The following is a 144,179-nucleotide window of genomic DNA, read 5'->3' as shown; positions in this document are numbered from 1 at the left end:
CTCATGTTGTTGATCAGTGGATTGTTTGGTCCAGACTCGATAATTCACAGACTGCTGCCATATAGCTGGAATATTGCTGAATGTGGCGTGAAACTAACCTTACTCACTCACTCACTCCAACTGGAAGAATGTTTGGAATGCGATTAATGTACAAATGTAAATTTCCTGAACCACGATTATGTACATCATGTCTACTTTTGGCGTGGTGTAGAATTTAAATTAAACTTTCCGACAGGGACGGTATGCTTCTTGTTGCTCACGTCATATCTGAATCCGTTCTTGTATATTTGAAAATTCTAGATATTTATAAATCTTTCTTAAATGTGATAAGTGCCAAGTAATCAACAATCACATCGTGTTAACATAAAGTGGAGAATTATGAATAACATAAATCTCTTTTCTTTGCCATGACTATCATAGAACAATGCTGTGCCTCAGCGAAGTCGAGTGTTTATCAACACTGAGGTCAGGAATCTGTAAACACGATGCTTATCTTGTTTACAGACGCACGTTTCCCTGACGTCACTACTACAGCAGTAAGCGTGAATGGTTATTGCATTATTCACGATACCATCTCCTTCCACTGTGTTGTGCCGTTATCGCGATTATACCATGGTAGGGGTTATCTGATGATATCGTTACCAAGTGTCTGTCACAGTGTTGTCCTGTATCGTTTTAGAGGTCATAAAAGGGACGGTTCACTCGCGTTTCAGCTCATATATAAATCATTCAATCTGTTCTGTGATCACGTTATCGTAGGATAGAAGTACCATGTTGCATTATCCAAGCATTTACAACACAATGAAAAAGATGAAATAAAAAAATTGGGACGTGGTGTGGGTGTGGGATCCAAACATATCGGCAATCTGGTAATGAGCATCACAAAAACCCCGGTCAAGGAAGTCGCCATTGGGTACCTCACGAGATCTTTCAATGTAGCGTCAATGAGATCAAAGTGTTAGGTAGGCGGTCAGTGGTCGGTTAGGTCGGTGGGCGGTTATCGGCATGCATGCCATGTGCAAGGGAAGTGCCAAAACTCTCTTAAATGTTTCAGTTGTTTAAGAACGATTTCACTGAAGCCGGACATGACGGGAGTGTTGGTGGTATTGTTGGTACCGAATTCTAAATTGTAATAAAAATTTGAATCTCTGTGAGTATATAGATTCGGAATGAAACCAACAAACTATATTGGAGTACCAGACAATTAGCAACTGTAATATAAAATGCCTACGAATAACAATCTTAAGAAATGTTTTTCAGCATGTAATTAGCTCCAGAACTAGGTTAAGTATTGTTCAGATACAGATATCATCTAAATCCATCCCAATTAACAGTGTTACTGAAACATTGAAACTGACTGTTGTTCTTGGTTAACGCGAACTTGACCATCTATTGCCTCTTACAACTAGCACATCTTGATGAAGGCTAACTGTAACCCCGAACGTCACGGATCTCTCAATGATCTCATTGTAGCGTTTGCAAGATCTACGTTTCCCATAGTAAGTACATGCCGACCCTTTCTCCTGCTGGTACTGGTTCTCTTACCCAGCTACCCCTGGCTATCAGGGGCACCTTGACCTTCTCCCACACTCCAGCAATACACTGATGCTAAAGATTTAGATTTGCCTTGCTTTCCAAACACGTGACCAAAACTTTGCGAACGCCCAGCAATATATTTTCGTTCACGTGTGAGAAATAACACAAGTTTAATTTGGCATAATGGTAAAACTTGTAATTGCTAACCGCACTTAAAACATTCGACGCTAATGTACAACATTGAGAACATGGGGGGACACATATGGCTACATTGTGTACTGAGCTCAACAAAATTGCTTTTCTATACAAAACACCAGTACCAATATTTCATTTTTAACGTTCTTTCATCCCACTTTCTAGTTTGAACTTCGACCCATTTTCCTGATTTATTTTACAACTGCTGTGTTATCAGTTGGAAGATAAGCAAAACAAACAATATAACCTCAACATATCGTTCCACCCAATTAAAGAATTCCTATAAACAAACAGTATATACCTTGGCTCTAAAGCGCCCACCTTGAGTCATATCACCAGTTTTCATTCATTTGAAAAGTTGCCAAAGAGGAAGGTAGAAAACATGCAGTTTTGATAGCTGTTTTCAAGATGTTTGCCCTTTGCTTCATAGTCTATCAAGGTAAATTCTCCCAAATGTCCTTTCGTTGTCTGTCAAAGTATTCGATTTCTGTCTTAATTATCGAAGTGCTGTGTGACCCTTTGAAGTATGCATCTAGCTGTATTGGGTGTGCCAATGATATGTCAGATGCAGTGATAACTGACGTCAACGCTGAAGTTTCTTCTGAAGTTTGCTGAAAGCAGTTAAACTATTATATTGATCTTCCCTCTCCCGTGTTCTGGGAAGATGGTAAATGGCTTAATATATTTAGCGGCATTTTCTTTATCAAAGAAATAATGGTCTATTGTAGCCAGGTGAAAAAGTTATCGTTTTTGGATCATATGGTATGTTCATTTGCTACACCGCCGGGACAAAGCTTTCTGCTTCTCTTCAATATCTGATGGTTCTCCAAGACGAGAATCATTTTTCTAGGTTAGACTTGTTTGCTTTTGAGTTAACCTGATTTGTCGTTACATTTATCTTAAGATTATTTTCCTTCGTTCTTCCCTTTAGTCTAATTTATTTTAATCATACTGTTAGAGATTGGGAGGTTCACCTAGCGTACATGTGCACCTCTTTCAGATTAACTGTGACCAGAACACATTGATTGGTCGTAAGTCCATCATGCTATATGTTGGAACATAAACTATTTTAAGTGTTTGTGCAATTTAATGAAATACTCTTCACACTAAGCCCTTCTAACCCAACAATGGACTTTAGACAAAATTAGATACATCACTTAAGAATGCTTTAGAATGATCTTTTCACAGTTATTTCGAAGTTTCCGTTGTTTAATCCTCCTGGTGCCGAAGGTAAGGCTGGGAAACAACAAGTACCCGAACGTGTGTGGTATAACGCAACAGAAAACCAATCCACATGACCATGAAAAGGCCACGGTCGGTAACAGCTACCCAGGGGCCAGGGTCACGATTTAATTAGGTGACATTATTCTATTTAGCCGAAAGAGACAGTGGGATAGCCTAATGGTTAAAGTGTTCAGTTGTCACAACGAAGATCCTGGTTCGATTCCCCATGTGGGTACAATGTGTCAAGCCCCTTTCTGGTGTCCTCCGTCGTGATACTTCTAGAATGTTTCTAAAGCGGCGTAAAACTAAACTCACTCACCTAATTATTCAGCAAAACTAATGTCCATCGATCTACTTTTGTGGGTATTTTTATTAAAATGATCTCAAGGATATGTATATGACTTCACAAGTCTTTCTGAGACACCCCATTTGGGACTGACGCGGTCAATATTTCTGTGATTTTGGGACACTGCTAACGCCTGGGCTCACGACTGGAGCATGCTAATGACTAGAAGTGGACAGATATGGTAACTATCCCACTTGATGCCTACAGGCAAGATGCCTGGGCAGATGAACAATAAAACTACATTCTCATCCAGCAGCTCGTTCACAGCCTGAACACCGTTAATGTTACACTATAACTGAGTACGCATCTATACGTACCTGGGGTGTATGCATGTGCGTGCGTGCACATGCGTGGATGAGTGCGTGTATGTGAATGTCCCATATTATTGCTAGCTCATCCACTCCAACACCATGTCGATATTTACTCTGGATACCCTACCGAGACGGCTCTTCACTTCATACTATACGCCGGGCAGGATAACAAGTGTTTCTCAGTGCTTTCTCAGTACACAGGATACAATTAAATGAATATAATACAGTCGTCACAAGACAGAATTGTGCTATATTTAGACTTCTTACAGTAAATGTGCGTGTTAAATTGTTACAGGATTTACAGTATATGCATCATTTGAGTGAAGTAAAGTGTACATTTATGATTATTTTTTATTTTGATTTATCAAAAATAAATATTCTTTCCCTTGGGATAAAGGCAGGAACAGATGGACACGGCATGAAACGCCTTTCTTTTGACCAAAGTATCTTTTTAATAGCCCATGCTCTTGATCTATCTGATGTCTGGTGTTTTATCTTGATCTATCTGATGTCTGGTGTTTTATCTTGATCTATCTGATGTCTGGTGTTTTATCTTGATCTATCTGATGTCTGGTGTTTTATCTTGATCTATCTGATGTCTGGTGTTTTATCTTGATCTATCTGATGTCTGGTGTTTTATCTTGATCTATCTGATGTCTGGTGTTTTATCTTGATCTATCTGATGTCTGGTGTTTTATCTTGATCTATCTGATGTCTGGTGTTTTATCTTGATCTATCTGATGTCTGGTGTTTTATCTTGATCTATCTGATGTCTGGTGTTTTATCTTGATCTATCTGATGTCTGGTGTTTTATCTTGAAATGCTCTGAATAGAAACTTAGAAATAATCCATTAAAGGATTTTATCATTTCATGTTAACTATGTCTCAAGATCAAACACAATTTCAAAGGAAAGAGCAACCTTGGACGAAAATACAATACAGAAACAAAAGAATCGTTTGGTTGGCATTGAACAGGTTGGTAAAGGGGGTCTATTTCCAGGATTACAACATCGTATTCTGTTATGATGCGACATGTGGGTATACATCTTTCAACGTTGCCAAGCCTTGTTTATATTTGAGCTGGCGTTGCAGCGTCTGCAACAGTGTCTTCAGGCGACTGACATCCTGAAGAATGGCAGAGGTTTGGTGTATACTGGCTAATACGTTCAATGTTCCGTAGTCTATAATTAGCAGGCTGTGGCACACGTACCAAACAAACCCCACAAGGTGACGATCTATTCGTCCAAGGTCAACTTCAATACTGTACGTAATAGAACAGTATCGACTGATCCAAACCCAGACTCGACTAAATCGAGCTCAGACGGACAATCAAACTACTACACACATCATCAAGAGAGTAGAGTGCGAATTACAGACCAGATAGCTAGATAGACGACCACGTTTTGTGATGCCCCTTATAAATTGCGATGTTGCCAAGAAACGTCAGTAATGTACACAACGTTGAAAATGGGATGGACGTCGTTGTTTCGCGTCATCTCATTCGCTTTGTCAGTGAATGAGTGACTCAGTATGGTTTTACGCCGATTCAGCAATATTTCAGCAATATCAAGGCGAGGGCACCAGAACAAGGTTTCACACATTGTACCCATGTGGGGAATCGAAATATGGTCGTCAGTGTCTCGAGCGGACGCTTTCACGGTAAAGCTACCCCACCAAGGCCAGTTCTCTTTGCATTTCCTCGTGTCTTATTTGTCTTATAAAACGAATGCCTAACCAAAGTTAGCCTGACATGTAATGAGGGGGTGGTTGTGGTCGTGTACTCGTGGGTGGCGTCACTATGACTACTGGACAGTACTACCGTATACCATACTGACACCCATTGTTGGCATTTGAATTGACGCTTTTTTGTGTGTGTGTTTTTCTTATTTGAATACGACAACACCTGAAAACGAATTGTCAATGACCCATAAAGATCCAGGTTTGAAATGGTCTTCAGCAACCCATGCTTGTCTTAAGAGGCGACTAACAAGATCGGCTGTTTAGACTTGTTGACTTGACACATATCATCGTATCTCAGCTGCGTAGATCGATGCTCATGCCAGTCACAGTAAATGAGATCTGGAAACTTAACTGAACTTAACACACTGTGCCGCAGATTTAGCTCTCAGAGCTAACAAAGCACTGTTATAAATCATGTCCGTCTATAACAACGTTGGCTTCCTTACCCACAACGTGTTCTTCAAATTACTTGATGTACAAATTCAGCCTATTCTTTTGTACGGCTCTGAAATATGAGGCTTCCAACCTTTCCAAGCGCTCGAAAAGATACACCTACTGGCTTGCAAGGACATTTTAGGCGTCACACAATCTACCCCTAACGACATGGTATATGGAGAATGTGGGAGATTTCCAGTTTTCATTAATGCTCAGGTTAGATGCTTAAAATACTGGCTAAAGACAGTACAAATGCATGATCACCGTCTCCCGCAAATTTCCTACAATATGCTTCTACATTTAGATAATAACGGCAAAGAAACTTGGGCGTCCCATATAAGGAACCTTCTTTGTTCCAAAGGTTTTAGGTAATGTGAGTGTTTAGAGATCGCTGTATACGTAGTTTTCAACAAGAATGGCACTCGAGGTTACAGACAGCTTAAATCCCTATTAGAACCATAAAGATACTTATCCCTTGTGACTACAAAGTATCTGAGACTGCAACTTATAAAGTTTAGATTGGGGCTGTTAGATCTAAAAGTAAATGAAGGAAGAAGTCTATCCATTGACAGAAATTATAGATTATGTCCGTTTTGTAAAAACATTCATTAAAGACGAATTACATTTTCTTGTTGAATGTCCAGTCTATGACCAAATCCGTTCTGATTATCTCTGCAATTTTATTACAAACAGAAGTAATAAGTCAGCATTTTACAAAATTGTTTCCTCATGCGATGTCTCCATGTTAAAAAGATTATCACTGTATATTCATCATGCTATTATGTTAAGAAAACAATTGTTATCCTCCTGAATGTAAACCTTCTTCGTAACCGCTGTACATTGTATATGGGCCGGTGGCCTGACATACAAATTAACATATTTTGACTTGGACTTGACTTCAGTGACGAGAGAATGCTTTAACCTTTAGGCTACCCCACCGTACCTATTGAAATGAACAGACAAAAATAGGTTGAGCTGGAAGAGACGAGTTAATGATATTACATGCATGTTTGTAGAACTTTGTAATAGTAGCAAAGGCATTTCCGCAAGAGTGTCACCACCTAATAAGTGATTACTTACATGATTCTATGTGCTCGATTTCAGTTTAGTTACTATTTAATAACGTTTACAAGTTTTGGTCAAATTCAAATGACGTGTATACGTAATTTCTCCAGGCCTCATGGTCTAAATCTACAGATAAGCATACTGCGTGACATATTCTAATGAGTCTGTGTCTGTTTCAGTTCCAAACAGAAAACTCGCGGTCAACAGTGTCAAAAACATAGCAACGTACGGACTTCCTTCGAAAGAAAATTGCTCCCCGCCATTCTTGTTTAACCAGATATAAAACCCTGCCTGAAACGGAACCGGCGATATCGACAATAAGATTGCGATAAACTTTAATGAAAACTAAATATTATTGTGGATTGATGTTCAGAGGGTCGTTAATTACAACAAATTGGATCCAAACTCTCCAAACGCTCAATGTGCATGATAGAAGGGAAACACAACTACTTCAACTAGAGATAATGAAATTCTCAGTTTGAATTGAATTTAATTGTGTGAATTTTTTGCTCAGCACATCTGCATGTGTACCCACAAAGGCAATAGTCACTGTAATCTTGTTTTTAAACTTCATATTGAGATTGTGGAAGACGCTGAAAATCTTCCGTTATCTCTTTTGGTTTCAGGAATCGAGACGAATTTGGTTTTCTGTTGGGTTGAAGGAGTCCGCAGCGTAAGTGATAATAAAACTGGAACCAAAACGTTTCTAATGGTTTCAGTTCGAATCTGTTAAGAAAATGTTATTGGCGCGGGTTGTGTGGACATGACGTGTGGCCCCTTTATAGGTGTATGATTTTATAGACTGAGAATATGGCTCCTTGGTCCCATTAACATTACTCCGAGCCTCAGTTATCTGTTTCAACTTTTGACTTTTTTAGATATCGAGTTAGATGGCTGTTAGCAAGTAACCAGTAAGGGGTCAGTGAGGGATGTTGAACGTCACATCCAGCAATATCTCACCCATGTCATGACAGCTGGGAAAATGGTGTAGTATATTTAATATCATACATGAGTAGATTCGGAAAGAAAGGAAAACGAATCGAAAAGGCATTCATTGGGAACATATGCAACTAAATATACAAATATATACGATAGGTAGCTACTGCTGTCAGAGTTTAGCAACAAATACGGCGTAACTCTTGTTTATAAACGTTTATCAACTACGAATGAACAACCGGGAATCCTGTCGAATTACAGGGATAATTCTCATTATTATCCTAATAACACCCAAAGATCAGTGCCCACCAGGGACGAAGACAAGGCACGCTAAATACCCCGTAGACTTCTTAAAACAGGATATATAATTACGTTTCCAAAACACACTAGAGTGAATGCCTCATTAAATCACTTGGACCAGAGCCTAAAACTATTATCAATCATCCCCGCCACTGGAACACGATGAATGAGTGAGTTAATATGATCCCCACACTGAACAGTATTCCAGTTTTATAACAAGCCTCATAAGTAAGGAAAGCCACGTGACCACGACCCGTTCCACAAAACATTCGAAGCGCTGAGACGATCGTAACCCTCATACTTTAAGACAGGCTTACGACAGTCGTAATCTTGGAGCGAGACCCAGTATGTTGTGATGACGATTGTGAAAAGAAAATCGGGATGTGCCGAGACACAAATCCTAAAGCACAGGTTCCTTTGCACTGCGATTTACAAGTCTCGGTGAACCTCTGTCAGCGTGGTGTAAATAATTGTATCAGCATATCAATAGCGACAGTAAAATGTTCACGTTAGTCAGATTTGCTCTACCGGTAAGTCATTCTAGATAGTGTAGAGCGATACTAGTGTCATTTACTGACGACGGCACCAGTGAACATCCGGGTTAGAATTGTCTGCAGAAACCAATGCTTCTCTAAAGAGTCGACTAACGAAATCGGGTGGTCAGACTGGCGAACTCGGTTAACACATGTCATCGTATCCACGTTACATAGATCGATGCTCATGCTGTTGATAACTGGACTACCTGGTCCAGTACAGTCCATCAACTTATACCAATGCAGAGATAACTATAACCTTTCCTTTGATGTTATTTTTATTTTTAGATTTTATTTGTAAATTAGGATGGCAATCTTTACCAGCAAATACTGGATGACCTCACGTTTATTAACTTCAGTATCTGGAAACCGGCATTGTATTGTAAGGTCACCTTAACCTCTGTCAGCCCACAGCACTGATAGCAATCTTCGGAAATTGGTAACAAAACAAATCAAATATTTGAAAAGACATCATGAAACCTCAAAAAACTAGATTGTGTGCAGTTGACGACAAATGTAGATGTTCAACCCTAAACTACCAGTTGAAACAATAAGATGAATATTTTTTGGCGCATCCTGTTTAATAGTAACAATTATTTATCACTCTAACAAAAATGTGTAAAATGTGCTGGTATTATCGTATGTAGTTTAAGACAATATGCAAATGTAAAACAGTTAATACTGTTCATTAAATGTGTGAATGTGTAACTCAGACAGTTGATATGAATATATGTTTCTCTTTTTCATCGTCGCTGTCTACACAGCGGAATCAAGTTCAATCCATCAGACAAAGATGTTCATAGTTCATGGTACGATGTATAAATAACCCAGACCGTGGGTGAAAAGACCGCCTCGTTACAGTGAGAAGAAGGAAAATCTTAATCAATCCGCCCTCGCATTCTGAAGAACAACCTCTGACGTATTCATGATCTTATGAAGAACAAGTTGCTCAGCCGATTTGTAATCGCTTTGTCGTCATAAAAGACCACCATTGAAAAGATTGATATCCGATGCTCAGTCACAAAAACAATTCCAGTATTGTCGCTTGAAGAGACGTGAATGGACGTGATACTTGGATATGCAGTCTCCTCACAATGGTACAGAAGAAAACAATATGGCTTTAGAGTAGATTCTATAGAACCTAATCTCTGCGAGTCATTTCCAGGAATCCCTGTGGAAAGCCTGGCCCTCCTGGCATCACTAGAGTGTTGCTCCTCAGGAAGTGAGATGCGCGTGTGTGGTACTAACACCAGGATGGATCGATGATCGCCCGGAATAATTACCCATTGTCTTTTGAAGGTACTTGTCAGTATCGATTTTTTTCTTCCTTAACCTTTTCTTCAAGGAGAGCAATATTTGGGTGGTCATAGTCACTACGTGCACATGCTATTGATGGTCCGACGTCTTTTCTTCTTAAAAGAATATAAACTGTCGTTACATCTATGACTGTTTTCTCTGGAGACCGTTGTTCTATTCTTGGCTTCACTAACAGGCAGACATGGTAATTAACGCTAGCTAGTGTCTTTCTGAAGAGGAGCACTTTGTGGTGACTACAGTTGTAAACATGTTTAAGGCTGCCATACTCTTAATGGTCAAATAAAGTAGAGACTTCTTGCAATCGACCTGTTTCAATTGAGGTAGAGTAAATTAATTCTTCCTTGCACAACAGAGGGCAATTTTCCAACTGTATCAAAGGGTTAAATAATTGGATTGGTCATACCTGTTGTTATTGTGTTAGGATCAATTCGTGTTTTCAGGTTACGAGGACATTGGTCAACAAGGTCGACCCTCACAACATGGACGGAGTCTGTCCTAATATGCACTCGCCAACAGATCTGTGATGAGAAATGAAATCATCCCATTCTCGTACTTTACAGTTTAATTCTCTCTTAAAATGATCCTAATATTTTAATGTATCAGTTAGATCTCGGAGCGTCAACTGATTGACAGTTGAAAGCTTTTGGTAAAGATAAATGTTTGGTAATCGGGGCGTCTAGATTCGAACCAAGGACCCGCCCATCCTGTGATGGATAAAGGACGAGAAACATAGAACTACGGCCTTAGATCGTATGGCGACCCGTCCTCTCAACACAAGACGGAAGAAAGTGGTCGATACCGACGGAATTACTTCAAAGGCTTGTCCACCACCAACAACATGAAATGTCCCGTCAATTAAACACATACAGAGATCTGTATAGCATCAGGAAATCGATGGAAACGAAATGTCTTTATATAAAGTGCGTCTTCTGTGGCATAACTTCACCGGGAGTGTAGTGCTGGTGGATATTTATCAAGATTCTTACATGAAGTCTATGTGATTTGAAATATAACAGAACCAAACAAACTTTCAGTCAGGTCCTTCAACGACATTTCGTTAACACAAAATCCAACAATATTTATTTAATGTGTATCGTGTAAACTAGTAAGAACAAAGGCTTTCTAGAACATATCCAAGCAGAACAAATCTACATCTTTACATTATTTAATATACATAGAATAGTAAAGCATGTTATCACCGCATCCCACCAGCAATGTCTGTACATAGACTACTCACTTTAAACATACAGAATACTAAATGTATAAACGCTTACGCTGAACCCATGGATATAATGGAATGATTATGGTATTTACTGATTGATTTTGTAAAAAAAATATTATTTTATGTTATTTGTTGTAAAATTATTTTCAGGGAACGTGTCCTGTGCTCTGATTCATATTTCATTCGAAATTGTTGTAAGGGACGACATTTATACAGTTCTCAAATTAATGTTACATTAATCATCCATACTGTACAATATACTAGTATATCATTTCCAGTGGATGCCAACTGTTAATAACATAAACGAAATACTGATATACTTATGTTTGCCTGAGGTCGCCGTTTATTACCCACATCTAATCTAAGGTGATGTCGCTACACAAGATCCGTTTGTCTCTATTGTAATCAGACTCAACCTGGGAGGAGGTCAGTTACTCAGCTTCACATTGGACAAAAGTTGGGATATATGGACTTACTTTACGTCAGGGGATGTCTCATTAGGTCTACATACCCTGGCCAGACATCTCGCTAATCTGTAGGGTTCCCTGGTCAGATGAGGTCTACAGCAGTCTGCTCCCTGTTGAAGAGGTTATCGAAAGGTCAGGTTCTGTAACTTCATTGATGGCGTGGTAGTTACTTCGACTTCCCTTGCATATATTATGTATCATGTCTCGATATTTTGTAGTTTCACAGAACAATTGACTTGCAATTGCATGTGTTTGTAATGGTGGCAGTGTAAGGGCACCTGGTGGTGTCACTGGTTGATAATGATTCATATTAAACAGTTGCTTATTCATGATACAGTAGCAGTCTCCATCCGAAGATATGTCTTATGAATATGGGGTTTTCCCGCTTATATTTACTCTACAAACACCCTGTCATTCAAGATATTTTAAATCTATTTTGTCCAGTATATTTCTTCTCATAATGTCCCACCCTTTAGACAATATTCTTATGAGAAGAACCGAACATTAGTAACACGATCGATTTCAGGGGAATGGTTGATGATTCCAAGTAGGAGACAAACAAAAACATGGAACAAATAATTAACAAATAATTCATCCTGTAAGACTGACGAGACATACGAACCACACCGACAGGTTATTCCCTACATAACAAACTTCATGACATCGCCATGTTTATCGAGACTGTGTCAGGGCAGTTAAGGTAACGTACATTTGGAAACTGAATATCTTAATGGGTTCATTTTCCATGCATATTTTTTTGCATCAATAACTATTACTGTTTTATTGTGTCTTCGAATCAAAATCTATTCTGATAATCTATGGTTATCATAACAGATCGATTTAGAGCTTTTAGAAAACGCATTACAGAACAAATGACCGATCATCACGAAAACAAGGTTCGTTTAAACTGCCAGAAACTCTTTCAGTAAATTTAAATGCAGTGATTATTCATTGGTATCCCGTAGCAACTAATATTCTATTACAGGGAAGGTGATATCGATGTTTACCTAAAGCTAAAAACTGATAATAGCAAATGGCATTGTAATCACGCTAGACATGCACAACTGTGATGATCTGACAATAAACATTCCGGAAGTTGGCGATGATGAACTTTTTACGACTACCTTATGACGCATTCACGTTCAACGTTTTATCTGGCGCATCAGAATAACTGCAGCTGCAGCTGTCAGTAATGTCCTGATGGCAAACGTCACAAACGATGTGGCTGCAGTCCAAGGAAAACTTATAAGGGACATCCTATCATATTCAGCCAACAGGTTTTGCTAGTAATGCTCGATGTACTGCTCAAAAGAATTGCGGAACACTCGGAACTTCTTTGACCTCTTCTATAAGTCTCAGCATACTGTTAGCAGACAGTACATCCTGTTGCCAGTAATTACATACGATGTTACCAAATACTACATCCTGTTACCAGCCGGTACATATGATTACCAGTGACTTCATCCTGTGCCTGGTCTACTCCCAAACACCACTGGTGATTGACATCCCCATTATTGTTCGCCACAACTTCCTGTCATATCAGTATCAATGGAACAAACACAAACATTTACCACAGGCCAGGATTAATCATTTGGAAACAAAAATATGATCTGTGATAGATGAACCACCAAGCACTGACGTGAACCCGCCGCCATCTTCACATGCAGTTGTCATTACTATGCTGTCGCTGTACACGACGTTCATAATGATAGGAATTTATGAATATTTCTCGGTAACCAACTGGATAATTCAATGATATGAACTGATATGATTTGGAAAGAGAGCAATGAAAGATAAAATATTGAATCATCAGAAATAAGTCTTTAAGAACTCAGATCTTACTAGGCTTTGTGTAATTTTTCAAAAAGCGTCCCTATGTATGATGAGCATAATATAACAACGTTTTCAACACACCACCTGAACCTAGAACTGCCATGGTGGTGAATTGGTTGTTGCTCAATATTCAGGACTTTATCAAAAACGTTGCTTGTGGTGAAAGTCTTATTTCTTTGCGTGAATGTAGTAGCATAAACATGGTATTAATTCAGGTTTAACGAAAAACGGCAGTTCTGGAAATTTAGTAAAAAGTAATTCAGCGCTGTGCATTATGTAGTTCTTTATCTGCTGTTCAAATCATTGATAATGACCCTTGGTCTGTCTCAACTGTTTTCATATTCTTCAACAACTAGCTTATTGAATATTGTAGCATCAACATGATATTAACTCTACTGTAAGGATGATGCACCAGCTATGTGACCTAAGGACACATTGCAATTTGCACACTGATGACTGTTAATAATCAATCCCCCGCGAATTATACAAGTGGTTGAGCATCATCGGTGATAATGCAAGGATACTAGAGAATCGGTGATCGGAGCAGATCCCGGCATTCTTAAGGGACGAAACTCAAGGGTGGAAGTGCTGAAACCGATTGAAGATCCTACAGTTGGTCAAGTCCGAAACACTGTCCTGCCTTCACCGAGAGTGACTCGCGAATATCCGGGTTAGAATTAGCCTACATCAACCAATGGCTGTCGTAAGAGGCTACTAACAATTTATCCTATGATTAGTTTAGTGCAGTATATGCTCACTTACAAACTATAACATGGAGTCTTTGTGGAACCTAGGCAGCACAACCTGTTCCACACCAGTACAGCTCTGTTTGAATAAAGTGTTGTGATTCATGAGCCAATCTTCCCATTAGAATTGCCTCACAACTCTGTGTCAACTCAGTTGAAGCATGAAACAGATTCACTCCAATGAGGCAAAAAGTAGTTCCTCTTGTTTGTGAAGGTCGCTGCTACACTGTTCCTTGATGTTTAAACAATCATGTCCGAACTGAGGACACCGAAGCTGTTTTAGTGCCACCGGGAAAGCTACTTAAATTCATCATCATGACTGTAAAGTTTCTATTGGGAGTGTTTGAAGACGCATTTCCCTAAACGTTTTCAGGGGTGAAATCTATCAGCATTAATTTCATGAAAATGGCATTGCCTCCCAAATGGTCTCGGTAATAATACCGATGGAACTGCTTTTAATGACACTAATAACAGTTTATACGTTCGATCGGAATGATGACTGCTCATTTGGCCAGGAATAGGATTGGAATTATTTCCCTTGTTATCGTAAATTCAATTGGGTATCAGTACCTCAACATGTCCTTGACGGTTAACTATCTCTTTATCGGATGTTTGTGTAATCCGATTACTATAACTGGTGCTAATGTTAATGCTTAGCACTCCTGTATCTTAAATACAAAGTGTATCGTATATATTTCAAGGCAAATACTACTGCTACTGCTACTGCTACTGCTACTGCTACTGCTACTGCTACTGCTACTGCTACTGCTACTGCTACTGCTGCTGCTGCTACTGCTACGTGAAGATCCTGATCCTGATGAACTCATCATGCTTGTCGTAAGAGTGGCCTTATGGGATCGGGTGGTCAGGCTCGCTGACTTGGTTGACACAAGTCATCGAATCCGATGCTCATGCTATTGATCACTGGATATTCTAGTCCTGCGTACAGACCGAATACATTTGCTTCTTCTTCTTCTTCTTCTTCTTCTGCTACTACTACTACTACTACTGCCACTGCAACTGCTGCTGCTACTACTACTATTACTATTACTACTACTACACAGCCTCCTACTTGTACCATTGTAACACGAATATGAAAAATCAAATCCATCGACCTTCAGTCATTCGACTCCTTTACATGCTCCCGACATCAGACTCCTGACATCTTTCTAATGTCAAGATATACATATGAATGAAACCACCGTCTGGCTTAACCTTTCTGAACACAGTTCCGACCAGGCCCAGATCAAAATCATATTGTTGTTTCCTTTGTTAATGTTTACCTGCGAAACACATGGCGAAGACAGGTCTGGCCATGGTTCATTGTGCGCCTCTTCCAGGAATTTCCTCTCACAACAAGGAAGTGGTTAAACGGTGCCAACATTGTTTGTGAATGGTGTGTGTTGAGTGTCTTATAAAACCTGATTCTTTGACGTCACAGGCGAAGACCCGAGTGGCTAGATAGACATGGCCCAGCCCGGAGATAGCATGCTGCTCCATACCTGCACATTCATGGTCTGTAAGGCAGGTTGTTCACGTTTGACATTCATCACCAAGCATGGGCTCCTTATTTGGTGCTGAATACGGATGTTGAACTTGTATTCGCAGGAATGTATGTAAGATTTAATCAGTTAATTTCACATAAATGGTTGTATGTTTTGAGAAAAAGTTGTATATCTATTGAAATATGTAAAATTTTGTATCACTGTAAATTATGGTAAATATCTATTTATTCTTCAGTCTTTGTGTAAGTTGCATGGTTTTCTATTCCTTTGAAAGATTTATACAATATTGTTACCATTCTTGGAAATCCATACCAATGCAATTTAGCAAATATAAAAAGTAAACGTTTTCGCGTTTTTCACAACATTTTGCAGTATTCCGAAACCAGTATGATCGGGAACACCGGATATGGACTTCACACACTGTACTGATGTCAGGAACGCTTTAGCCAGGAGGGATACTTATTACATTCGACATCTACCCTGATAGTGGATGTACCTTTCGACTAAACAGGAAGCAATAATTCTTCAGAATAAAAGGAAGCCATGTTCAAATAGACAAGTGTAATATCATAAATTGATAACCCTTTGTGCATTAAAGGCTAATTCGTTCAGAAGGTGAGAAAAGACATGGCTGGTTGTACAATGTAAAAGAATTAAACGTCAGAAAGAGAAATGCTTGGCTCAAATATATGTTCCTTGTTCTCTGCCAGTGTTAATAATCACTTGTTTAGTGTAATAACGCTCATAGTTGCCTTGTCTCTGAAAATGTCCAATCGTTTTGGTATATTTAATGACATTTATGACAATTCTTGCCAGTAAGATTTTCACCAGCACAAAAGAACTTTATCACAGGGCGTCCATTCTCATGTGTCTTTGAAAATGGATAAACACATTTCAACCGACAATCAGTCTTAATACTAAATCTTTGCAAACGCCCATAATCTACATCACATCCGGACTACACTGTACATGTAAAAGTCTTCACAAGGTAACGATAACGTTTCCCCTAACATCTTTATAACTGCCATCTACGTTAATACTCGTTACTGTATCGTAAACCCTCTTGATCTCAGATCCAACCTCTTCCTTATGGACTTCAACTCCAAACCCTGATGAACGTCTTTGATCAATGCGTAGACGGTTCCCCTCCAAAATGCAAACTGTGGTCAGGTTTCAACAATCTGACAACATTCCTGTCGCAACGTTCACGAGACGTTCCGTCTGTGGTCACTTCTTCCAGACAGAGGGATAATGTAACGATATCGACCAACGGGAGGAAGTTTCGTGAAAATGCTACTCGTCCATGATGCCGTGTAGAAACCTTATTTCTAATGCCTGTCCAATAAGAGACACCAGACCCCATGTTAATAAGAAAACTGTCACATTCAAATAAGGCTTCCGTGCCAAAACAGTCCATTCTACAATTCCGACTATATAATATGCAGTTTCTAAGAGAGCAGCGAACGGCTATGAATTATACATACAGGGACATACTTAATCTAATCTCTTCCGTATGGTTAATTTCACACTGCTGGTTATTCCAAAGTCGTTCCTGTCAATTGTTACTGTCTTCAGTCTCATAATCTGTCATGACCATCTTCTACACACATCCTGTCCTTCTCCCTCCAGTTCGTTATCAAACACTTTATTACATGGTTTCGGGTGTCAAATATCATCCCTATGAACATATCCACTCCTTAGTCGATTTCAGTTGCACCTCGTGTACGGAAATAACCGGTATATTTCAAAGCTCTTGATATCTCTTTCACAATACACTGACGTAAATCGTTTTCCCCATGAAGGTGTTTTAGAAAAACTTGGCAACTGATATACCACGTATTGTTGAAGGGAAACGGAAACATTTGCCAGGTAAACAATTACAAACATGAACTCTTACACAAAAAGCAGTTGTTAAAGAAAAAGTATCTCCAAAATGTGAACATGGTTGAGTTGTACAGAATGATTTAGAAGTCAGCTATTTTAGATGTTTTGTCGGATGGCGTTTTACGAGAGAAAAACAGTACTTGGGATGTTAACGTGACTGTTATGTCGTGTAAACACTGAATTGAGTGGACTAGTTTGTCAGCTATTTCAAATTCCAGATGGCGGTATGGTGATACTATTCCAAAAGCACAAAGAAGAAACATGATAAATGGTAGACGACAAGCAGATGGTTGATAGAATGAGCAGCAATCCATGTCAGTGGATACCATGCTATTTAGCGGCAGTCTCTGAGGTATCGAGTTTTCAACAGAAAAGTCAGTGATCAGCATCATGAGCACCGTTCTATATAGCTGAGATACAATGTTGAAAACCGATACGATAGTGTAAGCCATACTTAGTGCCTGAAATGTCATCTCGATGGCTATCTGGTATTTGCTGGCAGAGACTGTTGCATTCCTTTAGTTCCAGACACATTTGGCATTCTAGTGATAACATGTTCACTATTCACTCTGAAAATATGGATTAGGGCAGCAGCAGCCGCTCGTTTTCCATTTGAAGGCTGGACCTTGTACATTGTACATTGATTACCGGTTTTCAATTCACCAGTTGGTTGTACAATATGGCACAAACAGTGGCATTTTCTCCAGAGAATTAGAACATTAGTTCTGACAACGATAGCTTAGTTGTCATTTGATGATATATCCAGGGAATTCTAGTGCAAATCCTTTCCAGAAAATTATGGTGGTATGACCTGATGACGTTATAACCAGTGGTATAATAAATAGGCACACTGTCTGTCTGGTTTTGTGTTTCCGAGGTGAAATTGTTTGGGGCTTGTTCCAGGAGATTCACATGAGAGGAGCCTAGTTGAATATGTCTACCAGAACCGTTCAGTTCGTGGATTATTATGCCTATATATGAAATGACCCGGTCTGAGGCTCCGGGGTAGATTAGGCCCTGAGCAACCCATACTTGACATAACAGCCGACTATGCATGTCGTAAGAGGCGACTAACGGGATCGGGTGGTCAGGTTCACTGACATGGTTGACACATGTTATCGGTTCCCAATTGAGCAGATCGATGCTCATGTTGTTGATCACTGGCTTGTCTGGTCCAGACTCGATTATTTACAGACCGCCGTTATATAGCTGGAATATTGCTGAGTGCGGAGTACAACTAAATTCACTCACTATTACTTAAATTTGGACTTTGACGAACTAACGTGTGTTTACTAAACATTCAAAAAGGGTGGAAAATCCATCCCTCAACACATATAAAGATACACATGCCCCTAAACAAGTACTAGAATCTTAAACTCCATTTCACCCCTGATTTCACCTGTGGATGAAAGGGTTGTGTTATCTTTCACCATATCATCTTCCAACTGGAAGCATGCTCGGAATGCACCTAATCTAAATCTCTTGCCCACAAATACTACATCATTTCTACTATTGACTTAGTGTTGAATTTAAATTAAACTTTCCGACAGGGACAGTATACCTCTCGTTGTTCACGTCATATCTGAATCCGTTCTTGTGTATTTGAAAATTCTAAATATTTATAAATCTTTCTTAAATGTGACAGGTGTCAAGAAATTAACAATCGCATCGTGTTAACACGAAGTGGAGAATTATGACTAACATAATTCTCTTTTCTTTGCCAAAACTATCATAGAACAATCCTGTGCCTTAGTGAAGTCGAGTGTTTATCAACACCAAGTTCAAGAATCTGTAAACAATTGCTTATCTTGTTTACAGACGCACGTTTCCCTGACGTCACTACTACAGCAGTAAACGTGAATGGTTATTGCATTATTCACGGTACCATCGCCCTGAACCTTGTTGTGCTGTTATCGCGCTTATACCATGGTAGGTGTTGTGCTGCATCTGATGATATCGTTATCAGGTGTCGGTCACATTGTTGTCCTGAATCGTGTTCAGAGGTCATAAAAATGGCTGTGCGCTCATGTTTCAGCTTAAATATAAATCATTAAATCTGTTCCACGCTACATTGGAGTACCAGACAAATAGCAACTGCAGTATAAAATTGCCGACGAATGACAATCGTAAGAAAGTTTCTTCAGCATGTATTCACCTCCAAAACTAGATTAAGTACTGTTCAGATACAGATATCATCTAAAGCCACCGCAATTAACAGTGCTACTGAAGCATTTAAACTGATTGTTGTTCTTGGTTAAGGCGAACTTGACCGTCTGTTGCCTCTTACAACAAGCACATCTTGATGAAGGCTAACTGTAACCCCGAACGTCACGGATCTCTCAGTGATCTCATTGTAGCGTTTGCAAGATCTACGTTTCCCATAGTAAGTACATGCCGACCCTTTCTCCTGCTGGTACTGGTTCTCTTACCCAGCTGTCCCTGGCGATCAGGGGCACCTTGACCTTCTTCCACACTCCACCAATACACCTAGTACATACCACAATTAGGATACGTGTCACTGACAGTGCCATTATGGTGCATAGCTTCCCACCAAGCCGTATCTCTGTCTATCTTCCACACAATTTGTTAAAGTCGGCAATTACTGCCAGATCAAGGTGGCAGTCTTTGCCAAAGTGAAATAAGACTTCATAGGTTGAATACTTGCCATGAACTGATGCTCAAGATATAGGTTTACCTTGCTTTACAAACACGTGACCAAACCTTTGCGAACGCCCAGCAATATATTTTCGTTGATGTGTGAGAAATAACACAAGTTTAATTTGGCATAATGGTAAAACTTGTAATTGCGAACCGCACTTAAAACATTCTATTTAGAAAACTCAGAAAAACATTCGACGCTAATGTACAACATTTAGAACCTGGAAGGACACATATGGCACATTATGTACTGAGCTCAACAAAATTGCTTTTCTATACTAAACACCAGTACCAATATGTCATTGTTAACGTTCTTACATCTCAGTTTCTAGTCTGAACTTCGACCCATTTCCTGATTTATTTTACAACTGTTGTGATATGAGTTGGAAGATTAGCAAAACAAAAATAAAACCTCAACATATCTTTCCCCCCAAATAAAGAATTCGTATAAACAAACAGTATATGCCTTGGCTCTAAAGCGCCCACCTTGAGTCATATCACAAGTTTTCATTCATTTGAAAAGTTGCCAAAGAGGAAGGTAGAAAACATGCAGTTTTGATAGCTGTTTTCAAGATGTTTGCCCTTTGCTTCATAGTCTATCAAGGTAAATTCTCCCAAATGTCCTTTCATTGTCTGTCAAAGTATTCGATTTCTGTCTTAATCGAAGTGCTGTGTAACCCTTTGATGTGTGTATCTAGCTGTATTGGGTGTGCCAATGATATGTCAGATGCAGTGATAGCTGACGTCATACGCTGAAGTTTCTTCTGAAGTTTGCTTAAAGCAGTTAAACTGTTATATTGATCTTTCTCCTGTGTTCTGGGAAGATGATAAATGGCTTAATACATTTAGCGGCGTTGTCTTTATCAAAGAAACAATGGCCTATTGTAGCCAGGTGAAAAAGTTATCGTTTTTGGATCATATGGTATGACTTTGCGTGCGTGCGACTAGGTGCCTGACTCTGAGGGTGCGGGTTCGAATCCCGGATGGGACTCAACCAAAACAAGTACTAGAATTTGTACTTTACTAAGAAAATGAAATCCCAAATATGACAAATGATGCATATGGTATGTTCATTCGCTATATCGCCAGGACAAAGCTTTCTACCTCTCTTCAATATCTGATGGCTCTCCAAGACGAGAATCATTTTTTTTCTAGGTTAGACTTGTTTGATTTGAGTTAAGCTGATTTGTCGTTACATTTATATTAAGATTATTTTCTTTCGTTTTTCACTTTAGTCTAATTTATTTTAATCATACTGTTAGAGATTGGGAGGTTCACCTAGAGTACATGTGCACTTCTTTCAGATTAACTGTGACCAGAACACATTGATGGTCGTAAGTCCATCATGTTATAGCTTGAAACATAAACTATTTTTGGTGTTTGTGCAATTTAGTGAAATTATATTCACATCCTAACATTCTTACCACCCACACATTTGACAAAATTAGATACATCACTAAAGAATGTTTTAGGATTATCTTTTCACAGTTATTTCGAAGTTTCCGTTGTTTAATCCTTGTTGGTGCCGAAAGTAAGGCTGGGAAACAAAAAGTACCCGATTTTAACGTGGTTTGGTATGACGCAGCAGACTACCAGTCCACCTGACCGTGAAGCGGCCACGGTTGGTAACAGCAACCCAGGGGCCAGGGGCACGATTTCTCAAGGTGAAATTAATCTATTTAGCTGAAAGAGACTGTGGTATACCCTTGTGGCTGAAGATCCTGGTTCGATTCCTCTTCCGTCATGACATGACTGGAATGTTTCTAAAGCGGCGTAAAACTAAACTCACTCACTCACTCACCTAATTATTCAGCCAAACTAGTGTCCATCGATCTATTTTTGTGGGTTTTTAAAACTGATCTCAGGAAATGTTTATGACTTCACAAGTCTTTCTGAGACACCCCATTTGGGACTGATGTGGTCAATACTTCTGTGACGTCTGGACACTGCTAACGCCTGGGTTTACGACTGGAGCATGCTAATGACTAGAAGTGGACAGATATGGTAACTATCCCACTTGATGTCTACAGGCAAGATGCCTGCTCAGATTAACAATAAAACTACATTCTCACCCAGCAGCTTGTTCACAGCCTGAACACCGTTAATGTTACACTATAACTCACTACGCATCTATATGTACCTGGGGTGTGTGCATGTGCGTACGTGCACATGCGTGGATGAGTGCGTGGATGTGAATGTTCCATATTATTGCTAGCCCATCCACTCCAACACCATGTCGAAATTTACTCTGGATACCCTACCGAGATGGTCTCCTCTTCACTTCATGCTATACGCCGGACAGGATAACAAGTGTTTCTCAGTACTTTCTCAGTACACAGGGTAGAATTAAATGAATATAATACACTCGTTACAAAGACGGAATTGTGCTATATTTACACTTCTTACTTCAATGTGCTTGTTAAATGGTTACAGACTATACAGTATCTGCATCATTTGAGTGAAGTAAAGTATATAATTTTAATTATTAATTTTGGCTTTGATTTATCAAAAAAAAGATTTTCTTTAGGCATAAAGACAGGAACAGATGGACACGGCATGAAACGCGTTTCTTATAGACCAAAGTGTCTTTTTGATACTCAGTGTTTTTGTCTATCTGATATCTTGTATTTTATTTTGAAACGTTATAAGTAGAAACTTATATATAACCCATAAAAGGAATTTATCATTTCATGTTAACTATGTCTCAAGATCAAACACAATTTCAAAGGAAAAAACAATCTTGGACGAAAATACAATACATTACAGAAACAAAACAACCGTTTGATTGGCATTGAAGAGGTTGGCAAAGGGAGATATTTGAAGGATTACAACATCCTATTCTATTATCATGTGGCATGTGGGTATAAATCTTTACAACGTTGCCAAGCCTTGTTAAAATTTGAGCTGGCGTTGCAGCGTCTGCAACAGTGTCTTCAGGCGACTGACATCCTGAAAAATGGCAGATGTTTGGTGTATACTGGCTAATACGTTCAATGTTCCATAGTCTATAATTCGCAGGCTGTGGTACACGTACCAAACAAACCCCAAAAGGTGACGATCTATCCGGCCAAGGTCAACTTCAATACTGTACGTAATAGAACAGTATCGACTGATCCAAACCCAGACTCGACTAAATCGAGCTCAGACGGACAATCAAACTAGTACACACATCATCAAGAGAGTAGAGTGCAAATTACGGACCAGATAGCTAGATAGACGACCACGTTTTGTGATGCCCCAACAAACGTTAGTGATATACACAACGTTGAAAATGGGGTCGACGTCGTTTTATAGATGTGTTCTCTTTGTCATAGCTTTGTGAGTGAATGAGTGACTGGGGATGATTTTATGCCGCTTCAGCAATATTTCAACAGTATCAAGGCGGGGGGCACCAGAACATGACTTCATGCATTGTGCTCATGTAGGGAATCGAAATTTGCTCTTCAGTACTAATGTGTCGAGTGCACACTTTAATCACAAAACTACCCCGCCAATTCTCTTTGTATTTCCTCGTGTCTTATTTGACGACGTCCGGAACGAATGTCTAACCAAAGTTAGCCTGACATGTAATGGCGGGGGTGGTTGTGGTTGTGTACTCGTGGGTGGCGTCACTGACAAATCAAACCCGTAGTTCGTAAGGGAGGGCCGCTGGACAGTACTATGGTATACCATACTGACACTCATTGTTGGTGTTTGAATTGACAGGGTTTTTTTTCTTTGAATACGACAACTCCAGAGAACGAATTGTCAATGACCCATAAAGATCCAAGTTTGAAATGGTCTTCAGCAACCAATGCTTGTTTTAAGAGGCGACTAACAAGATCGGGGGTAAGACTCGTTGACATCGATTCCCACTTGCGTAGATCGATGCTCATGATGCTGATCACTGGATTCGGTCCAGACTCGCTTATTTACAAATGCCAGAGTCTTGCCATGATCCTCCATATATCAGAGGGTGAAGAGAATAGAGAATCTGTGGGATGGCCTTGACAGACGTGTACATCAGCGTCAACGTCAGCATGCGCTACAGACACATGCACTACTGGTCCATTTCTTGCTGGAACATAGGGAAGGAATTCCACGGGAGAGAATCCGTTGGCTTGCTTACTGGTGTGTGCTGAGGATGTGAACAGAAGGACGAAAGGACACTTTGGTCACATCAGCTGCTGATCGGAACAACCCACTCGCCGACGTACGTGACTTATGATAGGACAATCAGTACTGCCAATGTGACCACAGACCACTGCTAGGTTCCGTCTTAAATTAAACTTGACTGAACACGATTATCATAAGCAAACCCATGCAGTATATTTTGGAGATGAATTTTATTTATTGTGAAGTGAGAGACAATTATTTGAAGTTGTAGTTTGACGAATATAATCGTTTGAACGTCGACACTCACAGAAATGACCCAAGTTATTCATTTGTAAAGCATTTTTAGTGACAACTTTGAAATTGGTAATAAATGCTGTTTTGGAATGTTGTATCTAAACTTCATACACAATCTCCAAGACTCCAAACAGTCCCACTGAATGTAATGTTTTAATTGTCACACGCAAATATTATTTAGCGCCATTAGTTACAAGGGTTTTATGCTGATTTTAGCAATATTCCAGCAATATCACGATAGGGAAAACCAGAAATGGGAGCGACACATTGTACCTATGTGAGGAACCCGGACCTTCGGAGTGACGAGAGAATGCTTTAACCACTAGGCTACTCCAGCGTCCCTATTTAGCGTTTTGAAAGGGAACCAAAGAATTTCATTCCTAAATCAAATGCCAGTATAAGATCAGCAGTTACGCAATCAATGTGGTCAAATCAGTGTTCATCTGTATGTAAACAGAGTGAGGGTGTGACGTGATGTCATGGATGACGCTAAATGAGATATTGGACTCGAGAGACTAGAGAAAGTTATAAATTTGGCTGTTACATGCAACGTGTTTGTTCGGCTGAGCCAGTGAACTCAACTACTCAAGGCCGAGTTGGAAGACACGGCTTAAGGGTATTACGTGCATGTCTATAGAACTATATAGCGGTGGCAAAGGCATTTCCGTTAGAATGTCACCCCCTCAGTAAGTGAGTAAGGAAGTGATTACTTACATGACTCTATATACTTGATTTCAATTTAGTAACAATTTAATAACGTTTTAAAGTTTTGGTCAAATTAAAGTGACAAGTGTATACGTAATTTCTACAGGCCTCATGGTCTAAATCGACAACTTAACATACTGCGTGACATATTCTAACATGCCTGTGTCTGTTTCAGTTCCAAACATAGCACCCTATGGAATTCCTTCGAAAGAAAATTGCTTCCCGCCATTCTTGTTTAACCAGATATAAAACCCCTAAAACGAAGCTGGTGACATCGTCAATAAGATTGCGATAACCTCTATTGAGAACTAAAAAGTATTCTGGATTGATGTTCAGAGAGTCGTTAATTAGAACAAACTGAATCCAAACTCACTTTAATGTTAACGCTCAATGAACATGATAGAAGGGAAACACAACTACTTCAACTAGAGATAATGAAATTTTCGGTTTGAATTGAATTTAACTGTGTGAATGTTTTGCTCAGCACATCTGCATGTGTATCCACAAAGGCAATAGTCACTGTAATCTTGTTTTCTTACTTCATAAAGAGATTGTGGAAGAAGCTGAAAATATTCTGTTATCTGTTTTCAAGAATCGAAACGAATTTGGTTTTCTGTTGGGTTGGAGGAGTTTGCAGGGTAAGTGATAATACAATTTGGAACCAAAACGTTTCTAATTCGAATAAGTTAAGAACATGTTACTGGTGCGGGATGTGAGGACATGACGTGTGTCCCTTTATAGGTGTATGATTTTATAGAATATGGCTCCTTGGTCCCATTCCCAATACTCCGAGCTTCAGTTATCTGTTTCAACTTTTGCTTTTTGGATATCGAGTCAGATGGCTGCTAGCAAGTAATCAGTAAGGGGTCAGTGAGGGATGTTGAACGTCACATCCAGCAATATCTCACCCATATCATGACAGCTTGGAAAATGGTGTAGTATATTTAATATCATACGTAAGTAGATTCGGAAAGATAGGAAAACGAATCAAAAAAACATTCATTGGGAACATATGCAACTAAATATACAAATATATACGATAGGTAGGTACTGCTGTCAGTGTTTAGCAACAAATACGGCGTAACTCTTGTTTATCAACTATTATCAACTACGAATGAACAACCTGGATCATGACGAATTACATGGATACTTGTTATTATTACCCTAATACCCGCCTAAGATCAGTGTCCACCAAGGACGAAGACAAGGCTCGCTAAATACCCCGTAGACTTCTTAAAACAGGATATATATTTACGTTTCCAAAACACACTAGAGTGAATGCCTCATTAATTCACCTGGACCAGAGCCTTAAAACATTATCAACCACCCGCGCCACCCGTTCCACAAAACGTAACTCTCATACTTTAACACACACCTTCGATAGTCGTAATCTTGGAACGGGACCCAGTCCGCATGTTCTGATGACGATTGTGAAAAGAAAATCGAGTCGTGCACAGACACAAATCTCAAATCACAGGTTCCTCTGCACTACGATTTACATGTCAGATGAATCTTTTTTAGCGTCGCATAAATTAATTATATCACCATATCTCATTAGCGACAGTAAAGGCGGTCACGCTAGTCAGATTTGCTCTACCTAGGGAATGTAAGTCATTCTAGATAGTTTAGAACGATACTGGTGTCATTTACTGACGACGGCAACAGTGATAACCCGGGTTAGAATTGTCTGCAGCAACCAATACTTCTCTAAAGAGTCGACTAACGAAATCGGGAGGTCAGGCTCGCGAACTAGGGTAACACATGTCATCGTATCCACGTTACATAGATCGATGCTCATGCTGTTGATAACTGGATTACCTGGTCCAGACGGGATTATTACAGACCACTAACATATAACGATGCACAGATAATTATAACCTTTCCTTTGATGTTATTTATATTTCTTTATTTCTTTTTATTTATTTATTTATTTATTTATTTATTTTTTACAGATTGAGATAGAATGCAGCAGAGAGGGTTTGGGTGATCCAGGCACAGTCAGGCTGGTCAAGCTCATCATCAGCTCAGGGCCCTCGCCCCCTCTACACGCAGCCCAGACAGCGAATGGGCCTTCTCCCAGGAAACACTGCCTAGTCGAACCCACAAGAACTTTCCTGAGAATGTGGATTCTCCCCAACACTGCAGCCTTCTGCATTACCAAGATTGTCAGAAGGGCTGTGCTCCCGGTTATTATTATTATCATTATTATTTTATTTTGATTTTTTTGTAAATTAGGATGACAATCTTTACCAGCAAATACTGGATGGCCTCACCTCACGTCTGAAAACCGGCATTGTATTGAGGTCACCTCTGTCAGCCCATAACACTGACATCAATCTTCGGAAATTGGTAACAAATGAAATTAAATATTTGAAAAGACATCATGAAACCTCAAAAAAAAATACAGATTGTGTGCAGTTGACGACAAATGTAGATGTTCAACCCTAAACTACCCGTTGAAACTATAAGATGAATATCATTTTGCGCATCCTGTTTCATAGTAACAATTATTTATCAAACTTACAAAAATGTGTAAAATATGCTGGTATTATCGTATGTCCTTTAAGACAATATGCAAAGGCAAAACAGTTAATACTGTTCATTAAATGTGTGATGCGTTGATATGAATATATGTTTCTCTTTTTCACCGTCGCTGTTTAAACAGCGGAATCAAGTTCAATCCATCAGACAAAGATGTTCATAGTTCATGGTGCGATGTATAAATAACCCAGACTGTGGGTGAAAAGAGCGCCTCGTTACAGTGAGAAGAAGGAAGATCTTAATCAATCCGCCCTCGCATTCTGAAGAACAACCTCTGACGTATTCATGATCTTATGAAGAACAAGTTGTTCAGCCGATTTGTAATAGCTTCATAAAAGAACACCACTGAAAAGACTGATATCCGATGCTCAGTCACCAAAGCAGTATCAGTATAGTAGCGTGAAGAGACGTGAATGGACGTGATACCTGGTATGCAGTCTCCTCACAATGATAAAGAAGGAAAAACAATGGCTTTAGAGTCATTTAAACCGTTGTGACATGGCGCTTGCGTTTCCTCATAACCGTCATCCCAGCTTCTGAAATTCTGCAGGACCTAATCTCTGAGAGTCATTTCCAGGAATCCCCGTGGAAAGCCTGACCCTCCTGGCATCACGAGAGTACGTGTTGCTCCACAGGAAGTGAGATGCGCGTGTGTGGTACTAACACCAGGATGGATCGATGATCGCCCGGAATAATTACCCATTGTCTTTTGAAGGTAGTTGTCAGTATCGATTTTTTTCTTCCTTAATCTTTTCTTCAAGGAGAGCAATATTTGGGCGGTCATAGTCACTATGTGCTCATGCTATTGATGGTCCGACGTCTTTTCTTCTTGAAAGAATGTAGAGTTTGTCTTAAAGTGCACTCGCCAAAAGATCTATGGTAAGAAAAAACATCCTATTCTCGTACTTTACAGTTTAATTCTCCCTTAAAATGATTCTAACATTTTAATATATCAGTTGAATCTCGAAGCGTCCACTGATTGACAGTTGGAAGCTTTTGGTGAAGATAAGTTTTTGGTAATGGGGCGTCTAGATTCGAACCAAGGACCCGCTGATCATGTGATGGATAAAGGACGAGAGACATAGAACTACGGCCTTAGATCGTATGGCGACACGTCCTCTCAACACAAGACCGAAGAAAGTGATGGATACCGACGGAATTACTTCAAAGGCTTGTCCACCACCAACAACATGAAATGTCCCGTCAATTAAACACATACAGAGATCTGTATAGCATCAGGAAATCGATGGAAACGAAATGCCCTTATATAAAGTGCGTCTTCTGTGGCATAACTTCACTGGAAGTGTAGTGCTGGTGGATATTTATCAACATTCTTACATGAAGTTTATGTGATTTGAAATAAAACAGAACCAAAAAACTTTCAGTCAGGCCCTTCAACGGCATTTCGTTAACACAAAATCCAACAATATTTATTTAATGTGTATCCTGTAAACTAGTAAGAACACAGGCTCTCTAGAACATATCCAAGCAGAACAAATCTACATCTTTACATTATTTAATATATATAGAATACTAAAGCATGTTATCACCGCATCCCAACAACAATGTCTGTACATAGACTACTCACTTTAAAACATACAGAATACTAAATGTATAAACGCTCACGCCGAACTCAAAGATGTAATGAAGTGATTATGTTATTTATTAATCGATGTTTTAATGAAAAATATTATTTCATTTTATGGGTTTTTTTTAATTATGTTTCGGGAGAGTTTCCATTTCCTTGATACATTAGTCATCCATACTGTACAATAAATATCATTGACAGTGCATGCCAACTGTTGATACAATATCCGAAACACTGATATAATTATGCTTGCCTGAGGTCACCGTTAATTACCCACATCTAATCTAAGGTAATGTCGGTACACAAGATCCGTTTGTCTCTACTGTAATCAGGCTCAACCTGGGAGCAGGTCAGTTATACCGCTTCGCAGTGGACATAGCTGGGATATATGGACTTACTTCACGCCAGGGGATGTCTCATTAGGTCTACATACCCTGGCCAGACATCTCGCTAATCTGTAGGGTTCCCTGGTCAGATGAGGTCTACAGCAGTCTGCTCCCTGTTGAAGAGGTGATCGAAAGGTCAGGTCCTGTAACTTGATTGATGGCATTGGACGTTACTCATAATCCAACCACTGGTCCATGTGACTCAGATTCGATCAGTTTACAAATATCGTAAACTGTGCATACTGTTGGTATTGCCTTTGGCGCATTGGACGAAAATGACGTCACCTACGATTCCCTTGCATATATTGTGTACTATGTTCCGATATTTTGTAGCTTCACAGGTGAACAATTGACTTGCATTTGCATGTGTTTGTGATGGTGGCAGTGTTAGGGCTGGATGTACACACCTTTTTTGCGAACACCTGGTGTCGTCACTATTTGATAAAGATCCACATTAAACAGCTGCTCATTCATGATACAGTAGCAGTAATACCGTAGCTTCCGTTTGGAGATATTTCTTGTGATTGTGAGGTTTTGTCGTTTATATTTACAGATCATCTGCATGACGTGTAACTTCCGAAATCATCAGTATTTTCTACGACCACAGTAGCCGAGAATTAAAAAAACATAAGTTACATGTAACTAACGCTTTTATCAGTAGATTATATCAGGTAAATAGACACAGAACGTAGGAAATGACACATCTTATTCATCTGTTGCTGGTCAGTGAAGTCGACTTTTCTGGCGTTAGAACATGTACAATGAACTCTGACAACGAATACTTAAAACACTGGATATACATAATGTACAACATGTGCGCAAAGCGCATTGTACCAAAACACATGCATACCCCTTTAACTGATGTTATAATAGGACAAATTGTAGTATAAATGGTATGGGATTTCACAGGTCACTTTCAGCTTGAATTAAGATTCTTAATGTTCGTGAATGTCCAGAACAAATAGCACGTAGGCAGGGGTTACTCCACAAACACCCTGTCATGTCAAGGACAGCATTTCAAAGTTTATTCTCTGTCTGATAAGTGGTAAGTTAAGTTTTTTTAGGATGGGTCTTACAAGACAATCATTTGAATGATGCATCATTCAAGATATTTTAAAATATATTTTGGTCTGTATATTCCTTCTCATAATGTCCCACCCTTCAGACAATATTCTTATGACAAGAACCGAACATTAGTAAAACGATCGATTTCAGGAGTATTGCTGATTATTCTAAGTAAGAGACAACCAAAAACATGCAAAATAATTAACATAATTAACAAATAATTCAACCAATAAGACCGAGACATAAGAATCACACCGACAGGTTATTCCCTACACACCAAACTTCATGACATCGTCACGTTGATGGAGACTATCACGGCAATTCCGGTAGCGTTGCCAAGCAAATTGGATATCTTAATCGGTTGATTTTCCTTGCATATTTCTTTGTATCAATAACAATTACTGTTTTAGTTGTATCTTCGAATCAAAATCTATTCTGATAATCTATGATTATCATAACAGATCGATTTAGAGCTTTTCCTCCGAAGTTAGAAAACCCATTACAGAACACATGACCGATCATCACGAAAACAAGGTTCGTTAAAACTGCCAGAAACTCTTTCAGTAAATTTAAATGCAATGACAGATTATTCGTTGGTATCCCGTAACAACTAATATTCTATTACAGGGAAGGTGATCTTTACCTGAAACTGATAACAGCAAATGGCATTGTAATCACGCTATACATTCACAGTTGTGATGATCTGACAATAAACATTCCGGAAGTTGGCGATGATGAACGTTTTACGACTTTCTTATGACGCATTCACGTTCAACGTTTTATCTCGCTTACCAGAATAACTGCAACTGTGTCAGAATTAACTGTGTTACTAGTCACTATATCCGATGTTACCAGTCATGACATCCTCGTACCTGTAACGTCATCCTGTTACCAGTCACTACACCTTGTTACCAGTTACTTCATCATATACTACTAGTCGCTACAGCCTATGTTACAGTCACTACTTCATGTTATCAGTCACTACATCTTATGTTACCAGTCACTACATTCGATGTCACCCAGGCACTGCTTCTACCGCGATGTCGAATGACTGGGGCTGCTGTCTGACCTACTCCCGTACATCCTTGGTGATTGACATCACCATTATTTTTCGCTACAACTTCCAATCATATCAGTATCGATCAAACAAATACAAACATTTATCCCAAGCCTAGATTAATCATCTGGAAACAAAAATATGATCTGTGATAGATGACCCAGCAGGCAGTGACGTGATCCTGCACTGGGAGATCGGCAACCATTTCACACATCGCCATCTTCACAAGCCGTTGCCATTACCATGCTGTCGCTGTACACGACGTTCATAATGATAGGAAGTCATGAATTCTTTAAACAGTGACTGATAACTCCCGGGAAACCGTTAATCCACTGTATAATTCAATAATATGAACTTGCATGATTTGGAAAGAGAGCAATGAAAGATAAAATAATGAATCATCAGAAATAAGTCTTTGTGTAATTTGAAAAAAAGAGTCATCATGTATGATGAACTTAAGAACATCGTTTCAACATACTACATGTGTCATTTCAAGAGCAGTTAGAACTGCCATGGTGATGAATTGGTTGTTGCTCAATATTCAAGAATTTATCAAAAACACTGCTTGGAGTGAAATTTTTATTTCTTTGCGTGAATATTGTAGCATAAACATGATATTTATTCGGGTTTACCGAAAAATGGCGGTTCTGGGAATTAAGTAAAACGTAATTTGGGTTTTAGTTTGCGTCCATTCTCCTTTCAGCTCTGTGCATTATGTAGTTCTTTATCTGCTGTTCAAATCATTGATAATGACCCTTGGTCCACCTGAACTGTTTTCATAGTCTTCAACAACTAGCTTATTGAATATTGTAGCATTAACATGATATTAACTCTACTGTATGAATGATGCACCAGCTATGTGTCCTAAGGACACATTTCCTTTTGCACACAGATGACTGTTAATAATCCCCTGTGAATTATACAACTGGTTCAGCATCATCGGTGATAAGGCAAGGTGAATCGGTTATAGGACCAAGGACGAGCAGATCCCGGCATTGCTAAGGGAGGCAACTCAAGGGCGGAAGTGCTGAAACCGATTGAAGATCCTACAGTTGGTCAAGGCCGAAACACTGTCCTGCCTTCACCGAGAGTGACTCGCGAATATCCGGGTTAGAATTAGTCTACACCAGCCAATGACTGTCGTTGAAGGCTACTAACATTTCATCGTATGATTAGTTTAGTGCAGTATATGCTCACTTACAAACTATAACATGGAGTCTTTGTGGAACCTAGGCAGCACAACCTGTTCCACACCAGTACAGCTCTGTTTGAATAAAGTGTTGTGATTCATGAGCCAATCTTCCCATTAGAATTGCCTCACAACTCTGTGTCAACTCAGTTGATGCATTAAACAGATTCACTCAAATGAGGCAAAAAGTAGTTCCTCTTGTTTGTGAAGGTCGCTGCTACACTGTTCCTTGATGTTTAAACAGTCATATCTGAACTGAGGACACCGAAGCTGTTTTAGTGCCACCGGGAAAGCTACTTAAACTCATCATCATGACTGTAAAGTTTCTATTGGGAGTGTTTGAAGAAGCATTTCCCTAAACGTTTTCAGGGGTGAAATCTATCAGCATTAATTTCATGAAAATGGCAATGCCTCCCAAATGGTCTCGGTAATAATACCGGTGGAACTGCTTTTAATGACACTAATAACAGTTTATACGTTCGATCGGAATGATGACTGCTCATTTGGCCAGTAATAGGATTGGAATTACTTCCCTTGTTATCGTAAATTCAATTGGGTATCAGTGCCTCAAGTTGTTCTTGACGGTTAACTGTCTCTTTATCGGATGTGTGTGTATCGGACTGTCAGGCTCGCTGACTTGGATGACACGTGTCATCGAATCTCAATGATGCAACTGTGCCAACATTGTGAATGGTGTGTGTTGAGTGTGTTGTAAAACCTGATTCTTTGACCCGAGTGGCTTTGATAGATATGGAGCAGCCAGCAGATAGCATATCTCTACATTCATGGTCTGTGAGACAGGTTGTTCACGTTTGACATCCATCACCAGGCATATTGGTGCTGAACTAGGCTATTGGACTTGTATTCGCAGACTATATAGTAGTTTAGTTTTTGTTGGGTTTTCAGAATGTTTTCTTTATGATATATACGCACACGTATAAGGACAATTCCATATCGAAATAGTTATATAAAAATATATCACGCTAGTATGTATACTTCCCATCAAAAGTATAAATAAACTAAATTTTGCCAAATAGTCTATACTGTTTATTGGCACTGTTTACACGGGAACTAATATATTGTAAAACAAATTCAAAATGTCGAAAACATTAATGTATGTATTTATGTATGTATGTATGTATGTATGTATGTATGTGTGTGTGTGTGTGTGTGTGTGTGTGTGTGTGTGTGTGTGTGTGTGTGTATGTATGTGTGTATGTATGTGTGTGTGTACATATATATAAATTATATACATATCCGTGAATACTTTCCGTAGGTCTAAATGTTTCATGAAAGATGATCTCACTTTGTTTAGGAGTCGACATCAGTACTTAAAAATAAGTTTTCTGATTTATGCAATATTTACTGCAAATGTAATATCCAGTAACTGATAAACCGCTTGTCCATTAAAAGCTAATTTGTTCAGAAGAAAATAGAACATATGGCTGGCTGCACATTCTAAAATGTTAAAGGACAGAAAACTCCTGACATGAACATGAAGCAACAACGATGCATCAGAGTTTCCATAGAAACAAACATGGTAAAACGTATGAACTTCTTCTGAAGTGACTGGAAGGAAGAATCATTTTTCCGTTCACCACTTCCTGAACAGCTTTAAATTAAGCGTTAGAGAGAGAAATCCTTGGTTTAGTATATTTTCTTTGCATTCTTTTGATTCGGTATCTTTCATAATTTGTATAACAATACTTGTCACTATCATTTCAGTAGAATAAACGAAACTTTATCACACAGCGTATCTTATCATATCTATAAACGCAATTCAACCTGCACTCAATACTGAAACTAAATCTTTCTAAATCTAAATCAGTCAATAATCGACATTACAGGGTAACGGGAACATTTTTCCCAACCGTCCCATTACTTGCGGTAATACTCGTTACTGGATCGTAAACCCACTTGAGGTCAGTCCCATCCTCTTCTGTATTGACTACATAGACGCCCCCCTTCAATACGCAAACTGTGGCCAGGTTTCAACATCATGACGTATCGTTTACGAAAAGTCCCGTCTGTGGTCACCTCTTCCAGACAGTGAGTGAGTGAGTTTAGTTTTACGCCGTACTTAGCAGCATTCCAGCCATATGGCGGCAGTCTGTAAATAATCGAGTTTGGGCCAGACAATCCAGTGACCAAACAACATGAGCATCGATCTGCGCAACCGGGAACAGATGACATGTGTCAACCAAGTCAGCGAGCCTGACCACCAGTCCCGTTAGTCGCCTCTTACGACAAGCACAGTCGCCTTTTATGGCAAGTATGGGTTGCTGAAGGCCTATTCTACCTCGGGTCCTTCACGTGTCTCTTCCAGACAGAGGGATAATGTAATGATATCGACCAACGGGAGGAAGTTTGGTTAGTCGTCCATAATGTCGTGTAGAAACCTAATTTCTAATGCCTGTCCAATAACAGACACAAGACACCTTGTAAGTAAGAAAACTGTCACATTCAAATAAGAAATCCCTACCAAACAGTTCATTCAGTCTCATAATTATGTAAGGATCCTATTGTATCCTAAGGATCTTGTCCTTACTTCCATTCGTTATCGAGCACACATTATTACTGTCACTGTTTTGGCTGTCAAATATCATCCATATGAACATATCCACTCTGTATTCTATTTCAGTTGCACCTTGTGCGCGGAAATAACTGGTATATTTCAAAGCTTTTGAGATCTCTTTCACAATACACTTTACAGACGTAAACATGCCGTTTTTCCCATGGAGGTGTTTGAGAAAAACTCGGCAACTGATATACGACGTATTGGTGAAGGCAAACGGAAACGTTTGCCATGTCAACAGTTAGAAGTATGAACTCTTACAACAGCAGTTGTACAGAATGATTAAGAAGTCAGCTATTTCAGATGTTTTGTTGGATGTCGTCTTACGAGAGAAAAAACAGTACTTGGGATGTTAACGTGACTATTATGTCGTGTAAACACTGAATTGAGTAGAGTAGTACGTCAACAAACACTGAATTGAGTAGAGTAGTACGTCAACAAACACTGAATTGAGTTGACTAGTATGTCAACAAACACTGAATTGAGTAGACCAGTATGTCAACAAACACTGAATTGAGTTGACTAGTATGTCAACAAACGCTGAATTGAGTTGACTAGCATCTTAACAAACACTGAATTGAGTTGACTTCTATGAACAACAAACACTGAATTGAGTTGACTAGAATGCCAACAAACACTGAATTGAGTAGACTAGAATGCCAACAAACACTGAATTGAGTAGACTGTTATGTCAACAAACACTGAAACGAGTAGACTAGACTGTCAACAAACACTGCATTGAGTAGACTGTTATGTGAACAAACACTGAATTGAGTTGACCAGTATCTTAACAAACACTGAATTGAGTTGACTAGAATGCCAACTAACACTGAATTGAGTAGACTGGTATGTCAACAAACACTGAATTGAGTAGACTAGAATCCCAACTGTTATAACACTGGTTTATGATAAACATTGTTACTCAGCGAAGTCGAGTGTTTATCAACACAGGTCAGGAATCTGTAAACACGATGCTTATCTTGTTTACAGACGCACGTTTCCCTGACGTCACTACTACAGCAGTAAGCGTGAATGGTTATTGCATTATTCACGATACCATCTGGTTTATGGTAAACACTGGTACTTCATGGGAAATGTTCCTAACTGTTCTAGCAATGGATAGAAATGTTCTCTTTTTACGTTCAAAATGAGCCTGTACATTCTTTATGAAGGGTGGCATTCTACAAAATTACAATATTCTGAAAAATGTAAGAAATATGAGATTTAGAAATGAGAATATTTCTATTCATTCCTGCAACGGTTAGGAACATTTCCCATTAAGTACCAATGTTTACCATCAACCAGTGTTATAACTACCCCTCAGGAAATGATGAAAACTCCATTGTCGTAAAGACCAGTAAACCGTTTTGAGTGCCTAGAATGTCACCTCGATGGCTATCTGGTAATTATTGACAGTGGCTGTTGCATTCCTTTGGTTCTAGACATGTATGCCATTCTAGTGATAATATGTTCACTGTCACTCTGAGAATACGGATTTACGAGGGCCCGTTTCCGCTTGTATTATCTACATAGCACACTGAATTCCGGTTTTCCATTCACCAATTGGTTGTGCAATGTTAAAAAAAATTGCATTTATGACTAGTCAAAATTGGAGCATCAGTTCTGAAAACGGTTGGTTAGTTGTCATTGTGGGTCTGGTTATATATCCGGGGAACCTATGTGGAAATCCAAAATTATGGCGTTGTAACCAAATTGACGTTATAACAAACAGTATTATAACCAGGTACACTGTCTATGTTTATGTTTCTGGTGTGACATTGCTTGGAACCTGTTCCAAGAGATTCGCACAAAATTAACCTAGTTGTATGTGTATCCCAGAACCCTTCAGTCTATGGATTGTTATACCTTAAAACAAAATCTGGACCTTGACGAATTAACGCGTGTAAACATTCAAAAAGGGTGGAAAATCTACTCCAGAACACACCCAAACATACACATACCCCTAAATAAGTACTAGAATCTTAAACTCCATTTCACCCCTGATTTCACCTGTGGATGAAAGGGTTGTGTTATCTTTCACCATATCATCTTCCAACTGGAAATGCACCTAATCTAAATCTCTTGCCCACAAATACTACATCATTTCTACTATTAACTTAGTGTTGAATTTGAATTAAACGTTCCGTCAGGGACGGTATACTGCTGACTGTACGCCCCATATCTGAATCCTGTTTTTGTATATTTGGAAATTCTAAATATTTATAAATCTTTCTTAAATGTGTTAGATGTGTTCCTAAATGTAATCAAGTAATCAACAATCACATCATGTTAACACAAAGTGGAGAATTATGACTAACATAAATCTCTTGTCTTTGCCATGGCTATCACAGAACGATCCTGTGCCTCAGTGAAGTCGAGTGTTTATCAACACAGGTCAGGAATCTGTAAACACGATGCTTATCTTGTTTACAGACGCACGTTTCCCTGACGTCACTACTACAGCAGTAAGCGTGAATGGTTATTGCATTATTCACGATACCATCCTCCTTCCACTGTGTTGTGCTGTTATCGCGATTATACTATGGTAGGTGTTGTGCTGCATCTGATGATATCGTTATCAGGTGTCGGTCACAGTGTTGTCCTGTATCGTGTTCAGAGGTCATAAAAAGGGCGGTGCGCTCATGTTTCAGCTCACATATAAATCATTAAATCTGTTCTGTGATCGCGTTATCATAGGATAGAAGCACCACGCTCCAGTATCCACGGATTTACAACATATTTAAAAACCGTGTTGTTCTGTTATGGGGAATCGTGCAGCTTGTTATGTCTGCAGGTCGTGGGACTTATTAGATGAATCAAATGACAAGGTAATGCTTTAGTTCATTAACTCATAGTCAGTTCTGCCATCACTGTCTTAGGAATACAACAAACAAATTTACATTATGATGGTGTCCAAACGCAGAATTCGTTACTTTTCACGGTGCAAACTGGAAAAAAATCGTTACTTTCTCAGTGCAAACTGCAAAATTAGCACATGTTCGCAATAGAACCTTTCGCAGCCCGAAGTCACATTTTATACCTTGTTGAGTATAAATAACGTCAATGCCAGAAACATATCGTCATTCTCTTAATTGACATCACTGGTGCTACAATTAACCCCAGCCAGTGCAGTTGGGACTGGCTACGTCACGAGATCTTTCAATGTCCGTGAGTTCGATGTGCAAGGTTGTCGGTGGGCGGTTAGCTCGATGTACGTCAGCTGCAAGGAAAGTGCCAAAACTCTCTTAAAGTTTCAGTTTCAGAACAATTACTGTAAAGTCGGAGATGATGGAAGTGGGGGTGCTATTGTTAGTACGGAGTTTCAAATTAAACGAAATGTCAACCAAACATCTGTCAGTATAAGGTCAACCAAACATCTGTCAAGATAAGGTCAACCAAACATCTGTCAGTATAAGGTCAACCAAACATCTGTCAATCTAAGGTCAACCAAACATCTGTTAGTATAAGGATCCGGAGTGAAACCATCAAACAATATTGCAGTTCATGACAAATAGCAACTGTATTATAACATTGCGAACGAATGACAATCTAAGAGTGGTAAGGAAATTGTCTCTTCAGTCTTCAGCCAATTGCAAAGTGAAATAAGACTTTATAGGTTGAATACTTGCAATGGACTGATGCTGAAGATATAGGTTTGCCTCGCTTTACAAACACATGGCCAGAACGCCCGGCAATATATTTTCGTTCACGTGTGAGAAATAACACAAGTGTAATTTGGTATAATGGTAAAACTTGTAATTGCTAACGCACTTAAAACATTCTATTTAGGAAACTCAATAAAAACATTAGACGCAAATGTCAACATTTTGAACATGGAAGGGCACATGTGGCTCCATTATGTACTGAGCTAAACAAAATTGCTTTTCTATACTAAACACCAGTACCCATATTTCATTTTTAACGTTCTTACATCCCAGTTTCTAGTTTGAACTTCGACCCCTTTCCTGATTTATTAGTTTTACAACTGTTGTATTATCAGTTGGAAGATAAGCAAAACAAAAATAAAACCTCAACATATCGTTCTACCCAATTAAAGAATTCGTATAAAAAAACAGTATATACCTTGGCTCTAAAGCGCCCACCTTGAGTCACATCACCAGTTTTATTTCATTTGAAAATTTGCCAAAGAGGAATTACAAAACATGCAATTTTGATAGCTGTTTTCAAGATGTTTGCCCTTTGATTCATAGTCTGTCAAGGTAAAGTAAATTCTCCCAAATGTCCTTTCATTGTCTGTTAAGGAATTCGATTTCTGTCTTAATTATCGAAGTGCTGTGTGACCCTTTGAAGTATGCATCTAGCTGTATAGGGTGGGCCAGTGATGTGTCAGATGCAGTGATAGCTGACGTCATACGCTGAAGTTTCTTCTGAAGTTTGCTGAAAGCAGTTAAACTATTATATTGATCTTCCCTCTCCCGTGTTCTGGGAAGATGATAAATAGTTTGATTTATTTAGCGGCGTTGTCTTTATCAAAGAAACAGTGGCCTATTGTAGCCAGATGCAAAAGTACCAGTGTTTTTTTTAATCATATGGTATGTTCATTCGCTATACCGCCGGGACAAACCGTTTATCTTCTCTTCAATATCTGATGGTTCTCCAAGACGAAAATCGTTTTCCTAGGTTCGGCTTTTGGGTTAATCTGACCTCACACATTTATCTTAACTAGAATGTTTTCTTTCGCTCCTCATTTTAGACTAATCTATTTTAATCATTCTGTTAGAGATTGGGAAGTTCACTTAGCGTGTGTGTGCACCACTTTTTCCGATCAGTAGATTAACAATGACCAGAAGAGATTGACTGGTCGTTTGTCCATGATGGTATTGTCTGGAACATAAAATACTTTTGGTGTTTGTGCAATTTAATGAAATTGTATTCACACCATACCCTTCAAACCACGCACTGGACTTTAGACAGAAATAGATGCTTTCAGAAGCATCACTCGAGAATATTTTAGGATTATCTTTTCACAGCTCTTTCGATGCACATACGCTTCTTAAATTTTATACCTCTTTTGTGTTGTTTGGTGTCGTAAAAGTGACCTGATGTAGGTGAAGTTAATCAGGGCTTTTGTTGAAGATTACTATACTTCCACTGGGACGTATATACTCTCTGCATGACTCTATGTACTTATGAAGGTCTATAGCGCTAGGCCACTGAGATACCGAATGTCAGTATAACATGAAAATCCCCGACTCTGAGAACGCCAATCACTGTTTAATCCTCTTGGTGCTGAGGGTAAGGCTGGGAAACAACAAGTACCCGATTTTAACGTTGTTTGGTATGACGCAACAGACATTCAGTCCACCTGACCGTGAAACGACCACGGGCGGTAACAGCAACCCCGGCCACGATTTCTTTAGGTGAGATTATTCTATTTAGCTGAGAGAGACAGTGGGATAGCCTAATTGTTAAAGTGTTCAATTGTCACGCCGAAGATCCTGGTTCGATTCCCTATATGGGTACAACGCGTGAACCCATTACATGATATTGCTGGAGTATTTGTGAAAAAAAGCGGCGTAAAACTAAAATTACTTACCCAATTATTCAGCTAAACTGATCTCCATGGATCTGTCCGTCGATCTGTTTTTGTGGGGTTTTTTTAAAGTGATCTCAGGAAATGTTTATGACTTCACAAGTCTTTCTGATCATGAGACACCCTGGTTGGGACTGATGCGGTCACTCTTTCGGCGATTTCTGGACACTGCTAACGCCTGGGTGTTCGACTGAAGCATGCTAATGACTAGAGATATGGTAACGCTGTCCCACATGATGTCTGCAGACAAGATGCCTTGTCTGATGAACAGTGTAACTACAGTGATCTCATCCTTGCGTGAAGTCTCGTTCACTGCCTTAGCACCGTTAATATTACACTATAACTTGCATGTACACGTACCTGGGGGTGTGCGTGTGTGTATTTCCCAAATAAATACTGCTAGCCCACCCACTGAGATAGCATGTCGACGTTTTCTCTGGACACCCTACTGAGACACGGTATCCTCTTCACTTCATACTAAACGCCGGGCAGGGTAACAAGTGTTTCTCAGTATTTCCCCAGGGAGCAATTACATGCATAAAAGTCAGTCGTAGTCACGTGACTAACCGGAACTGTGCTATATTTACACTTCTTACAGTAAATGTGCAGTATCGTTTGAATGAAGTGAAGTGTGCATTAATTCTGATCTTTTATTACATTTTTTCCAAAATGCGGCAAACGAGTCTTCTGGAACAAAGTCAATCTTTTGACCTATCTGATGTCTTGTATTATATCTGGTCAGTGCGACAAACAAACAAAACAAAACGAACCGTCACCGTCAGTAATAGAAGATCCATGACACGGAGACGTGAATGTCAATGCCAGAGGCCGCAAACCGCTTCGGATGAACTTGGTGAGGCGCTGCAAGAAAATGGGAGTCCGTAAATTGTCATTACTCATTCATGCGCACAATTTCTCGTCGAGGGTGTTGATGATTTTTAAGGTGGCGGGGAACCTATTGCGTTCACACCTCACATACCCTAGCCATAAATCATGAATAGTCCCGAAATACTGATATCTCTGACAGTTTTGGATATTTTTATGATTATATAATTCACATTCTTTTGGCATGACTAGTTCCGACTGTGGTTACATTGAACTAGTCGTCTATTAATACTGAAAGTACAATTTTGCAATTTCCCAAACTTATAAACAGTATTTCTAGGAGGGACACTGCACATTGCATACGCTTTGTTGGGTCCGCCCATGATTCTGCGGGGAATTGTGACGAGTCAAAGACACTAGTTCTTTGAAGTACTACAGCGGAATTTGCCATCGTTTTAATGATTCTTAAATCTTTTGTAATTGAAATGCTACATGTTAGACGATTCAAAAGTTTATAACTGTCTTTGATGAATCAACTTGCGTGATCAAAAGATGTAAAGCTAATTTATTTATGACGTTACTGAATCTGCCATTGTTTGTCTCAATTTCATAGAAACGACATTTTATGCACGCATAGCTTCCATTTGCACGCACGAAGAAATGATGCTGAAATAGAATTAATTAAGATCTTTAACTTCAAACGTTACTTCCTTCCAACAAGGAACCTCGGTGAAAGAAGGATTTAAAGACACAACAGTGAGTTGGAGAAGTCTGTGCTCAAAGACGAGAAATCGACATTTTGGAGTTTGTCTTGACATGTTATTTTCAAGAAACACGTGGCAAAATTCTTCAGACAAAATGAGCATTTCAAGGTTCTAGGTTGGAAATATATGTCATAGGTTTTCTGAAATTTCATGTTTAAATATTTCGAAACTTGAAGTAACAGCTAAGACCGTCGTGTGTTTTTTGGTTGGTTGGTTGGTTGGTTGGCTGCGTGTTTGCTTTGTTGCCTGGAATATTGTTGTGCAATGACTGTGAGTACTGTAAGGACTGTAAGGACAGTAAGTACTGCAAGGGCTGAAAGTACTGTAAGGACTGTGAGTACTGTAAGTACTGTAAGGACTGTAACGACTGTAACGACTGTAACGACTGTAAGTACTGTAAGGACTATAAGGACTGTAAGGACTGTAAGTACTGTAAGGACTGTAAGTGCTGTAAGTGCTGTAAGTGCTGTAAGGACTGTAAGCACTGTAAGTACTGTAAGGGCTGAAAGTACTGTAAGGACTGTGAGTACTGTAAGTACTGTAAGGAATGTGAGTACTGTAAGGACTGTAAGGACTGTAACGACTGTAAGTACTGTAAGGACTGTAAGTACTGTAAGGAGTGTAAGCACTGTAAGTACTGTAAGGACTGTAAGTACTGTAAGTACTGTAACGACTGTAGGTACTGCAAGGACTGTAACGACTGTAAGAACTGTAAGGACTGTAAGGACTGTAAGTACTGTAAGGACTGTAACGACTGTAAGTACTGTAAGGACTGTAAGTGCTGTAAGGACTGTAAGGACTGTAAGTACTGTAAGGGCTGAAAGTACTGTAAGGACTGTGAGTACTGTAAGTACTGTGAGTACTGTGAGTACTGTAAGTACTGTAAGGACTGTAAGTACTGTAAGGACTGTAAGGACTGTAAGGACTGTGAGTACTGTAAGGACTGTAAGGACTGTAACGACTGTAAGTACTGTAAGGACTGTAAAGACTGTAAGGACTGTAAGTACTGTAAGTACTGTAAGGACTGTAAGTGCTGTAAGTGCTGTAAGGACTGTAAGCACTGTAAGTACTGTAAGGGCTGAAAGTACTGTAAGGACTGTGAGTACTGTAAGGAATGTGAGTACTGTAAGGACTGTAACGACTGTAAGTACTGTAAGGACTGTAAGTACTGTAAGGAGTGTAAGTACTGTAAGTACTGTAACGACTGTAGGTACTGTAAGGACTGTAAGGACTGTAAGAACTGTAAGGACTGTAAGGACTGTAAGTGCTGTAAGGACTGTAACGACTGTAAGTACTGTAAGGACTGTAACGACTGTGAGTACTGTAAGTACTGTAAGGACTGTAAGGACTGTAAGAACTGTAAGGACTGTAAGGACTGTAAGTACTGTAAGGACTGTAACGACTGTAAGCACTGTAAGGACTGTAAGTACTGTAAGGACTGTAACGACTGTAAGTGCTGTAAGGACTGTAACGACTGTGAGTACTGTAAGTACTGTAAGGACTGTAACGACTGTAAGTACTGTAAGGACTGTAAGTACTGTAAGGACTGTAACGACTGTAAGTACTGTAAGGACTGTAAGTACTGTAAGGAGTGTAAGCACTGTAAGCACTGTAAGTACTGTAACGACTGTAAGTACTGTAAGGACTGTAAGTACTGTAAGGACTGTAACGACTGCAAGTACTGTAAGGACTGTAAGTACTGTAAGGAGTGTAAGCACTGTAAGCACTGTAAGTACTGTAACGACTGTAAGTACTGTAAGGACTGTAACGACTGTAAGTACTGTAAGGACTGTAAGTACTGTAAGTACTGTAAGGACTGTAACGACTGTGAGTACTGTAAGTACTGTAAGGACTGTAACGACTGTAAGTACTGTAAGGACAGTAACGACTGCAACGACTGTAAGTACTGTAAGGACTGTAAGGTCTGTGAGTACTGTAAGTACTGTAAGGACTGTAAGTACTGTAAGGACTGTGAGTACTGTAAGGACTGTAAGTAATCGAGTCTGGACATACAACCACCCATGCAATGACACGCAATAAAGTTAGTCAGTGAGCTTTACGACACTAATCTGTTTGGTAGCCGTTGGCAACGAGAACCGGTTGCAGTGGATCAAAATAAATCTGAACCTACACTGGGTGATATCACCAGCAGTAAACATTGATGTGTAACTTCCGTTTTTAACAACAAACAACTACATTAAAACAACATAAACAGACTCTTGCCTGCCTGTATTGATTGTTAGGTAAATTATTAGATGGCTGATCGATATTTGAATCTGTTGTGTCCAAAATATCACTATTATATCAATTTTCACTTATGTGTTGCTCTTGCCTTTGAGTTAAACTTTCAAAATTAAATTGCTTGTCTCAAAATCACCTACCACTACTATACAACCCTAACGAGAAAATGCCGTTTGTTTGTACGCATCATATTTTTTGTTTTGTTTTGTTGGTTTGGGTTTTTGTAATTGGAGCGTTGTAGTTTCTTCCTCAGTGTATTTTCCCACAATATTTTTATTATATTAAAGTGCGATAATGAGCAAATAACCGGAGATAGTAATGCACGTAGCTCCGTGAGCTGGCAATGTCCACTGTTACTATTACTATTTCCTCGTGGGGAGGTAGCCTAGTGGTTAAAGCGTTCGCTCGTCGCGCCGAAGACCCGGGTTTGATTCCCCACATGGGTACAATGTGTGAGGCCCATTTTCTAGTGTCCCCCGCCGTGATATCGCTGAAATATTGCTAAACGCGGCGTAAAACGAAACTCACTATTTCCTGGTGGGGTAGCCGGATGGTCAAATCATCACGCCGAAGTCCCGAGTTCGACTCTGCACATTGGTACAACGTGTAAAGCCCATTTCTGGTGTATCCCGCCGTGATATTGCTGGAATATTGCTTACAATGGCGTAAAACTATCCACATTCACTCAATCACTTTAGCGTGGAATAACGGCTGACAATGATGAAACGCATTGTCAGGCTCGTAGCAAGCCACTGTTTTTGGTCACTTGAATATACATGTAAGTAATTTTGATAGCAACAAATTAACCCATTTAAATTTAAAAGGCGCCCCACTAAGATGGAAGATTCGGGAACCTGGGGCAGTCTAGACTTGCTTCGTTTAGGGTTTTAACACTGCAGGGATGGCAAGGCTGTGGGGAAATCAATGCGGTTCAGGGACTGTGATTGCCGGTGTTACGTTATATATTAACTTACTCACTCAGGGACTGTTAGACAGATTTAGCCTACTTGTTCAATCCTTGAAAATAACAGGGTATGCTATGGCAACAGAGGTATATTGTGCAGATTTTATCGCCGCATCGAACGACTTATCTTCTGCAGATGAGTACATGAAGCGTACGTAAATTCTGTAAAGACAGCTGCTTCGTCCTGGCGTGATATTGCTCGCAGTTACGTTCGTCAACATCCAGTGGAGAATCTATTCTAACAAATGTGACAATGACCTTGGCCTTGAAATGTGCACGGTCGTGCATATAGATCTTACTCTTGATTCTTTACAAAATTACATCTGTACATTTGTTATAGGATGTTAGGCAATCAAATGATGATTGGGTTTATAATGAGGTGTCATGCATCGTGAAGGTGTGTGATGCATAATGAGTGAGGTAGCATGTATCATGCGGTTTCATGCTTCGTTTTCTTTTATTCGGGCAGGTGTGTAGGATTAATTGTATCTTATATAAAGTTTAAAGAAAGTAATGTATATATAGAATATTAAGTATATCATGTTACTATTTGTAACCAATAAACTACGGTTTTAAACCATGAGGAGCCAATTAAGAGAGAATATAAATTTAAACATAAACTAAACAGCTCAGTTGCTGTGAACATATAGCAATCAGATCCTATACGCGGTCTGTGTAAAATAAAATTGAGATAAAAATAAAATTGGGATCATCATCAATTGTTAGGTTGATGTAGTACAGTAGTGGAAATTCTAAACGCTGAAAAATAGTTGTTGTGGCTTTCAATCGGCTCGAGCGTCGTCCACCTTATACAAAATCCCCACAACGGTGATTTCGCGCACCTGTCCATTATCCAAATGTTGCCCGCAACACTTACTTCCCTTTGAAGAGAGGGCGCAGTAAGAGAGAAGAACGGTAGCGTCAAAACTTCAGAAAGTTTTAGTTTGGACTAACATTCGATGCCAGCTGTGTCATGAATGTCGTCTGGGCTGACCGAATCACATAGATGTCAGAAGACAACGACACCACGTTGGCCATGTCGCAAATACCCGGTTTACCACCCCTGCCCCGGTGTTTTAGCGGCTTGTTGGGGTCGGACAGTTCTCAGTGGCGAGAGACGGAAAAGATGCACACTTTAAAAGCAAACCTGTTAGAGGAACTGGCACAGGAGTCTCTTTGTGAGGCGGACCAGGGGGAGAGTGGAGTACCATCTACGACAAACGTTGTGAACGGAGAGGTGGAGTCTCCTATCTCTACCCCTCACCCAACATCATCGTTTTCAAGACTCAACGCATCACTCACAACACTGAGGAGGGAAATGGTAGGTTGCATGTGTACCTCGTTATAACGCCTCGGGATCGGCACCATGTAATTGTATGAATCATGTGTTGATGGAGTCAGTGTTAACGATATAAACTTTCAAGGCGCTCTTTTTAAATATCTACTCATCAAATTTATCATAAATGTTCAATATTACTTGGGAAAATATTTTGTGAGCTCGTTTGTCGCGCGCGCGTGTGTGTGCGTGCGTTTGTAGAATCTTTTCTATGCATATGGTTCCAATTGAAATTTTAGACATTTCTCAGACTTAGAACCGAAGTCGGTGGTAAATAGTTGCGGTAATGTGTGTTATGATATAACAATGCCTGACTTAAACAAACCATTTCCAAACATTTCCAATGAATGCATAACATGATCAATCAAATAAAAACCATTTGTTTTCTTTTTCTGTTTGTGAATCCACAGTGGGTGTGTTGGATTTTACACTGCTTTTAGCAGTTTTCTGGTCACAATGGGGGACACAAGAAATGGGATTCGCACATTGTATGAAATTCATGTGGGAATCAAACCCAGGTGTTCAGCACGATGAATGAACACTTTAACTACTGGCTTTGAATCCATCGTAAAGCGTTTGCGTTCATGTCATATGTAGTGAAATATCCTACAGAGGTTGCTTAAAACCAGTGTTGGGTGACATTAACTCAATATTTCATCTACAGCAAGTTTTAAGTCTTGTCATGGCTGTTTAAAATACATTTTCATGGCCTATCAGGGGTTCATTTGTTTATAAAAGCCACTTGCCAGATAATGATGCTTTTATGCAGTTGTCCAGTGTATAACATTTTCATACTGCATACCCTTGTGGTTTCATTACTGACTTAATGCACTCAAGCATGGAAATTGTGATAATAAGATGCTCCATTTTGCATATTAATATTAAATATACTGGTGTACGTCTCTGTAGTAAGTTAAGTGATGGTTTTCACAATTTGCAGTATCTCATGCAGACTGAAGCAAATACATCTAAGTTTAGAAAATGTGGTACGTCACGATTTTCACAGTGGTAGGATAATGAAGGAAGTCTGAGGGCTCCTCTTTGTTATATATGTTTATTACTATGAACCTATTTCTGACAAAAAATATGTTCATTCAGAGACTAGTTGTTAGTCTGCACAATTTGGGACAGATACAAACCAGACGTCTTCAGAAACAGCTTTTAAACTTAAATGTCTATACATGGGTGTAATAACTTGATGGACATGGGAGGAAACATCTATAGAATATCTGCAAGAAAGTGTCAGAACCCATTGTGAAAGATTGGTACTTGTAAATAATTTCCTGAAACTTCAAATTTTCTCTGGAGCCCCATGCAAGGTTCAGCTGTCAACATCAGTAACTCTTGTCTGAGTGTTTTTCTTTTAGTGGAGGAAGTTACCGATGAGAATGATCACATCAAAGGAAAAAGTTTTGTGCCTCTGATAAATGACACAGTAAGAGATGCTCCATTGGGTACAAAGGACTGAGTTTGATGCTGTGGTTTGGCATGAATGCATCATTATTGGAACTTATCTTCGGTCATGTCCTTGAATATAAATGTCAAATATTTGATTAATCATGTCAGCAGATAATGACATATATTGTGTTAATTGACACATCAGACATCTCAGGACTAAAATGCAGAAGTTAAATTTTCACTACAGTGCTTAAAGTGTAATTTATGTGGACTGAAGTAAACTATTTTGTAGAAATTAATGAACCCAGTTACTGCAAAATACATTTTCATGGAACAGTGGCAAAGCAGTCAACTAAAATAATGCATGTAAAATTAACTGTTATACGAAATTGTATCAGAATTGTGCTTACTTCCTGGTCTTTATTGATGGAGGCTGTTTTTCATCATGTCAGTAACAGGGAAATTGTGACCAGATGGCCAGGCTTGTTGACGTGGCTGATTACGTGTATGTCTTCATAAACTGACAGTATGAATCGTTGCCTATGTATCTCAGTTACCTTGATCACTGCTCATGGTATCAGTCACTGGATTGTCTGGTCCTAACTTGATTATTTACAACTACCATCATCTAGGTGAAGTATTGCTGAGTGCAGCATTAAACAAACACACAAGCCTTGCTTATGGTATGATGTTTTTTTTTCACTTCCAACAGTTTTCTTGATGTAAGACGTTGTATACAGTGTTTTTATCACTCTGCCTGTGGATTATACTGCAGTGTAATATTTTTTACATCACTATTAAGCCAGTGTAATACTGCTAAACATGTGACGTCATGATGGTTCACAGTTCTGATGTCACAATGCCACTGCCACTGTCAAAGTTGTACTAGACCCCGATTAACTCACGGAAAGCTGAGAGTACTCAAAATGTAGGCAATTTTGCCACAGTTTCTATCAATTTATGTTTGAGAGTAATAAACAGAATACAAAACTCACTTTTGTGAAATGCCATTTTTAATAGACTCATGAAAGATTTAGAATCTAACTCCTCTAATAAACATTGGTATTGCATAGAAGTTCAATTAGTATCCTCTATATATATGCCTCTTGGGAGTGTTATTTTTGGATGAACTGCAAAGTTTGACTGTCAAACAACACTGATGCCTATCTCATATATGCTGACTGACATTGCCAGCAAGTGATACAAGTAGAAAATATTGTGCCCATGCATGAGGCGACCTCCATCAAACCCCTCTAATCCTAAATATGTAAAACCTGCCTTATTCATATAGTAATACTGTACTATATAATCTGTCACAGATTAACTTTAGCATTATGAAAGAATCGGGTGTCCTTTAACTTCTTCTGAAAATCGTATCTAAGCATGACACATATGGATTACCAACTCATGCGACTTAAACACGGTATGATATTTGTTTGTGCATTGTGGAAAGATTAAGTTGGTGGTGATTATGCTATTTGGGTGTGCCACACACTAAAACTAAGTACCAAGGATTATTCAGTGATAATCCTTTCGCCTGTACCATTATCGTAATGCTTTGATTCTTGCACAAACCTCATTAAAAATGATTAAGGTGTTGTGTCCAAGATCCGTGAGACAAGATCCGGTGTAGAACTGTTCTTCAGCAACCCATGCAACTAACGGGATCGAGTGGTCAGACATGCTGACTTCATTGACACATATCGTATCCCAATTTCATGGATTGATGCTCTTGCTGTTGATCACTGGATTGAGTGGCCCATAGTCAATTGTTTAGAGACCTCCACCACACAGTTTTAATATTGGGGAGTTAAACAGCAAACCAACCACATAAAGCAAACATGTGTCGTCAGTCTACATTGTCGCTTCTTGGTTTAGTTTTGTTCTTGTTTGAGTAGATGTAAATCTTGTTTGAGAACCATGCAGATTTGCTGAAGTAAGAGAAGTCTACCTGGTTCCTAGTATGATGACCGTACCAATGTGGCTAGTGATCGGAAGCTCCCTTTTCATATTGTTTCATTGTCAAATAGTAACAAGACAAGTTTTTCAATCAGTCTGTGATATATTGCTGCTTACTATATTGTACTTGATGTCAGTTTTTAAGTATGACTGTATGACATGTTCAAGTAACAACATGGCTGAAATACTACTACCATGACTGTATATCTTAACTCACCCAGGTTTAAGTAGGGATTGTTCGATGTGACCTTGGGATGTAGCAGAGTTAGACAGAAGACAGGTCAATACAATATGATCAGGTGATAATTGAAATTATTATTCATAAATTTGCTTGGTTTTTTTTTTTTTTATGGCATTTACCAATATCCCAGTTATATGGCAGAGATCTGTAAGTAATTAATCATAATGCTCATTTATGTCTGCACACATGAGCATGCTGAAAGTGCAAAAATTATGTTTGTTTTGATGGATTATTGAGACTGGTTAGATACATGGATTCAGTAATAATAGGATATTTTTATTCTTTTGGAGTTAATTTTAATGTATATTTTACAAATCTGTTGTAGGACTATATACTTATCAAAGCAAGTTTCAAACCATGTGGTGATTGTTTCTCAGTTCTGTAATTAATGTAAATCAGCTGTAGAATAATTCGTCACACCATGGCAGATGAACTTCAGAAATGCTGAAACTCCTGTTACCTCAACTATTTTTGAGTAGTATATGTTTGACAGGGACTAAGACACAGGCAGCTATCACTGAACTGATAATTGGATATGTTTCATCATAAGAGGAGGAGCATATAAATAGTCTTTTGATCCTTTGAATGCTAAGTATTAGCTGATAACACACAGCCAGAAGAATTATGAGGAAATATAACCCAATGATCTCCACTTCTGTATGGTTACATGTAAATGTCCAACTGCAAACAATGACCTGGGTTGACCATCAATTTTAGTCACTCTGTGATCACTTTGAAGTTTACCATCAGAGGTAATGGTCTTATAGTGAGGGAGTAGTTATTTTGAAGGGTGTGTCAGGCTGTACTGGTAGAGAAAGAGCCAGCTGAGGTATAAGCACATCTCTACCACAGTGAACAAGTTGTAGGAAGATAGTGTTAGGATGATAAGGCGTGTTGGGTTACTGGCAGCTCCACAGTGGCTCATCAACTTATCTCCTCAACACTAGTGATATTTATGTAAAGTTCACTAGAAGGAAAACTGGTTTAAATATTCTGTCATGGCAGTGGGGAAGATCCCTTGGGCAATGGGAATGATCAGTCTTATGTTCATTTCCCAAATCAGAAACTAAAACAGTCAAGTTTTTTAACCTGCCTGTGATATAAAACATTCCTTGACTTTTCCAGTCTGTATGCCATCTAATGCCTGCCCTAATTTTCATTTGGTCTCAGAATAATAAGAAACTTTGTTATCTCAGTTTTCCCAATTTCTGTGGAAACATATGCCCAGATGTGATAAAACAGAATAAAAGGAGTACTTGTACCCTTGCACTCTAATAACAATTCCAGGTACTTGATTTTTCTTCATTGATCTTTATCAAAGGAATGATTCTAAAGCAAAACAATTTGATTTACGTTGAAAATGAATTTGAAGACTCTTACCAAGTGATAATGACTCTGAAATAAGTGAAAAACATTTTTTCATTTCTATATAATTCTCTCCCACCTGCCTTCTGTTTGTTTTGGTTGGAAATGAGAAACAGAGGGAAAAATTGGAATGACCTACATAGACACACTAAGTGCCAGTTTCTTTAGCCGCCCATATATACTGTTCCTGAGGACAATCTTGAGAACAAACTTAGACTGAGCTATGTTCTTCAAAGCAGTCACAGCTGTACGACAGTCACAAGTCTGTGTTAGCCAGTCACAAGTCTGTGTTAGCGTACTGCTGTTATGATCATCAAAGCATAAGAATTGCTATGATGAAAAGACGCCTGTCCAGTAATCAGAATCTCCACTGCTGGTGCAATACATACACTTGTTCTGCCAAGTATCTTGAAAACACATATTTTCTTTTAAAGTAAATAGAACTGCGTAAGCAGATTCCTGTTAACACAGTTGTGTGGTTTATTCATGGCAATGCAGTTTCAAAAGATACTATCTGGGTGATGAAGGGCTGAAAAATATATTTACTTATCTCCTATTTGAAATGCGAGGGGAACCTGTCTGCTGAAAATTTCTTCAACCTCTGTTTTATGGTTGCTAAGATTATCTTAACAGACACCTGTGAAGGTTATCACCAGATGATTTTATAACCTGAAGGGTAATCTGTTGAAAACGTTTATCAATATCTGTAAAGTGGCATGGCAAAGGTTATTATGAAATAATCTGTTGACTCTGATACAGAGTGAGTCACTGACTCCAGGAGTTTCATATGTGCTGGAAATGCAGAGATGCCAACCCATATGATTTTATCATATTCGTTCAAAAAAAACCCAAAATAACGCAAAATATATAACAATAAGAGTGAGAGCTTTTAGTTTTACATTGCACACAGCAGTGTTCCAGCTATATGTCGATGGTCTGTAAGTAATCGAGAATAGACCAGATAATCAAGTGATCAATTGCATGAGCATCGATCTGTTCAATCGGGAACCAGTGATTAAATGACAACCCAGTCAGCAAGTCTGACCACCCAATCCCATTAGTCACCTCTTACGACCAGTCTCAGTACTTTACGTTACACTCCACTGCTGCGGCTAACAAAACCTAGTAGGAGGTCACATCAGGTAACCCTTGAGACTGACCAATCAGAACACAGCTTACCAAAACACGAAAGTGGACATTTGCACATACCTTTTGAACTTTTACCTAGGGAATATTTGTAACCAAGCAATCACAAATACTATTTTCCATACAATAGCTACCGGTTAATGTACATGGAGCACGCTACAATACTGTCAACAGTGAATAAACAGTTGCTGAAAATAGTGTTTTGTCAATATTCATGAATGTCAGCTTGCAGAAATATTATTAGCTAATGGTAACCAAGTCATCAGAAAGCCCTTGGCATATATATGTATACTGAAGTTAAATACCTGTGTACCTTTATATGCATAATTTCGTTTATTGTATTGATTATCAGTGTCAGTGACTAGCTTTTTTGTTAAGTCCCGCCAAACCCTAAACAGTAACTATTGTGTGATTGGTTATATCCGTTAGGACTTCTCACATTTGACTGGAGGGTCATGGGTCACTCAAAGATTACCTGACGCGACCTACTACTAGATTTTGTTAGACTCAGAATGGAGTGTAATGAAATGTACTGAGACTAAGTTTACTTAGATTGCTCTTACGACAAGCAAGGGTTACTGAAGATCAGTATTCTAACCCGGACCTTCACAGGTTACGATAGTGGGGAAAGTATACATATTTTCCAGTTTAGGAATTTTTTTTTAAATGAATTGAATTAAATAATCAAAGAGCATTCTTAGCATGCCCAATAAATTTCAACCACATTTTATTCAGTATCAAGCAAAATGTGGATACTTGCTAATGATTTAGGTGAGTACAATGTAAACAAAAGGTCATGGACTATATATTTATTTTATTTAATATGAAAATTCTTTGGTAAATTTGATACTGATTTTGGCCAAACAGTGCTAATTTTTGTGTCAGTTTTTGGCTAAAATACTAACTGGACAAAATTTCAGATTGGCATCTCAGGAAATCTGAAAAATTGACATAGTTTCATTCTAGAATTTTGTACAAAAATCATGGACCCAGCAGCTTGGTTCTGTTTATGTATGTGTGTTTCTCATCAGAGAAATTAAGATGCAAGATAAGTTGTGTTTTCCTTATGCTTCGTTTCAATTTGTCCCAAAATATTACATTTATTTCCCTTCCCTGTATAGACACTTTCATGTTCAAACAAGGATATCAACTCAACGTAACTCGGTCTGTGGTTTTTTCTTGCTAAAAATGATCCTGTTCTACTCTCAGCGGGGTAATGTACAGTATAACACTGTTGAGTGCAGGGGAATTGTAACATGTGAAACTGACAGCTCTGTTGGCAACAGGATGGGTGGCACATGCCAGTGAGTCACAATGGGTGTGTTAATGTGGGAAAATGTATAATTTGTGGAAAAGATATGAAAATGTGTTATGTGAGGGGACAAAAAAAAAATTTAATTCCAATCTCTCTTTGAATATTCTGTTTTCTCAATTGGTTTCAAAATAAAAGTCACGGTAAGAATGGAAAATAATATCATGATGATGATGGTGGTGGTGGTGGTGGTGGTGATGATGATGATGATGACGGCGATGATGACGACAATGATGACGACTGTGAATTTGATGAATACGAAGTTATAATTCAGAATATGAAATAAAGCTTCAATGCAAACCCTTTTCAAACATTGACTGAGTTATTTATAATCTTGAAACAGATTAACAGATTAAATTCTGGTTTTTCTCCAATATTCTGAAAGTAAGCAAGAAGGTACGCCTGGCTCGGACTGCTGTGTAGTGATCCTGTATAAATATCATTGGGTATTATTACTGCGAGCAAACGGGGATAATACCCATGAGGCTTGTCACCTATGCTGGTTCACCGCAAAACAAAACAGAGTCTTTTTGTTGTGGGAGTGAAAGATTAGTCTTCAATTACACCCTCTGGTGAAATGCTTCCCTTATCCCGGAGCTGCGCCCTCCAACTTCTGTACGCAGTTACTGATGCAAGTGGCCGGATACAAAGACATCTCTGTGATACAAATAGTCCGTCAGGGTTTTACTGGTAATAATGGCCTTTACAATGAATAATGAGCCATGTTTATTACAGTTTAAGACAATTTTCAATGCAGAATTGAGCTTAATGGGAATAGTGATTTTTGAGCGATAGGGTCTGATTGGGGCTATTTGTGGAAGGTTTTATTCCCATGTGGCAGGTGCGTGAATATTCATCTCTGTAGATGGGGTTGAGTTGCAGATTATGTTCCTGTGCAGTTGCCCTGCTGTTCTGCTGGTGTGCAGCTATTATGCAGAAAGACGTAATGGAGAAACTTTTTGTTCTAGGTTCACAATCATGAAAAGGTTTGGAGTCTTATGTCCCATTTGAAAAGCCTTGATGTTTAATGTCAACTTGAAAGCACTTGAAAATCATTCAACCAGCTTGAAAAGTCTGAAATTTGTACAGAATGATGTATGGCTGTGTAATAAACCTATTAGAATAGAGGAAGGACTGTATTTTATTGGTCATTGTGAAAACATATCTTGCTGGAACATTTGAGGTGTTAGTATCGCTCTATATCTTTTTAGAATGAAATAGACTTAAAGGCTAAAGACAAAGGAGGAATATGATGCTTGATTCTCTTTAAGAAGTCTTTAAGTTTAGTTTTCCATATCTTTCTGTAGACCTTCCTCATATAGCTTGAAGAGTTTCATGTTGACTTAGAAATCTAAAATATCAGGGCCCAGATTTTTTTAGCTCTCTTAGCTCTAAGATAGCTGTAAGTTAATGTTAATGTATAGCACTGACTGTTGCACAGTGGAAATTAAACAAACTTGTTATGATAAATTTTTACTTACCTTTTAATGAACTGAACATGAAATCTCCTTGTAACCAACTAAACGTGAAATTGCCTTCGTAACGAACTGAGAAATAAACTAATAAATTATGAACCTTAAACTGAATATGAAACTGTTGTCTATTTAGATACTGTCAAATTGCCAATGGGTAACTTTCTCCAACTATGTTTCTATTTCTAATATTTCTAATACTTGGGGAAAGCAACCCATCAACACCCTTTCACTCCCTGACTCTCAAAGTGTATTATATTTCTTAACCCTGTTAATGATGCGCAGTCAGTTGGACCTTGCCCCCAAAATCTCGTGCAGCATGAAAAGCCATGACCTGACCGCGAAGCAGATGCGTTTATGCTACCAAACCGAAAACATCTGAGAACATAACAAACTCTTCTGAACACTGACATCTAGCTTAGCACTGAGAGAGCTTAAAAAGTCTGCACAGACTTTGCAGTAATTTACAGCATTTTACAGTAGATAAGCCAAACTTTGAGAAGTAAAAATTGCAGGCTGTTAGATAGTCTAACAGTAGAATTAACTTGCATAATTCAGTATGGATATGTTGGCACGCTATCTGATGACTGATCACAAAGGAAATATGAGTGATGGTTGATGGTTCTGCTGTGATCAACCATGATATGCAATATGTGATCCTTATTTGCACACAGCCTGTCATTGCAAAGCTTGCTGAGTGACTATTAACTCACTGAGTCACTAGAGAGTTATAAAAGTAACACAAAGACTTTACGCATGGATAGCTGTATAGATTTAATTATCGATACAAATCCATATTTGTGATTGTACAACTGAAATGCCAGTATTAGTCATATTGTACCTGTCCCATGGTGTGACATATGTCTCTTGGCAGTTAGTGACAGCAGTCGTCATAGCCGACAGTCACATGGCATCTGCAGGCTTAATTATCATATCTATTTTTGCTATAGCTGTGGGAACTGTCATGCCATATTGGATCAAAATCATGCATTTATCCTTTAATTCTGTTTCAAGACGCATGTGTCTCTATACGTTTTTTGACTCTGACAAACATGTACAAGAAAGGATCATATTATCATGTTAATGCACTGATACATATATACATTTAAATTTTTAAAAATGTACTGTATGTCGTGAAAGAAACATGCTATTGAATAAATTTCGTATTATATATTCAGAAATGTACCCACTCAAAAGTCTAGAAACTATATTGAACTTTGCAGTACTGAGCTGCACCTGTGCAAGTAACAAAGCACTAAATCAAGTCTTGTATAGTCAGAAGTAGTTTCCAAGTTGTAAATGTAAAGTTAACCAATAGGTCTCTATACATGCATTTTAACGCTGGCAAATATATAGAAAAGGGTTATATTAATCTGATGGTACATGTATCCATGTATGAAAATGTACAATAGGCTGATATTCTAGATTTGTAGTTCGGATTATTTTCCAAGTAGTAAATGTAAAGTTCACCAGTATTGAAAAACATTTGACTCTGGTCCACCTGTTCATGGTCATCAATGAAGACCAGAGAGATATCGGACACAACTGATTTTCTCTTTGTTATGAAAATGATTATGTGTGAGGAAAAGTGTATTTGAATGGTAAAATTTGGCTTTGCAGAAATATTGTATACATTTAATGTGTTTGTAATTATGTGACTAGACAGTATAGGTAGATTGACTTGTTTGTTGTTTAACACTACATTTAGACATATCCCAACTGTATATCATTGTCAGTGCACCAAGCCATTGACAAAGTGGGCAGATGTAACACATTATATTCATGGTTACACTATCTCAGTAACATACAGGTTGAGTTAAGTCCCATCTAGGATTCGAACCCCACGCCCTCAGAGTCAAGAACCTAATTACCAGGAGCCTGTTTCACAAAACTCTCGCAAGCCTAAGATCTCGTAACTTTTCTCGTAGCATTTGTACCTCCTGTACTGAGACATAGGAAGCAGGAATGCTACAAGAAAAGTTACGAGATCTTAGGCTTACGAGAGGTTTGTGAAAAGGCCCCAGGACACAAAGTCAGCGATCTAACCCACTTAGCCAGTGAACATGCATTAACCAAGTGAGTGAGCCTAACCACCCCATTACATTAGCTGCCAGTGTCACTGGAGACATTGACTGTCAAGGGGTTGTGAAAATATAAGTCCTCTCAGAGTTGGATGGACCACAAAACGTCATGAATAGTCTGCTCAAAAGAAGTTAAGGAACAACCATGACAGATTAACTATAGTAATATGAAAAAGTCAGGTTTTCTTTAACGTATTTTGAGTAGTATAAGTAAGAAACATGAAAAAAGTCAAATTACGTGTTGGCTGTTGTCGTTCTAGAAATTCATGTCAGTCTGATAAAATAAAATATACTAGCTATTTTGCTTCTATTCAAATTAGCATACTGATTTTTGTTACAGTGACGCTTCTAATTTACCTAAACCGTACAGCAGGTATATGCATGGTATAAACACCTAAACAGTTCAGCCAGACCACAGGACTGGTAGTTGTAAAACCTGCTAGCCCTGACTAAAAGTTAACTGCCCACAAAATATCCTAATGTACATGCCTAAATTTTAACCCAACCGTTAAGCAGAGGAACTTGAGAATCTGGCAGTCTGTGTGGAGAAAAACCTGTCCTGGCTGGTCAGGCAGGAAGGTATTTTGAACTCTGAAATATGTCAGTGTTTTCCAATAGAAAGGCACTAAAACAGACTTGTTTGTTGCTTGTTATCAAACTTACAAATAAAGAAACTGATTGCTGGAAAAAACTGCATCATTTCTAATTGTCATTACACAAGTTTTCGCCTTCCTTCGACACAAAGACGCTGTTTTATTCACATTGCTTTGTGGGTCATGTTGACTGTGTGGGTGTAACGATGTTATTGTTACAAAAGGTTGCAAAAAACCAAGACAGTACAAGCTTGGCAACTGTCATAACACTTGCATCAACTTATGTAAACAATCTCATCACTTTTCACCACAAACTTGGCAAGAAGCAGTGTATATGCGGCTGATCTCATCGTGTCTGCCAAAGTCTGTCTCACTTCATTAATGCATGCAAGTAAGGGACAATCACAACTTTGCGTTCTTTTTATGATTTATATTATTATTTTTTTACCCACATGAATGATTGAAATGATACTAACAGGGAAAATATAGTTATGAAAATAATATTTTTGAGTGAGTAAGTTAAAAATTAAAGTGACATGGGCAGTATTTCAGCTATATTATAGGTATAATTATAATCATCTTGTTTTGCTGACGCATGCATACCTATGATGGCTGTCATACATGAAACCCATCTGAGACACAACGTGTATCCTGAAATGATAGACTCATGAACTTATGAATAAAAGAAGTATACACCCATGTTTGAAGGTTGCTACTAGATGAAATTGTTACTCGATGGTTATGTATTTGATAAGGATATCATAGTTGTGTTTTCAACTTTAATAGTTTGCAGCGTTTCAGAAACTGTTTTCAGTCTTGCAGTGTTTTGATAACATTTGTAATTTTTGAGTGCATTCAATTTTCAAGTCTTTCTTTCCCAGCAGTTTACCTTAGTTGTAGTCTGTCGTACAGACCCTGAAGTATAAATATCCAAGAAAGCCCACGCAAGTCTAGAAAATGTGTCAAGTCTAGATTTCCACAGCTTCACAAGTCTCAGGGCTCCATTTCATTATATTATTTTTTTTCACTATGGACGTTTTTTCAGTAAAATATGTTCATTTCAGAGACTAGCTGTTAGTCTACCTTAGATGCATCCTGATGTGCAAAACCTGAGTGGTTTGCCGGGGATCGTTGCATATTGGGTTAAGTACAACGGGGCTATGGATTTCCGCTTGTGTTGTGATAACATAGTTATCAGTTATTCTTTTTTCCGAGTTCAGCATTATTGTCAGTGGTAACAGATGGATGTACAATATTAGTCTAAACATGTGCTTTTGTCATTTTCATAACTATATTGCATATTTTGTAGCAGGCAGCCTGACATTTTACTGTACGTTTATGTTTATGTTTCAGTGTGTGTATTACAGACTGTCAAGTCCTGTTTATCAGTTCTATGGAAAACATTCATTAATGATCATCAGGTTGATGCTACGTCTGTGATGTTTGTGTGAGATATATAAGTGGAATTGGAAGCGATAGTTTGTGATGTATTAGATCATTCATTATTGTTAGGGACCATGGGGTAGCCACTTTGGTACAGTGTCTGCTTATCACTCCTAACACCCTGGTTCAATTCCTCACGTGTGCAATTTTTGAAGCCCATATCTGGTGTTCCCCACCATTGTATTGTTGGAATATTGCTAAAAGCAACTTATAACTAAACTCACTAACTCATCATTAGTGTTGAGTAGCATGTTTAAGAGCGATACTAGCACCCAGATGTTAACTAGGTACCATGTGTTAACAAGGCATCATGTGTTAACTAGGTACCATGTGTTAACAAGGCACCATGTGTTAACTAGGTACCATGTGTTAACAAGGCACCATGTGTTAACTAGGTACCATGTGTTAACAAGGTACCATGTGTTAACAAGGCACCATGTGTTAAGTAGGTACCATGTGTTAACAAGGCACCATGTGTTAAGTAGGTACCATGTGTTAACAAGGCACCATGTGTTAACTAGGCGCTTTATGGTGGGTTTCAATATGAGTATGTCACAGGTAGTTAGTTGGCTTGCTTTGAAATAGTTATCCATCTACAGGTATCAGTCTAGAGATTTGTCTTGTCTCCTGGCTGAAGAACTCACTCAACATTGCATGTCCAGTGTGTTCAGTTTATTCAATCTAAAAACCTTGCCAGTAGTATTGAATGTCAGAGCCTCCAGTAATCTGTCTACTGCATATGCTAGCAGAATCAAGTTGAAGTTCCCATGGTTTTGTTGCAGACCTTCCTCTAAATAAACAACTTCATTGTATGAAAATGCTATCTTATTTGTAGACAGTTCTTGTTGTATTAAATTAAATAAGCAGAAACAGTTAAGTACCGGTTCGTCAGAGATCTATGTTCATAGTCTGATGTTAGTTATGTGTGAAGTTCATTTCTAGTGTCTCCCACTGTTATATTGCTGGAATGTTGCTTAAAGCGAGGTGGAAAACAGACTCACTCACTCACTCTGATATTAGTTCTAGTAGTCCCAATTTCATTTTTATATAATGCCGAGAGAGACAGCAGCAGCTGGACATGTCACTATTGTGTCAGTTGTATAACCATGGTTACAGTTCTGTTGTGTTTCAGGTGGACCTCCGGCAGCTGGACATGTCACTGTTGTGTCAGTTGTGGTCACTACACGAAGCCATCCAGGAGTACAAGGCGGTCATGCAGGACCGGTACTCCGAGACAAACTCTGAGTGTTCCTTTGGGACCGGGATGTCCAGCAGAGTAGGCTCCTTCTCCAGCCTCAACGATGACAGCGACTGGAATGACCAAGACTATCACATGCAGCCTGAACCAGACTACCATCTGGCAAACTCCATACACAGCAGCACTTCCAGCCTTCTCCAGCAGATCAACCAGCTGAAGGAGAGAGTTGATGCAGAGTTCTGAATCTGATGCTGGCAAGCATGTGATGACTTTACCATCACACATACACATGGTATTTGTGTGCTTCTTCTCTATCTGGGTGTGATTTAGTGCTTTGTTAGGCCAGCAGTGGTAAGTGTTCGAGGACTTCCAAGATATTTGTGGATATCAGGATTTCAAGCCCCCATGCAGCTTTGTTTGGCCTCAGGAGATTTGCATGAGCCGAAATTTCTGTGGCTACCAATTCATATGTCTTGGCTATGCTACTATGCAAAATGTACATATGAATGTTTTCTAGGATTCCTGTTTGTTCACATTCTTCTTTGTGTTGCTGTTTGTTTCCAGTTTGCCAAGGACTGGTTCTATCATTTTACAGAGAGGAAAAGAATAAAGGGAAAATTGTACTGTTCAAAGGAGGCTAAGGAACACCCACCATGACTACAGTTCGTTTGTGATGGTTTGCAGATTAATCATGGTCAGGTGAAAAACAAATGGATGCTCCTTAACTTATTTTGAGAAGTATATATTGCTGTTGGGCACATGGGGAAGGACTCTTATTGTCCCGAACCAAAATACAAAGATACCAGTGTTGTATTTCTGGTTATGTTAGGTGTGATAATCATGTACTGGACAAATGCTGTCGACATTTAGTTATATATTTGACAGTGTCAACAAGTGCTGAAATTGCAAGTTCAGTTTACTAGTTTGAGACAAGGCCCTATGTTGGCATGTTGGCAACTTGTTGGATGACTATTAGATTAGCTACCTCAATACTTACTGTTATCTCAGTTAAAGGTGAATCTATTTATCACATTTTACACATGCTGTTGATAACTTCTATATTGGATATGTAGATAACTTATATATCGGATCTGTAGGTAACAAGACTGTATGACTTAAGTTTATGGACAACCTTATGCCTTGTAATGGCTGTAAAAGTGTGAGAATTTCTGATATTCATTGTATCTACAATTTCAGTGAACTTGAATTAAGTGTTTAGAATGTGAAGAAATAGGCCAGACCTTTGGAGCTATAGCCATTTGTCAATATAAAGTGATATAATCAGCCATATTGACTTTATGTGCAAGGTTAGGTAATCAATAAGATTCTTCAATTTGAAAAGCTACCAGTGTAATCAATACTGTTTCATGCTTTTCATAAAACCGTTATCTGTATTATTATCTAATTTCAGGATAATTGGGTTTCTTAATATTCATGATAATGGGTTTTTTTATGTTTGGCGTAGTGTCCTCTCATTATCATATGATCACTGGAACATATAAAATGTTGACCTTCTACTGTACTAAAGCATGAAATTGGACAAAACATTTACCATAAAGGTATTCTGCACAAAAGAATTTAAGGAAAACCTGATTGTTTTATATGACAAACATACAACAGTATTATGAAAAGGGAAGTTCTTTAACTTCTTTTGAGTAGTATGTGTTCAACGTGGTTACTTCTGGTGAGGAAAGATTGATTTCTCCAGAACTACAGCAAGTCATGTTATTAGAAATCTTGAAATAGAAAGTTCACATAGAATAAGTGTATATGGATGACAACGTCTTTAATACTGGAACACAGTATTAGTGTTCCAGTATTAAAGACGTTGTCATCCATATACACTTATTCTATTTACTTCCAACTTCTAAAATATGCCTCTCAAGCAAGAAAGTTCACATGATGTGATCTCTGCTCTGATGACAGGTATTATTGTTTTCATATGTCAAGAGATACATGATAGATGTGTTATTGTGAAACAAAGTTAAATTTGGTCTGGCCTAATGTTGAATATGCACCACAATTACAAGGAGACAGTGCTCAAAAATGACCAATTTTTATATGAATTTAGAAGTTTATTTTTTTTTTTTTATTGAGAGTAATTATTACAGGTGGTATACATCTTTTTTGTGTGTGTTTTGATATATTCTGATTGGGAATAGGGAATGCATATCAAACAAATGGTCAGCGGAACAATCCTCCCTTCATGATTTAGGTTTTGTGGATGGGTTAGTGTTTTTTGTTAACAAAGTGATGTGTTATAACAAGAAATTGTCTTTACGTCGTCCATATCCTTTAATGCGTCGTATTGTATTTGTGCCAGCTGAGATTATATTGTTTTATTTTTTTACGTTTTGTTAACAGATATGAGATTTCTAGTATGTATTACAATTTCATATATTCCCAAGACATTTATAGTGGGAGATTTCCATCTTGAGTTCATATCTAGTTAACATGCTCAAGTGTGTCTCATCAAACATATCCTCAGTCTACCTAGCTACCATTTCATATTCTTTGAGAGTCATGAAGTAAGCATTCATGTTTATGTCTCTTATTTAAAAATGTGACAAACAGCCAGAGTAACGTTTCTTTTTCTGTTCAGCATATATGTTGTAGCGAGGTGTGACAGATGAATGTGAGAAAAATAACACTTTGATAAACAGTAACTGGTTTTGCTACTGTAATTGAAAAATTTCCCAGGCCTCTCAAGAATATCGAATGGTTGGTCACCATTGTATGAGGAGTAAGAAGGTTATCTCAATAGGTACGAATTATAATTATTGTTTAGCATACGCTTAATCTGATAATCTCCTCACATTTGCATGCATTTTATATTTTTTTTAATATGACTATGACTTGTAACCATTGAAACATGCATTTAGCATTTACTGATCATCACATAATCTGGACATGTACTTGCAGCATTAAAATGTAATATTTAATCAAAGCATACAATGTATCACAGTTTACATATATCTGAGTATGCCAGCAAAGTTTCCGAAGTATGATTGTGATGATTTGCCAAAGGAGAAAAGTTATGTGTAAGATCTACTCTATTCTGTTTGTCCAAGGCTAATCAAAACTTCTTAGGGACTAGTAAAAGGTTTTGTTTATTCCATCTGCCATACTCTTAAGGTGTGACAATTTAAGAAACAATGTGAACCATATAAAGACAAGGGGCGGTGGGGTAGCCTAGTGGTTAAAGCGTTCGCTTGTCACGCCAAAGACCCGAGTTCAATTCCTCACATGGGTATAATGTGAGGCCCATTTTCTTGTGTCCCCCTCCGTGATATCGCTGGAATATTGCTAAAAGCGGCATAAAACCAAACTCACTCACTCACACATAAACACAAGCTAATATGTTCGTGTATGAAAGACTTGGTCTCTTCACTAGGAATAAGGTTGCACAGCAGAGAGTATACAACCAGTCTTCTTATATGAAAGCGAAGCATACGCGAAGACTGGTCAGTTGCTACCCAACCCAATTTGCTTTACAGTTTGACTGTGCAGTAATGAACAACAACGGTTCATAGTATCCCAAGATAAGTCATATTGACTTCTACTTATAAACATTTTGCTAAGATATAAGAATGTTCATGAGGCTTTGCTTTTTTAAATCCTATGCATCAAGTGATATGATACTCAAATTTTAAATGAAACAGAAATATTCGTCAGATTTCTCATGTGATCACAGACACAGATCATCCTCACCAGCTGACATAGGTTGAAAGTTTGTGTCAAACTTTTTTTAATGCAGTGTAGTATTACTGATCAGCATGTTTAGCAAGAGTCTGCAGAGGACTGTTTACCCAACTTTAGCAAGAATTTTGATGTGGTTGTTGAGCTGGACATGTGTGCCTGCCTGTGTCTAGTCATGAAGTCCAGGGTGTTACCATGGTAGAGCTATGACATCCCACAATCCCTAGGTAAGTGTGTGGCATGATGCCAGCTACGCCATGTCAGTAGGCTAACAGGAGACCTGGTGAGCAAAATGGAATTTAATGAAGGCAGGACTGACTCATATTTATTTCAACTTATTTTTTTCCATATGCTTCTTGAAAAGTGTAAGTACCTACATGAAACAAGTGATTACACAGAAACTCTCCAGAAGTAATTTTATGTATGTATTGTCACTTGTATTGAAGCGTCACTTTGACAGCATAAAGAAATGTTAAATGTATTTTCATTGACACTTAAAACTTTTTTTTTTTTATTCTTTTTATTCATTCATTCATTCAACTCAGTAGACAGATACACAAATAAATGATGCAACAGCACAAGTACACAATAAGACAAAAGTTAAAACTTGCTACTTGAATATAAAGAGGATACTTTTTTCTGTTGGTTGATGAAGGTTGATGAAGGTTGTGAAACGTTTTCATTGTTATTCTTTGTTGTGTATAAATGCTATACAGTATATCTAACTGATGTTTGGTCCTAAAGTTTCTGTATTCTGACAGGAGAAGTAGGTGACTATAAGTGAAACAGAGAGAAAAGACGGGTGAAGGAAACATGTTATGACATGATGTTAATGGGTTCAGATTCTATGGAATGGTCCCGTCCAGTATAATTGTGCATTATGTGTTTTATGGTTTTGAATAAGGACCTCACAAGACTGTACACAATTGTCTTGCCTTGAAGAAAACGTTTTTGAATGTGTTAGGAAACATGCTCATATTTTTTACGTTTTTATGTCACCAATTGTCAGCATTGATCGTGTAAAGTTTCATCAGACATAATATGTAAAGACAACAATTGGCAGTTTCGAAAACTACCTTTAAAAAAAGTAAGAGACATTGGATTTACAAGGTTGATAAAATTCAAATGATGAGCCAAAGAGGGAACAGATGATGAATTGAGATTATGGGAAAATGTGACAATTCATTCCATTCCTGTTGAAATATTTAATCTGTATGGATATACATTACTTTTTCTCACATGCATTGGCATTGACAAGTGGTAGGCTCACAAAATGGAATATCCCCTACCTTTTTTGAATGGTATATTATCAAGGCCTTCGTTTGATAAACATGAAAAAAATACTTATGACAGAAGCAGTCAGTGTCTCTTGCTGGATGTGAGTTAGGCATTGTTCCCTGAGGTCGCCATTGACACTACAGATTATTTTGTGTTGACAGACACGTACCACGCCTCTCATGCATACATACATACATCACAGGTGTAGTGGACTGCTTCAGTCTGTATTGTGTGGAGGGGGAATTATTCAGGTTTTGACCCGCTTGTGTGGGCTGGTGGTAGGGTTACTATTCCTCATGGTGGACATAGAGCATGTTGATATAGAATGTGTTGCCATTGTTGTGAGGAAGTGAATTAAGTGAGATGGGTGTGGGGTATTTCGTACAGTTTACAGGTCTTCAGGCATTATAAGTTGAATTATTTATTAAAATGATAATATCTAAACTTGACACCTACTATAATTCAGTGAAGGATTTAAAGCCATGTATTTCTTTCATTTTGTTTTATATTTCACTTACACATATTTTAGTGATAACATTTCTCATGTTCCTACTACAGGTTAAACATGGACAAAACCAGTACTTTAATACATGAATGAATTAATGAATGAATGAACGAATGAATGAATGAATGAATGTGACATTAAACTTTAGTTTCAAAATTAAATAATCAAAAACAAAAATTTAAAAAAATTAGAAATTAAAAAAAATTAATTTCAGTGCTTTTGATACAATTACCATCAACTATAAATTGTATGCCACATCCAACCTTGTGCTTCTATCTATTATAAATACTGCAACAGAATGCATTTGAATGAATAATTCTGTGTGTACTACAAAGAGGTACAAAAATGTATCTTCATTTCACCCATCTTGGAGAACAGAAAGAGCTTCTGTATGATGGTTGGTTGTGTCTGTTGAAGGACTTACATTCCATACTGTGTCATAGTTTACAGTCCTGTTTGCCAGACCAATTTATTAACTTACATTTTCTTGATGAATAGGCTTACTAAAAAATTGCTAAATACTGCCTTTATTAAATTCCTGAAGAAAAAGAAACAAAAATCAGTGAACTAATTGGTGTTTAAAATATCATTTTAGGGACATGTTTTTTGTGATGCTGAGCTGGCTCATTCATAGAACAAGAAAATGTGTGAGTCTGTCATTAGAATGACTGTGTATAGTATTGTGTTATACATGTATTTACTTGGTGTTTTTGATGTGCATTTGTTGAATTAACAACTTTTGCCATATGTAAATAGTGTGTAATTTTCAATATAGTGCAGTAACACTAGTTATGTCTGTGATATTTATACCTATTATCAACTATTGCACTTGTGATAATATGGAAAGGGCAGTTAGTTGTCCCAAGGTGTTATAATGTACTTCAACACTTGCTCTATATTTTCCTGCTGACCAATACAATTTTTTACCAAAACAAATGCAAATATGTGAAAAACCTGACTTGTATGATGACTTGAAGATTTCCAATTTATCATTCTCATAAAAGAGGATTTCTGGAGACCAGTATCAATTATATCCATTTAATCAGATGAGAACCATTGACGACATGGGGCCAAATCAATGTTCTAAAAGATGGTAAATCTGCCAAACCTGCTCTCAAAGGTTCCTATGTTAGACTTGCATCGATTTGCTGATTGTAGACTGTAGATGTAGTAATTTAACCCTGTATTGTCATGTCGCGAAAATTCACATATGACATTACTGAAAAGTGTTCATTGTTGGTGAAATTCTTGTCACTCAACATAAAATAGGTTCATGTAGAGTATTGCAAAATAAAAAGAACATGTCTTACAGCATTAGCAGCACCTTTGAGATATTAAAAAATGCCAGGAAATAACATCTTCAGTATTTGATATAGAAATTTCAAGTTCTTATGAAGTGCAATACTACAAAATCAAAACCATGAATTTCTGGAGAATAGTGGTCTTGTTAACTGAAGAAACAGCTTCCATAGGTCATAAAAGGCAACACAGTGCTTAAATGTACTGACATCCCTTGCCATGTGTCTGTTCTTATACAGTTATAGACTCTTGTAGAGATCGATATAGTATTTTATTGACCTGAGAAAAACATCATCGATATTGTTTAAGTATAAGTGTAAGTTTCATTTATCAGAAAACTCAAGTCATTATTGTGTTTGCTGATGATCACGTGACAGTGTCTTTACCAATCATTGTACAGGAAATATACTAACTGTATTATAAATATGAATATATACCAGTTGTGTATATCATATACCTCAATGTGACTGGCAAATGGCCTGTGACAAGGAGAGTCCTGAGCCTTGATTTTCAAAGCTCTGTGACATTCATTAACATTAACTTATGACCATCTTAGCGCTGAGAGAGCTGTATGTTACGTGACATTATGGGTACAGTCCAGCAGGAATTCCAAGTTAATAACGACCCATCAACTTAAGCTTGTCAAGGGAGACTTGGTTTCTTGACACATTGCCTATACATTGCTCATCTCTGCGTTAAACACCCTCTGCTAGGTACACCTATGCCATTAGGCTATTTTTATCTGAGAGATAACTATCACCAGTACATGGGTCTTCAAACAATATAACAATACAACTATGACCCTGACCTTCAACAGGTACAGTTTATAGAACAAGTAATCATGCTGTGATAATGTCTTGTCAAAGATTACAATAATTCATGGGTGAAAAAGATTTATGACTTGATTAGAAGTGATTTGGATCTCAAAGTCTTTGAGCTTAAACTTTACTCATACCAAAGATAATCAAATATGAAAAACCTTTATTACAATTGATAAATATATTTTCACAAAGTTTTCCTAGATCAAAATGAAACTTGAAGTATTAACGTTTCCTTCGGTCATGTAAATATTTAGCAATACTCAAATTCTATTATGTTATTAACTAAAGTTTTGAGTTACTAATATACCAGGTACAAGTAGATGCTTTCATCCAATGGTTATTGCATTTGAAATGATAGCATTGCTAGAAAATATGTGTGATGAATGTTCTTTGGAATACCTAATATATCTGGAGGCTGTTTCTTTCTATGTGGTGGCCTTGTTTACACAGCCTGTTGTTGACAATATGTCAGATACAATGTAAACAACTTGTGATGTTTATGTGATCTTCCTCTCTGTCCACATTTATCAGCTGTGTTGTACCTCACTTTTCTCCCCCACACATTGTCTGGGGTATGTTGATGAACATAGTGACCAACAGTTTCTAACATGTGAAAAAGCCCTTATTTTTCTGTACACCTTTAGAATAAATTGATATTGATTTCTATGTACAGATATAACGAGGTATACGAGTATATGTATAGATATTAAGATGTATACAAGTCTATGTACAGATATTAAGATGTATACAAGTCTATGTATAGATATTAAGATGGATAGGAGTTGTTCATTAAATTTCTGTATATTTCAGTGAAGCACTGTTAATTCAGACTTCCCTGGTTTGGGTTAGATTTTAGTGAATTATGGGTACATTTGTACTGATGCTCTATTTGATTTATCACCCGTGAAGATCTGGGGTAGAATTGGTCTTGAGCAACCCATGTTTGTCTTAAGAGACAAGTAACAGGATCGAGTGGTCAGACTTGCTTACCTTGTTGACATGTGTCATCTTATCCCAATATGAACTATGCTCATGGCATTGATCACTGGATTGTCTGGGCCAGAGTTGATTATTTACAGGCCGCTGCCATGTAGCTAGCATTTAACAACAATCAACCAACTGTTTACATACTAAGTGTATTATCTAGGAAGTAATAAATTCTAGATTAACAGGTTTTGGACTAGCAAGGTTCTACTGTATATTCAAACATGGCACGAAGCATAACAGATTCTGTTTCTATGAGTAATCCAAACAACGATCTAGATCTATTTGCAAGGCTGCTTACATGTCATTGATAGACTGTCATGTTCTATGCACATGTTGAATGGCCTACAGGTTACCCCAGGCCCTCATAGTAAGAGTGAACACTTATTTATCACTGAATCAACTTCACCTATTCAGTGACTACCAAAGAGGGTGAAACCATGGTCTCAAACACCATGGCTTTGATTGAATAGGCAGAGTTGATACCCTAGTAAATAAAGCACGATATAAGTATATTTCTGACAGCCTTACCTAGACTCAATACAGTGTTGCTTTGTTACTTAAAGTACAGTAAGGTGTTTCCTACAAAGATTATTCAGAGAGATCAAATGTCTGTCAGCTTGAATCAGTTTTAGTCTTGTTCTATAACTGGTATTTGTTGGGTCAGGTGCAGATCCATACTCCAGTTAGGGACCTTTCTTTATTATTTTTATTTTATTTTTTTGTTACTCAGTTTGTTTTGAGGAGATAAGGAGATCACCAGTTTCTTAAAATGAATATCAAAAACTTTTGCTAAAACATTAGGGAAGAGGTAGGTGGGTGATTGATTTTGTACATGAGAAAAATGCAGCTAATGGAATCGTGTAGTAAAGCTTGCTGACAGGGTTGACACATGTCATTGAATCCCAATTGCACAGGTCAGTGTTCATGTTGTTGATCAGTGGATTGTCTGGTCCAGCTGGAATATTTCTGAGTGAAGTGTAAAATTAAACTGACTCACTCACTTACTCACTCACTTGTACATGACATGGAGTGGGGATGGGAGGTTGGTCATTCACACAGTACATGATTTTCCATAAAAATCATTATAGCCCACCCCCCAGCCATAAATTATGAATGGTCCCTTATAATGCACTGATTGTAAGCCTGTTTTGAGTAGGGGAGTTAGTCATGAGGACTGTGTGGAAGGGAGCCACCCACATTATATGGACAAACAATTTTTACATTTATATGAACTTTTCATCATGTTCGAGTTCATGTTTGATAATTTTGATGATAATTTTGCATGTAGGTTGTCTTTTTGCTGTTCATAATGATGTTTTCATAATGTTTTTTGTTGTATGTATTTGGAATTATGTGCCTTAGTCCACTTAATACATAAGATGGCAAGTTCCTGCCAGGTAGCAGCATAATGGTGTGACTAACGAGCATGCTGATGTTATGTGTCAGTTTGAGGTTTGAAGGTAGGAACAGGTTATTGATACTGTGTCCTTGTGGACATTAAGTAGATTTAGATATATACTACTCAAAAGAAGATAAGGAATGCCCATAGTTTTCAGACTGCTATTGTTCTGTTATGGCCATGACAGATCTGCTGTAGTCAAATACAGGAAAGCAAGTATTCCTTATTTGTTTTGAGTAGCATTTTTCACCTATGTGTGTTGTTCATAATATCATCCACAGGTTTCTGTTGCCTAGATGTGGTTATATAAAGAGTGATACAGCTGACTTAGCTAATTGTTTGTGAAAGAAAAATCATGCATTCACAATGGTAACATTAGAAAACCAAGTCAAGTTTTTATGATTTCCAGCATAAGATCAGTGTTTTGTGTTGTCTGCAAAAGTTGGTCTGATCTACACTGAGAAGATTTCCCGTATTTATTGATATTTAATCTAGAACTGTGTTCAGCTGTGATGGGGATGTGTTAATATATCGGTATTTTTGTACAATTGAAGTTATAAGGACCAATTAAAGAGTTGATTTTCATGGTTTATTTTTCTTGTCATTTCATCCTGCTGCCTGTCATGCAGTGATCCTCTCTCGCTCGCTTGCATGCCTGCCTGCGCACACACGCACACATACACACACACACACACGCACACACACACAGAGAGAGAGAGAAACACCACATCTGGCAGTTGGTGTGTTCATCGTATCAGATGGTCAGGACTGTTTACCTCTCCATCCTGTGGAGGACAAGAGCCACTAGACCGATCCATTCAACTAAAGCCAGACACTCATAGGGATTATTATTCCCCACCGCAGTTTTAGCTCGAAGCAGGGGATATATTATTAGGCGTTCGCTCATCAGAATTTTAATATCTTAAGAACTGTTCAAGTATTCTTTTCATATTTCTTATCTAAGTGTATCACAATATCAGAAGGTCCCAGTCTGGTTTGTTGACCTTGACCTTCATTTCAAGGTCACTAGGGGACTTTAACGTTTTGTTCTCAGCGATGTGTAAATAATCTAGACTGGGCTAGACAATCCAGTGATCAGCATGAGCATCAAACTACCCAAATGGGATACGATGACACGCGGAAACCAACTTGTTTAATTCGTTCCGTCGGGACAGATCGTTGCTGCATGTCTTTTAAATTATTGTCTGGTTGGAGAGTCAATACGCCTTGCGTGTTGTGTGTGGTTCAAACCACTGATCTTATGCCCCTGTGACTAAATGTGCAACTTGAACTGTTCAGTACACGGTTAATATTAACAGACAATAAACATTGTTATCATTCCATAATCATAAGGGCAATAATCATACGATCAACGTCCAACATTCATACGGTATGCCGATGCTATAAACCCAAAACATCTGTGTTCTATATATGGTTAGATAAGGTTAAAAGGGAATGTCGCTTTTATAGCACGTCTATGTGTTGGTTATTCTAGTTCGAACATTCTACAGTTTACCATAAATAAATCACTCCACGGTGAACAGCCGTGAGGTCTTTGGTAATAAGTACGATCATTTTACTTCCTTTATATGACCTGGTCTGGGGATAGAACCACCATCTCACCGCCCTCAGAGCGCACGCAATATCCACTTGGCCCCACGGGTGCGCTCATTTAAGCTTGTAAGGTCAGGATGAAGCCCGTGTAACCAAGATCTGATAAGAAGTACATGCTTTTTGTTGGAAGACAGCTTAGGTAAGATGAAGCGATTGCACTAGGTAACGCATGGTGGCTGATCCTACACAGGTATACATATGACAAGTGGGACACAAGCACAACAACTTCTAGTGAGGACGTTAGGGTTAGGTTGATCTAACCTAACCTAGCCCTAACCCTGACTAATCCTAACCCATCCTAACCCAACCCTAATCACCTGCAATTACGTAAAAGAGCATTATGACGTGTTATTAAAGTTTATGGTGCTCTATTCTGAAGGTAGGCCGACACGTCTGATAAATGCTAGTTTGCATAAACACCAGTAATTTAGAACATATTCCGAGTTTTGGTGAAATGTACAATTTGTTTCAGGTAGATAGGAAGTATCAGAATTTGTGTAAACAATGTGTCTGATCCTCTTGCAATCATCCATCGGGCGGGATTCTCCGTGTCTTTAGTTTAGAAAATATGCCCGTGAAGATGCGGGGTGGAATAGGTCTTCAGGAACCCATGCTTGTCTCAAAAGGCGACTATGCTTGTTGTAAGAGGTGACTAACGGGATCGGGAGGTCAGGCTCGCTGACTTGGTTGATACGTGTCATCGGTTCCCGATTGCTCAGATCGATGCTCATGCTGTTGATCACTGGATTGTATGGCCCAGACTTGATTATTTACAGGCTGCCGCCGCAGTATAGCTGGAATATTGCTGAGTGCAGCGTAAAACTAAACACACTCATTTATTATAATTCTAGAAAATAAAATGTTATATTATTAAAATAATGAACCAGTTTATTGTGGCTTATAATTGTGTGTTGTGCGTTGTGTGTTTATAAATGTGTGTTTGGTACAACAAAAACAACTTTAGTCTATTAGATAGTCTATACGAAATAACTGATAACATGCAATTCAAAACCCGAGGTTTCCTGTAGTTGATAACGATTACTGGGGGAAGGAAAATTTTAAATGCTGTGATTTTTATTTATTATAATTAGTTAGTTGATATGGAATGGGCATTGTAATTCATGCAAATAGTATTGGCATTAGTTTCCGTGGGGTTTTTTTTAAAACTAAAACTAAGAATGGATGGCTCAACAATGAAATGAATGTGAAATAAAGCAGTTTTCCTGACTGTAAGACGACAATCAGTATGTCTTGAGGCGGGCGTCATTTAGTAGTACATCATGTGTTTGCTCCACCGAGATATATTAACTGTAAATTTACATTTAGGAAATCAACAGAACAAATATGATCAAGAGGAATGAGATATATTTATTGTTACAAAATACCTCATATGTTAATTAAATCAAATACATTATAAAACATTGCTGAATGTGGTATTAAACATTAACACGTTACAGAAATAGTGATCAGTGTTCACCAGTCACGGTGCAGTGGAATTAATCAGTAGAAACACTTTAACCTTTCGCGACGTATTTATATGTAAATCGGTTCCAATTCCAAGTTCAGGTACATGTCACGCAATTTGATATAACAAAATAGCGTGAGGATAAACAACCGTTTGGTTTGGTACAATACCTAAACATGATTTTACTGTTGCTAATGTTTATAACAGATTTGAGCATATTTTGTCGAATGCCAAATCGCAGAAATATAGCTGCCAAACATAATCACCAGGCGATGTATATATTCTCCTGTGCTTTATTGTGAAAAGCAGCCAGTTAGTATGGGTGAAAAGTCTAAATACCATACAATGCAAAGGAATTCCCATTCTGCACATGACTGCCTGCTTGGACGAATGTGTGACAAGAGAATATCGAATAGAAAATAACAGATGATGATCCATGCCTCGTTTGGTGTGTAAGCAGCGCTGAATTTAACATTGATGATAATATCAACAAATATCCCACTCATGAGGTTTCGCAGGCAGATGCAAAGAATACAAGCCGAAACTGATATTGATCATAACATCAACAAATATCTCACGCATGTGTCTGCTCAGGCGAAAGTTAAGAGTCAGGCTTGGTGTAAAGTTTATGACTGGTGAGGTGGGAATGGGATGATCTCCTCCAGGAGGCCTTCACTCTCTAAGAACAATGTTGGTCGGTGGATCTGACCCCTTGGGTAATCGTTTGTCAGCATCGTTGTTAGATGAATCAGCCAAAAATGTTTTCATTAATATCACGATTCGTTTCGTCTTCATCTTTTCCTTCATAGGTCAAAATTTGGTGCCATTATTCGCTTCTACGTGATCAAAAGGAATCGACATTAGGGGTAGATACAAACAGTGATTTTGAAGAATCTGCAGTCCTTCGCCTCTTCCTCTCTTTCAGCTTCTTAACGACCCGATATATTAACGCCATTAGCAACATGGCGGCACTTCCGACGCCGAATCCTATTCCTCCTGACTTCAGAAAACCTTTGTTTGACGTGACTCTGGGAGTTAGGATAGTCACAGCTTCTTCTGTCGCCGGGTCCAGACACACACAAGTTGCATCAGCACCTACTCCACCATGTGACTGTAGCTTGAACATTGATTGAAGTTGTTCATTAATAAGTTAACCATTCAAATTGCTTCAGTGTCATCGAAATGAGTTTTTATCACAAGGTCTATATACATGATATGAATTTGGTTTAAGCAGAGAGACTATATAGATGTAGATTATCCCTGGTTTAAGCAAGTAAAGGGTCAGTAGGGGGGAGTTGTACCAAGCTGGCGTACAATGGAGTATTCCCAGGATAATGAGAACCAATCACAGGCTCGCCTAGTCATACTTAAAAGTCTGTCAGAGGATAGATTTGGTCCTGGGTTCCACTACTGTATATTATCTACGATAAATATTCTGCTTCACTTCTGTGGTCCTCCCATATTAATCTCAACCCTCTTCCTATAAATATGCTTGTGTACACGTGATCTAGACCACGGCACTACTGCCGAGCATTCAAAGGAGTAAGTATTGCATCAAGTTTCCTGCATAATCACGTTGGGGGCACAAGACATTGGCTTCAATGTACTCTGTACTGTACCCTTGTGGGGAATCGAACCCAGGTCTTTGACGTAACAAGCCGACGCTTTAGATTTTTAGTATCTAAATACAAGCTACTAATCTGATAATGATATAGAATATAATAATAACCTTGGTTGAGATCGTGTAACACACCGACCACACCAGTAATAAAAGCACTTGTTTCCAAGATCACACTACCATCCAAGTTATGAATCACTATCAAACAGTGAAGATGCTAAGTGATGTAAAGAGTAAGAGTGTCTTTTGCAGATCGGTTACATCCGGTACAATTAAACAAAAGAGAAACAATTTCTCACCAGATACCACGTTTTCGGGAAAAAGTGATCGGTGATAGAATGATAGGTTGCATTGAACTTAATGTTCGAATAAAAGACTTGGTTTCTGACGACAGTCGATCACAGACCTAACTAGTTAGGGTACTTACTATTTTGTCCACATCTGTAAAAGAGAAGTACAAGTTTTGTGACGTATAAATGAGTATTGTTTACAACTCTGTTAAAGTTGTGCATCAATACCCAACTGTTAACATGCAAAACGACTGAGATGATACAAAAAATAATATGTAAGGTATAGTTACCAAATATTCCACGTTTCACAGTTACAGGCAATCAAGCTCGACATGGTAACAGCCCCCTGTATGCAGATGTTAATGACATATGTGATTATTTACTTTTACTGAAATGTATACACACCTTCGAGAATACAGTCATCTGAAACACAGAAAACATTTGTCGTTAACTTCATCACGATTCATTTTTACAATAACACCAGCATATTACAAGGTATATATCATATACATCAAGAAACGACAACGTACCGTTGTTAAGAAAATGAAAACAGTACACTAACATACAAGTTGGGAGTCCTCATTTATGACAAATTAACTACTGTCGCATAAAACAAATGAGTGTTATTTAATTCTGAGTTGTCATTAAAAATAATGTCAGATCACTGTCACACCTAAACATGTTTTTTATGTGACAGCATCAAAACACTATTCATTGTGATTTTATGCACTTCCAGCCTTGTGCAACAGGGACCCCACCTAGTTAACACATAATATTGCGATACTTTTTAGTAGCAGTTTCGGTGCATATCATGCAAACCGAAGAAGTCTATTACCTGTTTCAGCACCTTGAGGTGTATTCGACGTCTTCTCTGCAAGGGAAGCTGCTTGCGTCATCGGTATAGGTGTGGTTGATGGTGAAGTTTTAGTGAACGATGTCACAGAGAAAGGTGTAGTAGTTGTTTGCGTCGCTGGCATGGATGTAGTCGTTTGAATAGACGCTGGTGTGGTTGATGTCTTACTCACTGGTGTTGCTACTGGAATAGACGCTGGTGATGTTGTTGGCTCACTTGTGGATGTGGTTGCTGTCCATCTCATTGGTGTTGCTACTGGAACAGACGCTGGTGATGTTGTTGGAGCACTTGTAGGTGTGGTTGCTGGCTTTCTCACTGGTGTTGCTACTGCAAAAGACGTTGGAGATGTTGTTGGCGCACTTGTAGGTGTGGTTGCTGGCTTACTCAATGGCGTTGCTACTGGAATAGATGTTGGTGGTGTTGTTGGTGGTGTTGTTGGAGCACTTGTTGGTGGTGTTGTTGGTTTACCCATTGGCGTTGCTACTGGAATAGACATTGGTGGTGTTATTGGAGCACTTGTAGGTGGGGTTGCTGGCTTATTCATTGGTGTTGCTACTGAAATAGACGTTGGTGGTGTTGTTAGAGCACATGTAGGTGTGGTTGTCGACTTATTCAGTGGCGTTGCTGCTGGAATAGAGGCTGGTGGTGTTGTTGGAGCACTTGTAGGTGTGGGTGCTGGCTTATTCATTGGCGTTGCTACTGGAATAGACGCTGGCGGTGTTGTTGGAGCACTTGTAGGTGTGGTTGCTGGCTTACCCATTGGCGTTGCTACTGGAATAGACGCTGGTGGTGTTGTTGGCGCACTTGTAGGTGTGGTTGCTGGCTTATTCATTGGTGTTGCTACTGGAATAGATGTTGGTGGTGTTGTTGGAGCACTTGTAGGTGTGGTTGCTGGCTTACTCATTGGCGTTGCTACTGGAATAGACGCTGGTGGTGTTGTTGGCGCACTTGCAGGTGTGGTTGCTGGCTTACTCATTGGTGTTGCTGCTGGAATAGACGCTAGTGTCGTTGTTGGAGCACTTGTAGGTGTGGTTGCTGGCTTACTCATTGGCGTTGCTACTGGAATAGACGCTGGTGGTGTTGTTGGAGCACTTGTAGGTGTGGTTGCTGGCTTACTCATTGGTATTGCTACTGCAATAGAGGCTGGTGGTGTTGTTGGAGCACTTGTAGGTGTGGTTGCTGACTTACTCATTGGTTTATCTACTGGAATAGACGTTGGTGGTGTTGTTGGAGCATTTGTAGGTGTGGTTGCTGGCTTACTCACCGGCGTTGCTACTGGAATAGACGCTGGTGGTGTTGTTGGAGCACTTGTAGGTGTGGTTGCTGGCTTACTCATTGGTGTTGCTACTGGAATAGACGCTAGTGTCGTTGTTGGAGCACTTGTAGGTGTGGTTGCTGGCTTACTCATTGGTGTTGCTACTGGAATATACGCTGGAGGTGTTGTTGGAGCACTTGTAGGTGTGGTTGCTGGCTTATTCAGTAGCGTTGTTACTGGAATAGACGTTGATGATGTTGTTGGAGGACTTGTAGGTGTGGTTGTCGGCTTATTCAGTGGCGTTGATGCCGTAATAGCCGCTGGTGGTGTTGCTGATGCACTCGTTGGCGTGGTTCTTGACATGCTCGTTGGTTTTGCTGCTGCAATAGACGCTGGTGGTGTTGTTGGAGCACTTGTAAGTGTGGTTGCTGGCTTACTCATTGGCATTGCTACTGGAATAGATGTTGGTGGTGTTGTTGGAGCACTTGTAGGTGTGGTTGCTGGCTTATTCATTGGTGTTGCTATTGGAATAGACGTTGGTGGTGTTGTTGGAGCACTTGTAGGTGTGGTTGCTGGTTTATTCATTGGTGTTGCTACTGGAATAGACGTTGGTGGTGTTGTTGGAGCACTTGTAGGTGTGGTTGCTGGCATACTCATTGGTGTTGCTACTGGAATAGACGTTGGTGGTGTTGTTGGAGCACTGGTTGGGGCGGTTGCTGGCTTATTCAGTAGCGTTGTTACTGGAATAGACGTTGGAGATGTTGTTGGAGCACTTGTAGGTGTGGTTGTCGGCTTATTCAGTGGCGTTGATGCCGTAATAGCCGCTGGTGGTGTTGCTGATGCACTCGTTGGCGTGGTTCTTGACATGCTCGTTGGTTTTGCTGCTGCAATAGACGTTGGTGGTGTTGTTGGAGCACTTGTAGGTGTGGTTGCTGGCTTATTCATTGGTGTTGCTACTGGAATAGATGTTGGTGGTGTTGTTGGGGCACTTGTAGGTGTGGTTGCTGGCTTATTCATTGGTGTTGCTATTGGAATAGACGTTGGTGGTGTTGTTGGAGCACTTGTAGGTGTGGTTGCTGGCTTATTCATTGGTGTTGCTACTGGAATAGACGTTGGTGGTGTTGTTGGAGCACTTGTAGGTGTGGTTGCTGGCTTACTCATTGGTGTTGCTACTGGAATAGACGCTGGTGGTGTTGTTGGAGCACTGGTTGGGGCGGTTACTGGCAAGGCCATTTGGGTGGTTGTAGGCGTAGCGTTACCAGGTATGGTTTTGGGTGGCGTTGTAGCCTTTGGTTTCGTTTTTGTCGCACTTGTAGTTGTAGCTGTTAGCGAATTAGTTGGTGTTATTGTTTGGAGACTCCTCGGTGTGGTAGTTGGCGAACTGGTTGTTGAGGTTGATAACATACTCTTTGGTGTGGTTGCTGGCGAACTCAACTGCGTGGCTGTTGGTGTAGTCGTTGGTGTGGATTTGGGGATCATAGTGACAGATGTTGTCAAACCTGGAAAATAACATGTGCACTAATACTATTACATACGTGACACATATTCATACACTGAACTTAGCTCTCACTGTTATAAACGTGCCATCTACACTCATACTGACCATACCACTTACTGTTATATATGAGTCATATACACTTTAAATAAACATATGACATGTGAAGGTCCAGGTTAGAATATTGACCTCCATGCAGTAACTAATGCTTGTCGTAAGAGGCGACTAACTAGATCGGGTGGTCAGGTTCGCTGACTTGGTGGACACATGTCACCGGTTCCCAATTGCGCAGATCGATGCTCATAGTGTTGATCACTGGATCAGACTCGATTACTGACAGACTGCTGACATATAGCTGGAATATTGCTGGCTGTGGCATAAAACTAAACTCACTCACTACTAAACATACTACTTACTGTTGTACAAGAATAAGCTCACCTGGCGAGTGGTGTAAGATGACACACCAGGGGTCGCTCTCCAGCCTGTACAGAGGTAGACATGTATTGTAATGAGAGATGGTTGTTGAGGCACATTATGAATTGATCACCGAACATCCGTGATAACACCGGGTGTTCACGAAAAGGATAATTGTGTCCCCCCTACTGGTAGCATTCAGACAATCTGCCCAAACGTGACAGCATTGAAGCTAGCGAAATTATGCGTTTAATTTGTAGTTACCGATAATTAAGAAAATCAGTTTTAATCATGCTCCTCACAAAACGTTTTCCAAAATCCTCGACCAAAATACCATGACACTTAACAATATACGTTCACAATATTAAAATGTACAAATATTGCCATCAGTCCAGAAGAACCATTTAAATGAATTTCAGAACAATCGTCTTAAGTTGTCCTTCATAAATAAAGGTGTTTTTATTGTCGTGTGTCTCTGCAGCGTTTATTGTCTCTACAGCCTAAGATTAACTTGCGGGCAGAGAATAATGTTCAGTTTACCTGGCGGAGAGAAATGACTAATTGCTAATAATAACTTACTTCGTCGAAAGTGACGACACAACAAGACACAGATCTTCAAAACCTTCAGAGTGTGTTGAAGGTGTAAACGTCATGCTAGCAGTGTACTGTCCATCGGACCTTCTTTCTGACCTCTTCATACTGGCCACACCGTTAGCATCTGTCACTGTGAAGCCCCTGAAGAAGTGAGCAGAAAAAACAACTGAAAATGATACTATGATAATTAAATGTTATAATCTTTCCAGTGAGTTGAGTTGTACGTCGTTTTTAGCAATATTCCAGCAATATCACGACCGGGGACACCAGAAATGGGCTTCACACATTGTACCCGTGTGAGGAACCAAACCCCGGCCTTCGGCGTGACAAACGAACGCTCAAGTCACTTGGCTAACCAACCGCCACTATAATCTTTGGATCGATTAATATCGTGTGATAACCATCCTTAAGTGTGCATTATGCGGAAACATAATTTACTGATTACATTGAGTCTCAGGATTCGTTTCCCCTCATAGTTGCACTGGAGTCTATATATGGTGCCAGCCGTATCTTACTGGACAATTGCTGAAACGAAGTAAGACCATATCACTCGCTAACGTGAGGTTTGACTTTCAGACGGCATTATGAACATATTACTGAAATGCTGAAGGATAAAATTACTTTTCAAACCATCATTAAATTGCAATGGTCTGGAGAGAGTATATAATTAAAGATTGAAATTTAAAAATATGAGAGCGGGGCATTGTGCATGATATGCCGGGTGGAGGGTCCCTTAATTGGTACATGAATTTTAGGGAGGGCAGTATTCGTCACCACTCGCCCCTTTCCGTAACCTCCAAGAAGATACTAATCCATTCGGGACCAACTCGTGTTATTCCGAGACAAGCCGAATCATAAAACGTATAGTATTTAAAACGTAGCTATCAGAACTGTGGTGTCTAATGTGAGGAATTGATAAGAATCGTGTCATTGACGGCAAGATACTCAAATGCACTGAAAGTGCGTTTGTTGACATAACGACACTCACTGGTCCAGCTGAGTGTATTGCTGACGATCTTGTGGGTTTGTTGTGGTGATTGTACGTGTGCTTCCAACAGGTGACGAATGGACTCGTCCCCCAAATTTGTCATCACTTTCCCTTTCCGTAACCACCAAGCAGACTCGTCTCCCACTCCATGCTTGTTATGTGCGACAATACGATAATCAGAACGCCCGTAATGGAGGCTGTGCTTTTACAAAAGTAATCCCGACTACTTAAATCGTTTTGGGCATTATCAGTCTTGGCCAACTCGTGTTATTCCGGGATAAGCCGAATAGCGACTCATTTATGCAACTGAACATTCATTTAACCTTGCTGTCATACAACAAACAGAAGTTTAACTGAATTCGATGAAAAATATTTGAATGACCAAAACCGTTAAACTAAAATATTCACAGTGATGTGAAATATATGTCTAGTGTTAAAGATTAACGTTGATTAGTTATACACATATATTAAACAATATCGTTTAAACTCCCAACGATTTATGATTACATTTCCGAAAACTGTTTGAAGCGCACATACAATGATCAAAACAAGCCCGCAAGATCGTCAGAACATACACTGACGACCAGTGACCAGTGACCAGTATGTCAACAAGCACACATGCGTGTATTTGAATCTCTCACAGTCTGCTGCATGGTTTTTATCAAAAACTTCACATTAGGCAGCACAATTCTGTTGGATACGTTCTTTGTACTTTCAATATGACGACATATATTTCTTATGATTTTATAAACAATAGCATAATGCCATAAAGCATTTGAGTAACTGGGATTGTTTTCATCAAACTACGGCATCCATTACGCGTGTTCTGACTGGGTAGTCGTATTTTCGGACATAGCGAGTGGGGGACGAGTCTTCTTGGAGTTTACGGAAATTGGCGAGTGGTGACGAACGGGGTATTATGTTATTGTTTAAAAATCATGAGTGAGTTTAGGTTTATGCCGCACTCAGCAATATTCCAGCAATATGGCGGCAATCTGTAAATATTCGAGTCTGGGCCAGACAGTCCAATGATCAACAACATGAGCTGCGATCTTCGCAATTGGGAACCGATGACATGTGTCAACCAAGTCAGCGAGCCTGACCACCCGATCCCGTCAGTCGCCTGCTGGGTTGCTGGGTTGCTGAATGCCTATTCTACCCCGGATTTTAACAAGGAGCGAAATGATATGATGAAGACATCCCTACAACAATGTTTATGGAAGTAATCAGCTTGTGAAAATAAGCATTGGAAAAACTTTAGGACCAGATCGTTTGCTGGAATTAAACCGAAGCACAGTCGCCTTTTATGGCAAGCATGGATTGCCGAAGGCCTATTCTACACCGGGACCTTCACGGGTCTTAAAACTCATGAAAAATATACATCGTCAAACTGAAAGTACTGAGAACGTAGCTAACAGATTTGTGCTGTCTAATGTGAAGTTTTCGATAGGAATCATGCGAATGACGGTGACATATTGAAATCCACGCATGTGCGTTTGTTAACATAACGGTTCTCGATGGTCCAAGTGACCAGTGTTCATTGTACGTGCGCTTCAAACAGTAAGGTTACACGAATATTCAGTTTGAGAAATGTTTCAAAATCATTTTGGAGTTTCTGCTTTGGGATTTAATGCAGCTTTTTTCTGTTTTTCAAATAAATTTTAGTTCCATATTCAACAAAACAGTTGATTACTAACCCGTATTTAGAAATATTATTGGAAATATACGGTGAACATCGGGTAATAATTGCGTTAAAATATGTTTTTATCAAATATACTTCTCTCCTTTTTTCAGTTGTATCAAGAAGGTTCAACTCTAAATTAAATAAGCAAAAACAGAAACACCAATACAATGTACCAGTTCTCCGGTGATATTAAGTACCAATAGAATCAAACAGGCGTATAGTTATCGTTCCTGTTAGAAGCAGTTCTGATGTCCGGTTCCAGCGCCAATATGAAGTCCTTCGAGTGGGACACGAGTCGCTATTCGGCTTGTCCCGGAATAACTTCATTTGGTCACAAATGGGACGAGCCTTCTTAGAGTGTACGAAAAGGAGCGTGTGGTGACGAATGCCATAGATTCTATCAGCTAATCACGTGACAGTCACGCTTACATGAGATTGCAACTGCGCGTGCTCGAATCAGTGCAAAGCTGTGCTCTCGTAGAGGTCGGACGTGTAAACCTCAGCTGAGGAAAATAAGTTTTCCAGCGACATTATGTTAACTGATTAGCAGCTTATGGTTGTATAATTACAACCCAGCTTCCCAAAACATTATTATAAGGCACTATAATTAGTGTTTAAACAACCATTATTATCTGTAACGGCAGATCTTGAGTTTTGTGCAATATTAAAACCCCCTGTGAGGGAGGCGCGATAATGGCGGAGGCTTGTTTAATAACAAGTCCGTCGGCAGACAGTGATCACTCAGGTCAACACAGCAAGTCAAAGACCAAAATCAAAACTGACTGTAATGGTAAAAAATCCAGTCGCGGGTAAGTACTGCCAGTTAGCAATAATGCTATTCCGGGCCCCAGTGGCCAAGCAGTTGAAAGTGAACCCTCTGGCAATCTGATGTCCGAACTTGTGGCCGAAGTGAAAAGCATGCGCCAAACTATGGACACCAAATTAGGTGATTTTCAAGAACAAATAGATTCGTTCTATTATGACGGTGCAGAAGACCGAACATATGGTCAGCTTGATGAGGATGCAGAAAATGATTATGAACCGAGTCGGAACAAACCCCATGAAAGTTCAATGAGTGTATGAACCGAAACCGCGCATGAGCAGGAAGTGGCTATGCCGCTTTCCGGTGAGGAAAATGTTGACGAGATACGATTCTTCAGTGCTGTCCGTTCTAACTTGCTGCTTGAGCAGTCGGACGGTGATCCCATCGACGCAAAATTGGCTGACCTGGTAACTGAACTCTTTGAGACGAAACCGGACGAATCGTCCTTATTGACAAAAATGAAATCGATCAAAAGGCCTGGAAATTGTTTGCGATGGGTTGAAAACTCCCGAGGTAAACAAACTTCTGTGGTATTCTATAAATCCCGGGGCGAGATCTATGGACTGTAGAATGCAAAAGGTTCAAAGTGGCGTGGTAAAAGCTGTCACTTGTGTTGTTGCTACACTAGAAGTGCTGATGAAAACCAAGAAGGATATCCCTCCTCCTGTCTACTCTGATATGGTGAACAAGTTATCAGATGCATTGACTATGACCTCCTATTCTAACAGGGAAACCGTTCAAAGGCGGAAAGAACTCATACGACCACATCTGAATTCTCAGTATCGACCCTTATGTTCTCCAAGTGCACCCACTTCATGTGACTATCTGTTTGGTAATGATATTGCTTAAAGTCTGAAAGACATGAATATGGCCAGTCAACTTGGAAAATCAATTAGCAGAGGTCGTGGATATCGCCAGACGGCCCGCTATGCGCCATATAACAACCATTCGTAACTACTCGTGTCATTCCGCCAAGCCGGATGGCGTCTCATACCCCTCTCGTGGCCATGTTTACGACGGGGTCCTGTCTAAGCGCAAACGGGCATGGAGATGAAAACAGTCTAGTACCATGATCAAGAAATGATAACTCTGAATTCCCAAACATGGCTTTAAGAATATCCTAAATCCCGTGGGCAAAACAACAATGCGGTCATTCCCTTTGCAAATATGTTTCACTTTTGAAAGTTCGTCATCCTTTAGCTCAAAGTTTATGTTTAAATTGTGCTTGGTATAGTTTAGCGAAGTTTCAAAGTTCAACGGTTCCGCCATTTTCATATTTTGAAATGCGTTTTACTACGCGCGATTGGATTGGTTTGCCACGATTCTTGGCAATAATGGCGTGCGAAAGGGGTACAAGTCTTCTTGCAGCTCACGGAAAGAGACGAGTAGTTACGAATTATATAACAACCAGTTTGGCCGCAGAGTCATAGGCCGTGGTCGTGGTTTCCCACCTGGATATTTTTTGGCAAGGGACCCCCAATGCAACAGAGGTTTCGAGAAGAAAAGAGGAGGGAGGAAGAACTAGCAGTATTGACCCCAATGAGTGAGAGTGAGGATTCAGGTCAGGTAGGTCAGTGTCATTTCTCAAATTCCGAAGATAACTTTAAAGCAGGTTCAATAGCTCTGTGTTTATCGGAGTGGGAGAAGCTGACCCATGACAGGCATATTCTAGACATTGTTTCAGGACTGAAAATAGATATGATAAACAACCCAACGCAGTTTAGAGAGCCAAAACAAATCAATTTCATATAAGCAAGAAAAGGAAATTGTTCACAGAGAGATTAAAGTCCTAAAAACACTTGGTGTCATTGAGCTGGCAGAAGAAACTGATGACCAATTTATTTCCAATATTTTCATTAGAAGGAAGAAAAATAACAAATATCGTTTGATTTTGAATTTAAAACAATTGAACCAGTTTATAGAGTACCATCACTTCAAAATGGAAAGCCTAAAAACAGTATTGCATTTGTTGAAAAACAATATGTACATGGCATCAGCTGATCTGACACATGCTTATTATTCAGTGAGTGTACATGAAGATCATAATAAATATTTAAGGTTCAGATGGAATGGGTACTTGTACCAATTCACATGTATGCCAAATGGGTTAGCTTGTGCTCCTCGTATATTCACAAAGTTGCTTAAGCCACTATTTTCACACTTGAGACTGCAAGGTAATCAATGTATGGGGTATATTGATGACACATATACTCAGGCAGAGACAAGAACCGAATGCAAGGCATCGGTAGAAGACATGGCAGGGTTGCTAAAAGATTTAGGCTTTAAAATAAATCACGAAAAATCCAATTTTGAACCTTCAACGAGAATGAAATTCTTAGGCCTTATTCTGGATTCAGAAAAAATGAAAATAGAATTACCAGATGATAAGGCAATACACATTGCGGAGACATGTTCATTGATTCTCAAGAATACTCATCACGCAATAAGAGATATAGCCAGACTACTAGGATTGATTGTCTCGTGTTTTCCTGCCGTAACATTTGGTCCGCTATACTATAGATGTCTTGAAATGGAGAAGACAGCAGCTCTAAAACACAGTAAATGTGATTTTGATGCAATTATGTGTCTATCAGCTGAATCTAAACGAGAGGTAATTTGGTGGAAGGATAATGTTTTAGGATCGACAAATAAAATTGGTCCTTTCCAAAACCCTGATTTTACATTGACTAGCCAACAAGGCTGGGGGGCAAATTTAGGATACAATGTTGGAGGAAGATGGTCGGAGGAAGAGAGAGGTTATCACATTAATGTGTTGGAACTTAAGGCGATCATGATGTCACTCCAAGCCCTGTCACTAACAAACAATTTCAATGGGAAACATGTCCATGTGCTTTCAGATAATACTACTGCTGTTTCTTATCTTCAAGATATGGCAGGTACAAAATCTGTTGATTGCAACAACATTGTGAAAGATATCTGGTTTTGGTGTATGGAGAGAAATATTTGGCTCACATAGCTGGTTCCAAAAACATAAAGGCAGATAAAGCATCCAGACAATTTAATGACAGAACAGAATGGTCTCTGAATGCGTCAGTATTCAAGAAAATTATTCAGCATTTGAATGTACACCCTACAATAGATATGTTTGCATCACGGCTAAATAGGAAATTATCAAGGTTTGTTAGCTGGAGACCTGAACCAGAAGCAGTTGCAGTTGATGTGTTTCATGTGTCATGGACAGAGGAATATTGCTATATGTTTCCCCCATTCTGTTTATTATCAAAATGTTTGCAGAAGATTGAAGCTTATAGAGCCAGAGCAGTGATTATTGTCCCATGGTGGCCTACACAAACTTGGTTTGCTCATTTATTGCAATTACTGTGTTGTAGACCCCTGATGTTGCCTGTGCAGAAGGACCTTGTAACCAGTGTGGAAGGTCTGCCACATCCCATAGCCAGGCGGCTGAGACTGACAGCCTGTCAACTGTCCGGTATTGCTTCACACAGAGAGGAATTTCTGATGAAACAGCTAAGTTCCTTGTCAAATCTTGGAGGAAAGAACATGCAAGCAGTGTGCCAGTTACCTCACTAGATGGAGAAAGTTTGTTCTCAAAGGAAAGTTGATTTCAGTTTGCCATCTTTAGCAGATGTGTTAGATTTCCTACTTTCCATAGTCCAGGCTGGACTGAGTTATAGTTCTGTGCATACTGCAAGATGTGCCTTATCTACTATTGTACTGCTTAATGATCAACTATGTGGTAGTCACCCAATGGTATCTACCAGTACCTAAATATTTGGAGGTGTGGAGCGTAAAAGATGTTCTTACTTTCCTGCAAAGTTTGCAAACAATGTCTTATTTCTTTGAAAGAGCTGACTATCAAATTAGTATTGTTGATGTCTTTGACAACTGCCCAGAGAGGTCAGACCTTGCATTTATTGAGCATAAACACCATGACAGAAAAGGACTCTGACATTACTTTTCACTTTACTGATTTAGTTAAGCAATCTAAGCCTGGAAGACTGGCAAAACCTTTGGCTCTGAAGAAATATTCAGTTGACAAACGTGTGTGTGTTGTCACTGTTCTGAGAGAATACATAAGAAGAACAGCCGATTTAAGAGGTTCTGAGAGAAAACTGCTAATTACATATATCAAACCATATAAGACTGTATCACGGGACACTGTATCACGTTGGATTAGGACGGGCCTGAATCAAGCAGGTATTGACACTAACGTATTTGCTGCTCACAGTACTAGGGCTGCAGCTACGTCAGCAGCAAGGCAGGCCTCTGTGCCGACCAGAACAATACTTTAAAAAGCAGACTGGTCATCGGAGCATACATTTGCCAGTTTCTATGATAAGACAATTGTTTCAAGAGATAATAGTTTTGTTGAAGCAATCCTGCAATGAGTTGTACTGAAGGGACTGTCTGGTCTATGTATTGGATCAGTGATTTTGCAAGTCTGCAAGTGAAATTTCTCTTAAATGAATGCTAAAACTTGTTTTATTGCAAGTGTTATTTGCAAATGTACATTTAAAGAAATGTGCATGTATTTTATTTGATAACTTATAAATGGTTTTCTAGTACCATAGTTCGGATGTTATCAGGTAATATGCAAACATACTATTACTGTCATGTATGTTTCATGAAAATAAAAGTCCTCATATGTTGTACCATGTTGTTGATTTTTTATTTCTGACTGTTTATGGGTGAGCATCCATCTTCGAAGTCTCATGTTAGCGTGACTGTCACGTGATTAGCTGATAGAATCTAAAAGATAAACGAGACTTACCTGTAAGTTGAAGTTTGACTGTGGTTCTGTCAGCTAATCTAGGAGGGGTTACATGCCCACCGCTGTATTATCCCTCCCTAAACGTTTTTGGTTTTATGTAGGATACTCCCTCATAAACTCTTCAAACGTCTGATTCGAGCATCCGCAGTTGCAATCTCATGTAACCCCACCTTCACGTAGATTAGCTGATAGAACCACAGTCAAACTTCAACTTACAGGTAAGTCTCGTTTAACTAAAAAAAGTATTAGATTATGAACGATCCCTTATATAAGCTCCTTACCCGATATCACCCTGCCCAAGAGCTACCTGCACATCCATGTGACACACGGAGTTACACTCTATCACCGTCCCGTTGGAGGATGTCGGTCCCGTGATGCTGGGCTGGTAGACACGGTGGAAACAGAGCACGATTACATACAGGAGGCATCGCAAAGGTAATTCTGCTAATTTAAATTCTGAAATTTTCATATCAGTCATGCCTGCCTAACGGCATCGACCGTTTAAAGATTATCAGGTATGTCCCTTAGCGCTCCGCATACTGTGTACTCAAACAGGAAAGGACGTCATTACTCATTTAATGATGCTTCAGTGATAACTCAGCCTCGATTTTAGCAAGTTGAAGAGAAAAGACAGAAAAGCATACCGTCAATTTTTATAGATAGACTATTCAAGTCTCACTCAAAACATTTTCACGTGTTTCAACCAGTGAGATAATACACACGTGCTTTGTTAGTCATTAAAACAATGTATACTTCGTGTAGTGTATTTGATTCCTAAATATGATATTTCTATAGTATTGTTACACATGTCTGCTGAAAATACTCATGTAGGCAGGTATGAGAAAAGAAAGTTGTCACGTTACCTTTGTCTGAGCATTCGCCGTACTTGTTCCTGTTGAGACTGAAGTGTTGGACATATTACGTTAACCATTACGAACAGAAAACGTCATAGCACAAAATTACAAAATTTAACAAGAGTCATCAGAAGATGACATATCCCCCCGGCCCCCACATATTTGAAAGGACAAATCATCTGACGGTTACTTGATGTTTTTTTAGACTAAGTTTGAATTGTTTCCAAGGAAATCATGAAAAATATAAATGCCATATATCTGTAAACAGCAAAAGGCACCACTTCAAGATCTGTCTAATGTATCTGCCAAGATCTGTTAAGAGATATGAAATGGTTTTCGAGTTGTGCTCCGGAAACGAAGTACATCCCTCCATTTTGAGACTAAGTCCGAATTGTTTCACGGAAACCGGGAAAAATAAAAATGCCAAAACTTTGTAAATAGCAAAAGGCACCTCTTTGTGGTCTCCCTCACATATCTGTCAAGTTTTGCTGTAAGATATTAAATAGTTTTCGAGTTGTGCTCCGGAAAAGAAAAGCATCCCTCCATTTTGAAATTAAGTCAGAATAGTTTCCATGGAAACTGGGAAAATAATAAATCACAAAAACCTACAAATAGCAAAAGGCACCACTTTAAGGTCTATCACACATATCTACCAAGTTTCGCTGACAGATATCAGTTTTTGAGTTCTGCTCCGAAAACAAAGCCCACCCCACCATTTTACTAAGACTATAATATTCCATGGAAAAACACACACACACAAAATAAAAATGCCCCAAATCTGTAAATAGCAAAAATGCCCAACCATAAGTTCAGATTATTATATCTATCAATTTTGCTCTAAAATATTGAACGAATGAAGATCACCTGATGAAGGAGTAAGCATTAACTCCGAAACGTTGTATTCTCATATGAAGAATTTGATATCCATAAAAATCTTCATTCTTATGTATTTCACTTCTAAATGCCCTTCAAAGACTTAATATTGAACGGTTTCTCAGTTATGCTCCGGAAACAAAATGATTACGGACGGACGGACGATGCATCGACTATACCCAAGCAGTTTTGTCATACACATCACATAGCTACCATTACTGATACAAGACACACAGTTTCACATATGTTTATGGCACCATAACCTTCTATAAGATTATACATAAAAGTGAGTTATGTTGAATAAATATTAACACTTAAACCTTAATGTATTGTCGCTATTCCGCTAGCCTAACATTTAACAGTTTGTATGGCTGGTCAGATACCACACGGGTCTACTTGTCCACCTTTAGTATTGGCGATCAGGCGCGTGTAGCAAGCCAAATTTATATCGCTTACGCCCGATAGGTTGCAAAGCTATATACTTAGATAGTATTGGGGACTTCCTCAGATTTTTAGAAACGATCTTGTGTAAGCTCGGGTTTTTTTTCTATAACCGTACCTAAACCCCTGGTGATGTTGTAATACTGACACTGTCTGGATAGGAACGTTTCGTGTGATATCGGCATATTCGACAACGAGTGTTTAAAGTATTTATAAAATAGTTGTTTGGGAAACTGAAATATGTATCTCATTGATCATCAATAAGACCAATCGCACCGTTTTCGCAGTTATCTCCCATGAATCCTGGTCTGCACGTGCAAGAGTAGGAATTGATGAGATTATTGCACAGTCCATTGTTTTGACAGGGACTGGAGGCACATTCGTCAATATCTGCAATACCAATAGTAAGGTTTAACGTAACAGATTGACACTGAACATTTTCAAACATACTCTAACGACTTGCCATTTTAAGGGAATATAGACAGCATCGAGATTTACAAATGGTCATGTACATTGATGCATTGATTTTTATGAGAAGACTTATCAATTGTATACCATGTATTATTTGTGTGTACCATTAGTATCACATCAGTCTTTTATAAATGTTATGGCATCAGATAATGGTAGTGTTGTCTATGATATTGGTCAGTTTTACTTAAGGTGTATAAACTTACATTTGTCCTTACACGTGAAATGAGTGTGTGAGATGTGTATATATATAACAGGTAAGTCCTTATGCATGACAACCCTTAGATGGAATGACTCATGGCCTCTATTGTGTAGTTTTGCGCGGACTGTGAAAGCTAACCCAATAATGTCTTTTGGGCCAGTGTCCTCGGTAGTGGAATAAAATGTCTTTCTGTCTGTCTGTCTGTCTGACTGACTAACTGAATGAGATTAATTAGATCGCATCTACTCATAAAATCTGTAAGAAAACGCGTCAAAAAGCATCACCTTTATCGCAGTTCTTGTCGGACCATCCAGGTTCGCACGTGCAGAAATAGATTCCAACCGCCGTTGGGAACGACATGCAGGTCCCGTGCAGACATGGGGAAGGCTTGCACATGTCTACGACTGGTGTGATGTACGTATAACAGAAACATATACAGTGAAACACAGTGTTCAGGTGCATTTCTCATTCAATGCATCTCTGACACCGAAACACTCACTTACATTTATACAGTAGGCATGCCAAAACGTTAACCACGAAAGAGTTAAACAACGAGTAGGCAATAAATACCATTTCCTTTTTATGAGACTAGAACTTTATACTGCGTTTTATCAGCGCAGTGACAATCATGTTAGACGTACATTGTCAGTTAGCATGGGAATGTTAGGAAGCATTTAAATAGAAATGGATTACGACCTCGGGGTATGCAGTTCCACAGTTTGCCTGTATGTGGACTCTGTAGACTTGTGAAAATTTAGCACCGACGGGAATCTGAATGTTTTGGTGGTGTCATGTATAGTAAAGCTATGTAGCCACCAGTCGAAGTGTGGTAGTGGATGCTGGACATGACGTATCTAACCCTTACCGACTTCGCAGTGTTTGCCTGTGATGTGGGGTCTGCACACACACTTGTACGTATCCCAGCTGGAGAAACACTCCCCCTGCAACCCACAGGGTTCACTCAAACACGGATCTGTAATAATAACACCAACATTCCGTGCAGTGCATTATAACTTACGAAATTTGACTGACAAAACAGGGTGCAGGCCATTATACAAGACAACATACTCGCTGATTGCATTCTGTTGGTTTATAAGATAACCTATTATAATGAATCAAATATGGAACTATGCTTCTTTGTGCCCTCTATTGCCAATGTATAACTCGGTGTTCTGACTGGAGCCATGTAGAGAAGTGAAACATTTTAATCAATGTCATTTAAATCTGCCTTTATCTATTTAATGAAATGCCAAAGTGGTATACGTATGTCATGTGGCATTTCTACTGTCAGTCAATTATCAAGATTCTGTGCCTCTTAGATCATCTTATTTGAGAAAACGTTTGAACTTGATCCGTAAACTATTGACCAATACCAATTACAATCAGTCACAAGTTTAATGCAAAAACTGTCGTAAAAGCAAATCCGTATATTTAACAGTTTGGCACACTAATACCACTCTGCCTACCTGTAGGTATCACTGCCACCACCATACAGGACACCGTGTGACTGAATACAAAGGTATGGTTGACATGAATATCGTAAACTACACGTTTATAACATAGTATTGAAATACTGATAATTGGCAAGAAAATACGGAGAGGCGAACTCTCTAATAGATTTTTTAAATGTTTCAATACAGTTTGAGTTATCAAATAAATGCAATGTGTGTAGTCATAAACAGATGTATTCTTGCAGCACAGTTCGACATGTGCGAGTTGACAGTGGTTACCTTGTATGCGCTGATACTTGGAGGCAGATAGTTTGATTTCCAGGAGTTATCGGTGTTACCTTCACTTCAGATTGTAACAGGTGTTTTAATGAGGTATTGACCGGTCTCAGTGATCCGAGTCCTACCCCGGAGATAGTAGAATTGATGACAGTGACACCTGTAGTACTGAAGGAAAAGAGGGTTTCTTCAACTCTATGTCGTTCGTATGGTGTACGGCATGCAACATGCAACTTCCTTCCGCTATTGTAATCATACGCTTGCTCACATCCCAGGTGCAGTTATTTATTTCATCGAATGAAGTTAGACATACGGTCTGTGAGAGAGATGTTATACACCCCACCCAGCAATGCTTTACTGTGTGACAGCGAGTCTGGACCAGACAATCCAATGATTGTCACCATGCAATATGATTACAGAGCATGCGTTTATGAAATAGTGATGATACGAGGTATTCGCGACAAACAGCCCAATGGTACCAGTCATAAGCACGTACAGAGTCTAGTCAGTTGTTCACAGGACATATTTGTATGATACAAGCTGAAACAGAGACTTGCATTGGTCATTATTATTGTTTCTGATGTTTTAAATTTCGAAATGTCCTCCACGTCTACCATAAAACTTGCTGAAATCTTTACTGAGGCCTTGAATGGTGTAACCTGGATAAAAACTCACGGGCAAAAGCGGCATGGCGCTCTTTGAAATCCTGATAAAAAGCGCATGTTTGATTGTAAAGGACTGGAATTAATAGTGTATTGCTCGGCACGAAAGGAAAGCTGACCCTTGGAAAGTTAACATCATCCCTTTTGTCATACAGCCTTGTGGGGAGTTTTTGTCACTCTGAATCTTCATGCACCGATCTAAATATGAAACAGTGGAGACAGTTTCACTTGTCTCCTCAATTTCAAGTTCAGGCTTGTATAAAATCATCTTTTTGTCCGAGGATTAAGTTTTACAAAGATGTTAGCAGTGAGAAAGTCCATCGTTTCATATATTGTTTCCTAGGTAATCGACAATTGGTTTATGTTTTGACAAATTGTCCTGGACCTCTGAACATGTATATATGTAGGTATACCACGTGTTTTCGCCACGTTTGTTGCCAAGTGCGCCATAGATCAAAGAATTGAGTTTTTCCTCGCAAAGACTCGTGAAACCCATCCTAAGCCAAGCAACTGCTTAGATAAATAGACGATAACGTTTATGGTAGTTATAATATGGAGCCGCGTCGAACATAATCTTGTGTCATTTACTGGAAATTTATAAATGTTTTCAACACGGCAAACTTAAAATGTTTGGAACGATTCATAGTGGCTTTAGATGTTGTCTTCTTGGTGAAACTTTTTTAAATGAGTTAGGGTTTAAAGGCGATGTGAACAGTATTCCACCCATATTACGGTTTAAGTGTCAGCTTAACGTGGAACGGAAGTCTAAGCGCCGTCCCACTGTTGACATTACACCAAATGGTCACAAATCCATAGTCTGCGTGTTGGAGTCTTTTTAGACTGTGTCCCCAAACGTGGCACGCACATGTGTTAGCACTTACCCATGTGTGAACTGGACTGGTATAGTACAGGTAGTATCTTGTGGACATGTTAACACATTTTGTTCTGGGAAAACTGCGTACGCCTCTGTAGACTGAAACATATATGGAATCATCATCTTTTAGATGGAATACTTCCAACTGTTATGGTATTCCTGAAGACAATGTCAATATGCTGAATTTTTCATTATTCCCAAACTGACAATAACAATTGTAAAATAGTGTACATTAATTAATCAAACATCGAAAACTTAATAACACGTGGGTCAAACGTGAGCCATATCACATGTGGCACACCATGTGCAGTTGTGTCCCTTTGCTGTCTCGGGATCCGTTCGTGAGTTTGAATCCAAGGTACACTGCGATTCTTTGTCAGCAATGTATATGTATCTAAATCAGATAAGGTATACGAATAGCGTGACAAAGGCTCTCCTTCCGAATCAGTCTTACTTGCTGTGATTTGGCAGACATAGTGTTCAAAACTCAGAACGCATTCAAGTGAAATAAATAAATTGGAAATACATCTTACACTGATCTTGTCCGTGACAGTCAGATTATTGTCTGAAAAATACGTAGAGTTTATTTTTTGTTATTATAGTCAACATTTGGATAGGCTAATGCTTCTAGATTCGTTGTGAAATTCATTAAAATAAATAAAATCTATTTCTTGTATTTTATATAAATATATTGACGAACAATAAGGAAACGTTAATGGTTTATTACACATCTAAGGATGTCAAATAAAACGTAAGTGGTACCAACCTTTCACCACGATCACATAATTTCTTTCTTTACCATCCATCCTATTAATGAAGAATGCATGGTGTTGATTACATTTTAGGTTATTCGTTTTATACGAACGCAGTTTAAAAGAAATCGGTTCTGGGTTGTTGTTGTGTCAGTATTAATTAGATTGGAAAGTATTTTCTATGTACCTACCCGCCAGTGTCGAACACTGTAGCCTGGAACATGTATGTGCCGATGTCTTCTGAAGTTGTGTCCACAGTCAGAAGTCGTGTCATGACCCGATCGCTCGCTCTGAGGGGGTCGGGAACTAGGGTGGAGAGGGTGAATGAAATGCTTGGTACAGCAATCACCGATATTGTTTCTATCTTTCTGCAATAAAAAAATGATAGAATGTGCAATATATTTGTAAACCATATTTCTCTTAATCCCAAAAGGAATCAGTCCCAATAACTCCAAAAAGGATTTCAATCGGTGTTAAAGGCAAAATGTGAAACAAATAGGAATGAATTACCGAAACATGTTAAAGCAACAGTGGGGTTCTTTCAACGTTCATACATGGAGCAGACCTCCATTAATCCGCCATACAAAGCAGTCTCATTTCATCAGTTAACTACAAATACTTTGTTTTGTTAGTTATTTGGTCGCCCCCAGCAATATTTATAGAGATTAGTCTGTAAATAAACTAGTCCGGACTAGACAACCCAGTGATCACCCTTCTGGACATCGATCTGTATGTAAATGGGATGCCATGACGTGTCAACCATACCAGAGAGTCTGAGCAACCTATCCTGTTAGTCGTCTCTTAAAAGCGTGAGTTCCTGAAGGCCAATTCTAAAACGGATCTTCACGTTTGGACTACATATAAACACATACAAAAGTTTAGCGCCACTATTTTCATACTCTCTTGATTTCACCACTGAATACAAACTATATGTGTTTATGACTGAATTAGCCTTCCATAGATTCTTGAACCTAAGATTGTCAAGATATGACAAGGAAAACGTTCTGCTCTTGCAACTCCATTTCCCTACCATCTGAATCTTGAAAATCAAGTTTCACACACTTGGTTTCAACGATCTGTTGTGAAAATCTCCTTTCACTTTAGAATTAGAAAATCAGTCATGGTGTTGAGAAAATTAACTACCGCTGAGAGATGGCAGGTGATAGCATGAAAAATGCTGGCATTTCATGCAGGGTCATTGCATGGCAAATGGGTCGTCATCACAGCGTCATCACCCGTTTAGTTGCCAAACATAGTCAAACCAATTATGTCAATGACAAGCATAGGTCTGGAAGACCTCTGACAGACAGGATAGACGTCTTCTCGGGTTAGACGAGAGACTCTCGACGATGACCGTAGGGCGTCGCCTCAGAATGGCTGGTTATGCTGCCGGAAGACCAGTAAAACGTCCCCAACTGTCTGAGAGACACATGCGAAATCGTTTGATCTGGTGTCGTGCTCGCATGCGCTGGAACTTAGCAAACTGGAGAAATATCCATTGGTCTGACGATTGTCGAATGTTGCTACGAACTATTGACGGTCGAGTACGTGTCTGGAGACAAAATAACACCAGGTTTGCACCAAGAAACATCCAGAAGACTTTAGCCTGTGGCGGGGGATCTGTAATGATATGGGGTTGCAGTTCCTTCGAGTGTAAACTTCCGCTCGTGACAATTCGTGGTTACCTGAATGGCCAACAATACCAAGATGCAGTTCTTCGTCCAGTGGTAGTCCCTCATTTTGACAACCATCCTCTTAGAACAGACCTGTGTACATGGACGACAATTCCAGACTATACAGATCTCGTGCCGTCTGGGCTTACTTGTGTCAAGAGGCTATTGGTACTCTTCTTTGGCCAGCATGTAGTCCGGATCTCAATCCAATCAGACATCAAGAACACTTCAAAATCTCGCTGAACTTGATGCCACACCCTATGAAGAATGGAACGGTTTGCCTCAGAAAACCATTCAACGATTTGTAATGAGTTTGAGGCGTAGGGTTGAATCTGTGGTCAATGTGCATGGATCATACACACGTTACTGATGGTTCTGTCTTGCAATAGACTCTGCACTTCATAAGGCGTCTGCAAAACACCTGATATGACGTGTTGATATCATTACAGTTACTTGACAATCAAAGTTTTGATTGTTTTATAAACCCTCAAATTCTGGTCAATGATAAATTTGCATTATGCTTAGATTGTTTTTTAACACAAGATAAACATGCTTTGAGACAACATTTGCACGCCTTAAAGTTTACAAAATCGGCTTAAAACAGTCATAGATCTCGTTATGATAGTTATCATTGAGTATCCAAAGTAGCAGATCACAAAAATAGTGGTTGGCGCTTAACTTTTGTGCATGTGTATATAAAACACAATACTAATTTTGCAAATCAGTGTTGCATGCACAGATTATACAGGAACGTTATGTACATGTTACAGTCAAGTCTACAGTCAGGCAATGTGCACAGTGGCTGAAATATCCAGCCTATGTGTATATTGCCTGAAACACTCAGTCATTGTGTAACATTGTCTAAAATTTCCAGGCATTGTGTACATTGCGTGATTAATTAGCCCAATTATTGTACAGGTTGATTGTTGAACAGAGATTATTGAGAAGACAAGATTAGCATGGGTTTCGTTCCGTACAATAATTGACTGTAACATATACACTCGTTTGAAGGCCATGTTACAGTGTAGTAAGCATGATAGTAATCGCTAAAGAGTAAATGTGATTAAAATAACAACACACTCAGTTGAGTTCTTGTGAGGACGCGCTGCCAGCATGACCTCTATCCGGGCTCCTGCATACCCCACCATGGTGAGGCCATCTTCAGGGGTAGGGTCAACGAAGCCTGGATCCAATAGCACCAACATTGACCGCACCAGGAACTGAAGGCGAATGAGATAATACTGAACGTCATTGTAATTAGAAAATGTGTTAAACGATTTGTGTAGAGCGCCATTCCTAAAGCGTTAATCAAATTAAAGTACAGTGGAAGCTGTCTAAACCGGCACTCATCGGGGCTGAAGAAATAGTCCAGTTTAGACAATTTGCCAGATTGTAGAGCTGATGATAGAAGTACAAGTCACAGACGGGACTGAGATTTTACGCTGGTGTTGACAAATTGCCGGATAGGACAGATGCCGGTTTCGACAGCTTCCATTGTATATACCTGAACACTGGATGCGACCAAATAGTCACAAACGCTATAATAACGTCTATTGGCTGAAAGCGGATTCATTGTCATCAAGTGACCATTTCTTGTTTGTATCGATGTTGGTCACCATTAAACTCTAATTTCGTACGCTGTTGCATTCTCGCCGTGGCATATAATGTCCCCAAAAGGACACCGTATAACTGCATAAAATATACGGGAAAAACATTTTGTTTATTCAAATGTGGTACTGAGAGCAACTTACGTTTATTAAATTTATGTGTTTTACATTGCTCAAAATGTGCTCAGGAAACGTTGTTTGTTTATGGTCATACTCAACTACAAGTATCTTCCAGGCCTGTGACAGCAAGCAGTAAAGAACAGAGTTTGGTCTAGACAGTCTAGTGAATGATACCGTGAGAATTGGTATACGGCAATCAACCAGGACAACCAGATATATCTTCTTTAGTGATGTATTTTTGATTGTTTGAAATTATCTATAGTTACTGAACCTTAAGTCTAATAATGCTTTCGACTATATTTATTCTTCTGCTAACTGAAAATCGTTTCGCTGGTCTCAGCAATTTTACGTGCTACGCTTTTCACAGAATTATTGGATCAAATTGTTTACGTGTATCGCATAGAAGAACTGTTTGACAGCAGCAGTTCACTAGGTTAGACAAGCATAGAGATTCGACTGTCATGCCCTGTCACTAAATGTTTGTGGTACCTGCACGGGAGCGGCGCCGAGTGCAACTTGCAATGGGTGACGAAAGGGCATGTGATCATTCTCGATTTTGATTGGACGGAAGTTGTAGTCCATGACCTTCACCAACACCGCCACCTCGCCGTTGTCCGTGAACTTGTTGCTTTCAGTGGCATTGATGATTATACTGCAGTTCTAGAACAGACACAACAAAAATACCGTTATATCAATATCTCGGTGAACGTTGCAGTTACACCAACGTGTCTACCTGATACCAAGACAAACGTGGGTGTCTATTATTCAGGAACTCTTTCTTCTGTCTGTAATGTGTACTTACTCGAAGTGCTGTTGTACCACCACTGTTTGGATGTTCAAACTAATGTCTGACTGTAGTTGTTATTCTTTTGTCTGCTACCCAGGTAATTACTGACTTTAAAAATTGTCTGTGATAGGAATCGGCACGTGATAACACTATGTGCTAAACGCCAGGGAACACCCATCTACTACTCGTAGTACATCTTAAGGCTTGCAACGTTTTGTGTGTGGGTGATGTCTGGTGTGTATGACCTGACAACGTTCTAGCACAGATGAGCCTGGTAACAGCTATTCAGTCCCCGTCTTCTTGTAAGCGTCTGTCCGTCTGTCTGAGACTGGTTTGATCCCCACTTGCGCAATATCGATAGACTATCCTGGGGCTCCCAAACGACTAGTCCGTACTCTCTCTCTCTCTCTCACACACACACACACACACACACACACTCTCTCTCTCTCTCTCTCTCTCACACACACACACACACTCTCTCTCTCACACACACACTCTTTTACCCCCACTGTTACGCAAGAAGACCACCCACCTTCTGAATGTGAACCCCCTTCATTTGATCGAGTCCCCCTGTCTCGATGAAAACTGCATCTTGGCAGTGTACAACGTCATCGTCGTCGTCCATGGTTGTTAATTTGATGACACTGACGGCAGTCAGGGGTATGCTGGAAACACCAAAGAAAAGGTCTGGGGTAGTCATGGCAACATTCACAATATAACGATCAAGGTCGATAATCTAAACTTAAAACAGTAAAGTAGTGTTTAGGAACGGTCGTGACACCAATGCCAAACTAATGCTAACGATACACAATTAAAATAGGTAGGGGAAATTGGATTGACAAGACTGATGAAAATGAAAATGATGAAGCCAAGGAGGAAACAGATGATGGAAAGAGATTAAGGGAAAATGTGACAAAATATTCCTCTCCGTTTGAAATGTTTCAAGTGTGTTTATAAAAGTTACGTTTTCTCGCATGCAATGGCATTGGTTATTGGTATGCTCACAAAATGGTAGTATAATTATATCCATTTTTGGTCACGCACTATTTCTGTTCGAAATCTACCTTTCTGCTAGATATCATTTCAGCTATACCACGGCTACTGACCTTGGAAGGTCATTAGACTGTGCTATCCTCGCCTGAATCATACCTGTAAACTGGCTTGAATAAGATGAGTGGACTGCTGTTCGACTTCCCAGTGTCATTCCGCCGACCGCTGTGTATCTTTACCTGTAGATGATACGACGAGTCTCTCTTTCCCTGAACACTGTTCAGTTGTTTCCAATAATTGCCATCTAATCTGAAAGGGCACATGTTTCTTGTACGTGGTATCATTGCTGGGAGATTGACAGTATTGTTTTGCAAAACATCCACCATAACGAAACAAACCTATCAACTTGAGTGTCTCAGTGTGCCATTTGGTGGTACAGTTGAAGCACGTATAAATTTACCATACAATGGAACGGGTATTTCATCACATCATTTTATAGTATGGTATGTGTATTTAGATCTTGACGAAGTGGATTTATCATTTCATTTATCATATCATTTATCAGTTATGTATTTACAATACAAAGAACATATTTTGTGCCAAAATTGAACATACTCAGAGAGACTGGTTAGAAAGAAGAAAAAGAAATTATACTTCGGACATGGACCACACAGATGTTATCTGTTAGTCAACATTTACATTTTTGGCAAGTTCTACCGTTTAGCTGACCAAGCAAAAGGTCACGATAAAATCACCTTTGCATACGCCAGAACCGCTGAATATCCATGTACGTGAATGCTCATGGGGCTCCTTAGAAGGGATGTAGAGAGTGATTTAGTTTCCAATGACAAACTCGAAAAAGCACGCCCCTTGTTGTTGCAGCAAAGAGGTACTGCGATTCTTTCGAGGGGACTTCTTTCGCAATACCCGTGAAACGAACAGCACGCTGTCAACCTTCTATGCGTCAAGACATAACTCACGTACATGATATCGGTTGATGCGGCAAGAGGGTCGATGGTGACCTCAAAGACGCCATTTTCTAGCTCCCACTTGAGGTGCTCGTTGATGCCCGACAGAGTGGTCAGCAGCTGTCCATTCACATCGGAGGTTACGTCCATGGTTTTCGTGCCCTCCTTGGTCCAGCTCCCAAAATAGACACGTCCCTTTGACTTTAAAACTTGTGCTCTGGTGGACGTTGTGTTTATCCCAGTCTGTGTTCTGTCACAGTGAGTACCACAGGGTCCATAGCCCAACTCCCAGCCAAGCAGAGTCTTGATCCTGACCTGCAAGGCAGAGATGTAACAAAAAGGGAGCACCTTCGTACTATAGATCCAAAGAACAATGGAACAAAAATAGGTTCCTTTCAGTTATTGTCTATGGCAGTTGAGGCCTATGTGACATTAAGTTACCTTTTTGCCCAAGACATCAGTGGTAGTGTTTGCAATACTTTAATTTGCCATTTGGCCATCAGGGCCTGCTGCGACCTACAGGCTTTAAAATCTAAAGGCTTCGAATGAAATCTGCAGGCCCATTTTGTTAAAGTCAAACCAATAAAAACAAAACAGACTTCACTGTACACACACTGTTTCCACAAAATCAGTTAGCAACACCCATGGCGAAGAGTGAATTTTTTACCTAAAGCTTTGATGACCTTAGGTGAAGCGTGAAATAATACGAAAGAGTGACCTTTGTATTGAACTCCAGCCTTATTGTAAGGTCTTACTAGAAACAAAGAAGTGTAAATCTCAATGTAAACATGTTTTGGCCATTAACGAACCTTTAGAAGGTTTGCTACATGGTCACATTTAGATACCAAGGTCGATAAAAATCTGATTTGAATCGGACTTGAATCTTACGACATATACAGCGACTATTGACTGCATACACATCATCTATGTGAGGTAGATCAGAAAACAGAGCGCACCATCAATGTCGTTATCGTCGACACTCATGACGTATGACACTCACTCGTGTTTCATTGATGAAGCTGAAGCTGAGGGATCCTCCACAGAAATGATGTGTCTCATCAGCCAACACACGGAGACATAGAAGACACAGGAGACAGAGGACCGATGTGTACCTCATCTCCTGAATTATTAAGGTCGCATTTCACTTAGCCGTTAATTTACTTAACCTTCTTTTAACCGTTCTCTCTTTGACTTTAAGAGACGAGGGATTGTTATTAAAGAAACTACAATTTGGCTTCAACTTTACTTGAAATGATAAACCAATGAAAGGTTTTTAGATAAATGCTGAGTAATATATATTTTACATTCACAGCAACAATCACAATCAGTATTTCACAACATAACATACGTTGATTAGAACATCAGTATTTCACAACATAACATGCGTTGATTAGAACAATCGGACTGTCGATTACCTGTCGAGATGAATCGCACAAGCTCAACTCTTTACACAGCATTTCTAGTTGAAACATTGAAGGGTTGTCTTAACACTGACAAGTGTGGGCATTTAAAGGTATTTTTATGTATTTAAAGATACCATATTATGGATTAAGTACTGTACAAATGTTGAATATTGTGAAAACGGTATGTTAAAACTATGTATCGTCAAATAAATATAATTTCGTAAATATAACTTACAATGTCATGATTGGGTGCAACCTTACCATGTTCGACGTTTGCGAATGTTATGCGTTAATATGTATCGTAATGTTAAAGTTACACTTATCTATATATTACTATTATGTTATATATAGAAACATCTGTTTGATATATATTGTTATTGTTACACACATAAAAAGTACTGTCATGTTGTACATATAACTATCTACTTTATGTATGTTGTTTAAGTTAATATATATATTGTAAAGTTAAAGTTACACTTATAGAAAGTATTATGATGTTATATATAGGAGTATCTACTTCTCAGTAAGATCAATGCGGCCTTAAGCATAGAATAATTGCCACTGTACCTGCAGGTTGGATGGTAGATACTGAACCAGTGTCACGATAAATGACTTGTTCTCTCACAAATGATTATCCAGATATGCTAACAGTATTCGGTGATTGTCACTCAAAGAAACCCACGTCTCAAGTGGACTGAGAGCCCAAATATATATTTATGGAATTACTGACTTTGACAAAGGTGTCTTTAATATCGCCGCTGTCAGTGTTATTAACGGAAGAAAATCCTCATGCGATCCTCAGTTATCTAGTCGGCGTGTTGACGACAAAGATAGTTTTGTCTCTTGGCTGGTTGGTTGGTTATCAGTGTATGTGTTGGGTTCTTGTCGTACGTATTATCCGGAAATTGGCGTGTCATCTTCAATTATTGTCCCCGGTAAACTGTAATTGGGACACGATATTACACCTGTAAAACACAAATTTTATTGATGATAACTTCTACTCCATTGTAAGTCACAACGTTTCTGGGCTGTTTCTTGCCCCTTTGTCAGGTGAATTGTAACAAGCAAGATACATCAATGAGTATATACATGTATGTATAAACTAACTGTAAACGCTTAAATCGTAGTTCATATTATCATGACCCATCGAGTCGCACATCACCTACTTTCGTGTGTGACGAATCATTTGATGTCCATTCTTGTCTAAGTCCTGCGTCATTTAAAATCAGTTGTGGTAAAGGCGATGCATTCGTGGTATACGGGATGCATCAACATGTTGCCAGTGTGATATCTGCGAAATCAGTTGCTGTTCAACGTGATGCAAGCGATGCATCAAATGTTATGAAATACAGTGTTAGAGACGCTCAGTTACCGTCACACGCAGTCATTACTACCATCAGACCATACCAAATATAACCAGTTTGCGGAATACCCACTGGCCCGCTAGCTCATGGCTAGTAAACATCCAGTCGGGCCAGTAAATTTCCACAGTCACTGGTCCGACTGGCTAGTGAATTTTCATCGGGTCATTTGTAAATATATCACTTTCCCCGGTATGTTAAGATATAACACACTTTTAAATCATGCATGATTATGATGCGACACAAATTTTCATAATATTAGCAGTTTATAGATGAAACCCGCGTCTACATTCAAATTTCGGACAGGCTGTGAATTATGCTGTGGGCTAGCAACATGTAGGCATAGCCAGCCCGACGAGCAAGCAAAATTACTATTTCGCACACACTGAATTAGCGAATATGACTCTGAGATTATACCCTATGTTATCATTCGAATATTACCACATAATACCATCGGACTATACCCAAAACTACAATCACATGATACCCAACATAACCACCAGACTATACTCAATACCCCCTTCGGACTATACCCATTGCAACAAGTATATGATATCCAATGCAAACGCCACCATCCAAATACACCCTGATGGTACCACCTGATATAACCCGCTACAATCATCAGATTATACCCAATACAATATATTCAATCCTACAATCCAAATAGACCCTTCGCTACGCCCAATACAACCATCAACTATGCCCCTATACCTCTGTTCCACCCTCTACACCAAACACAAAACCATAACACTATACCCAGTAGTTCTATCAGACCATACCCAATACTACCATCAGAATATCCCAAATATTTTTGTGTAACTACCACCAACACTACCACCATGCGAACGTTGTCAGATACGAGGATCCATGGGGTAACCTCATGGTTAAGGTGCTTAATCGTAACGCTGAATACCCGGGTTCGATTCCCATTTTCTTGTGTCTCCTGCAGAGATATTTAGGGAATTTTGTTTAAAGCGGCAGTAGCTCGCTCACGGATCAGCCCCGTATTGTGACCGTTAACTTGCCTGTTCCTTAAATGAATTCTGCTCTTGGAAACCGGGTTAGAACTGTACCTATGTTTATCATAAGTAACCACTAACTACCCAACTACATAGATGGAAGCGCACGGTGTGGTCAGTGGTTTGACTGGTCCAGTCTCTATCATATACATAGCCCTCACATAGCTGGAATATTGGTCAGACTAACTGTAAACACCAAACAAAGCAAAAGAATAAAGATCGTCGTCGGGGAAGCGTTATTCGTCTTTAATACAACGGCCCAAGTCCATTTTACAGTACTTTTAAATGTGTTTTAAATGCAGAGCAATACATCCACGATACCAATCTCGGAAAATTCCTCGTTTCATTATCCAGCTTTAGATGAGCTTATGGTGGAGAATGGCAGATATTATATATTCAGGGAGAAAGCACATTAAATGTAAATGAAGATGAGTTTCACTTTTTGCCGGTGTGTCCTTACTACACCGGTTTAAGGACAACATTTCTACCACAATGTTACCATTCATATCCTACCATTTTTAAATTTAAATTTGTTAATGAACTCCAATAATACCAATGCTATTCGCAAAGTTGGTATATATATCCACCATGCTTTTGCACATAGAAAACAACGTTTTCAAACACTGTGATTGTATACCATAATTGTTATCATACTTTGTACTATAGACCTGTGTCGCTCTTCTTCAGTGCTGGAATAAAGAGATATTTCGAAATAGCAGTCACTGGTTTGTCATGTCCAGATAATACTATTGACATGTCCTGCAAATAGAGCTGGAATATTGTGACAGGGTTAAACAGGCAAAACAAAAGAAACAAACTTAATACTAAATCAACCTTACATCATATGTACATAGATTATTTGTGTTGTGTGCAGGGAGGTAAAGTTAGTCGGTAGGAATATGGTATCCAAAGATCAATATTTGTAATGCTGTCTGAAGTGGAGAGGTGAATATCATCGTCTTGTAGTTACCCTGGGTATTATGACCACAGACCAAATACCTCCACTGGCCCTGGTATCCTGAAGGCGACTACAATACCCACGGACCCTGCGAGATAGCATGTAGTGCCGGATTACCAGGATTAGGAAGCAAGGGCGGGAATCACTGAAATATTGTCGAATCAATAAACTTTTCAAATTACATGTAATCTTAGAACATGTAGGGTTAAGACAATACATGTGTGTTTGGTTTGATTTTTTCTTGATATTGATGGAATGTAAAACTCGCTCGCTCACTCACTCACCCACCGACCCACTCACTCACTCACCCTCTAAGGTCTAGTCGTTCATTGTTTGCATTCAGTGGTCTATTTGTTTTGCATATACAATGGATAGCGTGGTGCACACGGTTGCGGTGTTTACTCCTTAAAACCAGGTCCGCGTCTTTCCTAGCTAAGTGCTGCTATTATTTATGATGCTGTGACTTATTTATGGAACGCTGCCAAAGTTCCTATTTTTGACCATGTGTTAACCGTCAGTTTTCACTCGTGTGTTTAACGCTGGGTGGGCAGTGAACGTCCCACCCACGTGGGTGCACAAGGTGCGATAACGCTCCCCCGCCCAGGGGGTAAGGCCAGGTGGGTCACTCACACCAACAAGTTCACCGTCTTGACATTGGCTATCTCTTTGACCTCAAGGATGTATATGTACAAACGACGATACGATTCTGAATATTCGGACTTAACTATCGGCTATACATATACTCTCGGTTTTGTTTGATCTTCTGAATAAACACACAAATAGAACGACACAAACATTCCCAGTCTTGTACGCTGTTTGCAGAGGAGATTAAAAGGAAGTGTTGAAGTGAACACAGCTCACCTAGCCCCGTTTCCTACCTCTATATGTATGTGTGTGTTTTGCGTGTGTTTTGTGTGTGCGTGCGTGAATGCGTGTGTGTGTGTGTGAGAGAGAGAGAGAGAGAGAGAGAAAGAGAGATACAAGGATCAGCAGCTCACAAGATCTTCTCCTTGACACCAAACTTTATATGCATGTTAGACAAAGGCTCTGCCATTCTCTGATTACATAATATATATTATCATTGAATGGTCTCAATGAAGTGGACCATCATTAACTTGTGTATTAAGTTTGATGTAGCAAGTAAGCATACTATTGGTGATATGCTCTGGGCAAGATAAGTCGTGTTTCCATGGACCAAAGACCACATTCTAATGGAAGGTTCAATCTCTGTCGGAATATCTTCGCAACTGGCGGTTTTTTGCAACCTGATGTTGTACATAACTTTAATTACCATATTGCAAACAATGATATTAGCAGTGCCTCTACTTTGTTTCATGCCACTGTCAAGTCCTGTGCTGACTACTGCAAGAAGAGTGATCTGTCAGCATACCCTGAAGACAAGGGAGACAACTGGTATGATGACGAATGCCTCTCTGCGCAAAAAGCAACTCGACGCCCACGTCTGCTTCGTGCCTTCCATGCCAGTAACAGTTCTTGCGATCGACAGGGATTCATCGAAGGCAAAACATTTCGACTGCTTAAAAGCATATACGATTCTGTAAAATCATGTGTTTCGAAGAATGATGGGTACACATCTTTTTTCGCTTGTTCTTGTGGCGTCCGTTAGGGATGTCAGTTATCTCCCTTTCTATTCTCGTTTTTCGTAAATGATATTGTTGAAAGCCTAACATCAGATACTCAGAGATGTATCAGTCTGGAAGTTATTGAATTATTCATACTCCTCTTTGCTGACGATATTGTACTATTTGACTTTGCAGTCTGTGACTTACAAAAGAGATTGGATAAGCTAGCTACATACTGTGATAAATGGAAGCGTAAAATTAATGTAACCAAGAGTAAAATAGTTATGTTTAGAAAAGGTGGCAGACTAAAGAAAGGTGAAAAGTTTTTTTCTTAATGATAACAACCTAGAAATTGTCCCCTCATAGAAGTATCTTGGGGTTCACTTGTCAAGCTCAGGCTCATGGTATCACTCAAAAGGTTCTGGCCGAACAGGCGTGGAAAGTTCTATCCATACTCAGATCCTCAATACCTAACATTTCTAATCTACCTGCTCATGACAATTCAATTCTACCAATTCTGCTATATGGCAGTGATGTATGGGGCCTTCACACATCACCTAACGTTATAAACATCCACGACAAATATTTTTGCTCGTGCAGAACTTGGCAGGTACTCATTAAAAGTGAATATATACTGTAAAATTGTTAAATATTGGACTAGACTGATCTAACAAGTTTATAATGTCATCTTAAAGAAAGCATATTTATGAATATCAACATAGCCTTGAAGAGAAAGGACTACAGTGTTGGGCATTGACTGTGAAAAGTATTCAAAACCGTTATGGATTCGGAAATGTTTGGTTTTTACCAAAATGCAGGAAATATCACTGTTTTAATGTCTTTATTCAAACAAAGGTGTATCGATCACGATTATCAATCACGGAGGGTTGATCGTTTGTGCTTTCCTAAACTCGTCTTTCGATGCAATATTATAATAATAATGTCTGTTACGAGCTTTAGATCAGCCGCATCAAATCTAGAGTTCCGGAGTTCAAGTCATATGTTGATGACTGAATACGGTAGACGCGTTGGTCTGGAGTGAAGTGATCGTTTATGTCCTTTTTGTGTCATTTCATCTGTAGGAAATGAGTATCATTTCTGCCTTGAGTGTCCATTCTATAATGATCTGAGAGAAACGACTATTCCTAAATAGTACTACATTCACCCATCATATGAGAAGTTGTTTCAATTGTTTATGTCAAAGAAAATAGTCGTCATGAATGATCTTGGAAAATATTAATACCTAGCTCTTAAAGCACGTAATGCGCTCTTGCGATTGTAATAACCTTACATCCTGACATGAACCCTTCTCGATGACATTCAAGTCAACGATTATATCGGGGCTTGTTCAACTGTGCACTTGGCGTAACATGTATAATGGGCCTATGGCCCCCTTGCAGAAATAAACCTCTCTCTCTCTACAAATCTTGTTTCCATGGAAACAGCAAAAATAAAATTATAAGTTTCAAAACAGCTAAAAGGCAAATCTATGCACATTGATTAACCTGATGTGAAGGTATAAACTTCAAGAGATATCCTCCGGATAGCAGAGATAAAGAAATGCACCGGCAGACGACATAAGATATTATTCCCGTAAGTCTTTTTCGTTCAGAAAACACCGTATATGACAAGAGAATGATGTCTCGGACAAGCAATATCACAAACTGTTTTAGCATGATCTAAATCTAAAATGACAATAGCTCAAAGGTTTCGAGAGAGGAACAGAAACGTGCACCTCTTTATCTTTGTGGGGTACATTGAAAGTTACAGATGTCTGAGCCTATCAGTCCGACAGGCATGGTTGAGTTGAGATAAGCGACATTCTTCCGATTAGTTTCAGCAGCCGATTGACAGATGTACATTGTTCTGAAGCCTCATCATTTATTCAGCATTATAGCTGAAATGGGTAGAATTATCATTAGGACGCTCGCACGTCACCTAACAAGCTTAAGGGGCTTGATATTGGCTCGTCGTCAAATATTTTGCGGCATTATCAACCTACAGTGGTCCACTCATTTCTCATAACGTACGGGCGCTTCAATGATAATTCTGTCCATATTAGCTATAAAAGTTGGAAACATGGCCGGGTCCAGGAATTTTGAAAGGAGGGCGGGATGGGGGGAGGCGGAGGAGTAGTTGCGACCCTTCTGAACACACACACACACACATTCACACACACTCACACACACGTACACTCACTCACACACACACACATTCACACATAAACTCACACACATACACTCACGCACACTCACACACACTCTCTCTCTCACACACACACACACGCACGCGCATGGAGCATGGACTAGTGTTTACATTACATTCAAACTGAACTGAAGAAGCGTCAGTTCCACTATAAACTAATGTTTGCATGACATCATCTAAAAGGAGTGAGTGGCCCTATATGTCAGCTATAGGGCGGTGGTCTGTAAATCAGACAAGCTAGTGATCAACAGCATGAGCATCGATTTTTGCAAACTGTGCACGATAACATGTCAACGAGTCTCACTGTCCGATCCTGTTAATCGTCTCGTACGAAAAGGCATGGGTTGCTGAAGATCAAATCTAGCCCGGGTCTTCATGGGCATCCAGTTTATTTTTTTAAAAAAACAAGTTTCTGTCTTGGTACCACGCCTGGAATGGAATTGTGCTTTCAAACACATCAATATCGAATGGCCTTTCCTTGTTGAATTCATGTTCTGCAGCGTAAGTCAATGCGACCTTTGTTTGAAAGCTATTTCAGTATTACGCCCGATGTCACACTGTCACTAAAACGAACCCTGAACGCGACCATCACCTGAGCCTACGTCCATGGGTGTAGGATCCACATAGTGAATGTAAAGAATAACACAAGACTAGCCATCCGTAGTCAGCCTTTGAATAGAAATGGGTCACGTGGTCCTTCTCAGATCGTAAGCTGGTCTACCAGTTGTATGAACGTTTAGACGGGACCCGACAACAACATGGCGCAAACCGAATGCAACATCGGCATTGTGGTAGGTGTGATTTCGTCCATCCTCGTAGCTGCTGGACTCGGGGCTACTCTGTATGTCACCACAACCGGCAGCGGCAGTAACGGGAACTCCACCATCACAAGATCCACAACTCCGTCTACAACCTCAGGGTAGGGTGGACATTCCCATTCACTCACTCATGTCACGCATCTTTTGTTGTTGTTTAGTTACTGTCATGTCATATTCAGTATTATTTGACTCATGTGCAGTAGTAATTTCTAAATGCTTTGAAGGTAGTATTAATGCTGCAACATGATTTTGAAATAGAACATAAGAAAATTATTAATATACATGTGCAATTGCACATGAGTCTGTAAACTTTAAACTGTCATATACGGAAATGATTTAACTTCTCTGGTTAAACCTAGTTAACCTACAGAGAAACCTTGCCCTATGGGTTTAAACTGCGACTTATCTGTATTTAGGGGCAATCGGAGTATGATATCAGATCCCACAATGTATCCACGACTGTGTCGAGACCAGGTATCGTTGTCTTTCTCTAAAGATGACGGAGAGGGATGTTAGTCATATGTAAACATATCTTGTTATGCTGTGTTTAAAAAACACGTCAATCCTCTCTGTAGACACGATGTAATACAATCGTGTTTGTACTGTGCCTTGATGTACATACCTGTACATATTACACTACTGTATACACTGACACGGCTGGCTGCACACAACCAGGAAGTTTAAACTACGTGAGAAATACAATGAACGTACTGCAAATATGAAGAGTGTGCCTTTCAAGCGTGACGCGAAAAGGACAAATATATACTTCATACCATGCCGATATATTCTGGGTCTTTCCATTGCTGGTCATTTATAACAAGACTAAGAACATTTGACATTTAACAAGGCATTTGACATCAGCCACATCTAGTCTTCATCATAACATTTAATTTTAGGTGTGAAATGATGACAAAGAGGCTGATGTTCAACAGTTACATGTAACTGACTTGTACTTGTCTATGTTTATGACATACATCCCTTCCCTATTTCGGATTAACGAGGTTTCATGGATTCATCTAACGATTACCACAGGATAACGTTGTTGTTCCGTGGCTACCTAGCTCCCCTTCGTCAAGTTAACAACGTTCCGTGGCTACCTAGCTCCCATTCATCAGGTTAACAACGTTCCGTGGCTACCTAGCTCCCCTTCATCAAGTTAACAACGTTCCGCGGCTACCTAGCTCCCCTTCATCAAGTTAACAACGTTCCGTGGCTACCTAGCTCCCCTTCATCAAGTTCACAACGTTCCGTGGCTACCTAGCTCCCATTCATCAAGTTAACAACGTTCCGTGGCTACCTAGCTCCCCTTCATCAGGTTAACAACGTTCCGTGGCTACCTAGCTCCCATTCATCAAGTTAACAACGTTCCGTGGCTACCTAGCTCCCATTCATCAGGTTAACAACGTTCCGTGGCTACCTAGCTCCCCTTCATCAAGTTAACAACGTTCCGTGGCTACCTAGCTCCCATTCATCAAGTTCACAACGTTCCGTGGCTACCTAGCTCCCCTTCATCAAGTTAACAACGTTCCGTGGCTACCTAGCTCCCCTTCATCAAGTTAACAACGCTCCATGGCTACCTAGCTCCCCTTCATCAAGTTAACAACGTTCCGTGGCTACCTAGCTCCCCTTCATCAAGTTAACAACGTTCCATGGCTACCAAGCTCCCCTCCATCAAGTTAACAACGTTCCGTGGCTACCTAGCTCCCCTTCATCAGGTTCACAACGTTCCGTGGCTACCTAGCTCCCCTTCATCAAGTTAACAACGTTCCGTGGCTACCTAGCTCCCCTTCATCAAGTTAACAACGTTCCGTGGCTACCTAGCTCCCCTTCATCAAGTTAACAACGCTCCATGGCTACCTAGCTCCCCTTCATCAAGTTAACAACGTTCCGTGGCTACCTAGCTCCCCTTCATCAAGTTAACAACGTTCCATGGCTACCAAGCTCCCCTCCATCAAGTTAACAACGTTCCGTGGCTACCTAGCTCCCCTTCATCAGGTTAACAACGTTCCGTGGCTACCTAGCTCCCCTTCATCAAGTTAACAACGTTCCGTGGCTACCTAGCTCCCATTCATCAGGTTAACAACGTTCCGTGGCTACCTAGCTCCCCTTCATCAAGTTAACAACGTTCCGTGGCTACCTAGCTCCCCTCCATCAAGTCAACAACGTTCCATGGCTACCTAGCTCCCATTCATCAGGTTAACAACGTTCCGTGGCTACCTAGCTCCCATTCATCAGGTTAACAACGTTCCGTGGCTACCTAGCTCCCCTTCATCAAGTTCACAACGTTCCGTGGCTACCTAGCTCCCCTTCATCAAGTTAACAACGTTCCGTGGCTACCTAGCTCCCCTTCATCAAGTTAACAACGTTCCGTGGCTACCTAGCTCCCCTTCATCAGGTCAACAACGTTCCGTGGCTACCTAGTTCCCCTTCATCAAGTTAACAACGTTCCGTGGCTACCTAGCTCCCCTCCATCAAGTTAACAACGTTCCATGGCTACCTAGCTCCCATTCATCAGGTTTACAACGTTCCGTGGCTACCTAGCTCCCATTCATCAGGTTAACAACGTTCCGTGGCTACCTAGCTCCCCTTCATCAAGTTCACAACGTTCCGTGGCTACCTAGCTCCCCTTCATCAAGTTAACAACGTTCCGTGGCTACCTAGCTCCCCTTCATCAAGTTAACAACGTTCCGTGGCTACCTAGCTCCCATTCATCAGGTTAACAACGTTCCGTGGCTACCTAGCTCCCATTCATCAGGTTAACAACGTTCCGTGGCTACCTAGCTCCCCTTCATCAAGTTAACAACGTTCCATGGCTACCTAGCTCCCCTCCATCAAGTTAACAACGTTCCGTGGCTACCTAGCTCCCCTTCATCAAGTTAACAACCTTCCGTGGCTACCTAGCTCCCATTCATCAGGTTAACAACGTTCCGTGGCTACCTAGCTCCCCTTCATCAAGTTAACAACGTTCCGTGGCTACCTAGCTCCCCTTCATCAAGTTAACAACGTTCCGTGGCCACTTAGCTCCCCTTCATCAAGTTAACAACGTTCCGTGGCTACCTAGCTCCCCTTCATCAAGTTAACAACGTTCCGTGGCTACCTAGCTCCCCTTCATCAAGTTAACAACGTTCCGTGGCTACCTAGCTCCCCTTCATCAGGTTAACAACGTTCCGTGGCTACCTAGCTCCCATTCATCAGGTTAACAACGTTCCGTGGCTACCTATCTCCTCTTCATCAAGTTCACAACGTTCCGTGGCTACCTAGTTCCCCTTCATCAAGTTAACAACGTTCCGTGGCTACCTAGCTCCCATTCATCAGGTTAACAACGTTCCGTGGCTACCTAGCTCCCATTCATCAGGTTAACAACGTTCCGTGGCTACCTAGTTCCCCTTCATCAAGTTAACAACGTTCCGTGGCTACCTAGCTCCCCTCCATCAAGTTAACAACGTTCCGTGGCTACCTAGCTCCCATTCATCAGGTTAACAACGTTCCATGGCTACCTAGCTCCCATTCATCAAGTTAACAACGTTCCGTGGCTACTTAGCTCTCCTTCATCAAGTGAACAACGTTCCGTGGCTACCTAGCTCCCCTTCATCAAGTTAACAACGTTCCGTGGCTACCTAGCTCCCCTTCATCAAGTTAACAACGTTCCGTGGCTACCTAGCTCCCCTTCATCAGGTTAACAACGTTCCGTGGCTACCTAGCTCCCATTCATCAGGTTAACAACGTTCCGTGGCTACCTAGCTCCCATTCATCAGGTTAACAACGTTCCGTGGCTACCTAGCTCCCCTTCATCAAGTTAACAACGTTCCGTGGCTACCTAGCTCCCCTCCATCAAGTTAACAACGTTCCGTGGCTACCTAGTTCCCATTCATCAGGTTAACAACGTTCCATGGCTACCTAGCTCCCCTTCATCAAGTTAACAACGTTCCGTGGCTACTTAGCTCCCCTTCATCAAGTGAACAACGTTCCGTGGCTACCTAGCTCCCCTTCATCAAGTTAACAACGTTCCGTGGCTGCCTAGCTCCCCTTCATCAAGTTAACAACGTTCCGTGGCTACCTAGCTCCCCTTCATCAGGTTAACAACGTTCCGTGGCTACCTAGCTCCCATTCATCAGGTTAACAACGTTCCGTGGCTACCTAGCTCCCCTTCATCAAGTTCACAACGTTCCGTGGCTACCTAGTTCCCCTTCATCAAGTTAACAACGTTCCGTGGCTACCTAGCTCCCATTCATCAGGTTAACAACGTTCCGTGGCTACCTAGCTCCCATTCATCAGGTTAACAACGTTCCGTGGCTACCTAGCTCCCCTTCATCAAGTGAACAACGTTCCGTGGCTACCTAGTTCCCCTTCGTCAAGTTAACAACGTTCCGTGGCTACCTAGCTCCCATTCATCAGGTTAACAACGTTCCGTGGCTACCTAGCTCCCATTCATCAGGTTAACAACGTTCCGTGGCTACCTAGCTCCCCTTCATCAAGTTAACAACGTTCCATGGCTACCTAGCTCCCCTCCATCAAGTTAACAACGTTCCGTGGCTACCTAGCTCCCCTTCATCAAGTTAACAACCTTCCGTGGCTACCTAGCTCCCATTCATCAGGTTAACAACGTTCCGTGGCTACCTAGCTCCCCTTCATCAAGTTAACAACGTTCCGTGGCTACCTAGCTCCCCTTCATCAAGTTAACAACGTTCCGTGGCCACCTAGCTCCCCTTCATCAAGTTAACAACGTTCCGTGGCTACCTAGCTCCCATTCATCAGGTTAACAACGTTCCATGGCTACCTAGCTCCCCTTCATCAAGTTTACAACGTTCCGTGGCTACCTAGCTCCCCTTCATCAAGTTAACAACGTTCCGTGGCTACCTAGCTCCCATTCATCAGGTTAACAACGTTCCGTGGCTACCTAGCTCCCCTTCATCAGGTTTACAACGTTCCGTGGCTACCTAGCTCCCCTTCATCAAGTTAACAACGTTCCATGGCTACCTAGCTCCCCTCCATCAAGTTAACAACGTTCCGTGGCTACCTAGCTCCCCTTCATCAAGTTAACAACGTTCCGTGGCTACCTAGCTCCCATTCATCAGGTTAACAACGTTCCGTGGCTACCTAGCTCCCATTCATCAGGTTAACAACGTTCCGTGGCTACCTAGCTCCCCTTCATCAAGTGAACAACGTTCCATGGCTACCTAGCTCCCCTCCATCACGTTAACAACGTTCCGTGGCTACCTAGCTCCCATTCATCAAGTTAACAACGTTCCGTGGCTACCTAGCTCCCCTTCATCAAGTCAACAACGTTCCGTGGCTACCTAGCTCCCCTTCATCAAGTTAACAACGTTCCGTGGCTACCTAGCTCCCATTCATCAAGTTAACAACGTTCCGTGGCTACCTAGCTCCCCTTCATCAAGTTAACAACGTTCCGTGGCTACTTAGCTCCCATTCATCAAGTTAACAACGTTCCGTGGCTACCTAGCTCCCCTTCATCAAGTTAACAACGTTCCGTGGCTACCTAGCTCCCTTCCATCAAGTTAACAACGTTCCGTGGCTACCTAGCTCCCATTCATCAGGTTAACAACGTTCCGTGGCTACCTAGCTCCCATTCATCAGGTTAACAACGTTCCGTGGCTACCTAGCTCCCCTTCATCAAGTTAACAACGTTCCGTGGCTACCTAGCTCCCATTCATCAGGTTAACAACGTTCCGTGGCTACCTAGCTCCCCTTCATCAAGTTAACAACGTTCCGTGGCTACTTAGCTCCACTTCCTTTGATTAACAACGTTCCGTGGCTACCTAGCTCCCATTCATCAAGTTCACAACGTTCCGTGGCTACCTAGTTCCCCTTCATCAAGTTAACAACGTTCCGTGGCTACCTAGTTCCCCTTCATCAAGTTAACAACGTTTCGCGGCTACCTAGCTCGCCTCCGATTTGATTAACAACGTTTCATGGCTACCTAGCTCCCATTCATCAGGTTAACAACGTTCCGTGGCTACCTAGCTCCCCTTCATCAAGTTAACAACGTTCCATGGCTACCTAGCTCCCCTCCATCAAGTTAACAACGTTCCGTGGCTACCTAGCTCCCCTTCATCAAGTTAACAACGTTCCGCGGCTACCTAGCTCCCCTCCATCAAGTTAACAACGTTCCGTGGCTACCTAGCTCCCCTTCATCAAGTTAACAACGTTCCGTGGCTACCTAGCTCCCCTTCATCAAGTTAACAACGTTCCGTGGCTACCTAGCTCCCCTTCATCAAGTTGACAACGTTCCGTGGCTACCTAGCTCCCCTTCATCTGGTTAGTAATCATACGTTACGAGTAGAATAGCGCCTGATATCTGCCACAAAGATGGTCAATGGCGCTTGTTCACAGCTATAGGGCCTTGATACATTGCTAATGTGAAGTACGAACGACGGGTGGCTCAGACAGTTCTACTTTTATGCGGTCAGAAAAAAGGTTAGAGTTGATGAGGTACATGAAAGTGTCCTTGGATGAAGTATAACTAATACCTGTAGGGTAGTGAGTTCGAAAGCTTAGAAAGTGGAGGCACGGTTAGAGAGTGTGTTGTGATTTCGTGGTGCTAGTAGGGTCACTAAGGCATTGGAGGCTTTGCTGAGATGGATAAACAGACATAAGCGGGAATGTTTTCATTGTGGATGCAGTCTTGAATGACGATAATTTTATGACTGAATCTGATAATTGATTCTGATAATCTGAATAAGTTGATTCTGTAAGAGATGAGGAGCCAATGTAGGGACTGAAAAATTCAAATGATATGATCATATCTGGAAGCACGGAAAATTCATCCTGCGGCTGAAATGTGAATGTTTTGGAGTGATTTGGTTGTAAGGCTTGCATAGAAAGAGCTAACAACGTTTCACCGCTCCCTGGTCCCATTGCATCAGGTTGAAAACGTTTCATGGGCACCTCTTTCTTTCTCGTTGTGTTAACTGTGTTTCATGGATCATTACATCAACAGGTTTAGAGCGGTTCCGTGATGCACTACACTTTTTCGTCTGGGTAACGTTTCTTGAAAACCCCTTGCCCTTACATCGGCTTTCTAAACGTCTCTTGTCCTATCCAATACCCCGTATAATCCTTGCCCGTTCATCTAGTTACCAACGTCTCTTATCTAATCATGTCCATTCATCTGCCTCCCGGCGTCTCTTGCCTAATCCTTGACCATTCATCTAATTACAAAAGTTTCTTATCTAATCACGCCCATTCATCTGGTTACAAACGTCCCTTGTCTAATCACGCCCATTCATCTGGTTACAAACGTCCCTTGTCTAATCATGCCCATTCATCTGGCTACAAACGTCCCTTGTCTAATCACGCCCATTCATCTGGTTACAAACGTCCCTTGTCTAATCATGCCCATTCATCTGGTTACAAACGTCCCTTGTCTAATCACGCCCATTCATCTGGTTACAAACGTCCCTTGTCTAATCACGCCCATTCATCTGGTTACAATCGTCCCTTGTCTAATCACGCCCATTCATCTGGCTACAAACGTCCCTTGTCTAATCACGCCCATTCATCTGGTTACAAACGTCCCTTGTCTAATCATGCCCATTCATCTGGTTACAAACGTCCCTTGTCTAATCACGCCCATTCATCTGGCTACAAACGTCCCTTGTCTAATCATGCCCATTCATCTGGTTACAAACGTCCCTTGTCTAATCATGCCCATTCATCTGGTTACAAACGTCCCTTGTCTAATCATGCCCATTCATCTGGCTACAAACGTCCCTTGTCTAATCACGCCCATTCATCTGGCTACAAACGTCCCTTGTCTAATCACGCCCATTCATCTGGTTACAAACGCCCCTTGTCTAATCACGCCCATTCATCTGGTTACAAACGTCCCTTGTCTAATCATGCCCATTCATCTGGTTACAAACGTCCCTTGTCTAATCACGCCCATTCATCTGGTTACAAACGTCCCTTGTCTAATCATGCCCATTCATCTGGCTACAAACGTCCCTTGTCTAATCATGCCCATTCATCTGGTTACAAACGCCCCTTGTCTAATCACGCCCATTCATCTGGTTACAAACGTCCCTTGTCTAATCACGCCCATTCATCTGGTTACAAACGTCCCTTGTCTAATCACGCCCATTCATCTGGTTACAAACGTCCCTTGTCTAATCATGCCCATTCATCTGGTTACAAACGTCCCTTGTCTAATCATGCCCATTCATCTGGTTACAAACGTCCCTTGTTTAATCATGCCCATTCATCTGGCTACCGACATGTCTTGTCTCATCCTTGCCCATTCATCTGGTTACCGACGCCTCTTGTCTAAGCCTTACCCACTCATTCAGCTACCAGCGTCTCCTGTCTAATCATGCCCACTCATCTAGTTACAAACGTCTCTTGTCTAATCCTTGTCCAAAAGGTCCAAAAGAATTCCATGGAGGCAACAATCGGAAAATGTGGCAAAGTATTAACACTATAATCGACTCAGACAACAAGAAAGACCATACAACCAGTGCGGATAATCCTACTTTCGCTCTGGATCTCAACTCCTTTAATGGACGCTTCGACTACAATGACTTCACGCAAGAACTCAAATACGAGCTATGTAAGCTCTCAAGGTCACAACCTACCGCACAGGACTTGGCGTGGAGGACACCACAGTCAGTCTTCTGTCGAAAATTTATGACCACCTAGAGAAGACAGGATCATATGTGAGGGTCTTATTCATAGACTTCAGTTCTGCGTTTAATACGATCAAACCGCATCTTCTTGCAAGGAACATGATGCACCTCAACATTGACCATTCAATAATACGATGGATTAGCAGCTTCCTCACATGCAAACTACAAAATGTGCTCGCCAATGGTATAACGTCGCCGACCATCACCATCAACACTGGCGCCCCACAGGGATGTGTGTTCTCTCCCCTTCTGTTCATTATATACACGAATGACTGCGTGGCCAGTGACAGTATATGTTCTAATATCAAGTTCGCCGACGACTTGGCACTAGTGGCCCTCCCTACGGACAGTGAGGACGGGTACAGACAGGACATCGATAACTTAGTCACGTGGTGTCATGATAACTTCCTTGAGATTGACGTTGCGAAAACAAAGGAACTGGTAATTGATTTTAGGTCAAATGGAAATGTGGACCAAGTTGAACCCATTTGTATTGAAGGCAGTATTGTTGAACAAGTATCAGAACATAAGTATTTAGGTACTATCATCGACAACAAATTGAACTGCAACAATAATACGGACTCTATCTACAAGAAGTGTCAACAGCGATTATATTTCATGAGGAAACTTAGATCTTTTAATGTCGATGTCAAACTGATATCACTTTTTTATTCTTGTTTTGTTCACTCTGTTTTATCGTTTGGTATTCAGTGCTGGTACGAATCCCTCTCCCTTAAAAACAAAAACAAACTGATAAAAGTTACCAACATCGCCTTGAAGATTGCAAACACTCCCCTTGTAAATCTATCTTCCTCATATGAAACCCGTGCTCTGTCCCTTGCACATAAGATTATCGCTGATGAAACACACCCATTAAACTCATACTATTCCCTTTTACCTTCCGGTCGCCGATTTCTGATTCCCAAACTTAAAACCAACCGTGCCACAAATTCCTTTATTCCAAGTAGTATTAAACTTTTAAATAGCACCTGTGATTAATAATTTATTACAATACATATACCAGTTTAGTTTCACAATATGATCTCAATTAATCATCTTAATGGCATAATTACTCACGTTTTATATTCATATTTATATTTATATGTGTGTTGTGTTCTTAACTGATGTACATTTGTTACTTCTGTGAGCAAGTGAATGTAATAAAGTCTTATCTTATCTCTTATCTCTCTCTTATCTTCATCCGGTCACCATTGTCTCTTGTCTAATCCGTGCTCATTCATCTAGATACCAACGTCTTTTGTTTAGGGATGAAGATTTTATGGATATCAACTTCTTTATATGAGAACACAACGTTTCGGAGTTAATGCTTACTCCTTCATCACCTGATGAAGGAGTAAGCATTAACTCCGAAACGTTGTGTTCTCATATAAAGAAGTTGATATCCATAAAATCTTCATCCTTATGCATTTCACTTCTAAATGCCCTTCAAAGACTTGTCTTTTGTTTAATGCATGACATTGTCCATTCATCTACTTACCAACGTGTCGTGTCACCTCATGTCCATGAATCTTCCATGTTACCAACGTCTCTTGTCTAATCCTTGTCCACGCATCCAGTTGCCAACGTCTCTTGTCTAATCCTTGCCCACCCATCTAGTTACCAACGTCTTTTGCCTAATCCTAACCCATTCATCCAGTTACCAGCGTCTCTTGTCTAATCCTTGTACATTCATCTATTTATGGCCTTGCCCATTCATCTAGTTACAATTCTTGTTCTTGCTTCTTGTTCTTCAACGTCAGGGCCATTTTCTCAGAAGTGTCCGAAAATGTTGTTAAGGAGACTTGAAGTTTGATGCTTTTATGTTCTCTCAACTACAACTGGAGTCTCCATACATTCGTGTTTTCCTCTGTTTCAGGGCCGTCTATATGACGCCATGTGGTGTCTGTGGCCCTGAGATCGATGTTGCAATCAACATACAGAACTCAATAGTGGAACCATTCTTCAATCATACCATTGAATTATTTGGTATGAGACAAAGAGAGCTCATCTTCTTCATGGAGACGGCAGCGAAAAAACAAAAGGAATTCAGGTAAATGTTTAATATTAAAAGGATGAGTCACAATATATCATGAACATGTACAACACTTACCAAACTTCGTTGCTCTTTCTTTTGAATTTGAGCAAGTGACTAAGCTGGTTTGGATGACGGCTAGAATAGTATTTCAGTTTTGTAAACTGCCCATATAAAGACGTTTATACCCATCTTTGGCGGTTGCTTAAGCTCAAACAACTGAATGTTTGTTCAACCTTCATTTTATGTGAGTATCGTTGCGTTTTGGGCCCAGAGTTTCTTCATTTTTTTCGGTAACCATTTTCAACCTTTGATAATGTATGTTTGTTTGGTCAAAACCAATTATGTCTTGTTATGACATGTTAATAGATTGAAATCTCTCTGTCTTGCATTGTCGTCGGAAGGAAATAATTCGCATTACCCTATTCTTATACAAACTGTTGGAATGGTGTAGGTTTGCTGGGGCGTACGGACAGTATGGCTTTTATGTGCAAACCATCAATGGCCTGACGTCCAATTCTGATCTCAAGACTTGGTGGCAAATCCTAGATCAGAACATGGAGATGCTCAAGAAAGGTAAGGAGTCAACATCAATCCATGGGTAAAGAAATATACACAGAAGGTTGAATTAATGTAGAAATTCCCTGTGGGTGTTCAACTCCTTCTATACTGCGTATTACCAAAACAATAACATGCTGATTTTCCGGGCTATGACAGCAGCCTGTGTAGTTTTGCACTATCGAGATGAGTTGTGTAGTTCTGTGATCAGAGTGATTATTGTTATATTATTTGACATCATATAGAACAGCTGACTTTCACTTTCTTCCCAACACTTTAGCTTCAAATTATTCAGAAAAAATCTTAGCCCGCTAGATAGTCCGCTCAGCAATTAGGTGTTTGACTCTGAGGGTGGCGTTTCGAATCCCGGATGGGACTCAACCAGAAAAGTACTAGAATTCGTACTTTACTAAGAAAGTGAAATCCCAAATATGACATATGTTGCAGGTTCCATTTTGCTCTTATTTTATATGTGGCTATGTTTAAGGTTTAGCGTATCACAGTGGAGTAAAATATGAATCTGAATGTTGTTTTTCCAGGTGTAAGCAGCCACATCCCCATACATCAGGAGACCGTCATTTTCAACTTCACGCAGACCGTAGACCATTAAAACTGCACTCTCTCTGAACCTGTGATAACTAACCAAGAGAAATTGGACATTTTGAGTCCAACAACATGCACAATAACATTCACATACTTCTTCAACACACTTCCTCAACACTTCACGCACAAAGGATTGTATTTTCACAATATGTTATAAAAGTTTCCTTCTGTATGTTGTCCTCTAAACTCAGTCGCACTGTATGCAGATCCTTGGATTATTCCCCAGTAATTGTGGTTAGTGATGGCTCATTTTAACAGGAATAAACCACACAGACACAGTATGTTAACTCCGTGCTGGCCAACCTCTGTCTTCCTCCTTCGTGCCAGGGAAACATCAAGGACCATATTTTAACGGGTTTTTATATGACGAGGCCGGGATCGAACCCCCTACCTTCCACTCCCCGGACATACGCTCAATCCACTTGTCCATGGAACTGGACCCAACGATAAAGGCACACGAATGTTTCCCTGCACGAACACCCCACACCCACCCGCTCGTTTCTATCAAATCCTCTTGCTTGAGAGTGCCCTGTCAGTGTACCTAGACGGATTCAGACGATAACTACGCTTGTGGAAAATGTACATGACAGGTACCATGAGAGATAAACCATGCATTTTGATTTCATGTATTCTTGATATGACTGTGGATGATTCGCGATTTTAACAACGTGAGTGAGTTTTACGCCGCACTTACTCCAGCTATATGGTGGCAGTCTGTAAATAATCGAGTCTGGACCAGACATTCCAGTGATCAACTGCATGATCACTCATCTGCGCAGTTTGAAACCGATGACATGTATTAACTATGTCAGCGAATCTGACCACCCGATCCTGTAAGTCGCCTCTTACGACAAGCTTAGTCGCCTTTTATGGCAAGCATGGGTTGCTGAATGCCTATTCTACCCCGGATTTTGACAAGGAACGAAGTGATATGATGAAGACATCCCTACAACAATGGAAGTAATCAGGTTGTGAAAGTAAGCATTGGAAAAACTTTAGATAGTTTGCTGGAATTAAACTGAAAAGTGATCAGTTATGTCACGTTTTAACAGTCAGCTTTCAGCTCTCAGTTGACAATCACTTAATTCTAGTTATCTTGAAAACGTGGCTGTACTGAAAAAAGAACTCACTAAACGACTTTACCCTCTACTTGGACATCTGTTATCTTGAACGACATGTACTCAGCTTACGTCTGTATTAAAGATGCAGCCACCTTTTCCCATTCATAAGGTATCTCATTTGTATTCAGCCAACCTTTTACATTCATAAGGTATCTCATTTGTATTCAGGAAACTTTTCACGTTCATAAGGTATCTCATTTGTATTCAACCACCTTTTCACATTCATAAGGTATCTCATTTGTATTCAGCCAACTTTTCACATTCATAAGGTATCTCATTTGTATTCAGCCAACTTTTCACATTCATAAGGTATCTCATTTGTATTCAACCAACTTTTCCCATTCATAAGATATCTCATTTGTATTCAGCCAACCTTTCACATTCATAAGGTATCTCATTTGTATTGGCCAACGTTTCACATTCATAAGGTATCTCATTTGTATTCAGCCAACGTTTCACATTCATAAGGTATCTCATTTGTATTCAGCCAACGTTTCACATTCATAAGGTATCTCATTTGTATTCAGCCAACCTTTCACATTCATACGATATCTCATTTGTATTCAGCCAACGTTTCACATTCATAAGGTATCTCATTTGTATTCAGCCAACTTTTCCCATTCATAAGATATCTCATTTGTATTCAGCCAACCTTTCACATTCATAAGGTATCTCATTTGTAATCAGCCAACCTTTCACATTCATAAGGTATCTCATTTGTATTCAGCCAACGTTTCACATTCATAAGGTATCTCATTTGTATTCAACCACCTTTTTACATTCATAAGGTATCTCATTTGTATTCAGGAAACTTTTCACATTCATAAGGTATCTCATTTGTATTCAGCCACCTTTTCACATTCATAAGGTACCTCATTTGTATTCAGCCAACTTTTCACATTCATAAGGTATCTCATTTGTATTCAGGCAACTTTTCACATTCATAAGGTATCTCATTTGTATTCAGCCACCTTTTTACATTCATAAGGTATCTCATTTGTATTCAACCACCATTTCACATTCATAAGGTATCTCATTTGTATTCAGCCAACGTTTCACATTCATAAGGTATCTCATTTGCATTCAGAGATCACCATGTGTCTACCAATAATTATCAAGCGGTAATGATACCAGGTGTTCGTGAAAATGTGTTTATCCTATCCCACTCATGCGTTCTGACAGGCAGGAACTCGGGCCGTTTCTGAGATTATAAATATTGTAGCAAATCCTTTGAGGTTTCTTTAAAATCCTCATGGCATTACGTCCGCCAGTCTCAAATACCGTCTGTGAATATTGAGAAAGCCCTTCCTTGATAGTGATAAATGTTTGGTTAATCTTTGAGACAAGAATGTAATGTAGTACTATTTACTGGACCCTGCACGGATTTCCATGTAGCTTTGGAATCCAGTACAAAAGAGGAATGTGACTTTATGTCTTATCTTGCTGTTTTGGGCTATATGGTTAAACAGAAATGTAAACATGACGTCACGATGGTCTGTAGCAGAGGTAACAGAACGACAACAAAGAACACAAGTTGTTCCCAGGGAGACAAATAGATATTTGGATGCTTTAAAACATTTTATACGTAGTGAAGAAGCGGATTTTTTTAACATCGCATCTTTTTTCTTTTTGTTTATGAAACAAACAACTTGAATTTTAAGGGTGGTAACGTCTTAAAGGCTCTTGCACACTTATTTTGAATTGGCAGGAATCAAGGAGAATCAGCCAGATAAAAAAATGCTTCCGAAGTCGGGAGACAATAGCAAAATAAACAGTTTTTTCAAGCTTCTTAAGAATGCGACTACCACAGGCTACCTGACGCTTCAGTGACAGATGGTCACGGTTTGTGCTAGTCGACGATATTCCGATGAAGAAAGGACTCATTTGAAGAGCATTCAGGATGTTCTGATTGTATTCGGGGTGTCGAGATTTGAGGTGCATTCGAGCTGTATTCCAGTTACAGTCGAAGTATTCCGATGAAGAAAGGACTCATTTGAAGAGCATTCAGGATGTTCTGATTGTATTCGGGGTGTCGAGATTTGAGGTGCATTCGAGCTGTATTCCAGTTACAGTCGAAGTATTCCGATGAAGAAAGGACTCATTTGAAGAGCATTCAGGATGTTCTGATTGTATTCGGGGTGTCGAGATTTGAGGTGCATTCGAGCTGTATTCCAGTTACAGTCGAAGTATTCCGATGAAGAAAGGACTCATTTGAAGAGCATTCAGGATGTTCTGATTGTATTCGGGGTGTCGAGATTTGAGGTGCATTCGAGCTGTATTCCAGTTACAGTCGAAGTATTCCGATACATTTGAAGAATATTCCACCTGAGGTCCAGCAGCAGTCGAGATACATTCCGACTCACTAGAAACGCTTTCGAGACATCCTGACAGGATTTGAAGTGCTTGTCCTTTCCATTCTCCCTCGAATATGTTCCGAATACTTAGAATACGGTTAGAGTGCACCTCAAATGCCGTTCGGTATTTTTCCAATTCGAATGTACCTCGAATGTTCAAAACATGCGGAAAAGTTACACAAATTCACCCGAAAAGTTGGAATGCATTCGGCATGCTGTAGGAAGTTTTAGAATACAGTTCGAATTTCCACGATTCTTCAAAAATTTTCATTAAGACAGCATTCCAGCTCATTCTACCCCGAGATTAAATGGGGTATAAACAAATTCACGCAGACAACGTTTTTAAATTTCCCTTTATGTAAGTGATTTTCAGTCATCGGTTCTGACCCTTGACAATAACAGCTCAGATATTTATTATCCACAACGGCTGCCTCCTGCCAGAGGGAAAAATACGAGGCCCATTAAACATATTACTTTTGACGTATATTTGTATTCTGAAGCTTTTAGCCCATAAATCAGTCTTAATAATGACACAATACCATCGTAAATTCTTCAGGTTCAACGCTAAACACTTGAAGTTGTCTACTCGAACATTTACTGAATGAAAACAATACATGTTATATACATGTCCTGTGTGACATACGTGCAAACATTTAGGTATTGCATAACGAATATATGGCATGGCTAGTCGTTTCATATTGGATTTAGTAATATCCAGGGATTGAGTAACTTTACGACTGACCAAACAAATATAATGGGCAAAAGAAACTATTTACATTTACGTTTTCGTAATTACAGTTACTGCCATAAAATGAAATGTTTTCAGAAGACATTCGCCCAAACACATCCTGTGGTCGAGTAGCAAAGCTTATTATGACCGTGATTGAGTGAAATTCGTGCCGGCATGAAACATTTAAGAAACAGCACAAATGGACTTTGTTGAATATACCCGACCACAATTGTATCAATGAGAACATCACAGAAATATTTTCACAAGTCGAAATGGCAGAAATGGGGGCAGCACATCATAAAGCAAGAATCTTCAATTGCGGCTATGCAACCACATGCAACATGTTGAGCCGTTACCAACAGACAGGCTAAACACAAGACCGCCAAAAACGGGTAGATCAAGGGTTACTACGCCAACTGAAGACCGCTACATCCGGATGGGGCGGGATTTGTGGTCAGCAGAGAACACGACTTGTGACCCTTCGTGGACATTTGACTGCTCAAAGGTAAAGACCATGTTGACCCCGCGTCTCTTGTGTTTGATTCCGTGGATTTTGTGTAATAAACAATATTTCTATCATATGTGTGTTGGTGTCTTCTTTATGAGCCACAACATCAGGTGATAAGTTACTTGTGCCCGATAGTTTACTTGCAAATAATGAGGTGACAACCTTCAATGCTAATATAGCGCTTGAACCATGCATCACACTAGCTACAAAGCTAATTTACTGTGCAGGGTTTTGTCACTTGTTTGTTTGTTCACTTGCCGCATGAATCAAAGGCCGTCTATGTTATATTTTTCTTTATATACTAGCCACATGGAGAAACTGTGCATACAGAAAATACATTCAGAAATGGAATACAGCACAGCAAAAGCGAAATGATGCTGCCACTTTGTAAGCTGAGGTACCGGACCACAACAAAATGTTAAAAGAACATGAACAATATCCGTAACGATGACACCAGAAGTTCAAGATCGAGTAAGGGGGCACACGACGAAGTCAGAAAGTCACGAAAGGGTATGTGTGTGTGGTTGTCCTGGTGACGTTGTGTCAGAATGGGACGTATAGCAGGGCGTTATGGTCGAATCCAAAATGACGATGCCTGTTGTGATGGATACGGTGCAGTCCTGGATGGTCGTTGACGTGGTCACTGCCGTCTCGAACCTGTGTCGGAAATTTGTCACTCGAACCCCTCTGTCTTGTCCTGGCGTCGCTGTTCGGGGACGCCCAGGGCGGGGTGGTCGGCCTTGTCATTGTTTCGATCACGCCTGACCAATGCAGATATCGTGCTGTGACGGTACTGGAAATGTGCTGTTCGAACCATTGCAATGGATTCATGCCGTTGAATATATGTTAATCTTAGCATTATGAGCATGTAACTTCACATGTGAATTTGTGAACGTTTGAATAACCAAAGGTCAAGCTATCGACAGTGACAACAATTTCTGAGTTTTACATGTTGCGTGCAGCCCACTATCAATGATGTCACGTCCACTGGCGCGTGCATGAGCGTTTGATTGTCTCCAATACTTGCTGTGTTTACACCTGCATTTATATATAAAGACACTGTGTGCCTATATTCACATTTTCCGTGTGTACAGTCTCTTTATGTGGCTAGTATATAATCCCAGCATATACAGAACGCATTTGATTTAATACCCATTGCTTTTAAATTTACATGACAGTTCATACCGCCACTAACTGCAATAGGGTGGCTGAAGGAGTATGTGCGGTGCGGTGCGGTGCGGTGCGGTGCGGTGCGGTGCGGTGCGGTGCGGTGCGGTGCGGTGCGGTGCGGTGCGGTGCGGTGCGGTGCTCTTGACCATATAGCGATACAAGTTAAAAACGATCTGATGGTGTAAGATAATGTTTCGATCATCAGATGATGCACGAACCCATTTGTGATCCTGAGAGTCTAAACTGTCTCCTTGATGTAGTTCAACTTTGTATACAGCAATACCATATCTGCCACCTGTGCAGTCCTCTACAATCTACACCATTGTTTCCACACGTGACTCCAACAGGTCACAATGGCAGTTACTTGAAACTACAGGGTGCATTGGCATTCGTTCTCTAAATCTTTGATGACGCATAAAAGCCAGTTGTTAAATGTATGGAACACCAAAGTCCAAGACAACAGAACAGACCAACTACAGTACCTCATGAAACTGATTCCTGACATCGCCACGAACTGCGATATCCCCCTTTGACCTATTGCAACTTCCACAATGACCTGCTGCTGACGTCTCAGATCAAGCACACAGACTCTTGAATTTACCGCTAAGGGGATGATGATTATTTTTCTGGATTTGCATGTACAATGTGGATGTGTCATGTACAAAATTAATGCACCCCTCCTCCACCCCCAACCCCCCTCCAGAACCTACCTACTCCATACGCCCCCAGTACACACACACACACGCACACACACACACACACACACACACACACACACACACACACACACACACACACACACACACACACATACGCACGCACACACAAACGACCCCACTAGCGATATATTATGAAATTGTGAACAGTCCCTAAACCGCACATATGTGGCTCCTGACCTTAATGAGTTACAGGAAAAACGATATGTAAGTTTGCTATACCCACGCTTAAACCGAATTAGAAAAGCCTGGCGCGATTGACAAACGTGTCTCCTGGTCAAACCAGTTCAAAGCAGTCTCAACCATTTCAGGACACCCGTCAGAACTGAAGCACGTGCATGGCTATTAATCACCATGAGAAAGAAGATGTTTTTAGTCGGCAATATATTATATGAAATAGAGATCAAGGACCACTTATGATTCATAATCACACGATGGATACGCCCAGTCAGGTGATGATGTCAAAACTGCAGGTCTATATAAACGTCTTAAACAACCAAGGAATGCATTGCAGCCAGACACCTGTCCTTGAACAATGGCCATAGGTAGGTATGCTATTCTTGTGGCCATAGGTCTGTGTGCTTCTCTGTACGACACCACATCAACAGTAACACCAACTAAGGCAACGACACTATGGTAAGAATCTTCTCACAACTATGTCATGAAGCGTCAGTTGTTCATACAGAAACGTGTTAAATGGATAAACGGATGAAAGTAAAGAAACTACTAGTACATTGCATGTAAATTGTAAGTCCAATGCATTTACGGTGTCCTAGTGGTTCGAGCGTTCTGTTGTCCACGATGATGACCTAAGTTTGGTTCCCATAGTGACTGAGAGACTTGGGTTCATCGGCGCTTTAAACAGTACTCATGCAGGTCTCAGGCGTTGACCCCGAGATTGGGCATGGGACAGCGACCTTGTTTTGAACTAGTTTTGATCAACGACCCAGTCTTGGCGATAAATACATTGTGGACTTGAGCCTTTTTTCTGGCAATTGCATTAATGTTTGACTTGTTATTAATTGATCATGCATTTGAGACACGGAATGTTGAAATACTTGATTTTCCAGATGTAGTTATAAGGTTTAGGGTTGTTCTATAATTGTTACATAGCATATGGTGTATTCCCCCTTCATGTCGGGTTTGATAATCCATGCGGTTGCGACAGCCGAAACCAGGTTTGATCCTCCTTATGGTTGCATGGTTCCTTTCTTCCATACATGGATCTGTCTGGGATAACGCAGTCACTCGTCTTGAACCCTAACGTGGGGGCAACAGTTCCAGTGTTTCCCGCAATGGAATGTTGCTTTGAGTGGCGTAAACCCTCCCTCAGTCACCATCCATATATGTGTTTCAGTCCTCATGACCCACCGTGTGGGCCGTGCGGACCTTGTGGTCCTGTGATCAACGTGACCCTGCGTGTAGAAAACTTCCTTGGCGGCTACAACTTCAGCAGTTCTGTGAACATCGTAATGAACCAACAACACCTCATCGTCTTCCTCCAGAAGGCAGCAGATATGCGTGAAGAGTTCAGGTCATTGTTATTTAAGTTAAATGTCTGAAGGTAAATTCAATTCAGCTCAAGGTCTGCTCCAGCTGTTTCGATACAATGGCCTCCGAGGCAGCCTTATTGATAGGAACACTTATGACATATGTTTGAAAAGGGATTTTTTGTAATCGGCACAGTAGTTTATGTCAATTTTGCAATATGGTCTTAAGATAGGGTCTTTTTCTATGAGGCTATTTACCGGTCAGCGTTGGAAAAGCCGATGGTCGATGGTTCGAATTCCTTAAACGTCACAATAATGTTTATAGTTGTTGACGGTCCACGTACTTGTGAGTTTCGTAAAAGCCGTAAGTGTAGGCAATACCTACATTCCCAATACTTTGCTGACAAACAGTCTAATACTCAAACTCACTCACCATCTCTCTACAGGTTCAGCGCGTCATATGGGACGTATGGCTACTACATTGACACTATCAATGGCGTGGAGGCCAACTATCCCAAACATGAAACATGGTGGCACATCAAAAATCAGGATAACGTATCTCTACCCCTAGGTAAGTTGGCGACAGTAGATGTTCAGGCAGTTTTGCAGGCATGTGTGGTGAATTAAAGTAAAGGAGAAACAATATGGTGTCTTAGGGATTGACAGCGGAAGGGGATTTGTTAGGAGACAGATCAGTTGTACGCCTACTGCATTACGTCATTACTTCATTAAGTTATTAGGAAATGAGGCTATGCCTCTTAGAGTCTAAATTAATAACCCTTAGCAATTATTAGTATTAGTATTACAAACAGTAGACATTAAAACAACAAGACTAATTGTGGAAACATTATTCAGACAAAAGCAAACAATCAGTTATTTTTGCAATTCCGTATTGTTTCTATAAAACAGGAAGCTGTCAATAATATGCATTCTATGGATCAGCTACATACCATTTAGAACCAACACATTTGGTTGGTTGACACATGTCCGAAATATGATAATCAATGCTGACGATGTTGATCACTGGGTTATCTGGTCCAGACTCGATTATTTACTGGACCACAAACATGTGTAAGCCATTCATAAGACATAAAGTACATGTGTTTCATATGCGAATGAATGACCGAACGTTGTTTAACATTGTTGATCGTGTCACTAATTATCTCACCCACATATAAAAAGAAAGTTCTTGTTCATTTGCAGGTTCCAGTTGCTACATCCCCAGTGACGGGGAGATAATCACCTATGAGTTTGTGAAGGGAGCCCCACACTAATAACCCGACGTCACTACAGAACGCCCCACGTGTAATGGAAACTCGTGTTGGGTCGCAAACACTGTGCTTGAGCACTGGACACATGTCCTTCACCTTAATCAGCGCAGAAAAAGTATTCACTGTGAACGTAGCGTACCAAAATGATGATTTATTGATTAATTGTTGTTTGACGCCTCACTCAGCGACATACCAGTTAGATGGCTACTGTCTGTAAATAATTGAGTCTGGATCGGACAATCCAGTGATCAACAACATGGGCATCGTTCCACGCAAGTGGGATACGATGCCATGTGTCAACCAAGTCAGAGAGTCTGACCACCCGATCCTGTTAGTCGCATCTTACGACAAGCATGGACAATGAGTCGCCTGTGGATGACAATCTTTCGATAGTGGCATTCTCGACCACGGATCCCATTTTCGAACCCCCTTACGTGGTGTCTGATATTACATAGACAAAATTATAATTGTTGAATCGACCAGTAAACTTTACATCGAAAAGTCACATTTCTGATTCATTTGCATGTACATGCGTATTCCTAATTGTGATTAAATCTCATGCATCTTGCATAATGACTACAGTCTTTTATATTAACATCAGACTTTACAAGCCAGACTAAGTTAAAGGGGACATTTTTACGTCTCTTCCTAAACATGGTGGATTAAAGGTACCAAAACCTAACCAAACAGATAACAGATGCAATTTACTTATGGTCTGCAGACAGTAATTATATATCATACATACATGCATGCATACATACATACATACATACATACATACATACATACATACATACATACATACATACATACATACATACATACATACATACATACATACATACATACATACATACATACATACATACATACATACATACATACATACCACAACTAAGAAATTATGGTGCTATCCAGCAACCTCTTCCTGAAGAAATAGTACTGACTATCTTATATTCCATGTACCATACCTGTAAGTGAGTGAAAAAATTGTAAATATAAAAATCAAAAATCAAAACAAACCACACTATACTGTCCCTGTCATTTTGTGTAGGTACTCCAGAATAAAAAAATGTATGCGTTGCCATATTTGGTAATTGTAGAATGCAGACGTTAGACACAGATTATCTCTTTGACTAACGGGAAACATACCACCAGATAAGGCTATTTGTGACACTAGGGTTATCTTGTATTATATAATATAAACAGTACAAATACCACTGACAAGCCCGTGCCAGATATCTGGAACCACTTCAAGGTAAGGTAGCCGTTTGTCTAACTGTAAAACTCCTGAAATGCGTCGTGCAATTGTTTGTTCGAATTTAAAGTTCAAGTCGGGTTTCGCTTTATCCTGTTCGAACAGTATTTCAATTATATGACCGCTCTCTACTGTGAAAAATGATTCGTGATCCCGGTTCCATAGTTTAGAATGTATGTTGAAGTGCAGTTTCCTTTTAATCATATATATGTTACAGTCAGTATCTACAATCAGGCATTGTGTACAATGACTGAATTAATCAGTCAATGTGTACATTGCCTAACGTGCAATACAGGTTTCATTCTGTGATCGCATAGGTTTCTTTTAATCTCGCCATCTGGATGATCCCTGTTAAACAATCAGTCACTGTGTACAATAATTGGGCTAATTAATTGGGCAATGTACACAATGCCTGAAAACTTTAGGCAATGTACACAATGACTGCGCTCGTTAGGCAATGTACACATTGACTGAATAATTCAGTCATTGTACACATTGCCTGATTGTAGACATTGATTGTAACATATATCCATTCCAAAGGATTGCCACAGATTTGAGGGCTAAGGAGTGGTATCACTTCTATTGTGACGTGCGCGTGTGTGAGTGTGTACAGGTGTAGTATGGTGGCATGGGGCATGGTGAGCGAGCTGGCTAAGGCGCCAGGCTAGTGATCCAGCGAGGTTGAGGTTGAGGTTGAGGTTTCGGGATCGAGCCCACCTGTGACCGGGTGTAAAAACCTTGGAGTCAACTTTGTGTGCAGACTCTTTCAGTGTTGTCACAACCCCTAGTGTACAGTACACAACCCTGTGCATTTAAAAGAACCCACAAATCCGTTGGTATATGACCAGATGGTGGCCACATGAATACGTGCATACACCTAGTTGCGGGTACAGCAACGTGCAGTAAACTTGGACAAAGTGCTGTGACTATGTGTCCCAGTCCACCCAGCTGTCAAATGGGTACCTCGTTAGGATGATAGAGCCACAATAAACTCGGTGCGCCTAGTGGCAGCAAGAGTTGTATACTCCCCAGGGAGTTGAGATTGAAATACGATGTGCTGTTGAGATTGACATCCGGTGATCGAGGGAAAAATACCAGCGCCTTGAGCATGCACTAGTGCGTGGATATGTGCGCTATATAAATAAATATCCAATCTAGTATTAGTTGTTTCAAAGGCCTTTAGAAGTTGGAGGAATCAAACTAAAAGTGCTTTATTGTTCAACTTCTTTATTATACAAGGTCACAACGTTTCGAGACAGATTCTAGTCTCTTCTTCAGGTATAATACAGGTGTAGTATTGTTTTCACGAGTACCTGTCTAAATAAACTTCGACTCAGTATTGTTTGAAACACTGTCATACTGTCAGTAATACTTGGCCGCTGCTTCCTTTACACTGCCTGTCCAGGCACAGGCCGGTAGCATGTAAGACTGTATGTATGTGTCGACACCTGCAACCCTAAAAAATAGACGGGAAAACGCGTGGTTACAGTTGGTAATTCTCCTACCCCATCCTTTCTACAGGAGACGTGAAAATGTAGGTCTATGTGATGACCTCCCAGAAGACTTGAACTTGAGAGTGGATGTTTATGTTGGTATGCAAGGTTACACATGACACTGCTTGCGATGTTGATAGTCTGGGCATAGTCTCAAGCATGCTATGTTGATATTCCGAGTAACAACAATGCATGTTTTGTTGATAATCCGGGTAACAACAATGCATGTTATGTTGATAATCTGGGTAACAACAATGCATGTTATGTTGATAATCCGGGTAACAACAATGCATGTTATGTTGATAAACCGGGTAACAACAATGCATGTTATGTTGATAAACCGGGCAACAACAATGCATGTTATGTTGATAAACCGGGCAACAACAATGCATGTTATGTTGATAAACCGGGTAACAACAATGCATGTTATGTTGATAATCCGGGTAACAACAATGCATGTTATGTTGATAAACCGGGTAACAACAATGCATGTTATGTTGATAAACCGGGCAACAACAATGCATGTTATGTTGATAAACCGGGCAACAACAATGCATGTTATGTTGATAAACCGGGTAACAACAATGCATGTTATGTTGATAATCCGGGTAACAACAATGCATGTTATGTTGATAAACTGGGTAACAACAATGCATGTTATGTTGATAATCCGGGTAACAACAATGCATGTTATGTTGATAAACCGGGTAACAACAATGCATGTTATGTTGATAAACCGGGTAACAACAATGCATGTTATGTTGATAATCCGGGTAACAACAATGCATGTTATGTTGATAAACCGGGTAACAACAATGCATGTTATGTTGATAATCTGGGTAACAACAATGCATGTTATGTTGATAATCCGGGTAACAACAATGCATGTTATGTTGATAAACCGGGTAACAACAATGCATGTTATGTTGATAAACCGGGCAACAACAATGCATGTTATGTTGATAAACCGGGTAACAACAATGCATGTTATGTTGATAATCCGGGTAACAACAATGCATGTTATGTTGATAAACCGGGTAACAACAATGCATGTTATGTTGATAAACCGGGCAACAACAATGCATGTTATGTTGATAAACCGGGCAACAACAATGCATGTTATGTTGATAAACCGGGTAACAACAATGCATGTTATGTTGATAATCCGGGTAACAACAATGCATGTTATGTTGATAAACTGGGTAACAACAATGCATGTTATGTTGATAATCCGGGTAACAACAATGCATGTTATGTTGATAAACCGGGTAACAACAATGCATGTTATGTTGATAAACCGGGTAACAACAATGCATGTTATGTTGATAATCCGGGTAACAACAATGCATGTTATGTTGATAAACCGGGTAACAACAATGCATGTTATGTTGATAATCCGGGTAACAACGATGCATGTTATGTTGATCTTGTAGGAAATGAAGACTTTCTTGCTGGCGCTCTTGTGTCTCTCAGTACATAACGTAGGTACGTATGATTTAGTCACACGGATGGGCATGCAACATTCAGGCAGATCAAGATGAGTGAAATGTCTAGGGACGTGGTTTTAACGTTTAAAAATTATATAAAGATCATATAATCTGTTTCCTATCAACAGAAATATAATGACATGATGTGTCATCGAATGACCGTATTTGGTACCGTTGATGTCTTAGCAAGGGTATTTAAAAGAACTTACAATGAAGGTTACATTACATTACATTACATTACATTAGCGTTGGTATACGATCAGATGGTTGTTACATGCAAACACCCAGTAAAGTGGGATATAGCAAAGTGCAGTAAACGAGGACAAAGGACTCTAAGTGGCCCAGTCCAAATAACTGTGAATGGGTACTTCGTTAGGATGGGAACGTCGCAATAACTCCGTGAGACTAGTGGGTGCAAGAGTTGTATGTTCCCAAAGGAGTTGAGACTGATAATACTATGCTGCCGTTGAGATGAATATGCAACGATCAAGAGGAAAATATCAGCGCCTTGAGCATTTACAAGTTGCATGGATATGTGTGCTATATAAATATCCTATAATAAATAATAAATAAACATTACATTACATTACATTATAAACCCAATTTCATAGATGTAATTACGCTTCTTCAGTATGTCGCCTGAGTATCAGCGGTGATCACTTCTACGAAGGCAGCACACGCGTGTTCCTGAGTGGCGTCAATGCCGCCTGGGTCTACCTCGGCACCGACTTCGGCAACAACCAGCTCGACAACTATAGAGTCTCCAAATACACTGACTACATCAAACAGATTCATTCCAACGGAGGAAATTCCATACGTGAGTTCCTGTCCAATTTCATACTCCCCATGGCCCCGTGGTCTATAGAAGGTCCGCGGTAGAATAGGTCTTTAGCAACCCACGCTTGCCATAAAAGGCGACTGTACTTGTCGTAAGAGGCGACTACCGCGTACAGGTGCTCAGACTCGCTGACTTCGCTGACACACGTCATGGGTTCCCAATTGCACAGATCGATGCTCATGCTGTTGATCACTGGATTGTCTGGTCCAGACACGATTATTTACAGACCGCCACCATATAGCCGGAACATTGCTGAGTGCGGCGTAAAACTCAACTCACTCATACCCCAATAGCATATCCTTAAGCTGAAGTAGCATTGCTAATGATAGACAGATCTCCATGACAACTTACACAGTGACATACATTTGCATTTCCATGTAATGTCTCTGAGTCCTGCAGTCATTATTTCGGTGTTCGATGTAGAGTTTCATCAGTAATTGTGATAACATAGATTTATCCAACGCGTTAAGGTCAAAATGGGTTCATACTATCCCGTTCGTATCGTATGGGTGGGCAATCGGTTGCTCAGGCTTAGCCTATTACCGCAGCCCCATGGCATTGATCATCGTCCATCGCCTCAGTGATCAAGTGGGTAGAGTGGCTGCTCGGGAAGCGGAAGGTCTGGGTTCTGCTGTCTGGCCGCCTCACACCAAAGATCTATAAAAGGCTATTCAGGTGGTACTCTGCTTTGCACTCGACATTCAGCGCCCAAAACTTGAATTTCCGTTCCGGTCTTTGGTTATCTGGGACCTTATTCTCGAAACGTTCGTAGCACTAAGAATTCTTAACTTTCGTCGTAGCCACTGTGTTAAGAATGGGCTTCATAACTAGCCTGTTCACGCGTGGTTGTGCACAGATTAACAACAGTCTTAGCGTCAAGGTCGTGTTGTGGAAAGGGCTCCGACTCGGGAAAGTCAGTATAACGATTTGGAATAAGGTGTCCATATCTTAAATAGATTCTATCTCCCAGAGCTCGCACACGCATGCACGCACTCATACGTATGATTACATGTTTAGTTGATCCATGTCTAAATGGTATACAGATGTAGCAAAACTAGAACTCGCCGTGGCATCACAACATCAGCTCACTTCATTAAAGGCATCTTCGTGCATGACAACTGCGAGACTACACCCAACATAGACTCCAACGGTATCACCCAGGGTCCAGACAAGGATGGAACGCTCATCAGTGACCTCAAGAAGATCCTTGACGTTGCCCAGGCTAACAACGTTCTGGTCTTCTTTGCTCTCTTCAATGGGGCCCAGAAGAAGTCCGATCATTGGAAGCTCCAAGGCATCATCACCGACGACAACAAGAGACAGAAGTACATCGAGAAGGCTTTGCAGCCGATGGTGAAGGCTCTGGGCAACCACATTGCTCTGGGAGGCTGGGACATCATAAACGAAATGGAAGGGGTCATTAAGATCGAAGATCATGGAGGGGACAGCTGCTTTGATACTAGCTTCTTAAAAAACTCCGGAGCGGGCTTTGCTGGGGCCACGTACAGTGCTCAGGATCTTCAAAGGTAAACACTTTAAACAGTATATGAAAGCACGTTGATTTATTCTAACCTTCGTTTGGGATTGTTTACATGCTGCCTGCTCTTGTTCTTAAGGTTCCTCAACCACGTGGCCAATGGTATCAAGCAGGCAGACAGCGGTGCGCTGATCACATCCGGGTCCTGGAACCCAATCTCCAACACAGACAAATTTGGTTCTCACAATCTTTACAAAGATAGCTGTCTCCGCAAAGCTGGTGGAAAACAAGAGGTAAGAGGGGAATATGTTGACCCCCTACATTTTACATCATATCACACAACATTTTCAATCTGATTTAGCTTATTCAGCTATTTTGGGTCAAACTTTGTTTCCAGTAACGTTGTTTGATCGGACTGTGTCTTGCGAATATGATTCTATGCCGCTTATGGCAAAGCATGACTGTTTGGTTTAACTGATGAAACTTGGAGCTGGTTAACTCATTATTCAAGGCCACCTCAAACAACATTGAGTAGTTCCAATGGCGATGTGGCAGTGACCTGCTGACATCGACTGGTGTTCATGATATCAACCACTAGCTGGCTTGTCCGGGACACAACCGATTGCAGTGTTGAACAGATTCCATTTATGTTGCAGGGTGTCCTCTCCTTCTATTCTACCCACACCTATGCTAAGGCAGATCAATGCCAGTGTCACTATGACAAGATCTCCCCCTTCTACGGAGCAGGAGTAAGTATTACCATCACATATGTAGACACTATAAATAGCTTACCAAAGTAAAAATGTTAATACGCCAACGACTGAATACTCAGATAACGTCACCTCTTTTTCTTCCGATTGGTAGGGGTTCTACGGGCTGATACAGCTACCGAACCGGAAACGTCACGCCACCATTTTGTTTTCCAAGACAGACTCCGGTTTTGCTTTGAGTCCCCTTTTCAGTTATATTAAATATGCATATTTGGCAGCAAGTTATGTGGAGAGCACTGTATATAATTTCTGCAAATGTAATCGTTTAGCCAACCATCTGCTTGCAGTAGATACACAAGACACTTGTAAATTCCATTAGTTCAAACAGAAATAATGATGCCATCGGGAATTTTGTGTTACAATGGGTTCTTAACATCCTATGTCTGTTGTAAGAGGTGACGTAATAGACTGCTTGGATGGTTGCCTGCTTTGTTGTTGTTAAATGCCACACTCAGTAATATTGCAGTTATATGGTGGCAACCTGTAAATAAGTAAACAAGAGACGGTGGTGTTTACCTACCCAATGCACGCCAATCAGTAGAAGCCTTACACCAGTTGAAGCCTGTACATCAATCAATCGAAGCCTGTATATCAATTAATAGAAACCTGTATATCTTGTTACCCATTGTTATCTGTCTACTGTTCTGTGTATATATACTACATCCCTTTAGTTTTACCCTCACTTCACCTGAAGAAGAGACTAGGAACTGTCTCGAAACGTCGTGACCTTATATAATAAAGAAGTTGAACCATAAAGCATATTTAATTTGAACCTGTAAATAATCGAGTCTGGATCAGACAATCCAGTGAGCAACAGCATGATCATCGATCCACGTTATTGCGATGTAATGACATGTATCAACCAAGTCATCGAGCCTGACCAGCCGATCTCATTAGTCGCTTTTACGACAAGTATGGATTACTGAAGACCATTTCTAACCCGAATCTTTACGGTGTGGCTTAATAGAAGAGATGGCTTATTGACCTAGCCATTCAATTCGAGAACGCTATTCATAATCACCGACTTGTCTGATCCACGTTCGATTATTTACAGGCCGCTGTCGGACAGCTGGGATATTAATGAGTGAGCTTTTATATTCAAAATTATGCAGTATTCGTGTGTTGTTCCAGCATCACGCGAGTGACTATGGTCTGGACAAGCCATTTGTAATCGCCGAGTTCAGCGCAAAGAAAGGTGACGGGTGGACTACGAGCAAACAGTTTAACCATGCCTACTACTATGGGTATGCTGGAGCATGGGGATGGCAGTACAAGCAGGAGGCTACAGATAACGACGAAGACACTGCCGCCGTCATCAACGCCGGCCTCCGCTACCTTAAGGGCAAGACGGACGCCAGCAACGGGGGAACAGTCAATTTTCAATTGTGATCGATTTGTGTTATGGTGTAAAGGGTACTAATTAAAGTCATGTAGGGACATTTGTTTAAGTCTTTGTATTTTTATTGTAACTGTCATTTTATGTTGTTAGGCACCGCGAACAAGGTCACCCACATGGCGTCTATCCAACGGGCATGTTTGGCATGTGAGGGAAGTCCACATTAAGCCTTGATTCATCCGATTCATGACATCTGACCAACGACGACTGGTCCAGACACCAAGTCTTACTGAAAATTTGACGGTCGATCCGTTAAAGGTGGGGCAGCATGTGGCATGCAGGCTCCATCTATGTAGCCGATGTCTGTCCAGTCATTCTACAGCTCTGTGAAGCCCTTCTCCAGTTTGAGAGGCACTTTGACCACGGTTTCGGTTTCGTAACACATTCGTTCTTAAAAAACTGGTAATAGTGATGGTGGTACATTTTTAAGACGACATGCGCCAAAGATTTATTTGCGCCCAACACATTTTTTATCTCAACCACTTGCTTAACAACGCCATTACAATCCATGTCGAAATGTTCCCTATACCGTATGATAGATGTGCCATGTCCACAAGAACTGTCCTCAATCTTCATCATTCCCCACAACTTCATATAGATTCTTGGGAATACATGTTCACAGAAAAGGAGCACGGGGCTATGTCAGAACATTCAACCAGAAGAGACGAGACCAGGGTAGTTACAAAAGTCCCAGTACAAAAGATACGGATACAGCTTTTAGACAAATGGAGTGCGCACTATTGAAAGAGGGGATGCACACTTCATTTTCATCCGTTTTCAAGAGAGTTTCAATGGTTGCCCGATAACCTTGATAGGTTGAATGCGATTAAGTATGATGAGGTGATTTACTGAAGCAGACAGTAGAAGTTGGCTGAACAGGAATAGTTGATTCTCGACAAGGTTCGTGCTATGTACACAATAACATGGTAGCTTTATAACATCTATCAGCAGTGGTTTGGATACACACGTTAATAACACTCTTACAACGGTTGCTAAGATCAAATATGTATGTTTTGAGAGTCTCCGAGGTAACTGAACTCGATCTGACTCAACGCTCAGGTAATCGTTCCCAAACGATAACTCGATGTTTGATGGAACTTCAGTCCATTTTATTACTGAAATGGACAGTAACACACTGACACATTTCAGTGTAAATTCCGTGTGCACATCATCAAAACACAGATGTCTGGACACGTTGCGACTTGAATAATCATTTTCTAAATCATATTCGTTCATACAACGTGGTTCCCAGATAATTGCCATAAATGGAACATCCCTTACATTTTTAATAGTATTGTATAATTTATATAGATCTATCAATAGCACTAGAAGGTTGTAAATTATATAAAACTCCTTTGCACAGTGTAGTTTTACCATCTCATCTACTTATATGTGGCGATCAAAGGTTTTCAGATTGTTAAATCTATTACACTATTTCTTAACCATCACATTTCATGACTCATACAAACCTTGTAAAGATGTACAATGCTACTTTTAATATTTTATTCCCAGAAAAGGTTTTGTCACAGAGTCCCCTTCAGAATGTAATAACATTGAATAATACGATTTAAATAACCTTGGAATACATTCTGAAAAAAAGTATGCATTTTAAAGCTATTGGCACAGCATATTACTGAAATATCGGCAATCTTCCTCTGACGAAAGTGTTTTAACAAAAATCCATAATTGGGTGAATGAACCACGAATCATTACACGTTTAATTGAAGCAAGCTCCCCTGACTGATTTTGTTCCTGAAAATAAAGAGGATTCTGTGTTAAAATAGTATGTGCCAAACCAATACATCGCTCACTCTACAAGCCGCGTTATGAAAAGTAGATAGTTATCGCAACAAGGAGTATCACTATAGTTTGGCATGAAATGCATGTAGACCCGTTTTTGTTTTTTTTAAATACCTCTTCACCTAATGAGCCAATCGATCTCAAACTTTGCAAATGGATGTTTAGTCAGACAACCAAATAACATTGTAAATCACCGATTTTCAAGCATTTGTATGAAAGAATCTGTCTTTGTAACTGTCAACACAATAAACAGAAGAACGCTGACAGACTGCAGAGGGAGGGAGCCAATGACCAATAACAGCGGCAGTGTTGGGTCAGAAAGGTAATTGCACATGCAGTTCATGATAGTTACCTGTGCACTGCACAGTGATAGACAGATTGGATCATTCACATTGACTACTTCTAGCTAGCTGTCGTCATGAAAGTTTATTCAGATGATGCTAAACGTTTAATTAGAAATGTGTTTATTTTTTTAGAAAAAAAAAGAGCAAACGTAGCAAACTGATTTATAAGGTGTCAGATTACGTGAAACGTACAACTTTTGCTCTTGGCATGAAAAAGTGTGAGAAATAAACCAACAACCACATAATTACATTTTTATTGTGTTCATTAAAATTCTGGCAATCTGATCCTTAAATAAACAAAA

The 144,179-nt window shown here is 39.9% G+C and overlaps 5 protein-coding genes across 5 annotated transcripts; 4 read left to right on the top strand and 1 right to left on the bottom strand.

Annotated features, from left to right (window-relative positions):
- The first annotated feature begins 46,982 nt into the window (after window positions 1-46,982).
- LOC137294621 (leucine repeat adapter protein 25-like) lies at window positions 46,983-63,271 on the top strand. The gene is made up of 2 exons (XM_067825678.1): window positions 46,983-47,417; window positions 61,575-63,271. The coding sequence occupies exons 1-2, from the start codon at window positions 47,103-47,105 to the stop codon at window positions 61,881-61,883; spliced, it is 624 nt and encodes a 207-aa protein (XP_067681779.1). The 5' UTR covers window positions 46,983-47,102; the 3' UTR covers window positions 61,884-63,271.
- A 12,280-nt stretch (window positions 63,272-75,551) lies between these two features.
- LOC137295157 (mucin-5AC-like) lies at window positions 75,552-103,589 on the bottom strand. The gene is made up of 20 exons (XM_067826479.1): window positions 103,473-103,589; window positions 102,489-102,787; window positions 101,664-101,813; window positions 101,047-101,179; window positions 100,217-100,387; window positions 99,081-99,220; window positions 96,519-96,695; window positions 96,342-96,382; window positions 96,109-96,140; window positions 95,583-95,674; window positions 94,043-94,207; window positions 93,779-93,819; window positions 93,178-93,285; window positions 92,597-92,716; window positions 80,209-80,222; window positions 80,082-80,130; window positions 77,451-80,045; window positions 77,021-77,038; window positions 76,753-76,766; window positions 75,552-75,824 (listed from the first exon to the last, which is right to left on the bottom strand). The coding sequence occupies exons 1-20, from the start codon at window positions 103,587-103,589 to the stop codon at window positions 75,552-75,554; spliced, it is 4,749 nt and encodes a 1,582-aa protein (XP_067682580.1).
- Window positions 103,590-111,531: 7,942 nt separating this feature from the next.
- On the top strand, window positions 111,532-124,883 carry LOC137294326 (cobalamin binding intrinsic factor-like). Its single transcript, XM_067825323.1, has 4 exons — window positions 111,532-111,920; window positions 122,338-122,511; window positions 122,948-123,069; window positions 123,591-124,883. Exons 1-4 carry the CDS (start codon window positions 111,760-111,762, stop codon window positions 123,659-123,661), a joined length of 528 nt encoding a protein of 175 aa, XP_067681424.1. The 5' UTR covers window positions 111,532-111,759; the 3' UTR covers window positions 123,662-124,883.
- Window positions 124,884-131,487: 6,604 nt separating this feature from the next.
- Window positions 131,488-133,584, top strand: LOC137295043 (uncharacterized). The gene is made up of 3 exons (XM_067826307.1): window positions 131,488-131,787; window positions 132,190-132,314; window positions 132,947-133,584. Exons 1-3 carry the CDS (start codon window positions 131,549-131,551, stop codon window positions 133,015-133,017), a joined length of 435 nt encoding a protein of 144 aa, XP_067682408.1. The 5' UTR covers window positions 131,488-131,548; the 3' UTR covers window positions 133,018-133,584.
- Window positions 133,585-134,135: 551 nt separating this feature from the next.
- Window positions 134,136-141,785, top strand: LOC137293585 (mannan endo-1,4-beta-mannosidase-like). The gene is made up of 7 exons (XM_067824220.1): window positions 134,136-134,272; window positions 137,199-137,250; window positions 137,884-138,069; window positions 139,190-139,616; window positions 139,707-139,860; window positions 140,224-140,316; window positions 141,469-141,785. The coding sequence occupies exons 2-7, from the start codon at window positions 137,202-137,204 to the stop codon at window positions 141,724-141,726; spliced, it is 1,167 nt and encodes a 388-aa protein (XP_067680321.1). The 5' UTR covers window positions 134,136-134,272; window positions 137,199-137,201; the 3' UTR covers window positions 141,727-141,785.
- The last annotated feature ends 2,394 nt before the right edge of the window (window positions 141,786-144,179 follow it).

Source organism: Haliotis asinina, chromosome 8, assembly GCF_037392515.1.
Source record: "Haliotis asinina isolate JCU_RB_2024 chromosome 8, JCU_Hal_asi_v2, whole genome shotgun sequence".
NCBI classification, from domain to species: Eukaryota; Metazoa; Mollusca; class Gastropoda; order Lepetellida; family Haliotidae; genus Haliotis; species Haliotis asinina.
This window is presented reverse-complemented; position numbering and strand designations above follow the sequence as displayed.

Coding starts and splice junctions, on each gene's coding strand:
- LOC137294621 (XM_067825678.1), top strand. CDS start 47,103: ATGTCAGAAGACAACGACACCACGTTGGCCATGTCGCAAATACCCGGT. Junction 47,418..61,574: donor CAACACTGAGGAGGGAAATG/GTAGGTTGCATG, acceptor GTTGTGTTTCAG/GTGGACCTCCGGCAGCTGGA.
- LOC137295157 (XM_067826479.1), bottom strand. CDS start 103,589: ATGAGGTACACATCGGTCCTCTGTCTCCTGTGTCTTCTATGTCTCCGT. Junction 96,383..96,518: donor ACAGTGTTCGACACTGGCGG/GTAGGTACATAG, acceptor CTTCATTAATAG/GATGGATGGTAAAGAAAGAA. Junction 80,046..80,081: donor GCCAACTACCACACCGAGGA/GTCTCCAAACAA, acceptor ATTCGCTAACAG/CTACAACTACAAGTGCGACA.
- LOC137294326 (XM_067825323.1), top strand. CDS start 111,760: ATGGCGCAAACCGAATGCAACATCGGCATTGTGGTAGGTGTGATTTCG. Junction 111,921..122,337: donor ACTCCGTCTACAACCTCAGG/GTAGGGTGGACA, acceptor CCTCTGTTTCAG/GGCCGTCTATATGACGCCAT. Junction 122,512..122,947: donor AAAAAACAAAAGGAATTCAG/GTAAATGTTTAA, acceptor GGAATGGTGTAG/GTTTGCTGGGGCGTACGGAC.
- LOC137295043 (XM_067826307.1), top strand. CDS start 131,549: ATGGAATGTTGCTTTGAGTGGCGTAAACCCTCCCTCAGTCACCATCCA. Junction 131,788..132,189: donor GATATGCGTGAAGAGTTCAG/GTCATTGTTATT, acceptor ATCTCTCTACAG/GTTCAGCGCGTCATATGGGA. Junction 132,315..132,946: donor TAACGTATCTCTACCCCTAG/GTAAGTTGGCGA, acceptor GTTCATTTGCAG/GTTCCAGTTGCTACATCCCC.
- LOC137293585 (XM_067824220.1), top strand. CDS start 137,202: ATGAAGACTTTCTTGCTGGCGCTCTTGTGTCTCTCAGTACATAACGTA. Junction 139,617..139,706: donor AGTGCTCAGGATCTTCAAAG/GTAAACACTTTA, acceptor CTTGTTCTTAAG/GTTCCTCAACCACGTGGCCA. Junction 139,861..140,223: donor AAGCTGGTGGAAAACAAGAG/GTAAGAGGGGAA, acceptor TTTATGTTGCAG/GGTGTCCTCTCCTTCTATTC.